This window comes from Astatotilapia calliptera, chromosome 23, assembly GCF_964374335.1.
Source record: "Astatotilapia calliptera chromosome 23, fAstCal68.1, whole genome shotgun sequence".
Taxonomy (NCBI): Eukaryota; Metazoa; Chordata; class Actinopteri; order Cichliformes; family Cichlidae; genus Astatotilapia; species Astatotilapia calliptera.
This window is the reverse complement of record NC_137443.1, coordinates 46,627,652-46,763,217: the sequence shown is the minus strand read 5'-3', so window position 1 is coordinate 46,763,217 and position 135,566 is coordinate 46,627,652. Positions and strand designations below refer to the sequence as shown.

General features: G+C 43.3%; 3 protein-coding genes and 1 long non-coding RNA gene across 10 annotated transcripts; 2 read left to right on the top strand and 2 right to left on the bottom strand.

The window, feature by feature from the left end:
* Positions 1 to 6,714: 6,714 nt before the first annotated feature.
* On the bottom strand, positions 6,715 to 14,463 carry aamp (angio-associated, migratory cell protein). The gene is made up of 11 exons (XM_080296851.1): positions 14,157 to 14,463; positions 13,910 to 14,053; positions 13,688 to 13,807; positions 12,768 to 12,907; positions 12,555 to 12,699; positions 12,259 to 12,342; positions 9,924 to 10,039; positions 9,741 to 9,835; positions 9,562 to 9,652; positions 9,065 to 9,219; positions 6,715 to 7,297 (listed from the first exon to the last, which is right to left on the bottom strand). The coding sequence occupies exons 1-11, from the start codon at positions 14,245 to 14,247 to the stop codon at positions 7,222 to 7,224; spliced, it is 1,257 nt and encodes a 418-aa protein (XP_080152977.1). The 5' UTR covers positions 14,248 to 14,463; the 3' UTR covers positions 6,715 to 7,221.
* Positions 14,464 to 23,869: 9,406 nt separating this feature from the next.
* LOC145424057 (histone deacetylase 4-like) lies at positions 23,870 to 112,132 on the top strand. 7 transcript variants are annotated; one of them, XM_080296847.1, is made up of 27 exons: positions 23,870 to 24,480; positions 28,531 to 28,882; positions 49,564 to 49,632; positions 60,347 to 60,663; positions 69,004 to 69,154; positions 72,592 to 72,715; positions 74,362 to 74,480; positions 82,888 to 83,016; positions 83,109 to 83,218; positions 83,685 to 83,819; positions 83,942 to 84,134; positions 91,134 to 91,357; positions 97,210 to 97,431; positions 97,717 to 97,912; positions 98,591 to 98,724; positions 98,829 to 98,931; positions 99,025 to 99,071; positions 99,190 to 99,297; positions 100,702 to 100,757; positions 101,052 to 101,139; positions 101,238 to 101,357; positions 102,220 to 102,317; positions 103,080 to 103,198; positions 103,386 to 103,519; positions 104,920 to 105,004; positions 105,366 to 105,510; positions 107,370 to 112,132. In XM_080296847.1, the coding sequence occupies exons 2-27, from the start codon at positions 28,861 to 28,863 to the stop codon at positions 107,410 to 107,412; spliced, it is 3,291 nt and encodes a 1,096-aa protein (XP_080152973.1). In that variant the 5' UTR covers positions 23,870 to 24,480; positions 28,531 to 28,860; the 3' UTR covers positions 107,413 to 112,132. The 7 variants fall into 7 exon arrangements, 6 of the variants coding, with proteins under 6 accessions (XP_080152973.1, XP_080152975.1, XP_080152974.1 ...); XM_080296848.1 differs by lacking the exon at positions 23,870 to 24,480 and adding an exon at positions 27,541 to 27,587; XM_080296849.1 differs by lacking the exon at positions 49,564 to 49,632.
* On the bottom strand, positions 70,099 to 73,707 carry LOC145424058 (uncharacterized). Its single transcript, XR_013905009.1, has 3 exons — positions 71,830 to 73,707; positions 71,630 to 71,736; positions 70,099 to 71,548 (listed from the first exon to the last, which is right to left on the bottom strand). It is a non-coding gene; the product is annotated as an uncharacterized LOC145424058 (long non-coding RNA).
* Positions 112,133 to 114,168: 2,036 nt separating the features above from the next.
* Positions 114,169 to 125,222, top strand: LOC145424051 (ribose-phosphate pyrophosphokinase 2-like). The gene is made up of 7 exons (XM_080296840.1): positions 114,169 to 114,553; positions 117,259 to 117,442; positions 119,448 to 119,546; positions 119,851 to 119,975; positions 122,790 to 122,963; positions 123,048 to 123,207; positions 124,216 to 125,222. The coding sequence occupies exons 1-7, from the start codon at positions 114,432 to 114,434 to the stop codon at positions 124,306 to 124,308; spliced, it is 957 nt and encodes a 318-aa protein (XP_080152966.1). The 5' UTR covers positions 114,169 to 114,431; the 3' UTR covers positions 124,309 to 125,222.
* The last annotated feature ends 10,344 nt before the right edge of the window (positions 125,223 to 135,566 follow it).

The following is a 135,566-nucleotide window of genomic DNA, read 5'->3' as shown; positions in this document are numbered from 1 at the left end:
ATGCTCTTCTACAAACGTTGCTTGTAGCAAGTGGTTAGAGTTACCTTCTTTTCGGCTCAAAGCAGTCACACCATTATCCTTTGACTTCTGACGTCTGCAACACATTTTCCCCACGAGAACTGTTGCTATTCTATAGTTTCTCTTTTCAGGCTAGAGATGATTGTGTGTTGAAATCCCAGTATATCAGCAGTTTGTAAAATATTCAGAACAGCCCATGTGGCACCAACAACCCATGTCACATTTAAGCTATCTAAATCACCTTTCTTCCTGACACTAAGTTTAAACTTTTGCAGGTGGTCTTGATTATGTCTACATGTTTAAATGTATCGATTTGCTGCCATGTGATTGGCTGATTAAGGATGTGTATTAAGGAGCAGCAGAACTAATGTACCTAACAAAGTGGCCAGTGGTGAAAATCATATTCACCTTGTAAATAAAAACATATAGTTTCAGCCAGTCCTAACAGCCAGATGCACTGACCAACAGGAGAATTGTGTTAACTTTAATGGTATGAAATAGCTATATTCCTACTGTTTTCAGTATAACGAACCATACGTTGAAGTTATTTTTATTTGATATAAGTTTTTTTATTGCTGCTCAAAAACAAGAGACAAGTGTTCTTTACATTTCTGTTTCCTTTCTTTTGTAAAGCGACATAAACAGATCATTTTGTCACGTTTCTGTCATGGTACCTAGCAGTGCCGTCAGTTCTTGTAAGCAGGTCAAAGGTAAAATAAGATGATGTGACCTATATGTACAATAGTGTATACAGCAGAATTCATAACAGCTGTCACACATGTACAATATTTAAACACAGTGGTGGATGGAAGGCCAGAAGTGACCTGCTTTATTAGCCAAACACAGAGTCCTCCTTCCCTTCTACTTTTGTGCAGACCTACGGTTGTATTGATGGACGAGCTCCAATCAGATAATGGGTTTTAAACACAAACGTTCCTGAGGCTGGGACATCTGGAGAGACACTACACAGAGAGGACAAGACAGCACAACATCTTCACATAACAAATGAGAAGATGGTGCATCCTGGATTTCTCGGAAAACCAGATCCTACTCAACATTAAATCAATGATCTACTGGTTTATTATTATATACAATGGAGGAATGTAATGTGGTCGGGATAATAGTGCCCAGCTGGCTTCTGTGGAACTTCTCTGTTTGTTTTGTCACTTTTTTTTCACATCTTCCACTTTCTATCATTTTTTTTCACTTAACATTTATTTAGAATTCTTTTAACAACATACAAAAAAGGGATGTTATTGACATTTTAAAAGCTCTGCTTCTTATGGAGTCAGTTTTTTGTAAGAGTTCTATTACAAACCCAAAATGCAATTACTATACATTTTTGGATTACCATAAATTATATTACATAAATATGTCTAATTCTCTGAACCACACAAACAAACAAACAAACAAAATTGTAAATCGTGATATAATAACAATGTGCAGCGACACTTTAGCTAGCTGAGTGACGGTCAGGCTAAACCATTCAATACTTTCATGTTTAAAATACTTTTAACTCAATTTTAATTCTTCACTATAGAAACTCACTTTGTTATACCATGAAACACCTACATATTAATGATACTGTTAAAATAAAAGTAACAAAGCTAACTACTCTACCTTAGCTAAAAGCTAGCCTTGCTTGGTAAGTATGTGAACTGTCATAGAATACCAAGAATTTGCATATTTTAATATGCGTAATTTATCAATGACCTATTCGTATATAATTTACATAAATACTTTAGAAATCTGTTAAAACCTTAAAACTAAAACATGCATCGTTACTTATAAGTCAAATAACAACGTGAATATTTATTTTAATACCCAAATTTGAGCAGGTTTAATCATGCATAACGTTCACAACTAAAATTATTCTTCCTGTTCACCAATCTAATAAATAACTGTAATTTGGCATCTTAATCAAAGATAATAATTTTCTTTATAATTTTTTCCTCTTTTTTATGAAACGGTAAATTTGAAAATTCATGGATAGCAACAAGAATGATATCTTGTAACATTTAAATTAAAATGCTTGCGTATACTGGTGAATTACAAAAAGATAAAATGATTTTGTTCATTACCAATATTGGGGTTTTTTTCTTTTCTTTTTTTTTCTCTTTTTTGTGTCCCGTTTGGATCTTTAGCCATCAGAATTGTTGTCTTAAGGCCAAGAAAGATGCCAAGCGGATTTATTTTACCAAGTGGATCATCATGGCCTTGCCATATTGGTCCATTTGATTGACCTTTATTATAATTATGAATTTATTTTATTTTCAGTTGCTACAAACGGGACAGACATGACTGTGGGATAGAACAGGGGGAAAGAATGAAAGAAAGAGAGGGAGAGAAAGAAAACCAAAGGGGAGAAGAGACGGTGAGAAGGGGGGAAGAAAGAAAAACAAACAAAAAAAAACAAAACACCTGGGTCACCTGTATGGAGAAAAAAAACAGAAGAGAAAGCAAACAACAAAGAGCAACATAATAAAAAAAACGGCACCATCACAATAAACTAGCTAGCAGTAGATATCAGTAGATACTAAATAATAAATGATATTGTGCAGCACGCATTACCAATATTGTTCATTTAGGGGAGCTGTAACAAAAACATTGGGTGGAGCTCTAATAACTTTTATTTTAATGCTACATGTAGATCTAAAAAAACGATGTAGCTTTAGATTTCTTTCACATCCCTTACCCTCATAATTGAGAACTACAAAGTTTTATATGCCAACTTTTAACCTTTCTTAGTAAAAAGAAGAAACAATCATTGAGGTTATGTAGCTCCTGTATAAACTGATTCCTGAAGCTTCTTCTGGCCCTGATTGTTTCTGTGGTTACTGCTCTCTGCCTTTGTGAGGTGGTATTGTTAATGGATTTGTCACTTGCCTCCTGTTCCTCCACTTATGTTTACCTTGGCATTAGCACCTGCCTTTCTCTGCTCGGCCGATTTGTTCAGCATCTGTTGTCAGCACAGCACTTCTCACAGAATACCAGCTGCAATTTAATATATCAAACTGTGGCCCCATCAAGGTCTAAAGGTGGAAATCCATCCAGCCTTTGTATTTGGCCTCCTGCACCTGTAAGGCCAAATACACTGTTGTGACAAATGATCTGCTGGTCAGTTTGTACTGCATACTTTATAACCTGAATATAAAAGAGAATGAAAGCACTTTTCCATTGGTTTAAATCCCAATATCATATCTGCCAAAACAATGTACCACAATGCACAAACGTTCATGCGTGCAACTGTTTGACTGCCTGTCAGGGTGAGTTATTCATGTACAACCACAGATACAGACAACACTGCAGGACTGAGGTACAAGGAAGAACCACTTGTGCACAGGATACTGGCTGACGCTTGTTTTCGTCATCCTAAAGAAAGGCTGAGAGAGGAGAGGAGGAGCAGAGGGCAGGAACAACAGAACAACTGAATGTGAAGAACTGAAGAAAACCAGTGTGATTCAGTAAGATACGTTATTAACGTCTGGGTAACCAGTCGGTCTTCTCAGTGCTCACTCCTGAATCTTTTTCTCATGAATACGTGATTGCACAGAGTCCTTTAGCCCTACTTTCTAACTGCAACAATGCAGTACAACCTCACGACCTTTGTGTGTAACAGACCTCTGTCACACACTAATGTAAACACATAAGGTCAAACTGGCTTTCTATTTTAAGAAGCAACAGAGAGGCCGGTCAGCTAATAATGTGTTTCCTGATTGTGAAAAATATGGTTCAGGCTACTAAAGTGCCTGAAAACCAGCCACTTGTTTCACTGTGAAATTTAATTATTACAGGAACTTTCACATAAACTAAACTGAGCTTTTCTTTGTTTTTTCATGCAACACTGCTGACACTTCTCTTACCACTGCAACCCCTTTGGACCTTCGACATCTGTTCAAGTTTTTCCTTCAGCCCCTGGTGTTACATAATGTAACCACCATTATGTCTTTATGGTGGCCAGCAGCTGCTTGTCTGTCTTGACTGCAGCCTAAAGTCCCACTGGACCTTAGCCAGTTGTTGTCATCCAGCTGTGTCTTCCACCGCAAATAGCTGCCAAGATGATCCCAAACTGTCTCATAATACTGAGGTCCAAGCTCTGCGGAGGACCATCCTTGACTTACTGTGTTTTTATCTATTCAGATATGCTTTTAATGTACTGGCAGTGTGTTTGGGATCGTTGCAGTACCAAAACAAAATCAATCAATCTTTATTTATAAAGCACTTTTCATACAGAAAAAATGTAGCACAAAGTGCTTTACATAGTTAAAAGCAGCCCACCCCACCCTCCAACTCACTCCCCACACTCTCAATACACATATATCTCCCCACCCCCACACACACACACATACACATACACACACACGCACACTTAAAGAGTAAAAATTGGGCTGGGCTCGCATGAGCCAAGTGAGGAAACATTATAACAGGGAGCCGTCTGCACCGGGAGCCGGTCACAGACCGCAGCCTCCGGGCTGGGCACACAGCAGGAGGGAGGCCAAGGAGCCCCCAGCCAGGCTGAGAGGACCCCAGAGACCCAGCAGCCACGGTCAATAACAGCCCCGGTGCAGAGAGCGCCCTCCGAGGAAACACTGGAGATATGACGCAATACGATATATACAGGGTAAAATGATAAAATAAATAAGAACAGGATACAATATAAATATAAATATAAATAGAGTCAGAAGATTAAAATATGAATAAGAATAAAATCAAGAAATATTAGGTAAAGTCTAAATTAATAATAGAATAACAGGATAGAATAAATAAGCATAAAAAATAAATAAACGCTAAGTAAAAGCTAAATTAAAAAGGTGGGTCTTGAGCCTGTTCTTAAAAACATGTATGTTCTCTGCGGCCCTGAGCTCCTCCGGCAGGCTGTTCCACAGACGAGGACCATACCACTGAAAAGCTGCCTCTCCGTGAGTATGTGTCCTGACTTTAGGGACAGTCAAAAGGCCAGTACCAGAGGACCTCAGGGTCCGCGAGGGTTCGTATGGTAAAAGCAGATCTGAGAGATAAGAAGGCCCAAGACCATTAAGACATTTAAAAACCAATAAAAGAACTTTAAAATCGATCCTGAAACACACGGGGAGCCAGTGCAGCGATTCTAAAACCGGTGTAATGTGGGCCCGCCCTCTGGTCTTCGTCAGCACACGAGCTGCCGAGTTTTGCAAGAGTTGTAAAGTTGAAATATTCTTCTTAGGAAGACCAGAGAGCAGGGCATTACAGTAATCAATGCGACTGGTAATAAAAGCATGCATCAGCATCTCCGTGTTGGCCCGAGAGAGAATAGGGCGGACTCTGGCTATATTTTTTAGATGATAAAATCCAATTTTGGTTACATGTTTAACATGTGGGATAAAACCAAGCTCAGAGTCAAAAATAACACCCAGGTTTTTCACTTGTAGCGAAGGACATAGTGAAAATGCCTCTAATTTAGACAAGAGTTTCTCTCTCTGAGCCTCAGGACCAACAATTAAAACTTCAGTCTTGTCCTGGTTAAGCTGTAAAAAGTTTTCTGCCATCCAAGATCTTATATCCAAGATACAGTTAAAAAGGGCATCCATTGGTCTGGTGTCATCAGGAGACACGGAGATGTACAGCTGCGTGTCATCAGCGTAACTGTGGAAGTTCACTCCATGCCTACTGATGACACTGCCGAGAGGCAACATATACAAATTAAAAAGTACAGGGCCTAGAACCGACCCTTGAGGCACACCACATGTCATTTTATGGATCTTAGAGGAGCATGTATCCATACTCACCATAAAAAAAGATACCTTCCAGATGGTATCGTATGATTGATCAATATCTGACATTACTTTTCTTCATAATTTCATCAGTTTTCACAAGATCTCCAACACCACTGGCTGAAGTGCAGCCCCAAGCCATGACGGAGCCTCCACCGTGTCCTACACACAGCTATAGACACTCACTGTTGTCCTGCTCTCCTGACCTTTGTTCACCATTTGAACCAAAACTGTAAACTTTGGATTCACGACTCCACCACGGACACCTCAGTCTTTTCTTCCCGTTTCCCTTCATTAAGGATGGCTTCTTGACAGCCACCCTTCCACTGAGACCATTGCTGATGAGGCTTTGGTGAACAGCAGATGCATGAGCTGAAGGTCCTCATGCATCTTTCAGGTCTTTGCTGGATTCTTTTCCCATTTCTTGAGGTCATGACTTTCAGATACAGCACTGTTCATCAAGACTTTTGCACAGTAGTAGATTAGTGTTCAATAGACATGGTTAATGTTAAAGTTGCGTTTATTTACAAAATGAATTGCGGACATTGCAGACAGAAGGCTTTAAGGCTCCTAGGTGACATTAAACTTCTTTATCCAATCTGTTTTTAAACCTCAAACAAATTAATTATTTTGGCTTTTCAAAGTCAAGTTTCCTGCTTTTATTTTAAATCTAAGCTGCATTTTGGGGGAAATCTGCTTTCACTGGGCGCTGTGACTTGTTCAGACTGACTCACATCCTCCTCTTTTTAAAATCTGATTTCGAGATAAAACAGATGTAAGATGAAACTGAACCAACTAGAGACCACTTGAACTAAAAGAAGTTCCAGTAAGTTGCAGGCTTTCCCATCAAAATGACCTCATGCTTCATCATGCAGCTCGTCATCACTGATAAATGTAAGAAACTTGAACTAAGTTTGGAGCAAACACAAGAAACAAGTTCTAAGTGTTACCAAGAAGAAAGTATATTATTTATTTTTTGTATTTACAGTTCAGTTTACATTAAAGAAAAAAAAAATCTGTGTTTGAGAGCTGAGACCACACACATCATCCTCTTTTCTGTATCGTTTGATCTCTAAATTCATTTGGAGGACAGAACATAACAGCGGATGTCAGAGGCAGGACACTATGATGCATCAACGCTTTGACTTTCTTATCACTGACAAGTGTTCTGGGACAAAAATAGTGAGAAACATTGTGTTTTAAAGAATCTCAGAGTTACTTGAAGAGGCTTAAACATCTGCCCATGAAGCAAACATCAAGTGCTATGAGGACAAAAGAACAAAAAAGTAACAATAATCTTTTGGTTGCTACGGTCCTACAACAAAAACCAGATTAGAATCATTCAGGAGCACACGAGAGCATTTTAACATCCTGAGGATAAAAGTGAACGGGAACAAAGTCTCATCTCCTAAAATATTCTCTCTTCTCTTTGATTTGTCTTTTGTCTCGGCTTTTACCGATCGGGTCTTTGGAGGCAGAAGACTTTCACCTGGTTGTCTCCTGAAGCGGTTACAGCAAGAGTGGCTTCCCTGCGGAGACACGAGGACAGCCAGGATGTGATTAAGAGACAGTGGAAACAAAGAGTAAATATTTACTTGAACCCTGCGCACAGTTGGCTGAGTTCACATGGATTTTTATTATAAATAGTTCAGTGATTTAACAAAGTTTTGTGTTGCAACGTCAGCCATTTGTTCATCGAGTTATTCGTCACCACGGGAACGACTGCTGTCCCTGGACAGCAGTCGTTCAAGCAGCTCAAACTCACACTCATGTGTAATCCTGGAGCTGAAGCTGATCTCAGTGCTTTTAACTGCAAAACCTCATACTGGGGGGGACTTGTGATGTAATTTGATATGCATCTTCAAGTAGCTTTACAAACCACCTCATCTGCTCCTCCTGCTGAGTACAATCTGCCATCAATGACGTCAGCTGTGCGCTGTGGGGTCTTACTGCTGCTCTTTTCACCTCTGGATTTCCACAGGGAGAGCCAGAGTGGAGAGCAGCATCAAAAACATCAGCATGCAGTGGGAGGGTGGGAAATTCCCAGCGCCGTGTTTTACAGATGATGTGGTGTGCTTTGGATCATGAGCTGTTCCACACCTTCTCCATACTGCCATCATTCTGGTACAGCTTTTCTTGGTTTTCCCAAACTGTGCTGGCCTTTATAGGGGAGTCAAATCTAGGCCTTCTATTCTTGCATCATGAGCTGTTGCACCTTGCAGTGTATTTACTTTCATGCAGTCTTCTCTCTTTACAGTAGACTTGGATACGCCTGCCTCCTGGAGAGTTGTTCACTTGGTGGGCTGTTGTGAAGAGGTTTCTTTCCACCATGGAAATGATTCTGTGATCACCCATTACTGTTGGACATCCAGGTCTTTGCCGAGTTGCTGAGTTACAGGGTTTACGAGCACGAACGGTTAAGGTCATGCCAAAGCATCTGATTTAAGTCCAGACTTCGATTCCACTCCAAAACCTTCATTCTGGCTTTTTCGTTGAGCCATTCAGATGCAGACGAGCTGCTGTGCTTCACATTGTTCTGCTGCGTAACATGAGTGCAACAACGATCCTTCAGTAAACTTGAGCTTCAGAGCATGACCTACTGGCCCAGTTCATCCTTCAGGATTTTCTGGTAGAGAGCAGAATTCATGGTTGCATCAATTACGGCAAGTCGTCCTAAACCAGTGAAGCAGCCATTTTTATCCAGTCTTCTTCTTGTTGTTTAATCATGAACTGACCTCAATCGTGACAAGTGAGGCCTGCAGTTCTTTAGATGTTGTTCTGGGCTCTTCTGTGACCTCGTGGTTGAGTCGTTGATGTGCTCTTGGAGTAGCTTTGGCAGGTCGGCCTTTCCTGGGAAGGTTCACTGCTGTTCCAGGCTTTCTCCATTTGTTGTGTTTCAGTGGAGCCTCAAAGCCTTAGAAATGTAAGACCCTTTCCAGACTGAGAGGTAAATTACTTTGTTTCTCAGCTGTTTCTCTGGATTGTAGCTTTTCTTTGAGATATTTTAGCCTACTGCACTTTGTCAGAGTTATTTTTGACTCATAAACAACATTTTTAATGATCTGAAACATGCAAGTGTGACAAATATGCAAAAAAGAGAAAAGAATAAAACTAAATCAGGAAGGAGAAAGACTTTCTCACAGCCAGAAATTGTGTTCTGCATTCACAAAATTAGAATAACTAGCTTTGCTGGTGCCTCCCAGTGAAAAACTACTTCTGCACATCCCTAATTTCTAATGCACTTAAGTGCCCTTGAGCAGGGCACACAGTCCTGGCAGTGTGCTGTGGAATCATACCTGTTCATGGTGAAGTCCAGGATCTCTGCGGTGTGGCCCTTGTACTCAGCCACCATGTTGCCTGAACGAGCGTCCCATAAGCGCAGCGCGCCGTCTAAACTGCAGGTGGACACCACAGAAGAAGACTGTTCCCACTGCAGGTGAACGATGCCAGCCTGGAGGAACACAAAGCGCGATGAAAAACAGGCAAAGGCGACACCAACACCAGTTTTAAAGCAACATAAAGAGTAAATGCTTATTACAGGCTGGAGGAAAGAGAGTTGATGTTTTTAGCTCCTTTTTCGGTAAACTGTCAAAGAACGACTTCCTTACTGAATGTTCTCTGTCACATTATCTGCACACAAGCAACATCCCTTCAAACAAACCTCCCTAACCCTGGGAGGGTTTCTGATATGACTGCAAAGCCTCCCCACAATACACAGAGCATAGACCAGTATAAACACAGGCGGGACCAGACTAAACGTGCACAAACTGTGCCGCTGTCTGCCGCTTCTCACCTCGTGACGGCATCTGTGCCTCAGGGCTTGCGTGGAGAGATCATATATGGCCAGAGTCCCGTCCAAGTACGCGACAGCGATGAGCGGCAGGCTGGAAAGGGCGACAAAGGTGAAACTGTTGAGGAGGAGCTGAGGCTCTGATATGCTTCTGTATTACTGCGAGTGTGCAGCCCACTCACATGTTGCAGAATCCCACAGATTCCACAGAGTTCGATTCCTCTTCATCTTTGGAGCCTTTTCCTTTGCCTCCCTCCACAGAGAACGCGCCGACCACCTTCACACAGACACGTAGGTCAGACACAGGAAGCACCTGCTTCACTACACTTCCTGCCTGCTTGGTATTGGTTGGCTGTGGCACCCACCTTTCCCGTGGTGATGTTGATGAGCTTTGCACAGCCGTCCACTGAACCTGTCAGCATCAGAGAGCCGTCCTTATTGCAAGCCAGGCAGGTTAGCGCCCCCTGGTGTCCATCCTGACCTGTTAGGAGACAAACAGCATAAACTACATGCATCTCAGTAAACGTCTTGAAGCACCGCTCACTTCTGTATATTCTGCTAGAAGAAAAACGAAACCGGTAAAAACAATCTGTTCTGTGTCAACATGATGCCACTCTGCTTCAATACTGTTGATGTCCAGGCTCTGGGGAGGCCAATCCATGACTGATAGTATTCCACTATGTTTTTCTACACAGGTATGGTTTTACTGCACTGCCATGTTTGGATCACTGCCGTGCTGGAAAATGAAGTTCTTGGCAAAAAGAGGCTTTCAAGATAGAAAAGCAAATGCAGCCCAAACCATGAGACGGCCTCTACCGTGTCTTACAGACGGCTGCAGACACTCACTGTTGTATCTTTGGCCTGATGTCCTTTTGGATGCCTCACTCTGTAAGACCTGCCACTTCTCTCACGTTCACTTTCTTGACTTCCACATGCTGCTTGTCTGCTGTAGAGGATTGTTTTGGCCTGCCACTTCCATCCTCCACTTGGCAAGTTTTCTTAAATTTATAGGACACACTGCACACCATGCTGAGATGTACCAAACAGTCGCCTAATAGCTCTTTGGGAATTGCCTTGTTGGCGCAAAAACTACTATTTTATGTTTGTCTCCAGCTTTATCATCTTTGGCACAGATATAAAACAACTGATGCCTTTCTGTGAGACACTGCTAGTAACAAAGTGACTAAAGATAAAGGACGTGTAGAACTGGTTCATCCCTTGCGTGAGCTGTGTTTTTTTTTAATGTTTGAATCATTCGGTGATGAGGGGCTTGGAAAAATTCTTCTTGACAGGGACAAAGACTGGACTGAAAATGAGTGAGGAAAAAAAATGTCCAAAGAAAAACTATTGCTCAAGACAAATGACAAGAAAGTGTGGCTGCTTGAAAGAAGACAAAAGACTTTCACACAGTACTGTTGTTTTAAACCAAGAATTATGATCAACATTTACTGCTGCTGCTCATCCTCGTTGTTTACAACTGTTTACACATGTTAAACAACTTTCTCCAAATACGAGCTACAAATTTATTTACAGAAGACCTTAGTTTTTCTGTTTCTTTTTATTGAGCCATAACTCAACAAATCTGTAATATGCTCTGCTACTTTTATTGCTTTTCATCTGTTTATATGTAACTTTAATGTGGGAAAGAGCACCGAGACTCCTTTCATCCAGAATCTACACTATTAAACTAAAGCCAGCTGTATCTCCCCCTGGAGTCATAACAGCACATGACATGCACAATAACTAGGGATGGGTACAGATTCTGACATAAACGATAGTAACCAGACCGAAAAGCAGCGCACATTTCGGTGCTTTTTTTTCCTGAGATGTCATACACTTTGGATTCTAGCCAATCGTTTTACCTTTGCGAGCGTAGTAGGTGGGCCCAGGTACGTACGTTCTTTTAGAGCAGAGCTACAGATTAAAAAAGCGGTCAAAGTCTGGCTGTACTTCACAGCAAAAGATGCAAACTCAGCAGCAACAAGTGCTTTAAGCTGATACCGTGATGCTGTCAAAGGAGGTAACTCCTCGAATCCGATGAAACACCTGGCGACGCATAGCGTTGTTTTAAAAGCCGAGAAATGCGCCGTATTTGATAGCTTGCTGCGAGACCTCACACCGAGCACATCTACTGCGGGTGGGTTGCCTGTTATCAGACCCGGAGTTAGCAACATCCCCAAAAACCCGAAGAGGAGAGTCCTGGCCCCTAGCCCTGCCAGTGTAGCAGGAATGATGAGGATGATGATGCAGCAGCAGCCGTTCTTCTCTGCGTGAGTAGCTTAATGTTGTCCGTGTGTAATTTACGTTGAGTAGGCTAACCACGTTATTACATTAATGCATGTAAGGTGAACTAGCAAACATCATCATAGCTACATGCGGCTGTCCTCTTGTTTGATGGCAGATACTCCCTTCACCCTGGCCAAAAAGGCTAAAATGACCAAAGAAAAAGTGGGAAACAGCTGAACATGAGAGGTTTAGGACAAAGTTTGTGTTCTCCATTCTTTAAGCACCGGTTTGGTACTGTATCAGATAAAACCTAAACGATACCCATCCCTAACAATAACACACCTTCTTTCATAAACACACCTCCGTCATCTGGCCATCAATTTCCTATAATCAAGATATAACTTAATATGTTTTCTGATTTATTAAACTCACAAATCACCTTAATAATAAAAAGAAAGCATGTGTGAGACCCACCTTTAATGACGTGGATAGCATTTCCCTGCTTCAAGTCCCACACGCGTACTGTTCCATCCTCATAACCCACCACAGCTCGTTTACCTGGAGGAGAAAATATATAAATTACAAGACTTTTGAGGACTGAGGGGCATTAAAGGTAAAACAGTGCACAAAATGACAGTTTCATCCATTTAAAACCACATCCATAAAATTATAGCATACAAAATAACGGCAAGAGTTTTCTAACTGTGGTTAAAAGTGGGCAGGTTTTTGGGGGTACTGTGTGGGGTGACTTTTTGTATCCCATCTCTCACCATCGGGGAGGACTTTGCCGCTGGTGGCCTGACAGGCCGAACTCTGGAAGGTTTTACAGTCTCCTGCGGGGATCTTCCACATCCACACGTTGCCATCATTCGTTCCCGCTAGCAGCACTGGAGCACAGGGATGCCACTCCAGCCACTGAGATAGAAAGCAACAGCTATTACACACACACGCACACACAGACACACACACGCACACACTCTTACCTCCAGATCTCCCACTTCAAAGGACCAGATCTCCTCTTTAGTTTCTACTTTCCAGACTTTAATCAAGCCGCTCATGTCTCCGGATGCCACCAGGGAGGAGTCATGGCTGAACATGGCACACGTCACTGAGTCCTTGTGACCTGTGTAGGCACAGAGGGCAAAGAGCATGATGATTTTTTTTTCCTGTTTTGGCCATTGTCCTGCCCATCTGGGACATCACAGTGTGTCCACATCTTTATGTAAACAATCTGAAAATGCTTGCGTGGACACATTTCACACATGGTTGATGTCAACACAGCGCTCACGCTATGCAAATAAATGCACTAGTGCGTTTCTACTTTAGAAGAGCACACAAAGCCACATTGAGCCATTCTCACACATTCATACAGAGCTTCAGTCTGTGCCTTTGAGGATTTTCTTTCACTCACACTCTGATGGATGCACCAGCAGCAGCTTTGGGTTCAGTATCTTGACCAAGGCAGCTTGGACCAGAACCTGTTCACCCTTCTGAGCCACAGCCAGCCCCAAATTGATGCAACCCTTGTTGGCATCTGCAGATGCCTATTTCCCAGAGTAATTGGAAATGCTAATTACCCTGTTTTTTGTCATTTTCTTTTGTTTTTGCTTTATCTGAGAATACCAGGATTGTGTTTAAGTCTGGAAAAGCAGGAAGAGTTTTTGTAAAGACTCCCATGTTTGCTCCTCACCTGCGTCCACAAATGAAGCCAAACCACACTGTAACTAAACATTTTGTGATTTTAACCATGCTGTGCTGGTGCTTATGTTTTAATTGCCATGGTAGAAAGCTTTATGTGATCACCCCCAATCTACCCCCTGCATAAACAAACGCCTTTGTCTTTAGTTCCAGCTCACTACAGTGATTTCCCTAAATCATCCAACCCTCTGAGCTCTACACTCACCTGTGCACTCCAGCAGAACTTCCCCATCGCTCACCCTCCAAACATAGGCCTTATCATCCTCCCCTCCGCTCACAGCCAAGCTGTTGGTCGCTGGGTCCAAACTCACACAGAACACCGAGCCTGGACAGAAAAGAAAGAAAGAAAAAGGGTCAGACCTTTTTAAACCTTAAGCAGCCAGGAGCAATCAGAGAGCAGCAGCAGAGACACGAGGGAGGTTTTCACCGGTGTGTTTGTTGAAGGTGAGATCGCTGTCGTCCTGCTCTGCCTCAGCCTCCATCTCGTCCTCAGTCTCCCAGCCGTCATTGTCATCACCTGCGTTTCCAGCGTCATCGAAGTCGACGTCCTCCAAGTCATCAGCCAAATCATCTACGAGAGAAAAAGCACAGCACACGACGGTCACCTGATCTATATCTGCTCTTGTCCCGCCTGTCACGGGAGAGGAGACGGGACAGGTGCTGCCGAGACCCACCTGGGCCAGGCTCCGTGTCGTTCAGGTCGATGACTTCAATAATTTCCTCATCTCCGTGGAGCTCAATGGCACTTTCCTCGGAGTTGTCCATGCTGCTAGCAAAACAGCCGCAAAAAAGCTCGGTTCACGTGACTTTTGAACGGCCTCGCGCTCTGCGGCTCCCAGTAAGCTTCAAAATGACACTCTGACTCTCTAACGTCGGTTTAAGTGACGCGAGGACCTCAGAAAGAAGAAACTACCTGTCAGAAGGAAAACTGACTCCCATGTTTTCTTCACGTTGTCGAGATTAGAGAGACTGGCGCATACTTATGACGTAGGGGAGTCGCTCGCATAAAGCGTCATTCACGATGTAATCCGCAAGATGGCGCCATTGGCAAAGTTACACAACGTGGCGGGAAAATATTGGCTGACCGGCAGGATTAGCAAAATTAAAATTAATAATTTAATACAAGTAATTGTATAGTAAAGTCCCCGTGGGCATCTTGTCTGAGAACACTTATTTGTACAGTTATATTAAGTTAAGTTTAGTTTTTACTTAATTTTCTATGGATGAAATGATAAAATAAAATCATTTTAATGGTCATGGGGACACAACACACTGTATTAATAGAAGTTTTTTGGAAAATAAATGATTAAAACGTCTGTAGATCCAAAATTAGGTCAGTTAATTTCGTATCTCTACCTAGTTTACTGTTTTAAAATTCTCAGAAGGATTTTATTTAAAATATCTCTAGTGGTAGTCGCATCAGTGTAAGTAGTAGCTGTAATACAACGCAATCATTCTTAGGTCTTATAATAATTTGAACCACATTTGAAGGACTACTCATGATTCGTCAGTTTCAAAGAAAAAAATATGACCAATATTTGACAGTAATACTAACTATGTGAGAAATGTTGTTTTACTATCCAAGTATATTCTAGTCATATTAAAATCAAATCTCTATTTGTCTATCCCCCGTCAGAGGATAGACTTTAAAGTTCTGATGCTGGCCTATAAAGCTCTGAATGGTTTAGGACCAAAATACATCAATGACCTCCTGACCCAGTATGAACCATCCCATCCAGATCCCTCAGGTCATCTGGATCCGGTCTTTTATCAGTTCCCAGAGTCAGAACCAGACACGGAGAAGCTGCATTCAGCTTTTATGCTCCTTATATCTGGAACAAACTCCCAGAAAGCCTCAGATCAGCTGAAACACTCAGTTTATTTAAATCCAGGTTGAAGACTCACCTGTTCTCAGCTGCATTTGAATAAAGCACCAAATCCACACTTTAAGCTTAAATTTCAAAACTTACATTTAACTACTGATTTTATCTACTGTTCTGATTTTATCTGTTTTGATTTTATATACTGTTTTGTTTGTTTGTTTGTTAATTAGTTAGTTAGTTTATTTGCTTGTTTTAATCAATTTTAAATCATGCTTTTTATTTGTTCTTGTTTCTAATGTCTCTGTAAAGCACTTTGAATCACCTTGTTGTTGAATTGTGCTATACAAATAAACTTGCCTTGCCTTGCCTTGCCTAAAAATACATACAAATAGATGGGTAACAAGCACAGGCTAGAGTGTATAAACAAACAGTTAAAATGTGCTAATGAAACACAGCAGTTACCTGTTATATGTTTAACTAACTAACATACACTGCATTCAGAGTATTACGTGGTTTATGTTAAAACTAGATAATCCCAAATTTAAAGTCTCTATACAAACAGACCAAAAAAAAGATATTTGCGTACGTAAAACAAATTAATCAGTCTAAATCCTCAGAAATAACTATTTACTGTTTTCTAAATTACGCTTGTCTGTGAATCTGTTTATTCATTTATTTTATTAGCTGCTCAGTTGTGTGCTTATTAATGATATGCCAAATATTACCAGTTTGCCTAAATAGAATTAGAACTTCATGACTCCTTTTGGGGAAAGAAAGTAAAGTGAACTGACTTATAGCAGAAAAAAATAAAATAAAATGAAAAGTGATTCAGAGGATTGATTAATTGCACTGACACCATATTAAGTAAAATCCAATATTAAAACTGTTATGATGATAAAATAAGCACACTTTAATATCACAATGCAGCAACTTAATACATTCTTTCTCTTTTTTGCTATTCTACAAGTGTAATTTTCCCTGTCACACAGATGATGCTGCTGTCTTATAATGTATAGAGTATCACAAAATAACTTTATCATGATAGACACTAAATATTGTGATCCTGTTGTAGCACAACTAATTCCCATTCTTAATTTTCATCAGCGGCACATTTCGTATTTTACACATTTTAGAATTTTTCTGTAAGAAACATCAAAGTCAAACATCCTTGTAAGGACAATCTTTGGTGTCATAAAACATCGCAGTGGCGTGTTCCTCATTGTAGCTGTATAATCAGCCCATTGTCCTTTCACTTATTTCCCTGCATGATTAGACCTCAGTTTGCCTTCCAGTGAAACGCTTAATGCAGGGTCACAAAACTCTAATTCATGCACCTGTTATTACAGGTTCAGGAGGTGAAGCAAGATTTTGATTTGCCGGAAAATTAATTTGTGATGTTATTGTTATTGTCGTGATAGCACAGTTTTATATTAGGACTATAAATTACTAAAACTTTCTATTTTATACTTACAGGACAGTCTGGGCAGTGAGATACTAGAACTTTTTCTGTAATTTTACACATTTATTTCTTACACTGTATACCCAAAGAGTCATGCTGGCAGATTTATTTCATTACCTGAAGCAACATTTCTTTATCGTGTGGAAAAACTGAGACATGCTGTTGAAATTACACTTCCTTTTCTTATATTAAGATATCTCTGGCATTTAATGTGTAGTTAAATCTCTTTACACTGACTGAAAGGGCAGTTTCACCACTTCAGCCCACTTGAGATCAAGGTGGGTTATATGTGGCCTACTATGTAAAATGCGATTGGCTTCCCTGCTTTTGAGCCTTCAAACCTAAAAGAGGTGCCATAGAGAAGAAGTACAAGGCCCAATTCCCATCAGCTTCACGTACGCTGAGCCTGACCTCTGACCTCCGTGCGCTTTGGGAATTATTGGAAGCTCCCTTTTCTATCTGTGATTAAAACAGAAGGCATATGTCAGAATGCAATAACACCACAGGAAAAGCATTCGAAGCAGGTCTGCTCATTTTAAAAGGAGCTCCTCTCTCCCGTCCTTAATCCCTCCATCAAACATTCCCTGGCTGGAGATATTTTATGAACACTTAGCACAGTTTGTCTACATCAGGCTTTCGGTTGGAGTTTTATGTCTTTTGCTATATGCTGCTGGCAGGACTCGGCGACTGCATGCCCAAATAAGTTTTACTGGCTGCCCGGGCCCTCCGTGTTCAAGCTTTCTCCTGGAAAAATACAGCCATCTCATGATGTGGTGGCGAGATGTGGAAATATCAGGGTGTACGTTATTTAGACGTTTTAAAGCTGCAGCAGGCGAGAGATTTATAAACTCTCTGTTGGGTTATGACTAACGCTGGAAGAGGCTTTCTCTCCCTGGAAAGTTCGATGACATTAGTTACAACGCCGGTCGGAGCTGCTTTATTTCTCAAATCCATTTTTGCTGTTTTCTCTTTTCTTTTTTCGGTCTGTCAGGCCAATAAAAAGAACTTCATTCGACTCCTACGTGCATAATCTTTGGTTATGTGCTTCTTCTAACGCTGTCAGATTAAATTGGCAATATGAATCCCATTTTTGGACGTTTTTAGTGCAGCTGCTTGACATCTGTTTTTGGAAGGATGATGCAAATGCTCTTCCAAGAGGTGATATTTTCCAGTGTAATCAAATTAATGCATTCTCATACCAAAATATGGCAACTACTGATTTTTTCCCCTTTTAAAAGAGCAGGTAGAAATTCTTTGAGGCTTAGCAGTTTCTCAATCCCATGTGGTCCTTAAATGAAAATACTGACAATACAACTGAATAAAGTCTGGGATGGTGGATATACAGGCTTACTGCTAGACTGTTTATACAGTCTTTGGTCAGGAGCAACAGGAAATAGCACATGACCTCAAAAAAACATGCGATGCAGTCTCAGGTTGTTCACTGAAACATCAATCATAAGCTGCAAAGAAACTTTCTGCAGCCTTGCCTGTGTTCTCGCCGCTACTAGCACATGTTTCGAGGTTACAGACAGATTTTCCACAAGCTCCTGTTCGCCGGGGGGCAGGATATTTGGTTGTGGTTTCAAGGTGAAACGTCACCAGCGGTGGAAAGCAACCGGCTACGTGAACTGCTGGACACACAGTTTGCTTCATGCTCCCACTTCACTACAGTTCAGATGGAAATGTAGTGTTTAGACATCATTTGCTTTTCAAAAAAGCAAACGTAAGAGCCTACGGAGGCGCCGCGGCAGGAAGGTTGTGGGTTTTAATCTCTCTCTTCGTGGGCTGGGACCTTTTGCCGTGGAGTTTGCATGTTCTTGCTATGCCCAAGTCAGTTTCCTTTGGGCTCTTTGGGTTCCCCCTCCTGTCCAAAAACCTGCACATTGAGATAAATGTGACTGTACACTGGGAATGGATGTAGGTTCACAAAAACAAAGCCATGTATAAAATGTCAAGCATATCGCATTAAAAGTAATGTAAAAATCACTTTTGTTCCCCACTCTGACTCTCACTTTGAACTTCAGCAGATTGTTTTGATCATGTCTATATGCCCACATGCATGGAGTTGCTGGCATGCGATTGGCTGATTCGACACCGCTGCTAATAAACAGCGGAGCAAGTGGAGCTAAATAAGTGGTCAGTGAGCGTATATAGCAGCCCATTTCCACTCCATCCTAACATGCTCACCATGATGAGTTTGCCTGTTAAGCATGCCAGCATGAAACAAAACGACACAGTGGTTCTATCATGTTCAAGAGAAGGCAGGCATTTCTACAGCTCATATGTCATGGACTGCTTATGAAAATGATGTGGATCGCTAATGAGCGCTGCTGCTCAGTAGGAAAATAAGTCAATTTGACCTCATGTCAGAAGAATTAGTCAAAGGCTCCAATTTGAAACCACCAAAAAGCCAAAAATGATCAGACCAGTTACTTTATTGATTCTCACAATATCTCAGATTTATCTTGTGAACTGGGAACTGTGCCAATAGATGGCCTGATTTGTTTTTCTTCTTGCTAGGAGTGCTCTTCAGAAAGGCTTTTAAGTCTGCCTTTTGGTTTTTTAACACCCAGATGCTCTGGAACATCATGTTGGGTGGGCTCCCCTCTGCCGTCATCAGGACAGCTAAGACCGAGAGCGACCCGTCAGAACAACATTTCTCAGTTTATCGCCCCAGCAAGCTGGTTTATGTGTAAAAAGCAGGACAATCTGGGGTGCTATTACTTTATAGGCACACACATGGAAACGCACACTCTGCCTGAATGGGACATGGAGGCATATTCGTCTGTCACGAGTGAGCGCGTGCAGTACATGCACCTTTTACACACATGCACACGCACATAAAAACAGTATCAGTAATAAGGCCTGGGAGCTGTTGCTGTGTGAGAAGTAATTACTCCATGCAGCTCAGCGGGGCTTTGATGGAAACTTTTAGACTAACTGGCTCGACTGTAAGAAGCCTCGGCTCTGCTTCTTTTTAACAAGAACTCTTTATGGCTTCATTTGCTCTCTTTTCTCTCTTAAACGCTCCTGTTTCAAGGAAACCTGGAAGGGCCTGATGTTTTTTTTTTCTACACACACGCAACCTAACACACAGAGAAAAAGTTGCAAACGCCATAATTCCACCGATACGTTAGAAGTTGTGGCTGCGCAGGCCGATCACACGCTGCCAAATGCGGTGTGAAGATGTTCAGAAGCGCTTTCTCCATGGCTGCCGAGGTTCTTTATGACACTGAGGTCTGCGAGCTTTGTCTGCACGCTGCGACTGACTCATGTGGGACCGCGCTGGGTGAGACGACGGCTTCCCTTCACAAACCACTAACAGCCAGTTGTGTGTGCACTGCAAGTGGTCTGGTCTACAGCCCGTGTGTGATGTGTCTGCTGTGGTAGCACAGCCGAGGTTTGCGCAGGCCCTGCACGCTCACCAGCCTGTTGACTTTCTAGCCTGATTACTACTCCTCTTCCCAGCCTCTGGCCAAAAAACATGGTGTATTTTTGGAACAACATTACTCAGGATCTGTGTTTTTAGCCAGAACCATGTAAGGTTCTTTGGACCGATGCTTTTAAACACATCATGCTCCAAAGAAGCACTCATGACCTAAACTCTAAAGTGGAAGGAGGTGATGGCTACTCCCCTGGATGCAAAACAGTTAACACAATCAGTGATTTGGCAACTCGAGTGTGTTCGCTGAATTGCAAATGTGCTGCTCTGGGCAATATAAGCCAATCTAATCCCTGCTTTGACATCATTGCCCTGGACGCACTCACACACTTGCTCGTACACGCACTTTTGACTGTTTTATGCATGTCTGCGTCAGCAAAAGCTTGTACACAAACAATACAGATGCAGATGTCCAAGAGCAATTTGTGCTCCCTGACAACACGAGTATAAACTCTGTGCTTTTGTGCAGAGCATGAGACAATGAGGGCATATTACCTTCCAAATATACCGAGAGCCATGATTCTTCTTATTAACACAGCTTTTACAGCTGTTTATTCGTTGCATTTGCTCAGCTACAAACAAAATGTGTCATTTTGCTCAAGACAAAAGTAATAAACTACTGGATAGACTGTCATGTGATACAAACGTTTAGTCAGACCAGCCATTAGCATTATTTTTCACTCTTAACTTGACTAACTTTTGGTAGTTGCCTTTCTATTTTCTATTTATTTTTTATATCGTAGAGAAAGGTATGATTTTGCAGTTGGCCCTGAAAGATATTAATTAAACTGGAAAGTCATGTCTAAGTTCTGTAATTAGATGGTAAATGTATCTTATGTCTGCATACATAAAGAGAAAGAAGGTCAACAGCTCCAAAGACCTTACACGAGCATATCAGAGATGCCTCCAAGTCCGACTGCCTTACATAACTGAAACTCCCTAGCTCATCCCTAAATGATCATCTTTTGTTGCTATGGATACAGCTGTCCCTCAGGGGCCTGCTGCAAAGGAGGAGCGACCTTGATTAATAAATGCAAGTCGTAGTGGAGCAGCACAAAGCTGGCCCGAGTTAAAACTAATAAAGAAGGTCTTCTGACGGCAGTGAAAACCTTGACAGTGAGAAAGAGAAGGTCAGCTGGGGCAATTAAGCATCTGCCCCAGCTGAGGTGCCTTTGAGCAAGGCGAGGACTAATTCTGAATTATTATAAATTACTTGGAGATAAAATAGAAAAATACATAATAATTTAAAGCATGTGACAAATTTTGTGTATGTTTGCTAAAATAGTTACGCTAATATTAGATAAAAATATTGCATGCTAAATAGCAGGCCAGCTAGAAGAACATGTCTAAAGTAGTTGATTGTGTGTAAATTATACACATAATCAACTGAATTACCTAAAAGGAGTGAAAGACTGAAATTTGCAACTGTTAATTAATTATGTTTGAAAATGTAACAGGTGAATAATTCAACAAAAAACAAACAAACGCATTAAATAGCGGGCTAAGGTAAAAGTAGGCTAACTGTTAATGCTAGCCAAATAGCCAATATTAAAAGTACTTTAAATTTATAAATGGTGCAAATAAACTGAAAGAGGAAGAAGGAATGTGTTAAATAAAAGTAGCCCTATCTGAAAAGCCTGTTAGTTGGAACGAAACTATAATTGAGCTTAGGTAAAAGTAATAAAAGGTAGAGTAATTTAACACATTTAACATATATTGTGTAACAGTCACAACACTGTGGTTACAAAGGTGTGACACGGTAGGAACAATACTCAGGTAGGCTGTGACGTTTAAATTATCCCTAGTTGATAGTAAGAGACCCAAAGTGTGCCAAGAAAATGTCCCCACACCATTACTGCAGCATCAGCCTGAACTGTTGATGCAGCATAGATGCTTTCATGTTAATCTTTGCCAAATTGTGACCCTACCACCTGTCACAGCAGAAATAAAGAACTTTTTTCAGTCTTTAATTTGTGCACTTTTTGTGAGCCTGTGTGAAATGAAGCCTCAGTTTCCAGTTCTTAGCTGACAGTAGTGGCAGCCTGTGTGGTCTTCTGCTGCAGTAGCCGTGTGCTTTAAGGTCCCAGCCGCTGTGCATTATCTTCTGTGAAGTTGCTGCCATGTGATTGGCTGATAAAACATTTGTGCTGACAAGCAGTTGAACAGGTGTACATGGCAATAAGTGGCCGATGAGTGTAGTTCTTCACGGTAATGGGTAAAAAAGTTTAGAACAGGTGCTTTACTGATGAAGCCTGGAGCCATATAAAACCTGGAGGTAGGGTTAGATTTTAACTTGACCCACATATTGACAGTTCAGTCATGTTGGGAAAATTCAAATCAAAGATGCTAAAACATCTACATACTAGATAAATAATGGCTTAGTTGCTTGATGTGACGGCTAAAATTATCGCACGTCACATGACAGCCTGGGAGACAAGTTTAGAAAATTTAGAATCAACATTTCTCCTTCAAATATATTGAAAATATTTGTGTTGGAGCAATGTTCATGAAAATAAAAAATGAGCTTCTTTCCTTTCCTGAATAACAACTTCAGAATCAAATCTTTCCAAAGCGTCTCCGCAGACTTCAGCGAGCCACCGGAGCAGCCTCAGGGTTATTAGAGCAGACTGAAATCATAGCAGAGCTCTGTAGTCTACTCACACTGGGTGAATAATAACGCTGTCTCCGCCCTCAGATGTAGCCTATATAGAGACTGGTTAGCATATTACAGTAATTGAGTCAGCTGAGGCAGGCAGTAGTGTTGCAGGTTTGCCTGTGGGTGGCTGCTGAGATGCACAATCAAATACAGAGTAATGGAAATAAAAGCATATTGGATTAGAGCAGGCAGCACGGAGGGCGTTTCATGTTGCAATGCACAGGAATTGGATAAAAATGTTTGTTCCATTTTGCTGCCGTTGAGCAACTGAAGTAAGGCTAGAAATATTGCATTACAGGCAGAAAACTGCTGTCACATAGTAATTACAACATAAATAGATTAATGACACATTATGAAATGTTCGGTTACTGTTGAGGATTTGGTCTCTTTCTGCTTTTGATGTCAGTACACTGACTGGAACTTAGTCTACAGACTGACATCAGTGTTCTTCAAGCTCTTTCTTGTTCTGTTGCAGCAACAAGTATTGCTTTTACATAAGTGCTCAGATACCAGTTTAAAACTCTATTGGCCTACTGCAATAGCACTGCAGTACTGCTACTACTAGAACCTTCTTGGAGTGTAGTAATGACACTAAGGCAGATAAAGCTTCTATAAACTAAGATAAGGTTATTAGAAAAAGTCATTTATAGAAGTCAATCAGCAGAACACGAAAGAGCAGATTAATGATCACAACCCAGAAAAATGAAAGATCCAAGACTCTTTATTGCCATTATGCAAGCATCACAAAATGATGGCAATGCTTCCTCACCGTGCATAAAATTAAACACACACACATGCCCATATATAACTAAACATAGATACGTACGCACATATGTCTATGCACATGTCGTCATCCACATAAACACATAAACGTTTGGCCTGAAGATGTGCAGGCTATATATAGCTGTGATCACGTGGAGCAGACCATCACGATAAATGCCATAAGGTAGCATAGGTGCCTCAGGATAGTAATAATAAAATAAAGGATAATAAATCCCAACATTTAAAAGCAATATTTTTAGGGGGGATGCAACAAACTGCAATAGTGTCTAATTATAGTGCACTACAGGAAGGGGATAATGATCCCGTGATTCCATAAAAACGCAGTAAAAGTGGAAAGTGTGTGCATGCACATCTATAGCTGGCTCATAAAGCTGCAAAGTTATAAAAACATGGTAATGCGTGTATGTGACGCTCGGGGAACCGCATGCACGGATATTACAATACAGGACACGCCCCAGAAAAAGTTCTTTTCCTCGGCCATAATCACAAGCATTTATCCAACCTGCCACACATACATACAGAGACACACACAGACACACACACATATACCACGCTGTCTGCTCGTAGATGATCACATTTTCATCAGCCTGACCCCGCCTCTGGTGAATGCAGGGGCGCTCCATGTGACGCTGGGGCTGTAACAAAAATCCAGTATGGCGGAATCTGTCAGGAGATGATTTTTTTCTTCCCCTCCTCCTGCGTTGAGGAAAAGAGGAGAAAAAAGCCTCGGAGTGCTAACATGGGAGAGATTTTTTTCTTTTTTTTTTTTTTAAGAAAGGCCAGCCGCTTTGGGACACATGCTGGGACGACTGGCCTCCTCCCGGCCCGTGTATAGGTGAGCTGTTTTGGTGTGCCTGTGGCCGCTGTGGCTGAATGTGTAGCCTCGCTTTGATGTTGATATCCAAGGCAGGGATGCGATGCACGGGCAGGCTTCATGAAAAACCATGTCCGGCTGAAGTTTTCACTCCGCTCATCTTCGCTTTCGCCCTCTCGCTTGCGATTGAACGTTTTAAACGACTCCCCTCGGAGTCTGAGTCACATCTGAATCCTGGTAGAAATTATTATTTTTTTCTTTTCTTTTCTTTTTGCGACTTGTAACGATTTAGCTACAAAATATCCTTCACGGTTTTATTGCACTATTTGCGGGCGGGAAGTGTGTTGGCAACAAGGGGAGAAGGGGGGAGAGGCAGGAGGAGTGTATGTGTGTGTGTGTGTGTGTGTGGGGGGGGGGGGGGGGGGGCAGGCGGTGTTTATTATGCCGATTGTTGCTGAGCTATTTATAGAGCCAAAGACTCTAACGCGATAAAACACTGAGCTCGTGCGCATTTTGTCGCTTTTCCCCGTGCTAATGGCGAGGAAGGGAAAAATTGCTTGAAATGAAGGTAGGGGCCCGCGTGAGTGTGTGTGAGTGTGTGTGAATGGTTCGGGATGGGCGGTGGTAATTCTCTGCATGCGTCAATCTTTCTGTTTTTTTGTGAATGGGGGCGTACGGAGCCGTTAAAGCGACATCAAAGCAACGCGTTAGGGGCCGATTCAAAGTGTCGCCTTCCGCACGAAATAGTTCTTATGGGGAAACGTTAGTTTGGGAAGGTGAATGAAGCCGTTTGTCGTGTTTGAGAGTTTGGGTTTGGGCTGAAAGGGGGAGGAACTGTGTGTACCCACCTTTTTGTGCGCTTGTGGCTGTCATCTGTAGCTGTGATGTGCATATTAAATTTCTTTTGAGGGTTATTTTTATCTTACATGCGTTCTCTTTTGCTAATACTGGTGTCATTTTGAAGCATCACTCTGTTTTTTTTCACTCTTTGCTCACTTTGGGCTTCAGGGCTTGTCTCCCCAGATCTGTCACCCTGCATCAAGCAAGCTCATTTTTAGGGACAATGGCCTATGGGATACACGCACACACACACATATGAGTACCCCTCCCGAGACAGATGAGATGCCCCGGGGGGATTGGTGTTGCATGAAGCCCCCCTGGAGTGTCAGCATGACACACACAGCCCCCCCACCCTACCCTGCCTGCCTGTGCCCTCCCTCCACCAATCCTTGCTTTGCTTTTCCATCACAAAGCGCAAGTGTGCGTGAGCTGTGCAGTGACCGACTTTTTTTTGGTTTGGGGGGGCCAATTTGTCCTGCGGCTGCAGTGTCTGGCCCTCTTGTCTTGAGAGTCCCCCCTTACCCCCACTCCTTTCCTTTTAATGCATACACACACACTCGCATGCACATCCCATCCTGCTTCAGAGGACGGTTGAGACCTCTGCAAACACACACACACAAGGGCGCTGCCCCCATACCCCCTCGTGTCTCCGCAGCCAAATCTTTCAACCTCACCCCCGGGCAGTCTGGCCCCTTGAATTTTGTACTAGTAGTAAAGTCGACTTGATACTTTAGGGCTGAGCTGTTATTACATCTGACACCGGTGCTCCGGGCCCAAGGAATCCAGGCCACTCTCCGTAAACAAAGAAAAGAACAATCGTATATTTCCAGAAGCAACAAGAAGACAAATCAGTTACCTCCCAAAAAACAAAGAAGAGCCTCCTGCCAGGCAAATAACAGAATCATTGTCTCTTTTGCTTTTTAATGGGATCTTTCCACCAATTTCTGCTGTGAACGCAGTGCATCCTACTGGGGAGTTTTGTGAAATCCCCAGTGCGCCTCAGTCAAAAAGACGCTATCTCAAGGAAAAGCTATTTATTGCCTGATTGGTTTACAGCTCCTCGCAGTGTATCATTGAACCCGGGGTTGCGTTGACTTCTTGGAACTCTGTATTTTACTCTGAAAACTCACCGGTGCATTTCTAGGAGCAGGATTTGATGATTTGCTAAGGTTGGAAATGTTTGCAAATCCGCGTTAAGATGGATTTTGTATCCCTGCAGCCAGAAGACTTTCCAGTATTGTGAAAGTTGTTTATTCTTATTAAGACTGCTTACAAAGTGAAACCATTAGTTCATTAACCAGCTGATTTATTTGCAAGTATGAGAAAGGATTAATTGTGCAAACCTGCGTTGGCTATTTTTGGGCCTCAATCTGTTGTTATGCAATAAAAGACCTAAAAGATGCTTTACTAGCTGTAGTTAACTCATGACTTCTACTTACAAACGCATGTTGCTAGAGTTATAGCAACAATTATAGATGACCAAGCTAAATCTGTCTGTAATGTAAGTGATATGTCCTCAGTCAGCAGCTGGCGCATCACTATAAGATCAGCGCTGTAAATAACTGCGAGTGAGAGGCATTTAAAGGATGCACGTGTTGTTTTTGATACTAGCAGCAGTCCTTGCAGTCATCTTGTGTACAGACCTGATAACAATACAGTAAATATCACGGCTTATATAACTGTCTGTAATATCTGGATCGAATAGAGTACTAGAGCTTGGCTGATACTGGATTTTTAGGGACCGCTCCTGCTTTGTTCATATCAGGGGTGTCAAACGTAAGGCCCGGGGCCCACAATAGACCCGCCAAAGACTTTAATAAGTTTTACAGCTTATAAAGAGCTTCCCCTGCAATCATCCTGTCACGGTCCTGGGTCAGTGACCCAGTGTTTTGAGTTTCTTGTGTATTCTGTTCTTAGTTCTCTTTGTTGTCCCAGCTTGTTCTTTAGTGTTGTGTCTTAGTTTGGTTTTCTTGTATTCTGTTTAGTTCTCTGAGTATTTAGTAGCTGCCCTCTGTGTCTCTTTGTTGTTGGTGTTGTCTGTGTTTCTTAGCTCCTCTGTCTCCTCTAGTCTAGTTTGCGTCTGTGCTAATTCCTGTTTTACTTTGAAGGTCTGTGTCTCATGTGAGTGTATCCTACTTTGCTCCCTTGTCTCGTCAGTTCTGATTTCTCCCAGCTGTCCCCTCCTTCTGTGTCTCATCCCCCTCGTTACTTCCCAGTGTATTTAAACCCCGTTTCTCTGAGTCAGTGTCGTGTCGACCCTCTTGCTGTGTGGATCGCCCTGTGTCTGTGTGAGTTTTAGGTCATTGTTTCCCCAGTTTAGCTTAGTTTGCTCGTTTTTCTGTGACCAGCAAATAAAGCTGTGATTTTGAGTTCACCCCCTGAGTCTGTGAGTCCTGCGCTTTGAGTCCTCATCTCCTGCCTGCCACACAGCGTTTCATGACACATTCATGCTCCGCTAAAGTAAAGAAGTAATAGATAAACAGTGAAATGACAGAAATGTTTTTGGGTTTTTTGCTAATTTAGAAATTTATGATTTTTTTAAAAAGATTCACAGTAAAAAAAAACACTAATGAAAAAGAAAACCCAGGACATTTTCTGTGTATTAGCAAAAACCTTTTGTCTTATAATTTCTTGAAAGTCTTGGCGTTGAGCTAACAGAACCTTTTCTGTCATTTTACACATTAATTTCTTACAATTTGGCCGTGAAGAGCAGTGCTGGCAGATTTCTTTCATTTTTTAAAGCAGAATTACTTTATGATGTAAAAAAAACATGAAACGTGCCGTTGAAATCGGCTCGTTTTCTTTGAATGAAATGTCTGAGGGGTTAAATGTTTAGTTAAACTTTAAAGTGACAGAAAGGAGAGCTTCACTGGTCCCGCCCACTTTGACATCCTCGGTTCATATGCTGTATAAAAATACCGTGTCCATGTAGCTACAGTACATCGGCGCTGTTTGGAAACGATATCATGGGGAAATTGCTTCTTAACTTTCTGCTAATGCAGTTCCGTGTGCTCAGCTGTTATGCTGCGTGTGCTGCACGGTCCTGGGAGTGCAAACCATGTGAACAGCATCTTTCTGCTGTAGTGTCTCCTGCAAAAAAGGTTTCCTATTTATTCTTATGGAGCAGCATACACACAGCACCGACCTGTGACAGGCCAGCTGGTGTCTCTCCTTTGCTCTCTCTTACGTGAAGCGTTTAAATAAAACATTGTCCTTTTCATCCTCCCACAGGTTGGTGCTAAACAGCGAGTTGCCACTCTGATTGGAGTTGCCGGATCAATAAGCTAATGGAGATTGGCTGCTGCCGGACGTCTGCTTCCTGTTTCCCGTTTGACCGTCCTGAGTGTTGGATCAGCCTGAACACGCATTCAAACCCACACTGTCCTCCTCCTCCCAGCTCTGGCAGGCTAACAGGCTCCTGATCACCATCCTGTAAACCACATCCGTACTTCAACTCAAACACACACAGACATCTGTCCTTCAGTGAACACACGCTCACACGACGAGCTGGGTGCACACTCGCCGTACTGCGTGGACGTCTGCCTGACCGACCTGGCAGCAATGACTTCACACAGCCACCAAGGTAAGATGTTTGTCTACCACTTTTTACCTGTTATGCACCGGGTGGAAAGGGCCTGCTCAGTCTTCTAACTCTCACAGGAGTAAAAGGCCAGGCACATGCGTCCGGCTGATATTGCCCTTGTGTTAAACAAACAAATACCACAGTCTACAGCTGCATGCAGATGCTGCTTCACTATCCAGGAGTTTAATGTATCAGTCTGCCTTGTAGTCACGACGTATTTGCAGCAGAACAGGAATTAAACCAGAGAAAAGCTTTAAATACTTTTAATACATGAAGAAAAAGAAAGAGAAAGTCTGTGAATGTTGTTTCAGAAATACAGAAGTACAGAGACTGCACCTGTAAGCCGCTTTGCAACCCACCCCCAACCCAGCTCCTCTTGTACCTTCCACTTATTGTCATATCTGATGTGACTGATGCCTGCCTCGCCTCCACACCACCAAATAGAAACCCTGCAGGTGGAAACAGCAATCCTTTTTGATTATAGTGGGCCTGGCTGAATTGTAGGTGTGTCTAGGATGCTGTTTAAAACCATTTTTAGAGACCTAAAAAACTACCTGTCATGTGCAGATTAATGAAAATGTATCCCCTTCGGCGCCGTCACATTAAGGGAAATCTGTCTGCTGCTACATCTGCCATATTGGCGTATGCGAACGCTTTGATTGTGAACAGAGGCGGATCGTGGCTCGCTTCAAATGCAATAAAGCATTTTAATCTGGTCTTATAACTGTTAATGGGCTCGATTCAATATGAATGAGCTCCGGAGGGGCGAGAGAAAAACGTCCACGGCATCAGCTTAGTAAAAAGAGCCTCCCTTTTTCCTTGTTGATGACTGATCGCTGCTTTGGAAGCCTTCACTTGCACTTCCGCGAGCTGATACATTATTTAGCGACCAGCTGGTGGATGAGAAAGGTTAGCTTCCTGCCACTGGCCGACGCGGTACCTGACAGCGTCGGCTGTGTTTACTTTATACACCTGGGAGTGTGTGCAGTATAAATACCACAGCTGGGGCAACCGCTGGGCCCCGAGGGATCGGAGCGAGCCATAGTCTCAGCCGGCGTCCTCAGTCCTGCAGCATCGCCACATGTGATGCACATCACAGAGGGTAGAGTGGATATTTGGCCTTACATGTGCACGCTGTTTAAGATGACTATAGATCAGCCAGAGAGGTCACACACTTTCCTTTTCCCTAAGTGTTTCCTTTATAAACTTGGATTAGAGCTGTGCAATATTTGCGCGCACACACACACACACACACACACATTAACTCATTGTCATCCGCTGAGCTGACAAAGCTAATAAACTGCTAATCCCGAGCAACGATTTTGACATTAATAACTGCTAATTTATGCAAGGTGACACGTTAAATGATGACAGTGGAAGTGTCAAACGGAAGATAACAAGTGTCAAATAATATTCAGTAACTACATTAATTGCACGTAGGCCTGTGAGCCTAGAAGTATGTTTTTATTTGTTTTTTAAATAAGTTTCAGTTTCTGTTTGAGGATGACTGAGCAGTGAGAGTGACTCACACCTGAACATGTTCAGTTACTAGCAGCCTGTAACAAAAACACACCATTTTTGGTTGAATCCATGAAAAACACAAATATAGACAAAATATAGGCAAGAAAGCTGAGAGCTCCTTACTCCTCCTGAGAGTAGAGCCAACTCTCTTTTTCTCTTAGAAACTGCATTTTCATGCATATTTGCGTGTTTCAACAAGTCACTGCACCTATTTCTCATTTTGCTAGCGAAACACAAAGAAACCAGAGGTGGCTCAAGGCTTTTGCACAACATAAGTGAGCGCGCAGGCGCCTGAGGGGTTAATGAGTGGTTGATATAATTCGGGGAAAGGTCTTTCAACGCTTTAAAAGTGGTAAGTAAGCATTTCAAATCGAGTTATGGTAGCTTTAAGTTAAGGCTGTGAATGGACGTTAATAAAGTTAAACGCAGCGGCTCATTTCGTTACGTTTACAGATGCCTTAAAGGGCTGATTTAACATTGCACTTTGGAGACACCGATCCTCACCTTTTGCTCTTGAGTGTAGATTCACTTCCCAAAATATCTTTCATTAGACCGCGTCTGCTTAGCAGAGAGTAGCTGAACTCCACGAGAAAAATCAGCTTCGGTAAAGGAACTGAAAAGGTAACGCAGGCTCACGGGGTTTTTACGATCAATAGCTGCTCTTGATTTATTTATTTATTGTTTTTCCTCCAAAAACCTCTGAAATAACACACCACTCATTATTTGATGTCAGTGCGACTGTTAGAACGAAGCAAACAGTGATATTGAATCAATGCCCAGCTGTGAGCAGGAGCCAGGGCAGGAAGCTTCACTCTGTTCTGGGCTGATAGAAGAAGATAAACTAACCAGCTCCTGTCACAATATGAAATGAACCCTTTTTAATTTCCCTCCGCTCCCTCTCGCATCCTCAGCGTGCTTCACCCCCCCTCCGCTGGAAGCGTGCAGAGGGATGCCCCCTGTTAGCTCACCTCTCGCCGACACAGAAATAGCTGCGATTCTTTGTGCGAGGCCCGGAGATTACGACTCATACCTGTTGAGCGGCTGTTTCCCGCTGTCTTGTTTGCTGGCGGGAAAGCCTTCAAGAGGAGGCGATCCCGGCCCTCGAGAGCGCTGCCAAGTGTGGGCGTCAAATTTGAGGTGTTGCTTGTCTCGTTTGAATGACAGCTTCGAGACGCACTTGTTGGATGCCGGCGCAAAGAGGGAGACGGAGAGAGAGATGGAGAGAGGCAAGCCAGGAGACATTTTAAAGGAATGCGACGCTGACCTTGTCAGCCTTCTGTTTCTTTTTTTTCCCTCATGAAAATGTGTGTGACAGCAGTATTTACAGAGCGAGGAATCTCTCCGGAGATCTCTCTGCTAATAACTGCAGATGCAGGAGAGGCGTCTTTAAGACTGTCTGCCGCTATCACCGTTAAGGCCAATTACTTTCATTTAGAGTCACAATTAAAACAACAGCGCCTGTGTTCTCGAGGTGAACAATGAGACTTTCAGATCCACAGCTTTGTTGTGCAGTGTGATCCAAAGCTGCCAACTTTCTTCTGCTCTGCACTTATTTCCAATCAAGCTGTGTGTGTGTGTGTGTGTGTGTGTGTTTGCCATTTTTTCTAATCTGTAAATGAGCTTACTAGCAAGCACTGTTATTTATTTTTCCCCTTCCAGGACTTACTCATTTTCTTAAAGCAGCTAGATTGGCAGGATTAGGTTAGATTAAATATCATTTATCACAAATCTCTTCCCAGAAAAATGAAATATAAAACAGATTCTCAGGTTTGATTTCCAAGAACAACAACAACAACAAAAAAAGGGGGTCAGCAAACAGGCTGGAGTGTTTGCACAGGAGTGATTGCTGTGTGTGCCAGGAGCTTTAACACATTAGCCTGCGACATTTGTTTTACACTCGTGCTTAGCGGTGAGCTAACGTGCTCGGTGTGTGGTGTTAAACAGGGCGGTTGTCTCTCTAAATGTCACGCACGGGATTGATAAGAGTATAGAGTCCTGCAGCGCCCACGCAGATTCAGAAACATCAGCTCAGGTCCTCGGCAGGTGTTGAGCTCTTCTCCGTGATGACTGAGGGAGCCTTCATGGTTGTGGTCGTTCGGCGAGCACCCTTATCAGTTTCTGGGCTTCCGCCTATAAAAATAAAAGGAAGCAGGGCCCAATAAACTACACAAGTCCGAAAAAGAAAGGGCAAAACGTATTAATTATTAAGTAACAGAGAAATGGATGAAAAGGTTTGGGTGGTTCCTGTCTCTCTCCACTGTTACTGTCCAATAAAGGTGAAAAACAAACAAAGAAGAAGACGCGTGTTTTCCTGCGATCCATAAACCATTTGCATATAAACATAGAAGGACTACCTCGGAGTGGAAAAATCCATCCTTTATTAAAAGTATTTGAAATATTAAAACCAGACTTTAAATCCGCTTGATGTTACCAACAGTCTTTGATTTCTGCTTTTAGAGGTGGAAGCCGGTTGGTTGGGAGCGTGCAGAGAGCGAGAGAGACGCTTTATTGTGGAACTGATGCGGGCTGGATGCGCTGTGAGTGGAAAAGGAGGATGTTAAAAAAAGAGCAGCTGGCCTCCTCTGGTGTTGCAGTGCTGCTGAAGAGGGAAGGTGATGCCGCTCGTTGGCAATGATTTGTTTTCATCTTAGTCAGAATCGCGCCGGCTTTCCAGGAAAGCCTGTATTGTTTACCGCTTGGCCTGCAAATGAATCACACACACACTGTCACACACTCTCACACAAGCATGCACTCAGGCCACTGAATGGTTACTTAGTAAGTGGCAGGTGTTATTTTGTGAATGAGAGGTTTGAACTTTACATTGTTGCATGGGGGGGGGAAATTAATAATTAACACGTTCTGCGAACGCTATCAAAAGCACGTTGACAGTGGGACATAAAGTGTGTTCAGATTAGATTTTTTACTGCTTTATTTTGCAGGGTCTGTGTGGGCGTGAGCGCCTTTTATGGCTCTGAACCGGTGAACTTGACACAGTGCTCTTTTCCTCGAAGGCTCAGCGGTATCTAGGTTACAAGCGCCCGTTAGGTTTACGCAGCTTGGAAACGCCACAAATCGGCGAGGAAAATAACATAATTTTAAAATAAACACTAATGAGGAGGGTCAGGACATTGCATTGCATGGGCTGGTACCCAAGATTAGATAATTCTCTCGAGGTCTCACACATCCGCTGATTTATGTCTTAGACAAGCTAGTCGTGCTGCGGTTGCATTAAAAAAGGATTTATGGTCAGGGAATAGCAGTAATTTGGTACAGTCATTCCTCTCCTTTGCTTTTTGGTATATACAAATATTGCTTACTACCGGTAGGTTAAAAGTACACTTTTAAAACCGTTTCTAAGTTAAACGCTCTTGTGTTCCCCCAGAATATATTTTTTTTCATGTTTTCACCGATCACTGTTTATACGATGCTTATAAACATCAGGTTTGGCTGTGCAATAGACCGGCGACTTGTCCAGAGTGTACCTGACCTTTGGCCCTATAATAACTGGGATAGGCTCCCTGAATTGGATGAGCACTTAAGAAAATGGATGGGTGGTTAGATGGACTCCTGGTTTGAGCTCTGCTCCACTCTGTAAAAGTGTCTGTAGCTTTAATGGAGCTACTGCTGTTAATTATGAACCTTCCAGGAAGTGGTCTGCAAGTTACTGTAGATCATGCTAGAACACCGACTCTCTGGGTTTCTGGTTCCACTTGTGATAAACTCTAGAATTAATGCAACTGTGCACCAAATCTTCATCATCTTGGGGTAAACCTGTTCCTCCTCCTGACATCGTTATCACATCATGTTTTTGATAGAAAGGCTTCAGGTCAATAGATGTGGTTCCATCATTGGATCTTTTTGCAGATTTTGATTGTAGTAAAGCATCTTTCTGTAAGCCTCAGGGATGTCACAGCAATAGCGCTGATTAGTCGTCTAGTCACGATTACGTCGACTATCAAAATCGTCGACGACTGATTTAATAGTCGACTCATCGTTTGAAGCTTTGTAAGATCCCAAAAGACACAGGAATAAGTAGTAGGATTTAAGAGTGTAATAACAGACTGAAACAGAAGATGGCAGCACTGCATGTACAAGGATGCCAGCTGCCGTTAAACCCAGAAGAAGAAGAAGAAGCTGTGTCCGGTATTGTAGCTGTGTCCAAATTCAGGGACCGCATCCTCCTGTGCCCGCATTTGTAGGCCGATTACGTTACAGCGACACGACGAAGACTGTCCAAATCCAAAGACTCCAACAAATGCGCCCTTCATTTCCCCAGATTTGAAGGATGGGTCGGGTGTATACTTCGTGGCCCAACCTATCCCAGAATTCATAGCGCAGCCCAGCTCAGTTTCCAACAATGGCGGCAGCTAGTTAGTTTTAATATTACTCTTATTATTCTTTCTGGGTCACAAAATAAACGTTTAACATATTTTCAGGCGAGAATGTAGCTGTGTAAACCTCAAATATCTGCTCAGTTTATCAAGACACCACATATTTTCAAAAGTGCTCCGAGGTTTTCGGAGACGTCTGTTACCCACTAGCTAGATAGCGAGCCGGGGGCTAGGCTCACTAGAGCCGTGAGAACACCGGACTCCCGGCAAATCGTTTTCAAACCCACCGCCGTCTTTCGCTACTCAGGTTAAACATGATATATGAGTCACTTAGAGAACTTAAAAATGTTATTGTTTGGCTTTTTTCAGTATTTTATTTGTTCCTGAGTGAATCGGTTTGGCTGAGATTAAAGTTATAGTTTTTACACAGCTGAATAAACGTCAAGCAGACAGCTGATCATCAGAAGTGTGAGATGCTGGAGAATTTACTCCGGTGTCCTGTTATATTTTAGATAGCAAGGAGTTTATTAAACTTCACAGAAACAATCTGCAAATATCATTAAAATTTTAATAACTATCATCTTGTCTTTATTTTTAGTTAGCGCAGACCTTAAACACTTAAAGCTGTAAGCTAATGATAGTTATATAAGAGCAGATGCTGCTGGTGCAATAAGCAGTACTTTTACGTCCAATGGATGATGATCTGATTAGTCGACTAATCGCAAAAATAATCGGTGACTAGTCGACTATCAAAATAATTGTTTGTGGCAGCCCTACACAGCAACACGAGACGGTTTATGGCATCCAGGCATGAAGAGAGCAGTAGCAGAGAATTCCTAGCAGCAATTCAGAGTTGCACCCAGTTAATCCGCTAAAGCACCAGACCTGCGCTGGCCTCTGTGCTGCATCTCTGAGCGCACAGTAGGTTAGGAGAGAGATACAATGGAGGGTTTTTTTGCTACTTTACAGCTTTTGCCAGTAATAAAATGTGATTTGTGTCACTCATAAACAGAAAAATGCCTTTATTTTGATTTAGTGGATGGATTATCAGCCGAACAGGTAAAACAGTATTAACATTAACATTTGCCTGGTTCTAAGCTTGTAAGATATGTGAGCTAACTTAACAGTGAAACTTTCTTATTAAAAAGAAAATTGTGATATTATGAAAGAGAAAAAAAGGTTTTGAACCCAACTACAGAATATTTAGTTTAGTTTGCTAATCGCTCAATCGTTTTAGAAAAGTGCTTTCTACACAACCAGAGGAATCACCCCCTGCTGGCTATTAAAGAGAATGCAGGTCTGCATTCTCTTTAATAGCCAGCAGGGGGTGATTCCTCTGGTTGTGTAGAGCTCTATGGGAAAACAGCCCTCGGCTCTCTTGCTTCTGTAATCCCCACAAACACTTTCCCGATGACTCTATGACTTTAGCCGCTAGCTTGAAGTTATATTGGAATAAAGACGACGTTCATTTATAAATTTTGGTCATTTGCAGCGTCAGAAAGGAGGTTTGTTAATTGTAACTCATGATGGGTGCAGGAATTTTGACACCGATACTTGGTGATTTTAACTGTCAGATATATCGGCTGCTGATTGTTTGTTTTTTCCAAACGTATTTGTTACCAACACAGAGGTTGCAGTGTGCCCCCTGGTGGCCAAACTATGCGACATCAACACTCCTAAAGTGAATGAAGCATGTTTGTGCTGTCTCCCCTTTGTTTTTTAATTGTCATACATCGGCCAGTAAATGAAAATTATTTGATACCGAAATATTTATAAATAGCTAATAGCAGCCCATCATAACAGGTAGCGATGGTTGGGTTTTATCTTTTACTAATGAGCATTAGCCAGTGAAGTCAGATACACCCCTTCCTCGTCACAGGCAGTTTCAAAAGACCAAGATATTGATGATGAGGCTTTGTTTGGCGAAGGTTTCTTTTATCTCAGTAATGATATCCAGTGTTAATACTGTGAAAAATATTCTTAATGGGTTGTAAAGCTGGGTGGCTCTCTAGTTTCAGGGGTGCTAGAGAAATTAAAATGGTGGTTGAGGTATTTGAGTCGAATGCCTTCTGGAGGCATCCTAGGAGAGGTATTTTAAACATGTCCACCCAGGAAGACGCCCTAAGGCAGATCCAGGACACTCTGGAGAGATTATAGCTCTCAGCTGCCTGTGGAGAGGAAGGTCTGAGCTTCTCTTCTGAGACGGCTTTAGCGGGACAGCTAAGCGGTAGAAGATTGATGGATGGATGGATAAAAAGCACCAGACTCCAATAAAAACACATTTTCAACATATGGAACCATGAACCAGTATCTTAAATCAAGATCTACAGTATATGGTGACTTGTATGGCCACATGTTTTCAAGAGACTGTTTTTAGTGGTGTAGTACTATATCAGAAATGGAGAAAGATGTAAGGTTTTGCCAACTGGGCAACAGAGATGCAATAGTTTCTCTACATAATAAAGTTTATTTCCATACCACCACAAACGACATCATTTGTCATGATCATAAAGTTGATTCAGCATCTCTAAAACATTTTTGAGAAAAGGGGAACACTATAACCTCCACAAAAGTAGGATTTATTGCTAGGCAGTATTACATTGCATTAGTTTTAGCTTACAGACTTCATATTAGATTTATAAAACCATTTTTACATGCAGTACTGACTTCTGCCTTCCAGACAAGGAACAAGGGTTAGGAAGAAGAAACAACTTCATAATCTAATTTTCTTTCATCTCTCTTGTTCCTTTGAACTTTTGAACTTTTGAACTTAGAAGATTAATACATGTATAATTTAAAACATTTTAATATCTGAGTAGCATAACCACATCAAATCATGTGAATTCTACTGAAGCCAAGAGCTGAGATGGAAGCAAGTGCTCAGGCCCAGCTCTCTATATGTCAGCCATGTTTCTGCTGAGCTTCCGTGTTTACTGAATTACTAAGATTTTGGATGACAAGAAATTTATATTATTAGTAATCACAGGAAACAGGATGTTGTAATATTTTCTGTGGACAGCTCATCAGCATACTACTTGCTCTCATGTTTAAAAATGACGAATTAAAGATTTCTTTGATTTCATTATTTCAGATAGTGACAGTTTAAAATTTTGACCAATTCTGATTAAATATTGTTCCGTGGCTGACGTATTAGGTTTTGTGGAGCATTGCCGAGGTTAAGTTAAATAGGTGGTTAGTTTGGTTTCCATTAAATGTTTTTCAAACTCTACAAGTATAAACACAGAGCCAAATTTTAACAGAAGTCCTGTGAATGTGGCCGAGGAGGTGGTCAGCACAAACGGGTAAAAGACAGCTATTTTAGATGCATGAAAACATTTCATAATAAAAGCCCTGTTAAGAAATGAAGGGTCTCTGACAAGTGAAATACTGGAACTTTTTAACATGGTTACAGTGTTGAGTTTGTATTGTAGCAAAGCTTAAGGACGTTAGCTAAAATGTTAGTTTTTTTCTAGACAAAAGTCTCAAAAACTCTTTAGGTACAATGATTTATTGAAACATTTCCTAACACAGATGAAAATACAGTGTATAAGGCAACAGAGTTTGCAGTTCTAATGAGCTTGAAAGTCAATATTCGTTTTAGCCACCTTTATTCTTCCGCACTGCCTGAACCCAAAGCTAGCTTTCTTGTAATTTCTTTAGGTCGTCTTCAAGAATAGTTCTCCAGGACATCTTTTCTACAATAATTTTCTCCTTCTTTGGATGTTTTTGCCTTTTGACCTGTTCTCTGCCATGATGATCCCACACTACTTCAATAATGTTGATGTCCAGGCTCTGGGGAGGCCAGTCCATGGCTGATAGTGTTGCACCGTGTCTAGGGCTGGGCGATATGACCCAAAATTCATATCTCGATATTTTTTAGCTGGATGGCGATATAAGATATATATCTCGATATTTTTTTTAAGCCATAAAGTAAGAACAAAAAGAGTTCTTAGTCAAAGCTGTGTCCCAGATGTCACACAGGCACTTTTATTAACATACAGCACAGATGTACATGAAAAATTACTCAAAATTAAATTATGAGCATTCATTAAATAATAATGCTCCATAAATAAAATAAAACAATGTTGTTTTTGTGCTAAACAAAGAGCTCACAATTGTGCAGTCAAAATGTAAACTAAAAGACGCTGAGCGTAATAACAAAGACAGACAGATTTCACAGCAGCTCTATTTCCAAGTTTTACGGCGTGACTGACAGCCTGGAGTTTGAAATCCACTTCATAACCACGTCTCTTACAGGTGCCATTTATGGTCCTTATACACACACAGTACGGTAATATTACGTTGATGGACAGTACGTATCACTCCGCGAGGCTCCTCGGTAGCCGTAATGCGCCGACAATCTATCAAGCGGTGCAGCTCCGTAGTTTACCAAAATCGTACTCAAACATTTGTGACAGATTGCTGAGCGCCGTGTACCACATAAAATCGGTTCGCGGCCATCAAGCACAACCAGAATTCATACATAAGGCGCGCTGTCAACTTTTGAGAGAATGAAAGGATTTTAGGGTTAGCGCTGTTAGCTCGTTAGCATGTTTAGCTCGTTAACACGTTGACGCCGTCCAGCCCCACGCATGGGGCGATGCGCAGTAACTCGTTAACGGAGATTTGCCGTGTCCATCTTGTCGCTGCCTGCACGTGAAGCGATGGGGGAGGAGGGGGAGTTGTCTTCAGTGAAGGCGAGGCGGAGTAACGTTGCGTAGAGACAAAAGTAGACGAAAGAGAGGCAAACTTGCGGCTCCACAACTATAATTATAACGTAACATAGACTATATCGATATAAAGGATATTGTCACATCTTATATCTCGTATAAAAAAATATCGATATGTTTTAAAAACTCGATATATCGTCCAGCTCTAACCGTGTCTATTTCTATCCAGGTTTAGTTTTACTGATTTGGCAGTGGAATCATTGATGGTACTTTTCTGTGTTCATGATTAAATCAATTTCGTCAGGATCCCCAACACTGACTGAAATGTGGCGCCAAACCCTGCCAGAGCATCCATTGTGATGACTTGAGATACATATTTACATTGACATGAACCAGAGACCAAATTTGGGTTCATCACTCCATCAGACCTGTTGCCACTTGTTGTCAGTCCAGTTCTTCTGTAATCTGACACACTTCATTCTTTTCTGTGTTTTCCTCTCTAAAGAATGGCTTGTTGACAGCCACCCTTCCACTGAGGCCATTTCTGATGAAGCTTCAGTGAACAGTAGATGGATCAGCTGAAGGTTCAGATATATCTCTTAGGTCCTGCGCCAGGTGTTTGCTAGACTTTTTCCTATTTCTTAACGACATGACTTCTCTAGGTAGTTGTACGTCTTCCATTTGTCCAATTTCCTCAGATTGTTTGAGGACACTCTGCAAATTGTGCTGAGATATGGCAACTCTTTGGGTGCTAACTCTTTGGAAATCACCTTGTGTTTGCAAAATACTATTTTATGCCTGTCAAACTGTGTTAAGTCTGGATTGTACTCAGACGAGGACAACTGGAGAACCGGCAGTCAAATAGTTGTCCCCGTTACACCTCTTTGAAGTTGTTTATTTGTAAAAAATGTTTGGAATCATGTATGATTTTCGTTCCACTTCTCACATGTGCACCACTTTGTGTTGGTCTTTCACCTGGAATTCCAATAACATTGATTCATGTTTGTGGCTGTAATGTGACAAAATGTGGGAAAGTTCAAGGGGGCCGAATACTTTTGCATCCACTGTAGTTGCTGTAATGTGAATTCTCTGCAATGAGTCTGCGCGATCACAAAAAATTAGGCAGGTCTGTGCGGACCCTTGCGCTCACTGTCCAATGCCGAAAGTTATGTCACAGGGACACAAGCAGACTTGTGGATGCCAAACGTATAAAAACTGGTTCATCTTTGGAATTTTTTATAGATTCACAGAACTGGTTCATCCCGTGGGTTAGGTGGCTATGCTTGAATGATTCATAGGTCAGTGTTAAGTGGCTGAGAACTATTGCTCAAGAGCGCTTTGCATTTTGCTTCCCAGGAGCCACACTCTCTTTTATCTTTGGGGTTTTTTTGGGGGGGGGGGTTATGTGGGATGGCTGAAGATGTTTGCTGTGCAGTGCAGTGGGTATCGAATCCATATAGAAGTGAGTCATCCTTGTTGTGCTGTAATAAGTGAAAGGCAGCAGGTTAATGAGGGCAAATATAATGGATAAACATGGTTATTCAAACACAGGGACTTCAAATTAAATTGCCTTGTGTAGCTAGAAACTAGGGCTGTGCGAGATGGCCTAAAATCCATATCACGGTATAATTTGAAGCATGAGCGGTAACAATATATATCGCAATATCTTCTTTTCTTCTGTATAACATTTTTTACACACTATAGGGCACACTTAAAATCCTTTAAGTTTCTGAAACATCGACAGTGTGCCTTATCTATGAATTATGGTTGTGCTTACTGACCTTGAACCGATTTTACGTAGCACACGGCGTGCAGAAATATGTCAAATGTTTTAGTACGACTTTGGTAAGCTATGAATGCGCACTGCTAGGTGCATTGTCGGAGCATTACGGCTACCGTAGTCAGGAGCCTCGCGGAGTAATCTGGGTCCTAAACCAGTGTTGCCAACTTAGCGACTTTGTCGCTATATTTAGTAGGTTTTCAGACCCCTTAGCGATTTTTTTTTTTTCTTTTCTGAAAAGCGACTAGCGACAAATCTGGCGACTTTTTCTGGTGTTACTGGAGACTTATTTATGACGACTTTTTGACATGAAGGCGCGTATCGCTCTTACTCTCAACAAGCAGCGGTGCTGCCGTGGGCACCGCACCCGTGCCAAAGCACTCACGGGTGGAGGATAGTCCTCCCCCCGCTGCTATCAGGGCAGCAGATGTTCACGGCTGTGCGTCCAAACTGCAAATGAATCGCGCATGAGCGAAGCCGCTGCTCCCGCACTGACTGTAACGCAGTCAGTTCTTCTTTTACTCGTACGCTGTTTTGTGGATCACAAGGTTTAAAACTACTTATAAACACACACACAAAGCAACTCCACCAGAGCGCCTATTTTGGGTCACTTTTGCCGGTCAAAGTGTGAGGGACCAAGCAGCCAAAGCAAAGAGGACACAGGCGAAAAAGTGTCTTCAAAAAGGTTTTTCTTTATTTTAACCCTCAAAGTCCAAAACTAACAACATTCAAAACCATTCTTAGCAGGCCCATAAAAGAGGTCAACTAAATATAACTCTACGAAAAGTAATTTCCAGAAACTTAAACAAAACAAAGTGAGACACAACTCACACACTGACCTAATTACAAAGACACATGAGAGTAGCTTTTATAATGATTTGGCCAAACCATTTACACACAATAGGGGGAAAATAAAAACACACACTAATATTAACTAAGCACAGAATAACCTAACTAAACCTAAAACACCCCTGCTCCTGGTAAGCCCATGGTTGGTCCTGCTGAGCAGGCATTTTGTTCCCAGAGTCCTCGGCCACGCCTTTTGCCCAGACAGGAAACAGCCACCACCCAAACCCAGGTAACTCAAAGAAAGAGAAACACACAATGTTACTATGTGCGCGCCTCATAATACCAGTGTTAGGTTTAACCAAATGATTAATGAAGAAAACTGCAAAGCAAACTAATAAAGTAAAAAATGGACTAATTTACCCCTGTGTGGCTGATGCATCACACCAAGCCCGGGTAAAGGAGCAGGGTTGGAACAAAAAAACAAAACAAACCAAAAAAGCCAAACGCAATAATCACTAAAAGAAATTAAATTTGTAGTTCTAAATAAATTCTAACTGCATTTAGGAAGTTTTTTACTGTCTCTTCCACGATGTTATTTCTCTCTCCCACAGCGTAGGTTACAATTACATTAGCATTACCAATTATGCAAATTAGGCGATGACGTCATTTGGCGACTTGCAGGACAGCCAATAGCGATTTTCCTTACTGAGGAGTGGGCAACACTGTCCTAAACTCCGTCTGCTTCAGGTCCCAAAGTCAAACGAACACTGCAGCATCACCGAGAGTTAAAAACTGTCTAAATTCTTTCATCTGCAATAAAACGATCAGCGTTGCTGCTTTACCAGGTGTAACAATTAAGTTTAACATCCATGAAAACAGGATTTATTAAATTAAACAGAGTTAGAAGTTAGCAGGAAGCTAGCTCGCTAGTTTCCACCTAAACATGGTCTTCACAAGGTTTACATTGCACCACTTTGTCTTAGTTTAAGAGTTCTGCTCCAGACCCTCGTCGTGTGTTTACTATCACCTTTACTATCAGGCCTGTGGGGAATTTTCGCAGGTATGCCGTGGGACCTCTGCTGACGTCAAGCATAGACAGACACGCACATGCATTTACCCGTGGTGCAGGGTTTTCCCCCCTCATGCTGCTTGTGGTAAATCTGACTCAAGAGACCCAAACCACTGTAACTTGCTGTACAGTACAAGTGTGTATCCATGCAGTTTTCACTGACATCACCTTCCCAGGGGTCCATCACACACTTGCATCCTCAGCATTGCGACTTGTATTGTCACTGCTTCTCCTCTCGGTCCTATCTAAAGTGCTGAAAAAAATACATCCCCAGACACGTAGCCTCATACTTTCTAGGTAATTGTTGTCGTGACCAAAAACTAATTTTGCAAGTTTATTAAGGCAGGCTTTAATAAAAAACTCAGGCTCCCGCACTGTCGCACTGCTGCTGACAGTCTTGTAGTTTGCCTTATCGCACATGGCAGGGCCAGAAAGGTGATTTATTACCTTTCGTTTTTACTTAAAAATTAAAGCCCCCCCCCCTCCCTTTATTTTGACAGGTTGCTGCTCTGAGAAGCATTTACCCTTGCCTTGACAACCACCACAGTACAGGCATGCACACAGATCTCTGGATGGCTATACGTCTATATTATAGATTTGCTTTTTATTACACCTACCAGATACTATTATTGGGGAAGCGGCAGCATAGAGATTTAAGGAATGGGGTTGGGACTGGAAGATCGGTGGCTTGTCCCAACTAGTAAATGGAAAAAGTGAAAAAGAAACCTTTTTTTTTCTCCTTCATCCTATTACAAGAGAAACTGAGGAAAGTGAAGCACACATAAGTATGACAGTGTTTCCTCACTGGTCCATCAGAGCTGCTACAGTAAAGCTGTATTTGGCTGCTGAGATGCACTGAAATAGAGGAAGCTCATATCAGGAGTTTCAAGTAAAGTGAAAGCCACTTGCAGCAGCTGACCAAAGTTTAAAGGTGTTTCATGCATTAAATGCATTTTTTCTTCTAACTCTATTTCCCCCTTCTGCTTTCACTGACCTCTGTCCAGCCTCTTTCTCCAAATGCACGCAGTCTCTGCTCAAATCCAGAGGTGAAAGGGTTAAAAGCTTTCACTGCAATGAAGAGGGCCCGGCTTATCCCCGAGTCTATTTTTAGAAGCACACACACAGAAGAGATGTGCACGTGCAAGCACGGCGAACAAACGATCATTATTTTTGGTCTCCCGTGTAGATTCTCCTCGCCGTGATTGAGCGCTTTGTTGCCGTGCGGCTAAAAATGGAGCACGGGGCGAGTGCATGCGTGACACGACCGCTGGCTCTTTTGTGCGGGCGGTCATTGTGCTAGGTGCATGAGCCTCATCGAGGGTAATTTCGAGCCTCATTGTCACGTTTGCCTGGCCGTCCACTTGTGCTGACATGTTGTTTTCTGCCCCTCCGAAACCCAATTACAAAATTGTGGCAGATTGCAAAATGCACTTCAGCGGCGTGTTCCCACAAATGCCGCACCCTCTCTCTCTCTCGCTGAACCCGGTGAACACAGATGAGGCTGCTGCCAGCCAGACGGTTTGTCAGCGCTGTCCTCCCATGCGCCACCAACTTGGCTGAACATGAGAGTCCCATCCCAGGACAAACCCAGGGGGTTTCTTGTGCAGCGTCTGACTCGCCTGGATGCAAAAGGTTCACCGTGTCCTCACCAGCATCCTGCTGCTGCAGCCATGCTTGTCCTCCCTCCAAAATAATAATAACACCTAAAACATGCTATTTATGCAGGATGATGTCTCAGCATATGAGAAAAGCTGCGGTTTTAATTGGTGGCAGGACAAAGACAGCGCAGAGCGAACATGAGCTAATGAAGGGACGCATCTTTTGTCCCCGCGTCTTTTGTCTAGTCCCAGCTGAGAAACGGGATACACTGTGTTCTGCCAGCATGCTGTCAGCGGCAATTACGGTTTACACTGCTGCCTGGGAGCCCAATCCTTGTGCCTTTTGACATGGTGCTCCACAGTGCTTGACACGAAGCACAAATGTCTGGCCAGGGCATCAAGGAAATACTACGGTTACGCAAGAGGATCAACGCATCATCTTTGTCGGAACTCGAAGCACACGAGCGCTTAAAGAGTCGAGATGTGCGTGCATGGTAGGTGCGGAGCAACTGCGAGCTCTGATGCTGTGGGTGTTTGCTGTTGTAAGGCCCAGCGAGCAAAGCTTTACGGTTGCATCACAAATCTCCTAGCAACCATCATGGCTGCCCGTTAAGTAGAGAATATTAAAGATGGACGCAAGATCGCTGTCAGTTGAAATAATTTGCACTTTTCAGGTTTTGTGGGTTAATTCGGGCTAAGGTCTGCTTCTGTTGTCACCAAATAAACGAATAACAGCGCACGCTTTGGAAACTCTTTTTGCCTTCAACAGCCAGCAGGACGATGACGTGCTCGACGAACGCTGGAATCAAGTTACAGAGTTTTAACACATGTTCATAACTTATTGGGAAGCTCTCACTTTTCTGCAAGCTTTCTCGTTTTGTTTTGTTTTGGGTTTTTTTTGTCTCCATAAATGTAAAGTTGAACCATGCAGCTCCATACAACCATACAGCTGCTCTCAAATGATATCGAAAAGCTTATCACTGGCATCAGGAGAATCCCAGTTGATAGGGATTTGTACGGAAGAGGATTAGGGCCACTGAACAAAAGCCTGTGCTTGAGATTTTTTTGTGTGTTTTGTTTCTCACAACTCTGAGAGAAAAGTCAAAATTCTTACCTCAGAATTCTTTGGGGGTTTTTTTCCCCAGAAAGAAAGAATTCTGAGAATAATGTCGGAGAAAAGGTTATTCTCAGAAAAAGTCGGAATTCAGAAAAAAAAGTCTGACTTAGGACTTTTTTCTGAAAATGTCAGAATTCTGAATTTCTGAGAAAAACCTAAGAATTCAAAAACAGAAAAATACGAAGTTTTACTTCTATTTAAAATGTCTTTTTATTTTGGGGGAATATACACCCCATTTTTTAAGATGCTTTAATTGTCTTCCATATTTTCATAAAGCAGTGTTGACTGGATTTTTCGCTGAAGTTGATTTTTAAGTCGATTGCAGCTCTGTTTGTGTCGCTTTGCCTCACTGCACAGTAGATTTAGTATGTATGTTGGGGTGAATCGAGCCATGCTGTTGTAAAACATGTTGCTGAAGTGATGAGGCCTTTCTGTTTTAAAATACCCCAAAACTTGTATTTATATCATTCAGCATTAATGGTGCCTTCACAGATGTGAAAGGTGCACGTGCATTACTGAACCCCTGAATGCTTTTACTGCTTGGTAAACGCTGAAAGGGCTGCAGATTCAAACATCGTAAAAGTACAGCAAGCAGCAATCCGGCAGCTGTCTTGGTTCCAACCAGGTTGTGTTATGAATGCACATTTGGCGCTCTCATATTTGAGATCATAGTCGAAGGAAGTGGCAAATATCATTATTATGCGCCACAGTCGAAACGGAGTGTGAAAGGGCCAATTTATGGGACCGTTCTTGTACAGTTGTGTGCAGTGGCAACAGGCCCGTTGCCACAACCCTCTGTTGAATGTTGTGGCATTGTTTGCTTTTGGTGCACAGTGAATTCAGGCCTGCACGTACTGAACATGACTTCAAGTATTCAAGATTTTGACTGCTGTGGAAGTCAAATTGGCCTGGGCTATTTGCTATGATGCAAGCAAACCAGTTGTTCTTCACCGTGTGGCGTTGGTGGTTTTCTCTAAATCAGCTGCGTTATCTTAAATGTGCGGCTTTTTTGAACATATCTCACACGTAAGTAAGTCACACGTAAGCCCTTATGGTCTGTGGCAGTTACACAGCAAAACAGCGTTTTGGACACGCGTCTGCAGCGTAATGACCAATTTCCAACTCATTTCTGATTTTTCTGTCACATGTAAGATGTGACCACCTTGTTTTTCCGAGTCTTCCAGCTTGAAACGAAAGGTCAGATGGTTGTTTTCTGACCGTCCGCAGGACGCAAACTTGGCCGGGGCTCACGCAGGGGTCACTCATTCTCTTTTTATCGGGGTCCCTGACGTCAGCCGGTGCCCTTGGGAAGCGAATCTGCGACCCAGAGGAAAGAGCCTCTTCAAGGAGAGGCGTGTTTGATTAATCGTATTGTTCCTGTCGGGTTCACCTTGCTCGCTGGAGTCACCCTGGACAGAGCAGCCAGAACGGAAGTGCGCTGAATGTAATGAGGGCCGGAGCATCCTTCCTCTCTTTCTCAGTCACTGTCTCGCTTTGTAAATGCCACAGCGGCGCAGACAAACGTCTCATTCTCTTTTCTCCGGCATAACAAAGGCCTCTGTCAACATACAGTATGCTCTCGTTGCCAGGACCGGTCAAGTTTGCCTCTTGTCTCTCCTTGGAGATGCGGCGGACGGAGCCCCTTCACCATTTTGCTAAGCTCGTTAGTCCTGCACCCCCCCCCCCCCACCCACCCATTTATATTCCCTATGACAACATATTTTTGATGCAGCTACGCTAACTTGAGTCGACTAACTCTCTGCCTGAGGGTAGAAGAAGCTATTTATGGCTCCCTGTCTCCCGATTCTTACCCAGTGGAACTGAAGGATGGAGAGGAATGGAGAAAGGGAGATATGAAGGAGCTACATTGAGGTGTTGGGGGGGCTCTGCTGTGTAACTAGGCTACATTTAAGATTGATGGATCCTGTCGCCAAGGTATAGGGCACTACTTTGGCGGGTTATCGCTTCATTACGTTGCTCTCCGACTGCTGTGTGTCCCACTCTCCCTCTTCAGTGCTCCAGCACACACCTATGCTCCCTCCTCCCCACGTGAGTGTCGGGTATCAACCCTGCGGTTTGGGGCTGAAAGCTTATACGCTTTGTCTAACTAACCACAGACAACGACACGCGCACCCCTCCACCAATTCCCCACACTTAAAAGTCGGAGATGTAAAGCTCCCACCAGCAATTTGTGCAAAAGCAGGGCGTAGAATTACTCCAAGCCACAGGTGTCATGCACAGGCAGATGCACCTCATTTCCATTGCAAAATGCAGCAGCGTGTGTTTCATTTGAATAGGAACGTCAGGGGATATCGGCTCTCACCGATGCAGACGGGTTTGTTTTTGGAGAGGCTTTGACCACCTTGTAATATTTCCTCGCTCTTTACATAAAGTCTGCAGGAGTTTGAATTTGAATGTCACCTGTGTGTGTAGATCTGTTTCAACAGGGCCAAATGTGACACTCAAGCCCACGCCCAAGCCCTCACTTGTTGGGGGGACAGGGTGGTTGAAGGTGGAGGGTTCGGGGGTACTGGTGCATCAATTCGCGCAAGGTGGCGCGAGACGAATGCACGTACATAATCAGCGCAAAACGCATCCCTGCAGCTTCAAGGCTAATTAAGAGCGTGCGTCTGTGTGTATGTGCCCGTCTGGTCCAGAGAGAATTCCAGAAATAGATCACGCACAGCGAGACGCTCGCCCGTTTCCCTCTCCTTTTTTTTTCTTTTTGATGCCTCCGGAGGGATTTTACATGGATTTTCATCTCGCGTCCAAAAGGAATAATTGCATATTTGTGCCCCTCAGATGTTTTTGAGCCTTGTGCTCAGGATTTTTAGATGTAAATGTATTTATATACAGATGGCTCAGGTGCTCGTGTTTACTATGAATACACACACATATAGAGGGTGGATGAAGCAGCAGTAGTCGCAGGTTTGTGTGCGGTTGCAATGCATGCACTATTTCAATGTCAGTGTTTTTTTTTTCTCGTTTCGCCGTTTCGTTGCTTTTTCCTCCATCTTTCCATCGCCTCATCATCCCTGCTTCCCTCTACCTCTCTCCCCTCTTACCCCCTCCATCCCCTGATGCATCCTCCTCCTCCACCACTACCCTTCTCCGTGGCTCTGCTTTTTATAGCCATGTCTTCCCAGGGCTCGGCAGCTACAAAAGCCTTTTCATGTTGCCACTATAATTACAGCCTACACACACACAGACACACACATGCGCACACATGCACATTAGAGGAGTGTCTTTGTGTCTGTATGCATGTGCGTTGTGTGTGTGTGCCTGTGTGTGCTCCTGCATGTGCCGTTACACACAAAAGGGTGAGCTATTTTTACCTCTCTCCCTCCCTCCCTCTCCTCCTCTCCATCGCTCCCCCCACCTCCCCGCCACCACCATCCCCCTCATCCCTCTCTGCCGCCGCTGCTTGCTGCCAGCCACATTTGCTATGCTGAGCACAGGCAGCATCAGTCGAGCCCCAACTCCTCTCCTCTCCTCTCGCACGCCGAACTCGCGCGCCCCTCGGCGTCCCCTCAGAGCTTTTCCGAGCACCCCTGCGGTCGCGAAGACCCTCCGCGCATTCACCACTCGCTTTCTCTCTCCGGCCAATGGAACGCGCTCAGGTGTCGGTACCGTTGCCGCTGCACGCGCCGGCCGCAGCGCAGATGACCTGAAGCCCGCTTGTTTGCACTGTGGCTCTGTTTCTTTTTTTTTTTCTTTTAAAAAACTGCCCGATTAGGTTTGTCGCTGGAAGCTTGTCTCAATGTTGCGGACCATATTTGAAGCGGAGTGTTCTCTCTCTCCCACAGAGGGAATCCTGGGAAAGGAGCAGCCGCTCGAGGTCTTGAAGACATCGGCGCTCAACCACATCCCAACAGGTTGGACACTCTGGATGTTTGTTTGGGTGCACGTGTATGTGTGTGTGAGCTTCTATAAACCAGAGTGTGTGTGAACAGACGTGATTTCACTATTAACCACATCCTGTGTGACTTTGCATGCGTGTTTGTTTCTCCTGGGATGTCATAAATTGTCGTGCCGTTTGTGAAGTGCCATCACGTCAGAGATGTCTCTGCACTTTGTCCGACTGAAGGTTGACGGCGTTTGACGGGACGACGCCGTACTTCTGTGTTTTATTTACGCTGGTGTCTCAGCGTGCCGTTTGTTTTTCCTTTTTCTTGGTTTTTTTTGTTGAATGACAATCCAGCAGTGTGTTTGCGAGCTCACGTGAAACTACACCAAAACAAACTATTCCACACAGTTTCATCTCCCCCAAACAAATCACACCACTTCCTGTGAACCCCGCCACCCCGAGTATGCTCAAATCGTCAAGTGTTTATTAGCAGCATACAAGCGTGGAGAGTTCATAGCAGCGAGAGGACAGAGGAGAGATGGAGCAGCGCAGAGGGAGGCCAGAGTACAGAAGTGAAAGGGGCACAGATGGAGAGATGAGGTAATCTGAAGGAGAAATGAGTCTGAGGTAATATATGCATAATGCATTATCTAATTCAGTAATGAGGGCGCTTCTAATGCTTCTAACACAGAACAATTTGGATTGTCGTGGTTGAAAAATAGTTACAAAAGAAAACAAAAATGGCAAAAGGCTGATTCATAAATTTCCTCCCGTGCTGCTCTTTCCACGGCTCTCCCAGAGCAGCGATGAAGAAGTGCTGTAAGCTCGAACAGCCTGTTGCTTCAGGGGAGCAAACAGCAAAGTTTCATCTTTGGTTCGACCCTAAGCGTCTTGGTCTTTCACGGGCTTCACGCGCTCTCTCTGTTGGGGTTGTTTTCTGCGCGCCTTCCGGCTGCGCTGATAAAATATTGAAATCTGCCGGAGTGACTTCATCAGATATTCTCCAAATCTGTTGTCTTGGATACAGAGCGGCTCGGGGCCCTCCGCTTTGGTGTGACCCCGGACCGTTCGGTTCTTTCTCCTGAGAAGCGAGAGCTGCGGGAAATCTTAACATCTACATCGCTGCATCATTAAAGCCGCTTTTGTCATGTGATCCTAATGTAACCAGATGCTGGTGGTTGCATCTTAGCACACAGTGCAAAGCTCTGGTCGGTGCACCTGCACGCAGCTGTGCAGGTCCATTTTTTCACCAGCGTTGTGTTTGTTTTGTTTTTTTTAACCGAATAAATTGCGTTTCCTGCAAATCTGCAGAAGCTCAAAGCAGAGATGTCGTAATTTAGCCGCAGACTCTGGTGCCAGCTTCTTGTTTGTTAGGATGCTGACATATCTTATGTAATGCTAAACCGACTGCTTGGAGGTTTTGAAGTGCTAGTTAGACATATCAGGCACGTTTGAAAAGTGGAATTGAGAGAAAAAAAGTGGCACTGCTTTCAGACATTCTCTAGTCCAAGGAATAAATTGAAGAATAAAATAGTCGGCAGATCATTCCATCAAAAAATGACATCGCTGCACGGCGTTAGCTTGGGCAGGCCTCAAAGTCGAGCTCATCCATAGTCACGTCAGACCAGCTGGTGGTGTGCTGTGCTCTGTTTGGTCAATTTCATGTGAGGTTGACTTTTTAAGTATCTTCACGCTGCCCGTAGCTGCTGGGATCTACAAGCTGCTTTGCAACCCACCTCGCCCCTTGTGTTGGACCCCAGCTCCTCCTTTCACGACCTTTTTTTTTTTTGCTACTGATTTGTGTTTAATGGTTCTGCTGCTCTCAACCTCTGGGTTTCCATGTCTGCAGATTGAAGAGGAGTTGCTAAAAATAATATTCAAATTTTTTTATAAATAAAGAAATAAAGTAATGCAAATGGCCGACTTCCTGTTTTACTGCTTTGCTGTCACTTTAAATTGAATGTAGCATTAGAAGTATGAGAACAAATGTTCTCTTGATCTGAAATATGAACAAATCAGCTGATGATATAAAGAATCATCAGCTGATGCCCTAAACAAGGACAACTGACAAATTTGACAACCCCTCCCCCTCCTCCCCCTGCAGAAGTAGATGTAGTTCAAAGAGCGCTCACCTCTCTCTGATAGTGCACACCTACTCTACTGAACGCATCTTTGCGTTGAAGCCCTCACCATCCTCTATTTGTGCGTCATCCCAGATAGCGAGGTCTGACACGCTTAATTTAAAGCCTGGTCGCAAAGGACTTCTGCACGTACCGCACCTCGGCTTCACACGTCGCCCCGCTCTAGATCTCACATGTTGTGTCTCTGCCGTCTCCTTCCTGTTAGCCCGCGGTGCCGCAGACCGCTCTGTGATGTCATTGAGACGGCGACAAGTCGGGGCTTGCATTCAGAAGAGCAGGACTTGCTGCACCTCGACACGTTCCCCAACGCCACGCCTTACCTGTTCCCTTTCCCTACTTTGCCCGAGGTCTGTTTGTGTTTTTTCACTTTTTTCTTTTTTTGGAGGTCGCCGGGCCGTTTCAGAGCCAGTCTTGCTCTGATAGCTCTCACTGAGAGAAAAACTAAAAGAGATGTTCACGCAGCCCGCTCTCAGAGGCCGATAAAGCGACCGCAGCTATTTTCCATCATCAACAGATGTGCTACTTGTTGCCTCTCGTCGCACCCTGCTGCTAAACTCACTGTGAAACCTGTTCTTTGTCTCTTTGCACGGCACCAGAAAATAAAAAAGAGAGCGACCTCAGTCACATTTTGCTTCTCTAAACAGCTCCGCTCGGCTCTCAGTATGACATCTATTAAGCCTAATGAGTGTGGAGCTCAGCGAGTCAGACCGTGGGATATACGCTGTGCTATCCGAGTCTCAAATCAGAGATGCCAGCCCTCTGCATTGTCTGGTATAAATAGATCTGCAATTGGAGCCAGAAGAGTTGTGGAGTGCGCCTGAGGGGTTGTAAACAGATTGTGATTTGTTGTGGAGAGATGGAGGGAAGAAAGGTGGAGAGGAGGGAGGGAGGGAGCTGCTGAGCGGGTAAGGACGCAAAATAGGGCTGCAGGATAGGGGACACAGGGATGGAGGGTAGAGGAACAGCTGACAGGGAAGGTGGCAAAGGGGGACAAAGTTGTTAGATGATAGAGGGAAAAATGTTTAGGTTATGTGCTGTCAGAGAGGTTGTCGTTGATGCTCAGAGATCTTCTGTGTAAACTTCAAGGAAGAAAAAGGGAACAGAGATTTGAGGCTTTCCTCTCTGAAGCCTGAGCTGATCCAAGAGGAAACAAACTGGAACTGAGCTGGAGTCCTCGCTCCTGTCAAGTCTGATTCAGGTACAGCTGCGCAAGAAGCCTGGAAGTCCCTGCGGTCGCGCAGAGACGGCACGTTTGTTAGTGTTTTGGTTTTGGTGGAAGTGCCCTCATATTATCTTCTATCTGGCCAACATCAGTAAACTGAGGTACGTGTTTGACGTCAGTGCTTGTACACGGAGACGTGCCGATACGAGAGTTTATCTTTTTCTTTTTTTAAGAAGCAGGTCGGTCTCAAAGGATTTTCACTGACTGTGAATGTTTTTGCTTTGTTTTTGTTTTTTTGAAGTATGCCCCTCCTGTGCTCGCGCTTAGTTAAGATCACGTCACGTGTGTTTGACGTGTAAAGGCGAGGCTGCCTTGATGTTCATTCAAGCGAAATAAGATTGTGAATAAACATCTACTGTATGCAGTTTATTGACCTTGACCAATGTAAGTCATTCACATAATAAAGCATCCACAGTAAAGACAGCGTGAGCGAGCAGACTCAGCAGAAGAGAAATCTTTGTTTATGCCCAGTGGTGATGTGAAGATTCTCCATATGCACAGTTCGTCATACATTCATGTTTTTCCATGAAAAGGAGCTTAAAAAAGAACTTAATGTGTTTCCACTTCACACTTTACCTGAAAAACCTTTAAACAGTTACCTCGAGAGCTGTATTGATTTATTGAATTGGTTTGGATATTCACACAAACACAAACATAAGCATTTGTCATTTTTACCTCCAAAAAGTGGTCGCTTGCTCACTAGGCCTGTGTGAGACCTGTAGCACGGATCATCTGGCAAGTTGCTGGGAAAGTTTGTATTTCCTGATCAGTTACAAAAAGTTGCTGATTAATGCTGTAAAATGACTACTAGAGCCCCAGTGCCGCAGGCTTAGAAACTAGTAGTAACCACCGATTTCTATGGAAAACTGTATGTTCAGTGACTGGTTGGCAACTGGTTGCTGGAGGTTGCTGGCAGTCACTAGAGTGAGGTCAGTCACTGTGCTTTGCATGCAAGGCACACACTTGTCTGGAAACTACCGGTGACGAGGGTAATCTGTTAGCGCCTAAAACAAAAAAGAACAGTTTCACTGTAGCAACCTGTCATAGATTACTCCGTTTTCCCTCATGAGGTCTTCGGCTGGTGTCAGCATTTGATTTCACAGCAACTTCCAGAAATCTCCAGCAACCAACTCTGGGCCTGTGTGATTGGGGCCCAACGTGTCAGTAGTTTCCCTCCCAGTTAGCCTGTTTACATTTACGCACTGAGCTGCTGCACTTAACTTTTACCAAGTTTGTGCGTCCCGTAGACGCTTTTGTTATAACGCAATGAAACCTCTGCAGCCAGAGCAGCAGGATGACATGTGTGCAAATATTATTGTATCATTTAAACGTTTAACCTACCTCTAAATATACTTTAAATACTTTTTACAAGCATATATTTTATAGTTTACGGTCATTAAATGTCATAAGATGGACTTTTTCTTGTTGACTTTGTCAACCTGTTTGGTCACAAAATGCCTAATAAAAAGTAGCTGTTACTGTTCAGAGCTCAGCTAAACGTTCAGGCTGTAAATGTAAAACTCGCCTGTAGGACAGGAAGCTGTAAATACCAAATTCACATCTCTTCTATTGACAGTTATTTTTAGTTTAGTAGAGCAGTTTGCATGAAGGACAAACACTGTGCTCGCTGAGAGCCAGGTAGTCATCAGAGCGATGTTGCAGTAGAGAGCTCACGTGCACCTCCAGCTGTTCTTCTGAACAGAATTTCAAAATAAAATGAAGATGCTGGGATTTTTTTTTAAAAAAAAGCCACTTTAGATTCATCTGAGTTGGTCGAGATATAATTGATTGAAGTGTTTAACATTAATCCCAAATTTAACTACGATCCTGCAGCATTAATACGTCTGGGATCCTCACTCTGTTCACCTGAAACCATTTTGCGGTTTTATTTGTTTGGGAAATGTAGGCAAATTCCAGGCTGGGAATACGAGCTCACAGCATTAAAACCGCAAGGGGGGGGGATAGTTATTACAAGTAAAAGGGGGAGGGAGGGGGCGGATGAGGAAAAAAAGGCATGCGAGCCGGTTCAGATGGGACGGCCCGCCGAGTGAGCGCAAGAGGGGGGAAGAGACATCGGTGTCTGCAAGCGAGCATGGAGGGTTTTCCTTGGCCTTAGAAGTAAAGAGAGCAGAGAGGGTATGGGAGGAGAGTGTGTGTGTGTGTGTGTGTGTGACGCTGGTTCCTGGAAAAGCAGAGGGCTGCAGAATAAACAGGCTGCATGCCTGAGACTGCCCTGTGATGTCACCACTGGGCAAACGAGGGACGAGGGGAGGAGAGAGAAAGGAGCAGAGAGAGAGAGAGAGAGACGCCCATCAGGTTAAAACAGGAGGCGGGGGGGCGAATGCCGAGCCAAAAGTGACAGAGGCTGAGCTGGAAAAGACAAGTCAGATGTGCAGGACGTACCGTCCTTCCTTGTAACGGCCCTAAAGGAAGAAGAAGGAAGAGGGGAGGAGGAAAAACAAGGAGGAGAGGACGAAGAGGAGGAGGAGGAGAGCACTGATGGGTGCGTTTAACGGCCGCTCTGATTCACACCTTTCTCTCGTCTTTTCTGCATCATCTTCTCCTTTTGTGCGGCTCGCAATTAGCGCCGGTGCCTGAGATGTGAGGTGTGTTTGTGCGTGACCATCAGCGAGAGAGTGTGTGTGAGGCTTGTGTGTGTTTTCTTGTGGCAGAAGAACACAATGTTCGGGGAGAGAGTGTGTTTATGAGTTATGGATTTGCATTAGGAGCCGCGGCACTTTGATAAGTGTCGTTTTCAGCCGTAAACACATCTCCGGTGTGCTTTCCCCACTCCTCTCTTAGCACTTGCTATAGCTAATATTAGATGAGGAAAAAAATGAATGAAAAACGAAGAAATAGGCCTTATTCCAACCAGGACGTCAGATTGCAGGCCTGAAAGCGCAGCACGGAGTGCTTTTTAACCTTCAGCTAGCAGAGGACTGTGAAGTAGCTCGTTCAGACGCAGGAAAAATGATGACTGAAGAGCAAGAAAAGCAACTTTTCAAAGCAGAAGAGGCCAACGCTCTCAGTCTGTGGCAGCCTGCTGAAAGAATTATGCTGATAAGCTTTTGATAACTTTAGTTCTGTACAGGTTAAACTCGCGCCTCAGTTCTTCAAAGGGTGTGATAAGATCGTGAATCTTTTCAGGACCTTTGGAGGTCCAGAGTTTAAATACAGCATGTGCATTTAACTGCTTGGTCCTATACTGTTGGACTGTTGTGTGGAGCAGTTTCTCTTTTAAATAGTTGTGAGTGATTTTTACAGCTCCTGCAATGTGTCACAAAGAAGTTTGATGTTATTCATTACATGAACAGGTAGAGACATTCATCTATCCGTCAGCTGCTTTAAGGCCTTTAGACGCGTAACATTTGATCATTTTGCGTGTAAAACAGTTTTTTTGGACTCACTAATGCAGAGGTTCACAACCACGAATTTGATACGTTTAGTTTTTCAGATTTTTCTGATCCAAATGAGCAGATTCGACCAATAAGACCACTGCATTTGGCAACAAGCGTGTTTGTAGCTCAAAAGTGCTGAAAATAAAATCATATGGAAAAAGTCAAATAATACTATTTTACCTCAGGCACACAGCTAGACACTCGTCAGATGTGCTCACTACCTGACGCCCTTTATGATACAGCTTCAACCGCTGGGTCAGGTTCTCTCTGCTTCTGCTTTTGGATGAACGCAGAATCGCTGGTTCCTCGTTTTTATGTTAAGAAACATCAGGATGGAACACGCCTGTATTTCGTGTAGTTTGTAAATCTCATGGAAATCTTCCATCAAGCCTTCACAATTACGGCTGACAGCGGTATGGGAGTTTCACTACAACCTCAGCAGCCGGTTCCTTCTTTAAAAAGCAAAACCCAAAGTTTTCCATGCGTTTCATTTATCTTTAGATCGGACTGCTTCTCCGTCTTTGCTCTGCACAGTGATTCACGGCTGTGGGAGTTCGTCTGTCTTAACCTTTGTGTGGTGTTCATATTTTTGTTACTCAGCCAGTGTTCATGGGTCTGGTGGACCCGCTACAGTTTTGGCTTTCCAAATTAACACTATGAAACAATTTTATGTTAAATTACTCAACAGATGTTTACTTCATCCCAATTACAAACCATATGAACAGCAAACATGGTTAATTTTTTCCCTTTACCTTTGTTAGATCACATGTATGAATGAATGTGCTTCTCGGTTTTTTTTTGTTTTTTTTATAAAATGTTATAAAAAAAATGAATCAAAAATGAATCAGTTATAATCAAGTGGAGTGAGTGGAAAGACAACACATTTACACGTGAAGCAATATGTTTCACAACTAAATGGGATCAGCTGCTCATCAATGGTGATATTAGGCCCAGGGTAAAAAACAGGGGGAGGTGGTGCACACACTTATCCCACACTGTCCTGATGGCAGCTAGCTTGTCTCTCTGCCGTCGAGCTGGTCTGTCGTCTCGGTTATCAAAACGGATAATCCTGGAAATTTTGTGGAAGTTTTCCAGAGACATTGATGCACGGAAAGGTTCTTGCCGGTTTCTGCATCCCACAGGGATTCTGTGGATTCCCCTTTGGACCTGAAAACTCCTGCAAGGATAAGAACCCCAAAGTAGGCCTTTGGGGTTCTTAGATAAATTTGGTCCATCTCCTTCCACCTCTCTCCAAAAACACACCTTCCTTCTAGATTACTGCAATCCAGAATAATTTTCTGGATGGAATCTGGGATGAAAAGCTCAAATGAAAACTTGATGTCCTGCACATGAGTAACTGTCAGCCGTGTTGGCCCTGGCTTATCACAGTAACAGCTCTGCAGGGTGGCTCATTTCTTGGCAAGAAGACCATTCAATTTCACCAGTTATTGACATCCTTATTTCTTCACTTGCTGTCTGGTGGGCTTGTTCTGGTCCTGGAGCTGGCAGCAGATGGGGTACTCGTCTTCGTTTTGTTACTAAATGATGCTCAACCTCATCCTCTTCTTCAAAGTCACTGTCAGACTCTGAATTTTCAGAAATGTGAAATGTTCTGAAACCTCTTTGTCAACATCATCATCCGAAGCCCCTCTCTCTTCCAAAATCAATTGGATGGCAAAGTCTTATTTATAGTATTATGCCCCTAATTTGCAGGTGGGACAGGGTATGAGAAAATAAAATTTGGATCCCTCAAGAAAGAGGGTAAAATGTGTGAGATGTCAGAGCAGACGGTGTTGGTAGTTGAATTTTCAACAATGTTGCAACTTTGTGCGGAGCAGGAGGGGAAGAAAACACTATCAGCAGCACCAGAAAGGAGAAAAACAGAGTATGGGAACACAGGACCTACACTTTCAACACTTTTACTAGACCTGGGTCCAGTGGACCCGAACATCTTGTACGTAATGTAAATGCGTGGGGGGAGGTACAGTATGCGGTCATTGAAAATTAGTTCGGATTTTTGTTCTTCACAGAAAATAAGCCAAAGCCAATGAATTTCAGGTTGAAAAAATAATTAATTGTTTAATTTTTCTTTTGGGAAAAACTGAAAACGGGTCTCACAGACCCGAACACCATACAAGGGTTAAACGAGCTCACCTCGCTCCTTCCCTCCTCGCCTGCTGGTCGGTTTCCAGATTGTAGCCATCGTCGCTTCTAACATGAGCAAAGGGCCAGAGAGGAGCCAAAACTCAGGGCGTTGCTCCATTTTTAATTAAATATTGGGTACCTTGTTAAGCAGATTCACAAATGGAAAAGGAAATGAAAGAACAAAAAATCCAACCATGTAGGTTCTTTTCTTGGAAGGAAAGCAATAGCCGGCTAAAAGAAGGGATCTCATGACTGGGAAATGTCAAACCTCATGTCCTGCAGGGTTGAAACAAATCAACCAGCGCGGACTACTGACTCATACGTTGTGTTGTTGTTTTTTAAAATCCCCCACATGACGACAAGTCCTTAAGGAGCCGCTGGGTGTTGCTGCCCTGTTCTCCTATGGCATGGATGGCGGCAACCATGTGGATGTGTTTCACCCCGGCACACGGAAAACACCGGCAAGAAGGCGGCAAGCCGAGTCGTTTGAGATGTGCATTTACACTGGAGGACGTTCAGAAGTTTTTTCTGTGGTCTGTCTGCAATCCATTGCAAGGATCTTCCATAAGAGGCTTTTTACACGTCTCTGTGATGCAGCGAGAGTGCGTCTGTGCTGGAGCCTGGAACAAACTGGAAATGTTTCAGAGGTTTGTCTGAGGAAAACAAAGATGTGATCAGTTTGTGGCTGTTTGAAAGGTCGAGCACGAATACGATATCCTCAAAAAAAAAAGAGTGTAAATGTGCCGCTGTGTGTTTTCTATGAGCAGACCTGGCTCTGAACCCTCATATTAAGTGTGCCGCTGATGGCGTGTTTGCCTCTTTATTAACACAAAGTATCTCTGGCTCTCGCTGCACTCTCTGCAAACATGTAGGTAAATAATCAGCCAATCGACTCCTATTTATTCAGATTAAATGGGGAGGAAGCTGCCTGATTGGAGGGCTTCCTGGGCAGTGATTTGTGCGCAGCCGGGCTCCAGGTCAATGCGATCTTTGTGGGAAGACGCCGGGCTTCTGCAATTACACACGAAACCGGATTGTTTGGCTTTTTTTGTATATACAAAAGAGACGAGGGGACAAAAGGGCGCTATTTTTATGAAAGCTTTATTTAACACTTTCAGGGATCAGAGGTCAGGGGTTACTGTTGGAAAACATTCCTGGAAGTGGTATAAGCAGGAAAAAGCAACATATATGTGGCTATTAAGGTGATTTATTATCAGGGGAAATCCTTCGACCTTACATTGCATGTTCACTTGAGGCCGGATTTTGAAATAAAGGCGAGCAGATACGCAGGTATGCTTCCGTCCTAAAACTGCACAGCTGCTGGGGAGCGTGAAACCGCAGAGCTTCGAGTGACTTTTCAGGTGCTTTTCAGGCAGGTAGAAACACAGAACAACAGTTAGCAGGGCTTTGATTTAATCCCATTCATCCACGCAACCTTGCAGCTTTAAGTGCTCGAGAACAGGATCAATGTGACACATGTGAACATGTTACAGAGAGCCGTTGGGATCCACTCTCCTTTTTCCTATTTTCTGCTGCTGGGTGTCAATAGACTTTTATTAATTGCTTTCACGTGATAGTGGGCCCAATCTGTACGTTTCTAAGCTTTACTTTGCTGCTTGTGATGCTGCTAAAAATACACGAGGAGCTGATGCTCGCTGAGTGTCTGGAGAGGCTTTCGGTTAGAAAATACGTCCTTGAATGTTTTAATAATCTGTGGTGAGATGATGGTGATGATAATGTTGGCAGCTTGCTTTGCTGTGAGGTGTCACCACCTGTCAGGAGCAAACTAAAAAAGCAGATGCCTTTCTTCTTCTCTCCCGTCATCTTCCCTTGCAGTCGACATCAACTCTGCGCTGCCCCTTCGTCTCCCGCCGGCCGCCATCCCCATGGATCTGCGCGTGGACCATCACCAGCAGCAGCAGCAGGTGTCCTCGCTCTCCCCGCCCGCCCAGCAGTCGCCCGGCCAGCCCGGCGGCGGCAGCGGTGGCGGCAGCGTGGTGGCGGCATCGGTGCACGAGCAGCAGCTGCAGGCTGAGCTGCTGGCCCTGAAACAGAAGCAGCAGATCCAGCGGCAGATCCTCATCGCAGAGTTCCAGAGGCAGCACGAGCAGCTGTCCCGCCAGCATGAGGCCCAGCTGCAGGAGCACATTCAGGTACGGCCGCGTGTTTGTCAATGAATGAAGTTCAAGTGCTGGAAAAAAAGGAGGCATTCAAAACAAATCTGAAAAATTTGGCCCACCTTTTCCAGAAATGGCACTAGCAGTCCTTAAAGCTGCAGTTTCACAGCAGCCAAAAGAAGAGCAGTTAAAGCTGTGACGGCCCGGCAGGATTATTTGGACGTGATTGCACAGTGATTCCACCAATCACAGCTAGTTCACCTGTGAGTCCGTCTGTGAACAAAGGAAGGGCTGCTAACAATGCTGGAAGAAAATGTTTTTCTAGACTTGACAAGGAACACGCTAAAATCCAGTAGGAGGCTTCCTGTGCCGCCTGTTCAGAACATTTCAACTTAAAAGCAGCGCGTTCACCCCTCCAACCCTGTTCTGATCCGGTTCGGAAATGATTGAAATCCACCCTCGGTAGTAGGCACGCTCCATGATTCAGGAGCTTGTAGACAAACCTTTTTTTCTGCATGACTTTATCAGTCTGGGGGAATTTTTTCACAGTCTTAGTCTGTTTTAGTCTGCTTCCATTTACTGTGGGTTGCAGCCACTCATTTATGCACAGCTCTTAATGTCTGACCGCAGTATTTCAGTCGGTTTGAGGTCTGGACTTTGACTTTTTCATTCTTTGTTTTGCAGATTTGTTGTTCAGTTCAGTTCAACTTTATTTATACAGGGCCGAATCACAACAAGAGTCGTAAAAGCGCTTTAGATAGGCACAACTTTCTAGAAGCAAATAATACACACAGCCTTATTTGTGTTGCATCACCTTTATCAAGTACTCCCACTCGAACTAGTTCACTTCAGTTTTATTTATATAGCACCAAATCACATGAGTCGCCTCGAGGCACTTTATAATGTAAAGTAAAGACAGAGAAACCCCAACAATCAGACCCTCCCCTATGAGCAACCACTTGGAGACGGTGGGGACGAAAAGCTCCCTTTTAACAGGAAGAAACCTCAGGCAGAATCAGACTAGTTGTGGTTGAGAGGAGACATGCTGTGGAAAAGAGCCAGAGATTAATCATAACTAATGACCAAATACAGAGAGGTGTATAAGCACAGAAACACTCAGTGCATCATGGGAAGCGTCCAGCAGCTTAGATCAATTGTAGGATAACTAAGGGAGGATTCAGGGTCACCTGATCCAGCCCTAACTATATGATTTATCATATCTGCCTCCTGAATCCAAACTGGGAGCTGGTTCCACAGATGGACCTGAAAGCTGCAGGCTCTGCCTCCCATTCTACTTTTAAATATTCAACACTTGGCTTTAAAAGCAGCAGAGTATTGAAAACAGACAGACAACAGCCTCTTCTGGTCCACAGCTCAACAGATCAGCATTAGACCTGGTCGCGGTCTTTCCGGAGGACTGCACACTAGGGCTGCCACAAACGATTATTTTGATAGTCGACTAGTCACCGATTATTTTTGCGATTAGTCGACTAATCAGATCATCATCCATTGGACGTAAAAGTACAGCTTATTGCACCAGCAGCATCTGCTCTTATATAACTATCATTAGCTTACAGCTTTAAGTGTTTAAGGTCTGTGCTAACTAAAAATAAAGACAAGATGATAGTTTATTCAATTTTAATGACATTTGCAGATTGTTTCGGTTAAGTTTAATAAACTCCTTGCTATCTAAAATATAACAGGACACCGGAGTATATTCTGGAGCATCTCACACTTCTGATAATCAGCTGTCTGCTTGACGTTTATTCAGCTGTGTAAAAACTATAACTTTAATCTCAGCCAAACCGATTTACTCAGGAACAAATAAAATACTAAAAAAAAAAGCCAAACAATAACATTTTAAGTTATCTAAGTGACTCATATATATTTAACCTGAGTAGCGAAAGACGGCGGTGGGTTTGAAAACGATTTGCGGGGAGTCCGGTGTTCTCACGGCGCTAGTGACCTAGCCCCCGGCTCGCTAACGAGCTAGTGGGTAACAGATGTCTCCGAAAACGTCGGAGCGCTTTTGAAAATATGTGGTGTCCTGATAAACTGAGCAGATATTTGAGGTTTACACAGCTACATTCTCGCCTGAAAATATGTTAAACGTTTATTTTGTGACCCAGAAAGAATAATAAGAGTAACATTAAAACTAACTAGCTGCCACCATTGTTGGAAACTGCGCTGGGCCGCGCTATGAATTCTGGGACACAGCTGCTTCTTCTTCTTCTTCGGGGTTTAACGGTAGCTGACATCCTTGTACATGCAATGCTGCCATCTTCTGTTTCAGTCCGTTATTACACTCTTAAATCCTGCCACTTATTCCTGCGTCTTTTGTGATCTTACAAAGTTTCAAACCACGCGTCGACTATTAAATCAGTCGTCGACGATTTTGATAGTCGACGTAATCGTGACTAGTCGACAAATCGTGGCAGCCCTACTGCACACAAGCACATTTACGTAGGTTGCAGACTCTGGAGGCTCAGTTTAGATTAATACCTACCACTTTACCGTAAATTCACCGTAACATGGCTATTGGGTAACTGCTAATAGCTAAACGGCTAACATTAATGTGTTGACGTTTATTATAACTTTTAAATACGTCAGCGTGGTTGAAACAGGAGCTTTACTGACCTGTTGAAATTCCTCAGAGTGATGTTCAGTGTTTTGAGGTATCGACACTGCTGCAAATGGGTAATCAAAGAAATTTGAGTTTTTTGTATCGATTGGTTACTAATTTTAAATTTGTCAGACTTCTGGTAAGCATCGGCTCTCTCCACGATCATTGTAAATGCGGCTAATAAGCCCTGAAGAGTGAAGCAGTAAAACTGTTAATATTTTTTTGTTGTTTTAAATACACAGGTTGTAATATTGTTGTTGTCAGCGAGGAACAAACGCTGTGTTGGACACTGATTTCACTTTAATTCTTCCATCAGTGTAAAAGCAGAGCAGCGGGCCTGTTACTCAAACCTATTTAAAACTGTCCTAAACAAAGCAAAGACAGACTTTGATGTAGTCTGCTGTGGGATTCTTCATTAGCAGACTAAACTCAGCCTGTGAGACCTTTAAATGCTGCGAGTGAAGAGGGAGCAGAGAACAAGGAGGCAGTCTGCCTTCATTTATTTTAACTCCAGAGATGGAGAAGAGCAATATGAGCATGTGGTTGAAGTCGGAAAATGTGCGAAAGACTTTTTTCCCCTGGTGTTACATAAGTTATGCACAAGCCCTGTTGTAGCCTTACTTTAAATATCCAGAAATATACGGTGTGCTCAGGGCGACGTGAAAAAGTGAAAAGTTCGGTTTGGTGTGAACGGCCCGGGCCGGACGCTTGGGGAACATAAACAGAGCTGCACAGCAGTGTGCGCTGGAGCTTGGATCACATGTCACAGTGACCTGGAAATACAAAGTGAATCTAGATCATCACGCCCACACGCCGAAGCTTTAATACATCAGCCCCCCACCCCCACCCCCGAGAGCGCCGGAGCGCTCCCGAGAGGCAGAAATGTCACATAAAGATATTCCAGTATTTGCTCTTTTTTAGAAGAATACTGCTGTAATATGAATTGTAATACACGCAGATACAGCTGAACTACTTATTATTTCAGGACTTAGAATAAATTGTCTAAAAATGGATTGTGGGGGCAGAAGATCAGATGGCGACGTGCAGGATTACATTAGTTTGAATGTCACATGCAAGTCTTTGCTCTCTTGATCTCTTGGTGCTCAGCTTCCCTCTTTACGAACCTTTTTATTTATTCTTTCCTTTTCTTTCGAGCTTGTCTTGCCTTTGTCTTTTTGTGCTTCCTTCTTCCTTACTGGTTCTGCTTTTTTCCCCCTTGCTCTTCCCGTCTCTAATTTTCTCCTTTCTTGTTCCTTCTCTCACTTCTTCCTTCTGTCTTCACATTTAAACTTTTCCCTCATTTGTTTGTGTGTCATCCGCTCCTCCTACTTTCTTCTGTCTCTTACTTTTGGTTTACATTTTTCTTCATTTAATTTTTTTTGTTTTTGTATTTCACTGTTTTTTTCCTCTTCCTGTAATTTCACTCTATTGTATCTTTTTCCTTTCTAGACGTTTAAAATGATCCATTCAGTCTTGTGATCATGGTCCTGTTGCACGACCCCGTTTGGGTCCAACCTTATCTGTTGGACATAATAATAATAATAATAATGGATTGGATTTATATAGCGCTTTTCAAGGCACCCAAAGCGCTTTACAATACCACTATTCATTCACTCTCACATTCACACACTGGTGGAGGCAGCTACAGTTGTAGCCACAGCTGCCCTGGGGCAGACTGACAGAAGCGAGGCTGCCATATCGCGCCATCGGCCCCTCTGGCCAACACCAGTAGGCAAGTAGGGTAAAGTGTCTTGCCCAAGGACACAACGACCAGGACAGAGAGCCCGGGGATCAAACCGGCGACCTTCCGGTTACAGATGCGCTTCCCAACCCCCTGAGCCACGGTCGCCCACAATGACCTCACTTTGACTCTACTGTGGTATAGAGTGGATTTCATCATTGTATCGATGACTACAAGGTGCTGAGGCCAAATCGTGGCCCTTCACCACCATGCTTGACAGCTGGTATGATGTATTTGGTTGTTGTGCGTCATGGTCAAACTTTGGTCTCATCCAAAGGACATTGTTTCAGAAGTCTTGTGTTTTGTTCAGATGCAGCTTTGCAAACAGAAATTGTTCTTGTCCTGTTATTTTAAAGAAAAGAGATTTGCCCCTTGTTACCCTCCAACCTGTTCGGTCTTTTTCCAGCTGCACTGTCATGAACTTTAACATTTACCATTTTAACTGAAGCCTGCAGAGTCTGAGATGTAGCTCTTGGGTTTTTTGCAGCGTCTCCGAGCATTGCACGCACTGACCTTGAGGTGAATTTCGGGTGAATTGTCCACTCCTGGGAAGACTGGCAACTGTCTTGAATGTTTTGTACTTGTGAATAATCTTTCCCAGTGCAGAATAATGGACTTCAGATTGTTTGGAAATGACCTTACAATGCTTCCCAGACTGATGGGCAGCACGAGTTGCCTTTGTTTTTTCCTCCTTGGCATCGTGTTAACACACAACTGAATGCTCCAGACCAGCAACGCGTACATAAGATGTTCTGGAGGAGCGGGAATACGCACTTCTTTTGCGGTGGAGGAACACCAAAGTTTTCCGTCCTGTTTTGTCATTTTTGTGATGCCGAGTGATGAGCGAGGATATCTGAAGGTGCGTTTGAGTTGTGGCGGCGCGCAGATGGAGGAGAGTGACGCACAGACTGAGCAGTGAGGCCTGTCCTCAATCAGCTCCTGTGTGCACGCACGCACAGAAATCTACAGCCATTAAAACCTAAACATCCTCTTAAATGTCAGCAAGCACTCGAACACATGCCCACAGTAGCACATACTCGAGTACCCATAGCAGCAGGCGTACATACGCTGATTCACATGCTAACAACGGGGAACTCTCAGAAATTGAGACAGTCGGAAACTCTTCAGAGTATTTAGTCAAAAAGTGGCAACATTTTCTATAATAATAATAATAATGATAATAATGGATTGCATTTATATAGCGCTTTTCGGGGCCCTCAAAGCGCTGTGTACATCTCTGGCCTAGTGAGCCACAGGGGTTTGGGCTGTGTGAATGTGGGTGGCGAGGTTACTTTGAGCCTTGCCACCCACTCAATCCCTTATCCCCCAACCTCGATTGAAAGACCAAAAAAAGGAAAAAGGATTCAGGCGTCGGGCTGGAAGCCAGCCAGACAGCCGATGAGCTTTTCTCACGGGCCCCACCTCACCTTCCTCTCACCTTCAGCCGCTAATTTATTCACAGACCGGTCTCGAGCGTTTGATTTACCCTGGCGGTAAACACGAGCGCATGTCCCGGCTACTGAGCGTTTATTTACACTTCTTAAAAAAATAAAAAGACGCCATCACGACCTGATTACATGCCGTTACAGTAAACTAATCAAATATTGCCACTGGTTTCACAATGATAAGGGAGAAAGGAGCCCAGGGTGTTGATTCCTTGGCACATCAGCGAGAGGTCATTATGTTGCTGGCGGAGTGCAGGCAGCTTGCCTATTTATTCCATATTACAAAGTGATTCGGAGGCTTGACTCTGTACTTTATGTTGTTGAAATTACGGCTGCGAAAAGGGTGAAAGTGAGCTTCAGCCTTTTATCCACAGTCAGGCTCTGGGTCTTAGGACACTCAAGTGGGATGAAGAGGTGTCTCCAAGCACAGGTTGGCTTTTACTGTGATTTTATTTTTGACCTTTTTGGTTTCAGCACAAGCCGTCAGGGCACAGGTGAGTTTGTTTCTGCGGTATAAAAGCACAGGGAAGGCGGATTTCAGAGCATTTAACAGATGCTCTTCTGTCTTTTTTCTGAGGAAGAAGCAGATTGGATTATGTGTTTTTTTACTAAAGCCTCATCCCCCTGTTAAATTGTTTATATTTATTTAAAGGCTTAAGCTTCTGGCCTGAGGTTTTTGGGGATTTTTTTTATAGAACTGCAAAGGTTTTATTTCTTTCCCCCTCCTTTTTTTTCTTTAAACAGCTGTCAGATGTATTTACTTCAGATGGCAACTCAAGCAAAGCAGAAATGGGACTACTCGACTTTTAAAGACGACCAAGTAATGAAATGGTTGCATTTTTAAGATCTTTGCAAAGTGATGGTATCTGATAAGGCGAGCAGGTTTAGTCCGTGAAGTGAGCCAGTAGCATCAGCGGATTTCTTTGGTGCAATAGATTTAGTATATTTAATTTAGGCATATAAAACTTCACCATCATGCTATGATTTTCTTTCCTTTAAGCTCCTGACGTTCTTAAAAGTCGTTCGAATTTGAGCACCCAGAATGTCCGGGATCACAGACGGTGATTGTTTTGTTTCCTGTTCAGATTCTTTTGCCATATGATGATGATGTCACATGTCATATGGACCATCCATTTGCTGTGACACTTGTGTTTAATACTCAGATCCACTGATCTGGAAGAGCCACTGTGATTCAGGCTCTTATGTGCGCTCAGATTGTGGGGAAATAAAACGTCTTCGGGACTTAAAGTTGTTCGATCGGTGCAAAAAGCGCGTCCAAAGTGCAAGTTAACACCATTTCACAGCCACAAGGTGAAAATATGACTATATAAGAAAGTAATCATGGATTGAAGGTGAGCCTAGGATCAAAATGTAGGTAAACAATGAGACCTTTCATATGCCGTGACCTGTTTTGATCAACCAACCAATCCTTCATGTTGACATGACCTTTAAAAATGAACCCCCAAAATTCCCTTCTTGAGGTTAAAGCCACAAATGAAACTTCTAAGGCACTAATGCTTGTTCCTGCTCCTCTGCATCATAGACATTAAATTGGTGCAGCTTTGCTACTGAAAATGTGATATATCCTGTCAAGTTGATGCAACAGAAATTGATTTTGGCTTCAGGTTGTGACATCTGGAGCTGAGTTTTAGGCCTGAAAATTGAATGTCTGTCTCTTGTTCTTACAGACGTGAGGGCTCAAAAATGCTTTCACCCACCTCAGAGTGTAAAACCTTTGCACTTCTTCATTAAATGCACTAATTGTATCATACATAAAAAATCAATGATGTGATTCTGAGGGGGTCACGTGGGAACTTTTTAAAAAAATGGTTGATTTATGTGGAATGACCCAAGTGGTAATAGTTCTTCATATACAGTAGCCTACTGTATACTACCGACCCCAGCCAGTCGCAGCAGCTGGCCACATGGATCTGCTGGAAGTTTCTCCCTGTTAAAAGGGAGTTTTTCCTTCCTACTGTCACCAAAATGCTTGTTTACAGGCGGTCATCTGATTGTTGGAATTTTCTCTGCATTATTGTGGTCTTTGTCTTACAATATTAAGCACCTTGAGGTAACTGTCATTGTGATTTGTTGCTGTATAAATAAAATTGAATTGAGCTATTAGAAAAAGCGTATTTGTGAGTTTCACGTGGTCACTGGTAGGTAGCATAGCAACAGCAGTGACTGTAGTGAGACATGCTCACAAAAGTATGGGATGAGTTTGTTGTTTGGACATGTGTGGTGATTACGGAGAAGGAAACATAAAGCTCTTGTGAATATGGTAAATATTGTATATAACCTTGTAGTTTTCTGTGTTTTTGCATGCTCGTATTGTTGTTGACCTATTTATTCCTGCTGTGTTCACTCTGCTGCTCTAACAATGTGAATTTCCCAACTCTGTGACTAATAAAGCCTATCTTATCTCATCTCATGATATGTAGACAGATAGATGTGAGGGCTAATAAGGAACAGTTCCAAACTTCCGTGCAGGATACTTGGAATTATCTGCAATCAGTCGCCCGTTTGGTGAATATTTGCTAATGTGATTGTGGTCTTTCTTCGTGCAGCAGCAACAGGAGCTCCTGGCTTTGAAGCACCAGCAGGAGCTGCTGGAACATCAGAGGAAGATGGAGAACCACCGTCGGGAGCAGGAGCTGGAGAAGCAGCAGAGAGAACAGAAGCTGCTGCTGCTGAAGAACAAGGAGAGGGGCCAAGAAAGTAAGTTGAAGCAAGATGAGTGATACTGAGAGCGCTAGCAGTCAAACTGAATCTGAAGCCAAGCCTGCGCCCTGTAGCCAACTTTCCCAGTTTGAACAGCAAAACCATATGAAATCATATATTGAACCAGTATAACAGCAAATGTAACTTATTTATTTTCTCTCATCTTCAGTTCACACTTTGTCACCACTGGTGCCTCAGTATGTCACTATCTAAGCTGATCAAAGCTCCTACGAACCTGCAGTTGTCATACAGAATTCTCTACCACATCTATACTCACAACAGAATCTGCTGTGAATCTCTGTGGGTCGTACCCAGTAATGAATCTAATCTGGGTTTAACTAAAACATAACAGGAGCCAAGTTGTGCTTGTTGCTAACCACTGTTTGTGGGAGTCTTTCCTCTGAGTTTAATAAATACCTTCAGGTTTATAGGATCCATATGAGTGTCCCCAAAGCAAGAGACTTGCGTGCATTTATGTTTTCCATAAATACATACAGAACTTAACCTACTGGGATGCATCAACAGGATAACACTGGAAACAATAATTAGAGGTTGTCGTCCCCATATTAGTAGCTTACGTTATGAACAGCATTTGATTTCACACTCAGTTCAGTGTTACAGTTACAGCATATAATGTCGTGTGTAGGGTACCCACCACCACCACCACTACTGTGAGCTATTGTTTCCTGTCTATACAGTCAGGAAGCTTGGTAGCATCTGCCAGAGTTATCGAGAACTCTCTCTTCAAAAGGACCGTTGTGTTTGTGCGCTTCTGTGCGTGTGTGTTTGCATGTCTGTGTATTTCCATTTTACTTGGAGAACCTGTGTATTTACTGTGGTAAACGAGCTGTATTAGCCCGGTGGCCTTGGCTGGAGCTGGGCCGAGTTGTTACCGCTGCCTGCTGGATGTCTCTCAACAGTTCATTGAAAGCAAGTGGACAGGAGTCCTTGAGAGCCGTTTACACACTATATGGAAAATGGTTACAGATCGTGTGTGTGTGTGTGTGTGCGTGTGCGTGTGTGTGTGTGTGTGTGTGTGTCCAAAAGAGCAAGAGAGAGGACTGCAGTGTTTGCTCTCACGTGTATCTGCAAAGGTGCAGTTTGTGGTCTGTAAATTTCTTAGTTTGTAGCGTTTTTCTTTCTTACCACAGTTCTTTATCCAAGAAGTCTGTTTTTGCTGATTCACTGTAAGACGAGAGCATGGTTTTTTTGATTGATTGGTTATTTTAGTAATTAATCCGCTAATTCTTTTCTCAACTGATTCTTTTCATTTTAAAAATCGGGAGATAGTCGCAGTTACTTAAAGCCCACTTTCGTATCTTTCTATTGAGCACCCCAGATTACACAGAAAACTGAGACAAACACTAATTTCTGCCTAAACGTCTGAGGAAGGTCAGACGTTCAAGTTTTACTGTTCAATGACTTCCAGTTGACGAGTTGATTTTAGCTTCCAGATGGGATTTATGCATAATAAGTTTAGAAAATACAAGACAACTGAACAAATTAGCCCTCTTCCTGTTAAAAGGGAGGTTTTACTTCCCACTGTTGCCAAGTCCTTGCTAATAGGGAGTCTAATAAGCTTAATTTATAACAGTATGTTTGCACTGAAGCACCGCAGCAATTTCCTAATGTTGTAAACCCGCTCAACATTTGGCAATAAAACCCTTTCTGATTCTGATTCTGATTCTGATCTGATTGTTGAATTTCCTCTGAAGATAAAGATGGGACTTTCTGGAAAGAAAACATTAATAAATCTTTGGTCCTGATTTTGACTTCTTTTCTTTATATGCTGGCAGTGATGTGGATGTTTTGTCTGAGTGGCAACAGCTTTCAGGAGAATACTGGAGCAGGTATTCGTGCAATAAGTGGTGTTAAATGGTACAAAGCTGTGGCAATGTTTGATTCCCCCCTTAGCTTCTGGGGGCAGTGTCCTATATCTCAGGAGTCCAGACACAGGAATCCGTAGTCAGTTGATATGTGTGCAAGTTTTGGTTTAAGATAAAAACTAAATCACCGCCAAACGAACTCTAAACTTTTAACCTGCATGTAGTGATCGGTTATCCAAAATTACCTGATCTGAGGAGTAGGAATAAGATCTCTCCTGTTGGAGGTCTTAGCTGGGATAGTCTAGTTACACCGTCTCATCTCATGCCTATAGATGTTACATATGAACATGCAGATATTGTTAGGGGAATTTAAACGGGGGGATTTAGTGGCAGAAACACACACGGGCACAGGATCGCGGTGAAGCAGATTTATTTACAGTGACAGGGGAATATTTACAAGGGAAGGGGCTATGTACAGTGGCCGGGAAAATGTGCGAGGAGACAGAGCCGAGGGGATGAAACGGAGCCGAGGTATGCGGGAGGATAGATGGCGCACCGGAGCTACCTGAGGACGAGCGACAAAACAGAGTTAGGGGATAACGTCGAGAGTAAAACTGAGGCGGACGGGGAGAGTTGGAGAGCTTACTTGAAACACTGAAATACAGGTATGGCAGTGGTCACAGGCCGGTGCGAGGTAAGTCTCTGTCACAGATCCAAAGAGGGCCAGCACACACAGGCAGGCGGCGAGACAGGCTGGTGCAGAGGGAAAGCAGGCAGGAGATGGATCTTAAAACATGCAGCTCAGTAGCGCGGAAGCAACAGATTAATCTTGCAAAAGCAGGTTACCACTTGTGGAAGCGACGATACTGCGACACCAGACGTCCGTTACTCAGCTCCATAAATGCTCCCACTGATGACGTCCGATACGCCGCCAGAATGCCATTAAGCACCGCCCCGCCTACCTGCGTCTCGAAAAGGGAAACAAAAACCCAGGAACAACAACACGCATGCCCACCAACTCCTAATAGATATGTGATTACAGAGATTAGCCATTTAAAACTGGAGTCCATCCATCCATCTTTCCTTCCACTAATCCAATTTAGGGTGGCAGGGGCGGCCTGGAGCCTATCTCAGCTGTCATAAAGCGAGAAGCAGGCTACTCCCTGGACAAGAGGCCAACATTCATGCCCGCATTCACATGTAGAATCACCAGTTAACCTAAAGCCATGCATGTCTTTGGACTGTGAGAGAACCAGAGTACTCACAGAGAATCCACACAAGTCGTGGATTCTAACCCAGGACTTGCTGTGAGGCAGCACTCTGCCACCCACAGTATTAAAAACCTAATGAAGACAGTATCTGCTTTGAAACATGTTACAGTGGAAGAGTGTAATAGGGTTCGTTTCACACTTAAGTGAAAAAGATCAAACTGATTATGAGAATTGTGATGAGACATCCAACTATCGCGTCAACCACCCATGGACACTTGGCCCTTTTCCGCGCAGTCTTCCTACAAGTTCAGTCGCGGTGTCTAACTTGTTATGGTAATTGCTCGTGATGTAGCGTACATTCAGCTGTAATGACTTTATCCGTGGCTTTCTCTTTCAGGTGCTGTGGCCAGCACCGAGGTGAAGATGCGTCTCCAGGAGTTCGTCCTGAATAAGAAGAAGGCACTGGCCCAGCGTAGCATCAACCAAGGAGGCCTCCCCAACGACGCTCCCTACTGGTACCGGTGAGGAGCATCTTTTGTGGTATTAGCTCAGCTAGTAATGCACATGATACACTCAACCAAAAAGTTTGTTTGACATCAAATCATTCTCCCTCCTGTCAGTGCGCGAGCCGCCGCTGATTCTTTGTAATGACTGTAAGCAGCAGAAGACTCCTGAACGCATCTGCAGGTCTTTCTAAGTGTAGGATGGTAATTCTGTCTCTGACAGCGGCTGAATAATGTATTGGATTGTATCTTAATCTGTCAGCGAGCTTCCTCTCCTCCACACCTGCCACACTGTGTGAGCCCGACTGAAAGATGGATCTAGCAGGGTTATGAAACAAAGATGGCAGCCCGCGCACACACACATATGCTCACACGCACACGTGATAGAGCTGCATATTGGAAGCTGATGATAGGGACCCTCACATTGAAGACTTGGCCTTGGATGGTTATTGTAGCATCTCGGGAGCCTTGTGCAGGTGTGCACACTTGCTGTTTCCTCTTTCTAGGTTTGGTGGCCTCCTGTCACATGTTTTTTATTGCCCGTCAGTGACATTGTAGACAGCGTGCTCAATGCAAGCTACAGAATTTAATATACAAACACACATCAGTTATATTTATATATAAATACTCCAATCACTGGACGCCAACTTTTCCTACTCGCAAGGAGTTTGCAGTCCTGGTTTGACTCTGTGTGAAGGAAATTGTATATTTTGTATGAAAATGTATATGCAGTTGACTTTTCTCTCTGTGTAAATAACTCAGAACTGTAGAATAAAAGCACAGCCCTTAAATTAATATTAGCGCTCACTACTGCTGACACAGGCCTGACATATATTCGCCTCTGTCAGTGCGCCCCAGGGTGGCTGTGGCTACAATGTAGCTTGCCATCACCAGTGTGTGAATGTGTGTATGAATGGGTGGATGACTGGATATGTAAAGCGCTTTGGGGTCCTTAGGGACTAGTAAAGCGCTATATAAATACAGGCCATTTACCATTTACCATATTTAGCTTTGAAGTTCAGCCCTGGATGTAGCACATCCGAATATTATTCCCTATGACTACATGCGTCTTTGTGCTACAACAAAAAAGGACTGAAACCACAAATTGCAAACGCAAAACCAAATAAATAACGTTACATAATCTTGATGTGTGACCCAGTGAAACACCCACAAGTGTTGACTTTCAACAGCTCAAAGTAACACAAAGTGTATCTTTCTATATCTGCCTGCTTCTCTCCTTTTCTACGCCTCTCTCTGTAATCTAAATTTCTCCACTCATTGGACTCAGTTTGGAAGAGACAAGTGTGTGCATCCGCTTGTCAGGAACATGCATTTGGGTCAAAGCCAACACGGCTTAACTTTGCCTGCAAACACCACCTTATTTTGCAGGCAGTGAACAGATGGCAGCACATTTCTGTGTTCTTGCCAAGGGATTTGCATGATGCTTTAATCATAAAGATCTATGACAGCCATGAAGTTCGTTACTTTGTCTGGATTACTCATTGAGTCACGTGTACAGTGAGTTATCGGTGTTTTGCCTTGTTGCACATGTTTTGTGATCTTGGTGGCCCCTTTAATACTGTGTGTGTGTGTGTGTGTGTGTGTGTGTGTGTGTGTGTGTGTGTGTGTGTGTGTGTGTGTGTGTGTGTGTGTGTGTTTTGCAGCAAAACCCAGCACAGCTCTTTGGACCAGAGCTCGCCTCCACAGACTGGCGTGTCCACCTACAACCACCCTGTGCTGGGCGTCTACAACCCCCGGGATGACTTCCCACTGCGAAAGACTGGTGCGGTCCCCACACATACGCATGTGGATACACTTTGTTTTGGCAGTGCAGACTCATCTATTTGCTGCATGCACACATGAGAATTACACGCACACAAACACACACACACACACACATTGAAAGTTTAATGTCCAGTAGCTGCCATGTAGACTCACATCTAGAATTATTTAGATGGCACTGAGCACTGCTCCATTAATCACATCCAGATTAGGCTGTCAGGGTCTCCCAGCATTCCCTACATGAGAGCAGTAGAGAGTGCAAGTGTAGGTAAGTGTAGTTCAGTACAGTGAGCGCTAAGAAACATCAGCTTGACACTGATAGTTTGAATAGTAAAAAGTTACTGTTTTTTACCAAAATATGACAGCTATATTTACTGTTATTTCCTTTAATGTATTGGATATTTGAATATTAAGACTAACTGGCTTGAGGGCTGTGTTAGTAGTGAAGAACTCCAATTACCTTTGGAGTTCCCCAGGGCTCTGTTCTTGGTCCTCTTAAACTTCCACATTTCCACAGGTGCTTTTGCAGGTGTCTTTTCTTCAATGTTTAAAAAGCCACTCTCCCTTTACATAACAACATAGCTCAGTGAATTTGGGTGTGGTACTACTATAATGTGCCACCAAAGCAGCAAGTCAGTTGGTGAAATTTCAACTGCCTTACATCAAGTACAATGCCAAGCATAAAGCACACTACCAGTAAACTCTGGAGCAGTTTTAAAAAAAATAAACCTCTATTTAACCCGGAGAAAATAAACTCTTAAGTAGGGATGGGTATCATTTAGGTTTTATCCGATACCAGTGCCAAACTGGTACTTTAACAGTGCTCGAACTGGTGCTTAAAGAATGGAGAACACACAATTTGTCCTAAACCTCTCATGTTTAACTGTTTTCCACTTTTTCTTTGGTCATTTTAGCCTTTTTGGCCAGGGTGAAGGGAGTATCTGCCATCAAACAAGAAGACAGCCGCATGTAACTACGACGGTGTTTGCTAGTTCACCTTACATGCATTAATGTAATAACGTGGTTAGCCTACTCAACGTAAATTATACATGAACAACATTAAGCTACTCACGCAGAGAAGAACGGCTGCTGCTGCCATCATCATCCTCATCATTCCTGCTACACTGGCAGGGCTAGGGGCCAGGACTCTCCTCTTCGGGTTCTTGGGGGATGTTGCTAACTCCGGGTCCGATAACAGGCACCAAACCCGCAGTAGATGTGCTCGGTGTGAGGTCTCGCAGCAAGCTATCAAATACGGCGCATTTCTCGGCTTTTTAAAAAACCGCTATGCGTCGCCAGGTGTTTCATCGGATTCGAGGTGTTACCTCCTTTGACAGTATCACAGTATCAGCTTAAAGCACTTGTTGCTGCTGAGTTTGCATCTTTTGCTGTGAAGTACAGCCAGACTTTGACCGCTTCGCCTTGGGCATTTTTAATCTGTAGCTCTGCTCTAAAAGAACGTACGTACCTGGCCCCGCCTACTACGCTCGCAAAGGTAAAATGATTGGCTAAAATCTAAAGTGTATCACATCTCAGGAAAAAAAAGCACCGAAATGTGCGCTGCTTTTCGGTCTGGTTACTACCGTTTATGTCAGAACCGGTGCCATCATGGCACCGGATACCGGTACCCATCCCTACTCTTAAGATTGAATCTCTTTTACAAGAGCATCCTGGCCAAGAAGGACAGCAGTACTATTATAAGTTGCATAAATTAACAGCACATACACATACAAAACAATACACCAGGTGAGTACAAGCTTTGAGAAGAGTTTGGGGAGGGTCCTTATTCTGTTCCCGCATGACTGTGATCCAGTACATAAAGTCCAAAAAAGGCATGGTTGGATGCATTTTGGTGAGTTTAACCCCGTTCAACACCTTTGGGATGAACTAGATCAAAAAATGTGAGTTCAGTATCAGTGTCTGACCTCACAAATGCTCTTCTGGATGAATGGGTAAAGATTTCCACAGATTTATTCCAGACTCTTGTAGAAATCCTTCCCAGAGGGGTGGAAGCTTTTGTAGCTGCACCATACTGATGCTTAGGGTTGTAGGATAGGATAGCATAAAAGCTTTAGTAAATTTAATGTGTAGGTGGCCAAATACCTTTTTCACATAGTGTATGTAAGATATGTACACACACAAGCGCAGCATGCACTTCTTATTGTCCAGAAACTAAAACAGATTCACAGAGCTGAAAGCTTTGTTTCACATTCGGTGCTCATCATGTCAAAAAGAATTAAAGCAGTTAAAACTGCTGCACACACCACAGAAATAGATAAAAGTTTACTTGTGGTGCACAATCTGTCATTCTTTGGGTCTGCTGCTCAAACATCAGATGTCTTTAAAGCTTTAGCGAGTAAAACCAGCTGTGTTCAGCGTGCTTTTGTCAGGTGTGTGTGTATGTGTAGCTCTGTGTGGGTGTGCGAAGTGCGAGTGGTGTGTGCGGTGGTGTAGCCGTGAAGCAGCGGTCGTCTTACAGTGCAATTATTCACTTAGCCCAGTGGCAGGCCGCTCCAGCCCTGTTGACTCTGAGCCTGCAGGCTGCTGGCTACGACAACAGATAGACCACAGTTGACACTGGCCCACACAGCTGCATTCCACCCTGGGAGATCAGCAGAAGGAGAGGAAAGTGAGGGAGAAAGAGGCGAGTAACATGAAGGAAGAAAAGGAGATAATGAGTAGAAATGAGTGAAAACAGAAAAAGGAGAATGAAGAAGGTGCTTGCTAGCTTCGCTGATCATTTCCTTGAGAAAGATGATTAGAGCATAGAAAATGAGAGCTGGCATGCAGGATTTAAACTAAATCCAGCAAGTGCACGATGATTACACACTTAGCAAAATCTGCTTTATGTGCAGAATGGAAAAAAAAAGAGAGAGAAAAACTGGAAGATGGCAGAGAGTGAAAAGATCGTCCCTGGAGTGTCAGCCCGTCCCTGGATTTCTATAAGGCTGAGGATTGTGCTCTGCTGCCGAGAGAGAGGGGAACCTGTGCCGCCCTGATATTTGCCCACAGCACTGACGTGCTTTGCGGGGTTTACTTATGGTAATGGCAGCTTGGTGGAGTTTAGAGGCTCTTTTATATCACCGCCAGGCCATAAAATAGAGGACTGGAACCCAGAACTCCCAGCAACGGCCGAAGGAAGCAACAACGCTCTTTTGTGCATCTCCCCGTCGTCCTTTTTACCATTTTACAGTGCAACGACAGAACAAGCCAAAAAGTTTGCTTTCTTTTTGAGTCCCGGCTGATTTGGTGACAACTGTGGTTACTTCTTGAACAGCGTGAGATTTTAGATTTAATGCAAGCAAATCTGTAAGCAGTAAAACGGACTCATTGTTTTCATGCTTTCCTTATGGCAGCAAGCAGCCTTTCACCTGTAATTCTTCGTCCATCAGTTCACTTTGACTACTTCTAATCTACACATAAGACTCTGCAGAATGTTACAGCATGGAACAAGTCCCAGAAATGTTTTAGCTTTTGGTGCACTTGTTCTCCATTGTACACTCAGTGTGTGGAGAGCAAAAAAGGAACCATATTTGCTGGAAATTGTATCTCAAAACCACCCAAATGTCATCAGGTGATGATTTTTTCTTTTTATACTTGTCCAACAACAGAACAGGAAGTCTACACCAGACGACATTTCAACTTATTAAAGGCCAAGCTGTGGGAAAGGTGCAAAATTGTAACTAAACACATGGTTTAAGTTCTAAGCAAGCTAAAGGTGTAAAAGGTAGAAGAGTCAGGTGACACAAGGTGTTTCCTGAGGACCTTTTGTCCCAGAACATCAAGTGCATTCACTGTACCGTCCGTCTACAGAGGAGACGATGAACATGTACGTCTCATGCTGTCTTCAGAAATGCTGTGCACTTTCTTCCACATTCACTCTGTCGTTACAAAGAAACACGCTGGCACTGCTTCTTGGCCTGACCATCCCACTACAGTGTGGTATGGGCAGGTGACGCCTTTGTCACTGCAAAACCAACCGTGGTCGAGAACAGCTGCTTCCTGTTGCAAACTACAGAGGCATTTGCAAAGCCAGCTAATAGGGGATTTGAGTCTTTGACACTATTTCTGTATGCATTTAGGGGTGAAAGAGCACGACATGAACAATGCCCCTGTCTAGAACATGTTCTCACACACCAATAAAGATATGAGAGGGGAAAACAAAGTGAAGCCTTCTTGTCTTTTCACTGATGAGCGAGGCTGTTTTGTGGCCTCACTGGGCAGCATGTCCATGTGGAATACAAGAACGCATACAGTACATGCTGCTGCTTGATAACTGGACCGTATAAATCTCCCATATATACAAAGCAACATGCGGCTGTGGGGGCGTCACTCACTGAATGCTAGCTGGGCGCCCTGGTTAAGGCCCCGTTTAACAGGGCCACAATACACCATTTATGTAGCCATATCGCTCTGATTGCGTGTGCTCTTGCTTTTCACAGGCTTATAATACAACTTTCAGACTATCACTAGTCGGAGTTTGCAATTTTGAACAGCAAACTTAAAAAAATTAATTAATGTAAAATTAATTAGCCTGTTCTGTGCAATGATTGCCAAAATTAGAGAATGAAGATGGGTCCAAGAAACATGATAATGCAGCCTTAGATATAACCGATTCCCTTAACACCGCGTGTGTTTTTATGAGCACCACATTTGGTCTTGTTTTCTCTTTAGCCCTCAAAGAGCAGAGAAAACCTATTTTCACAGTTATTGACATTTTCGTCAGTTCCCCTCGGCTTTGACTTTTAAAAATGTCTTTCCTCTTTCCTCTGCTAATAACGAAAGCAGAAATCTAATTACTCAAAGGGCCACTTGTTATCCTTCCTTCTTCTGTCGTGCCATTTCTTTGTTTTCCTTTCAGAAAATAAAATGCCTATTAGTATTTTCAAATTCTAAGAAAAACAAGATCTGTCATGAATCTTCAAAGATGTAAATGAAATGACGACTCAGGAGTTATTTCTGATTTGATGGATGCATTTATTCAAACTCTTTCTCCTCGAAAGGTCGTGCTCATTCAATATTGATCATGACAGAAGACATGTTTCTTTATACTTTGCTTTCAAGAAGATAGACTTTGTCTGAGGTTTTTTTTTAAGTGGTTATATCCAGTAGTTCCCCGGTGCCTACAGGTCTTTCAGAGTTTTTCTTGAGTGTCTTCAGCCATGTGAAAAACACGGCGGAGCCTCTGTCATGGTTTGTGACTGCATTTCAGTCAGTGGTGTTGGAGATCTTGTCAAAATTGATGAAATTATGAATACAGAAAAGTATAATCAGATTTTCATCCACTATGCAATAGAATCTGGCGTGTCCGATTGACACTGGCTTCAGTTTTCACCATGACATGCTCCTAAACACACTGCCAATGCAATTAAAGCAGCAGTCCCCAACCTTTGCGCCACGGACCGGTTTATGCCCGACAATATTTTCATGGACCGGCCTTTAAGGTGTCGCGGATAAATACAACAAAATAAAACTAGTACCGGTACCGAAAAAAAGATTTATTCATAACACACGTGAAAAGACCCAGGAAAACAGAGTTAACAATAAAAACGATAACAAAATAACGCTGAAAACCGATAAAAACCCTGAAAACCAAACATTTCACACCTGGGCCTCAACTCTCGCAGCCCGGTACCAAACGACTCACGGACCGGTCCGAGGCCCGGGGGTTGGGGACCGCTGGATTAAAGCATACCTGGACAGAGACCAGTCATAGTTTGGCCTCCTCAAAGCCAGAAGCCCAGCATTACTGACACTTAAAAAAAGTTTTGAATGTCCTTGAAGAAGGACAAGCAAGGCAACCTTGCATAAAGAGTTCAGGCTGTTGAACATTAAAGCTTATCATACGAAATATTAACTTTCAAACTCGTCAGAATTGTGTAAATCGTGTTTTTAACCTTATACAGTTTTTCCATACATGTGACCAAAAGGGAGTAGATCAAGACTTTTGTACAGTACTGTAGATACTAGGGGTGCAACGATACTCGATATTGAACCGTTCGATACAGTGCTTTCGGTTCGGTACGCATATGTATCGAACAATACAAAAATTTTAATTTATTTTATCAACTTTTCTTCTGACGATGCTGTCTGTGTTGAGCGCTCAGTGGATCTGCGTTCGACTACTCCGCCTAGACTGAGCGCAGCACAAGCTAGCAAGACAGAAGCTAAGCTCGTTGCAACATGGCAAATTGAACCTCCCCCACCCTCATTCAGATCTGGCCTTTGGAATTATTTTGGTTTTCATGTGACGTATGACCCTGAAGGTAAGCGCGTCATGGACTAAAGTAAAACAGTATGTTGGATGTGCCACGCAATGCTCAATTACATGGGTGGGAACTACTGCGTTAGCGCAGTTAGCTCGTTAATGTGTTGACGCCGTCCAGCCCCACGCACGGGGCGATCGGCGGTAGCTCTTTAACGGAGATTTGCCGTGTTGTGGCGTTAATGTCATTTCAGATTAACGCTGACAGCACTAGTGGGAACACAACGAATATGACTGCACATTTACTCCGACAGCATCCTCCTGCAAAGACAAGTGGAAGCAGACAAAAACAACAAGCACGCATGCTACAAACTTTACCCGAGTCATTTAGACAGCCGTTAGCACAGGATTCTCCTTATGGGGACCTGATATGTTTAATATGCTGCTGAGAATATAGCCCAGAAGAAGCGTATAGTAGAGCTTTTATTTTGAAAGAGCCATTTCTCTGTAATAAACTCTTTTCCAAAGATGAGGGATTTCTCCATCAGATAGTTATTTTTTTTTTTTATTACTTTGTTGTTTCAGCAACATTAAATTTAAAAACTGTACTTTTGAGTTAAAATACATATTTATAATTTTAATAAATGACAAATTAAAAAAGCATGAACATTTTTTGTATCGAAAAAATATCGAACCGTGAATTTTGTGTATTGTTGCACCCCTAGTAGATACAGTAGTTTTACTACTAGAACAAATATTAAAACAGAACATATCAGAATCTCTTGTTGTGCTTGGTGAAAAGTGATGAAATACACCGGAACATTCACAGCATTCAAAAAGTCAAAAGCCTTAATCAGCAGCCTTCATTTTGACCAAATATTGTATTTGTTATGACAAAGACCCTTTTTTTTGGGTTTGCTTAATTTAGATCTAAAATCTAAAGCAGAGTCACAGAGTTTTTATTGGATTTGTAGTAAATTGGCTTTGAAAACCACCTCCCCTCAACGTTAATTGGTTTGACTCCATCTGGACTGAGCTCTCCTTCCCACTTTGTGTTACTGTACCTTCACACCTCATATTTCACACTTGTGTCTTCTCCACACATTTATTTTTACTTGACACTGCAAACGGGAACAAGTTCATCTGTGATCGTTTCCCAAAAGGAACAGTTGCTCCGGTGATGGTAGCTTCTGGGTGCTTTTACCTATCCTGTCAGTCTTAAAAGAGATATAGTAGACGGTTAAACTGGTTATGTCATAATAAAGGTTAGAAGTGCCCTGTTTTTGATTTTATCTATCCTCTGATGACTGAAAATTGGATAATAAATAGAAAAATTATCCAAGGCTGCTGATTGGCAGGGTAAAATAAACCGAGCATTAGCCTTCATGGTCTGAGCCATGAAGGCTAATGAGGTGACATGCCGTTCCCTTCTGTCAGTATCCATTCACAAGTCCGTGACAGCGTACACAAAAGACCAAAAGACCTTTAGCCAGTCAGACACGGCTCCCAAATTGGAGCTAATTGCTTTTTAGCCACAACGTCTTTGGGAAAATCAGAATGTGGCTTGTTCGAAAGCATCTCAGTAGGCGGGGGGAATTGTACACTAAATGAATAGCAGCATGTAACAGTTTGTCCACCTAACAGGTTTCGTAACAGAGCCGCTCGGTAGAAGGTGCTCCCCTGGCTGATCAGTGTGTAGAGCTCCCAGTTTAAGCTGAAAGTCTGCGTGACTGTAGCTCAGGTAACTCTCACTTCCTGCCGATTGATTCATCCAAAGCTGCCAGTTATCTGTTTAACATCAAGGAGGTTTGACAGGGGTGCTGCTCCTCAGCTGGTGTTGGCAAGAAACCAAAATATCCCATTTACCAGAGGTGACAGAAGTGGAGGTTAGTGCTGCGGTGCAGTGATTTCCAACCAGGGCTGTGAGAACGTCAAGGGTTCACAGGGGGAACATGGAAAGATTAGTTTAATTATCGTGGTTAGCTAAAGAATTGAGCGAACCCGAAAAAGTTTGAGCAGAAAGTTGGCACTTATTGTATTGGACAGGAAGTGCAAAACAGCAGCCATGATGCTTTTTAAATATTTGATGCATTAGTTTCCAGACAATAAAATATAGAGAAGTCATTAAAAACATCTCATCTGCCTTCTTTCGATGTGGAGTAGTGGCTCCACGCTGACTAAAGCCGGGCCAATCTTCTTTCAGCATCTGAGCCCAACCTGAAGCTGCGCTCCCGGCTGAAGCAGAAGGTAAGCGAGCGTAGGAGCAGTCCGCTGCTGCGTCGCCGAGACAGTCCCATCACCAGCGCCAAGAAACGCTCGCTCGACATGGCAGGTAAGAGGCAAGCAAACGGCTCGCTCAGAGTTTCATTCCACACTGCTGCTGGTTTCTTGTGTGTTTGATTTGTGTGTCTGCGCGCGTTTCAGACTCGGCATGTAGCAGCGCACCCGGCTCGGGCCCAAGCTCTCCAAATAACAGCTCCAACAACATCCCTAATGAGAACGGCATCACTGTGTCAGTCTCCAACAACACGGAGGTAGCGCACACGCATACATTTGCTGTTATAGATGCCATTTATCTTTCTGTTGTTGTTCTTGTAATTTTAGCATAAAACTTATTAAGCCTGATCTCTGAAATTGTAGCCTGGCTCCTTTGTGCCAGCGATGTGCTGCAGGTTCTCTTATTAGCTTTAAAACATTGCAGCCTGGAGTACGTATGAAGGCTGTGATTGAGGGATGTTCGGATTATTGTTCTGTGGACAAGGAGGCAGGCTGAGGAGCTGGCAAGATGCTATTTGTGGCAGCCATTAGGGGCACTCAGGCAGTGTGGAGGAGGCTTCTGTCCGTGACAGTTTTACATCAGCAGTGAGGGTGCAAATGTAGATCTTTCCCCGTGTGTGGACTTTTTCTTCTGTGTGCTGTTTGTTTTTTTTTGTTATCTGTGTGCAGGAGGTTTTTTCCCTTGATGCAAACACAGATAAATCATTTAAATGTGTTTTCCAGGCATCTTTGGCCCAGAGGCTGTGCAGCGGTGCTGATCGTGGCTCCGTTAGCCAGCTGTCCCTCTACACTTCCCCATCTTTACCCAACATCACCCTGGGGCTGCCAGCCACTGCCACGGCCACTGCTGCTTCTAATGTAAGGAGGAAACTTGACTGAACAGCTTGCAGACTGTGCATCTCTCTAACTGTGAATTTGTTTTGTTTAGAGTGCACTGTCTCCAACTATCTATTCAAATATGCTTGCACGCTCTTTTCCAGGTGACCTCAGCCCAACAGGATGGAGGCCTGCAGCCAGCCCTCTCCCTCAGCCCTCCATTCCTCTCCGGTGGCCACTTGACCCCCTACTTGGCCGAGGCTGGAGCAGGAACAGGCGGGCACGGTGCACACAGTCCCCTGCTCCAACACATGGTGCTCATGGAGCAGAGTCCAGCGCAGAGCCCCCTGGTGACAGGTAGGGGAAACAATTCAGCTTTTATTAAATACCTTAAAGCATAGACTATATATACATGAAAGATGGCGATAGCCACTGGTTTCCAAATTAGCTATTTTTTGCAATCACTATAGTGATCTGAAGGCCGACATGACCGCATCTGGATGAGAGGGTAGACCTCGGGTGTTACCTGAACCCTGGGGACAGCAAGCTGCCCCCGTTAGATAAACAGGCTTAAAACAACATATACTTAGAGGAGAAAACAGCTGCTTCCCTGGAGTGTCCTTTAAATAAAACTGAATATTGAACAAGAGTTAGTTAGTTATCACCCAACTGAGCTCATATCTTGAAGGTTCAAACTCATCTTGGTTTTTGGGGGATAGACAAGAGGGTGTTGGTATTTACTGATGGTACCAAGGAGCATCCATAGACGCAGATACCTGCTAATGAGCGATAATGTGTAACTAAACATGCCACTGACATGTGGCACAATCAGCCATGTAATTTTGTGTTGCTTTTTGATTCATTAGTGACGGAGTCCATGTGCCTTACTGTTTTCAGAGGAATGTTTTTTTTGTTTAAGTTATTTAACACTGAACCATGAAACATTCAAGCATGTGTCTGCACAGACAAGTTAGCAAAGAGCAAGTTTTTAATTATATCTTTAAGGACTTTGCAAGTAGCAGCATGATTAGCTAAATATATAAAATTGTTTTGTTTTTTGCACCAACAAGTTAATTCCAAAGAGACATTAGCTGAAAACTTGGTGTCTTAGCGTGTTGTGCAGTGGGTCATAAAAAATTTGAGGAACCCGGACAGAGGTCGTCTAGGATGGATGTCAAAGAGCCGTTCTTAAGTAAGGGAAACACTGTCAGCATCAATGTTCCCTCTAAGCTGCTGGCACGTCTCTGTGCACAGAAAATCTGCGTTGCGCACAAAAAAAATCTAACCTGAATTGAAATTAAAATAAATACGTTAACAATTCTGTTTTACAGTCTTAGTCAGTGACAGGCTGCTCCTGTATGGGATCAGAACGATGCCACCTTATCCCACAGTCCAGCCAATGATGCGATTCATTATTCGTTTAGCACAAATCTTGTGTAGTCAGTGTGTAGTCAGTGTGTAGTCAGTGCGTAGTCAGTGTGTAGTTAGTGTGTAGTCAGTGTGTAGTGAGTGTGTAGTCAGTGTGTAGTCAGTGTGTAGTCAGTGTGTAGTCAGTGTGTAGTTAGTGTGTAGTCAGTGCGTAGTCAGTGCGTAGTCAGTGTGTAGTTAGTGTGTAGTGAGTGTGTAGTCAGTGTGTAGTCAGTGCGTAGTCAGTGTGTAGTTAGTGTGTAGTGAGTGTGTAGTCAGTGTGTAGTCAGTGTGTAGTCAGTGTGTAGTGAGTGTGTAGTTAGTGTGTAGTGAGTGTGTAGTCAGTGTGTAGTCAGTGTGTAGTCAGTGTGTAGTTAGTGCGTAGTCAGTGCGTAGTTAGTGCGTAGTGAGTGTGTAGTGAGTGTGTAGTTAGTGTGTAGTTAGTGTGTAGTGAGTGTGTAGTTAGTGTGTAGTGAGTGTGTAGTGAGTGTGTAGTGAGTGTGTAGTGAGTGTGTAGTCAGTGTGTAGTGAGTGTGTAGTGAGTGTGTAGTGAGTGTGTAGTTAGTGCGTAGTGAGTGCGTAGTGAGTGTGTAGTGAGTGTGTAGTGAGTGTGTAGTGAGTGTGTAGTGAGTGTGTAGTCAGTGTGTAGTGAGTGTGTAGTTAGTGTGTAGTGTAGTCAGTAGTGTGTTGTGTGTCAGAACAATGAGGCGCCTGCTGAGTGTTACAGGTGTTACAGCAGTGACACATCTGCTGCTGTCAGGCCTGCAGGTATCAGGCTGTTGTTCTCCTTCATCTCATAGTGGACACAAATTATTTTTGGAGTGAAACAAATAATTTGTGTGGCATCAGATTTGATGCAGAACAGCTGATTGTTCTGTAAATAGTTTGAAATGTTTGTTTAAAAACACCTTGGCTGCATTTTTAGGTAAACAGCTGCAAAACTTTGTTGTTTGCAAAACTCAGTAACTTTTTGAAGAAGTAACTCTAGTTACCGGTAATTGCCCAACATTGGTCATTATTTACTGTATTTGCAGACAGAGTTACAGACTCTCTCCCAGACAGATATATATATATATATATATATATATATTTTTTTTTTTTTTTTTTTTTTACTTCCAATAGTGTTAACATGCTACAGGTCATGAACAAGATTATTTTTCTTTTCATTGTAAGTGGGCTAAAGCAGTTAATTAAAAGTAGTCTAACATAAATGCTGTAATTAGATTATTTTAATAAACATGTAACTTGGATCGGATGCTGGCGTGACCACAGTGCACACGTCTGCTGCTGCTCACAGTGGTCCAAGGGACGCTCAGAGAGTTTGTGTGTTCGCTCAGACACATGAAACATTAGAGGTAGGGCAGGGTATCGTCACTCATTTCTAGAATCGATTCGATCCACGATTCGATTTAATTCGATTCGATTTGAATCTGGGAAATTTTGACAGTCAGAAATATTATAATTCAAATCAGCACATTTACATATTTTTGTATCTATAAAAAGGAAGCTGACACACGCAAGACTTTATCAAAGGTGTGAGCGTCACAGCAGAGGCCTTTGTGTCAAAGTAGCTGAAGATAAAACACAGAAAAACATGAAGGTTTTCCTGGCCTGGATTTTATAAAAATAATCTGAAGTAGAGCTGGGCGATAGAACGATAACGATATGTATCGCGATATAACTTTTACTCGATAGAGAAATTAAACTATCGCGATAGACCTCGCCGCTCTTGTCCTCTTAAAAAAAAAAAAAAAAAAAAAAAAAAAAGGTCAGCCAATCCAAATTAAGTAGCGCAGAGCCGAACCAATCACAGCCGCAGCGTCACGTCGCGTGACTTGTTACGTACAGCACAAGTGCCAAGCCGCACGTGTGTTTGTTTGGGAAGCAGCCAGCGGGTAATGGAGGAAATGAGTGTGCCGACTAGAAAAATCAACCGAGCGTGACCGAAGAGAAAACAGATGATGGTTCCAACGCCGGAGAGATTGTCGAACGGAAGAGCCATAGAAGTTCCGTAGTGTGAAGGTATTTCGGCTATTTCAAGTCTGACAAAAAACAGAGTAGCGTGCACTGTAAATTGTGCCGAAAGCAAGTCTGGAAATACAATAAACTGGTGCATGCGTCACACTGTGCGCCACGTTATTGTTTCGGTGAAATGAATTTCTACAATACTGTTAATTCTACTCTCTGCAGTGTTTAAATGCTTACATATACACACAGTTACTGTCCCTCCACACATACGACTCGGTTCTGCTTCTATGCCCCAGCTTTGTTTACTTTTTCCCACCGAGGCTTCTAGACTTCTGATTGGCCAACATTTCGGCACGGTTAGGAATCTAGCGCCACCTGCTGCTTTGGCATGTTCATAGCAGCGTTTTCCTTCATTTCTGCCTTTATGTGTGGACGGGATTATTTTTTAAAACGAAAACGGAAAATCTCAGTTTTCAAAAATACCCGTGTACGTGTGGACGTAGCCTCAGTCTCTGACTGGAAGCGCTAATTCGTCATTCGGCTTTTGTCAGACTAAAGTAACTGTTACAACTGTTTGAAAAGCTCAGCTATACAACAAGGAGAGATTGAGAATTTCCTTTTAGTTCTCAGTTTATTGGATGTTGCCATGGATATTGACAAAAGTTAGTCAATTTTGTCTGTTCTTCTGTAAAACAAACTAAGATTTATTTTTAGAATTAATATTTTGTTTCTAAGTGGAATTGACAGTTTAGTCTGTTTCGTTTGTTCTATTTTGAAACTTAAACGCTTTAGCGGCTGCCTTTTGTGTAGTTTGTAATATTTGCCTTTATTTATCTGAAAAAGTCTCATGTTCCTTAAGTACATCTACCCTGTTGAACTTATTATGGGAAATAAATATTTAAATAAAAACAAGCTGCTGATTATTTCACATTTTACTTGTGAGCAACGGCACATTTAAATCTTACAAATATAGTTATTTGGCTTATATCGTGATATATATCGTTATCGCCTGAAATGAAAAAAACATATCGTGATATGAAAAAATCTCATATCGCCCAGCTCTAATCTGCAGTACATCAAAAAACGAAAGAAAACCATTAATCAACACATGAACATCACCTCTGAAGTTACAGCGGTTTTATTAGAGACACAGCGTTTTGCATTTTGCATAATTTTAAAAAGTTTAAATTTGTTCAGTATTGAACAGCAGAAATTAGGTTTTTTTTTCGGAAGTATATAAAACGAAAAAAAAAGTTGGCCAACAGCGCTGTAAACTTGTGCGTAACAAGAAAGCGAATAACGAAGAAAACAGATTTTTAGACGGGAAACTGTTCTTGAAGTACAGAGAGAGAGAGAGAGAGCTGTGCATCGTGGTCGAAGCAAAACCGTAAAAGTCAGAGTGAATTCATGACGATGTTTATGTGAAGCGTTTGGATCTTCTTTTGCTGCTGGTTCAGTCAGTATTGTTTGGAGAGAGATCAAACTAACAGCTTCAGAATCAGCGCAAAAAGGGCGTGAACACAAAGCGCGGACCCGCCGACAGATCAGAGTCAGCGAGCTGTCGGCTTTCATCCCCGACTGTGAGAAAGGCGACATCTCACTGATTCTGATCCGCGGGTCGCGCTGTGTGTTTAAGTCTTTGTGCAGAATCCGTGTACCTGCTCTCATTTACTGTCTTAGCTGTTTGGTGGTTGTTGAAATTTTGTGATCTTTCACCTGAGATTCTGGCATTTCGGGCAAAATAAATTTATATTAAAAAATCGATTCAGGATTTTAATGAATCGATTTTACGTTATCAAAGCCAGAATCGATTTTAATCGATAAATCGATTATAAAAACCCACCCCTAACTAGAAGGAACATTGGTCAGTATGTATGGTAGAGGTAAGGAGAGCGCTACAGCAGTGAATGTACAGGCATCTGTAAAACACGGTGGAGGCTCTGTCATGATTTGGAGCTGCATTTCAGCCAGTGATGTTGGAAATCTTGGAAAAATTGATGGATCCCTCAGAGCCCGACATTATTGAAACAGTGTGGGATCATCCTGACAGAGAACAAAAGGCAGCCTAATCCGAAGAAGAGCTTTGAATGTCCTTCAGGAAGCCTGGAGAACTGTCCCTGAAGACTGCTTAAAGAAATTACCGAAAGCTCCCTAAGAGAGTCCAGGCTGTGTTGAAGAATAAAGTTGGGCCATACCAAATATTGACTTTCAGGCTTGTTAGAATTGTACAAACTCTGTTTTTACGCCTTTTTTTTGTATTTCCATTTATTTTCCGTTTTCCTAGCAAAATATAAAGAAATGAAGGACAGCTGAAGACTTTTCCACAGTGCTGTATAACAGTTCAACCTGTGTAGTTGTCACAGATGCTAAAATTGGCTGTAGATATCCAAAATATCTGTAAAGATGTTATTTTTGCTCTAAAGTTGGACATTTTAATAGTGCAGTTAATGGAGAATTTTTAGAGTTAGAGTTTTAGAGTTAACACTTTTAGAGTTGGTCTCAAGTGGCCATTAGAGGAACTGCAGTTTTTGGTACTTACTGCTTCGTTTTACAGCCTCAGCTTGATTAAATGTTAAATAAATAGCAGCAGTAGCTGAGAAAAAGCAACAAAAGAATCAAATGCAACGTAAACGAAAAGTAAAAATATTCATTTTTGCTCCTGCAGCCATCTGGTTTCACACGCACACACATGTATACACACACATGCACGCACGCACACACATGCACGCACACACACGCATGGACGTGCAGAAAAATAAAACCATCATCGCTGTGTGCCCCCTCACACTGACAGACGTCCATTCATTAGCTCGACCTAATGAGCTCCTTTCATATGTCAGCATATGCTGTCTGAGTATTACATGGGTCCATTGTGTGCCCTTTCTCATCGGCTCATTCACTCACTACCACACTGCGTCTATTTTCAGTGGGGCATTAGCAGTGAATGAGCAGTGACGCAGATACAGACGCACGTATGAGAATGCGTGTATTCTTGTCCAAAAACGTACAGACAAGGACGTATCAATGCCCACGCACAGGCCAAGAGCTGGAGAGTGTGAATCGTTACGTGCAGCAACAAGCTACTTATCAGAAAGACGCACTTTTAACCATGAAAACTTAACACTAACTCTTGTGTTTCATGTCAGCTCCTCCCCGGCTCCTTCTCTTTAAGTTATCGGTTTGAAAGCACAGCGATGTGGTGCCTCTGAGGCTCCGCGTCTCCTTTCTTACTTTTTCTCAGTGCTGCGACACTCCGCAAGCTGATCTGAGCTGCTGAGATGATCTCGTGTCACTACAATGGGAGATTCACAGTATTGCAGCACAGATGGTTGTTTTTATTCGGTTCGCAAATACATCTGCTAACTAATCCGAGGTCCAACGACAACATTAGGAACACATCATATTTATCTAGAATATGAGCGCTCTCATCAGTGCGGTTTATACCAAGAGTTCGGGATTTTCCTCAGGTGTTTCCGCTCCAGTCTGGGAAGTCTTAACCGAGACTCCTGTGAGCTGTAATCGAAGCCAGCTGGACTTTACCTGCTTCCCCGCCCCTCTGCTTAGACGTGAACCTGTTCGTGATTCGATTGTTCAGATTCTCGCTTCTGATTTTTAATTTGGAAAAACAGGGTCGCCACTCTGGAAATGCTGTCATATTTCCCCTGAGCTAACCGCCAGAATAGACTGCACACTCAAGTAACCATGAATCATTATGACACCTAGTCTAAATAGTCGCTCCGGTGCTCAGAGCCACTTTAAGACATGTCATTGACAAAACACTGCTTCAGCACATTTTCCTAAAAAGCTGCACGAAACTGAAGCGACGTTGTAAGATAATGCATCAAGCGCAGGGCCCGGATTGGCCTGAAACAATGCTGCTGCTGTTACTGAGAAATCAAGCGCCTTGCCAGACTACTTTGAAACAATGCTTTGGTATCTGCTCTGCCTTATGTAGTAACGTCTGCCTTGTTTGTGTCTTAGGTGTAAGCGGCCTGTCTATGTCGTCAGCAGCGTCCATGACCAAACTGCAGCGGCAACACCGGCCCCTGGGGAGGACCCAGTCGGCCCCGCTGCCCCAGGGGACCGCGGCCCAGGCTCATGCGCAGGCCCTGGCACTGCAGCAGCTGGTGGTCCAACAGCAGCACCAGCAGTTCCTGGAGAAGCACAAGCAGCAGTTCCAGCAGCAGCAGCTCCACCTAAACAAGGTATTCAATTTGGGTTTGAATTCAACTTGTGATTTGTTTTAAAGGCAGCTTGTCTCCGGGCGCGTTTGAATGCAAAGTGGTGCCGTTTTGTTGAATCATGCATCCATGTTGCTTTATAACATGTCGTCTCAGGCAGGGGGTTCGAGTGGCCAGAAATCTGATATCACGTTCACATAAACTGATAATTAATGGAGGCTATGAGTCTCAGAGGGCCAGCTCTGGAGCTGTAGTGTAGTAGTTTGCGTAGGCAGCACCGGGCTACACAGCCAATAATGTGTTAGCTTTGGCTGTGTGTGAAGTTGTTGACTTTCCTCTGCCCTCTCTTTCTCTCTCTGTAGTATTTTTGTTTGTGAGTAGGTGGAGGCAGGTATGGGTTAACATGTATAGCTGTGTGTGTCTGTGTGTGTGTGAATGCTTGCATCCACGTCTCTGCGACTGTGGCCGAGACAGTTGCCACGGGCTGCGAGGTAACCATGCGCTGCCATGGCAACCGCGCCGGAAGCCTCTGCCTTATATGGGCATGGAGGAAGAGAGCAGCTGCCGCTTTACCTATTCAAGAAGGGTACGTGCTGGAGGAGAGGTGGGTGGATGAAACAAGGGATTTCCTCTCCTCCTCCTCCACCTCCCCCGCACTGCTCTGCTCCATCTCACTCCCTTCATATGTTTCAGAGATCTCAAGTGGCAGATTTTTACACAAACACCTTTCTCAACAGCCTCTGGCACGCTAAGGACGGCTTTCTGCTTGTTTTTGCCAGGACAAAAAGAAGAAAGAAAATCTCTATTTTAGCATGTTATTCTGTCAAATTAATACAAGAGGGGATAAAAGAGCTGGTTTTGTTCCTTTAAATATCTACTGTGAATGTAGATATAGATAAGATTTACTCTTTTTTTTTTACATCTGACAAGTTGATCTAAACTCGAGTCCTTTTGGTTTCAAACTCTTATACTAGGAGATCTCTGACATGTAAAGGAAAAGGTCAGCAACAGTTTTTTATGTGTCCCAGAGTTGGATGAGAAGGTTGATTACTGTTATGCGTGCAGCTTACAGCCGGCCCAGCTCTGTCCTGATGTAGCAAAACCTGCCTACCAGCACCTCTAAACATCACTGCTACCTCATTTTTAAAATGTGTGCAAATGGCTTTGTTTTTGAAAAGCTATGATCCAGATTAGTCTTTGCCTTCCTTGCATTCTGTCACCACGTCTTTTGCACTGTTCCTCTAAAATTTGTCCTCATCTACTTACGTGCATTAGGCACAACATCATTTTTTGACATGAACATTCATGAAATGTGTCATTTTTGTTAGGTTTGTGCATTTTTTAAGCATTACGAAAGTGTCAGCTTCAGCTCAATTACATCCTCACTTGAAGACCGGTGCTACGGTTAGGGTAACCAGATCCTAGCAAACCAAAGAGATTATTAATGTAGGGCACAGCCTTCAGTATTATGGTAGTGAAAAAGTTTGATTTAATGTATCGCTACTTTTTAAAATGACACACAGCAGTACGGTGGCTCTGAGAGGTCATACACACTGTAACTTAAAATATCAGCAAATAGAAAAATTGCGCAAAAGGACACTAAACACAGTGGATTTTGAATAAAATACAACAGAAGTAGAAAAAAAGCAAAATCACAGAAAAGTGTTTTTGGGCAGACAGTTTGACGAGCTAATAGCAAACATGTATCTCTAGTATTATGTTAAAATGGTTATCATTTCAGGTGTTTTCTTTATTAATGGATACAATAGAATGAATATATGATCAAGTTAGGTTTCCTGTTAGCCAAATTTAGGTTGCTCTTGTTGGTTTGCTAGTGAAAACCTTTAATAGCATTAGCTAACTACTTGGCTAACGCTAATGCTGAATGCATTTCATTAAATGTAACATTTTACATTTTAATTCTGTAATACAATTACATGGAAAATGCCATGTAGTCAAATTAGCTAAAGCCAGCATTTCAGCCATAAATATGTTTGAGTGTAGGTTGCCTTTAGCATGTGTCATTCCCTTTATTTAAATGACACTTTTTCAAAGCATACAAAGAGAATAAAAAAGATGCTTATGAGGGCTTAAACTACACTACTGATGCATTATTAACTATATGAACTGAGGGTGAGCTAAAAGGCCGAGTGATACAGTTTGACTCTCCCACACATTGTAAGTGTTCATATAACTGTAATCCATTCTTATTTTAAATAGAATTACACTCAGTGGTTCCTGCTTTTGCACTTTAGGTGACACTTCATATTTTTTCTCAAGCAACCGTTATGAACATGGCAGTACTGTAAAACAAACACCACATTTAAGATATTCAAACTTCTCTTTTAGCACCACATATTGAAGTATAACCATATACCTAAAAGTCATTATTCGCTTAAAGTTCATAAAGCCATCCTGCTAACACCAATTCAGTTACTGCACTTTAAAATGCACAAAATGTAAAGAGAATACATAAAAAACTGAAACGAGTCAGGAGGAAACAGGAACAAAAATCGGATCTTTTCAGTTTTGTGCAACACTGCAACAAAAGCAGGTATGCCCACACACGCTGTGCACTTAAGCACCCTGGAAAGAGGCTGGCTGAAACTCAAGAACTGCACTGGTTTAGCATTACAATCTAGCACCACGCTGGAAACAGCACAAACAGTCAATTCTATAGCCTCAAAGTTCATCTTACCTTAGATGTTCTTCTTCACTTTGTACTTTTTTGTGTGAGCATGCAGATTCCAACACGGCCTTCCCCTGGAGTGCATAGGTGTACAACTTCTTACAACTGTATCCAAAGTTCCTCTCGACTTGAGTTTCACACTTTATGAGTTGTGCAGAGCGCCGTAGTGTAGCTGGTTTACATATTTGGTGGTTTAACAAGCGAAAGATCCCGAGTTCATCCCAGGAGGAGACAGAAATCCCTTTGGGGTTATGTCAGGAAAGGCAATGGAAAACAAAAAAAATTAAAAACATGTAGCACCACCTGTTGTGGTGCAACCCGTTGTTAATAAGGAGCACACCGGCTCTGTTGGTCAGCCCAAAAAGGAAAAACTCTACAAAGGCACTTGTAACAGGAATTTCAGAAGAGAAAACATCCAACGGCAGCCATACTTGGTGTCTTTCTGCCTTGAAGAAAGGTTGCCCAGATTCTTCTAGCCACAGTTTCCTGCAAGTGTGGATCCGTTACATGGTATTCTTTATACAAGTCATCCATGTCCAACTTTCCCCTGATATATAGTACCTCAGCTGGATCAGAGAAATGGAAGAACCTAAATGTAAACATGCTTCTATTAGTTGCTGTCTGAGAAGCCATACCATTTTACAACAGACGTGCGCACAGTTTGTGTAGCTCGAACAAATAAAAGCAGCGTTTAATTTGGCTAAATAGCAGAATAATGCTAAAGATCAAACCACACACAAAAAGCAAGATGGCCTGGATCACGTATCAAAATTAGTTTAGTAAGAAACATAACTATAGTCAGAAGAAGGTTTTCTAGTGACGATATGGTTTTGGCTTGGGACGACCCCACACTCCTGTGCACATAGGTGGAAACCCTAAGACAGGAAGAGCAGGTATCTGTGAGAGAAGATGTCGTCATGTTTCTGAACTTCAGATAAAATATCTGTGTTAGCAAAAGCTTCAAAACTATCATGGTCCCAAGGTCTTGACACAGAGTTGGGGTTTTTTGTGGGGATTATCGCTCACAGTGTTTTGAGTTTGTCTCCTTGTTGGGTTTGTTGTGTTTGCACTCTTGGGTTTTCTCCTTCACTGTGTTCCTTAAAGGGAAGCCTCATTACCTTGTGTATTTATTGCCTTTTGTGGTGTCGTCCACCGTCTTCCTTCTTTTCTTTCTTCAGTAATCCGACATACAGGAGTGTTTGCATACATATACACAGAATAGTTTGAACTAGCGAGACTGTACCTACCTCTTGACAGTACCACGGTACTGCTTCTGGACGGGTGTTGAAACAGTGATGAAGTAGAGCCCAGAGGAGTAAACATTGTTTATCTGTCAAAATTTAGTAAGTAAAATAATAATATTTGATGGATGATTTCTTCTCTGATTGGCTCCAGTCAAACTTTTAGCTAATAAATCTGATTGTGATTGTGAGCTGCTAACCTCCGGATTACCTTTCATCTCACCGCACTGAACGTCTCAACAACTTTAAAGTTAAGGGAAATATTTTCATCCTAAGTTTGTTTATTAAAAAATGGCAATTTTATAAAAGTTACACATGCCATTTTCCCCCGTTTTCCTGTTATACCTGGGAGAGACCACTAGCCTCTGTAATGTAGGGGAGAAAGTGTCAGGTAAAATACGGACTACCGTATTCTACTAATTATGTAACTGATATGATAAAGAAATATATCTGTTTCGATAATATATGGTTTCAACATCGAACAGTTCTGGTGTCATTTGGCTCTTGAATGGGCACCAAGCTGTACATGAGTATACTGTATGCTCATTGGATAATCCAGCCCAGATAACAACATAGGCCAGTCAAGAACAAGTGTATGATTGCCTAACTCCAAAGTAAAAGATGTTAAAAACAACACAAAGGAGCAGCTGGAGCTGGATGTGGGTTGCAAAGTGGCTTGCAGTTGCAGCAGAGACTATAGACAAGCTAAAGCAACTTGAATACTGGGCCCTGTATATGAACACAGGTATTACCTGAGTGTAGATTTTGTGGTCTAACATTATGCTCATTTAATAATTAGTCACATATAAATGTAATCAGTTAATTACTGCTATAGACAAACAGCCAGTTTACCAGTGTAAATTTATTTATTTATTTATTAACCTTTATTTAACCAGGAAGTGTCAGATTAGTGTCAGATTAGCACCAAGTTTAATAAAAACAGAACGTTTCCTGTCTTTTATCTTTATGTCTGCTTTAACTTGGCTGCTAATGAAATGAAGGGCATCAGTTTGAAGCAGATAGGCAGGAGGATTCTGGGAAAGTGGAGCGGGGGGGGGTCAGAGGTCAGAGCAGGACGTGAAAAATGGGGGTAAAGAAACGTCTGTTTGGATGCAAAGAAGACGAGAACAGTAACACGGAGGAAGAGGAGGAGGAGGAGGTTGAAAGGGAGTTGGTGAATGCTCTGACGTCAAGGCTGTCCCCTGGCACTGAGCCAAGGGGACCCAGAGGCTCGCAGCTCTGGGAGCGCACAGACACACACACACACACACACACAGACACACACGCACACACAGACACAGACATAGACACACACGCACACAGACACACACGCACACACAGACACAGACATAGACACACACACACAGACACACACACACACACACACAACTACACACACCTGTAAATGTAGCTCACTCTTGAGACTTCCAGCAAACACTTCTTTCTCTCAGCCTTCATATCGTAAACTCTGTGGAGGCGAGTACTCTCGGGCCCTTTTAGCGGTTCGTGTCAGTAAAAGTGAATGAAGAGACAACTGAGTCACCGCTCGGTTAACGGGGGGCCCAGAATGAGTCGACTGTAAAGAGACGCGACGGGGAGCGGGGAATGTCTCTGTTCTGCGAGACACATTTTGCCCCGGAGTACAGTTGGGAGAGCGGCTACTCACATTCAATTAGAAAGGATAGGTTTGAAATGAGCAAGACACCAATCTGGCTGAGTAATCCAAATTAAGCTTGTTAAAAGAAGAATGCTCGAGAGGAAAGAGCGCTCTGCCAGGAATTTGTTTCAGAGGAGAGCGTGCCCGTTTGCCTTGAATGCAGCCTCACACGTTGGATTTGTCGCATCCCGCTGTTCGATTGTGAAATAAATTTCACGTCGCGGCATCATCGCCCTCACTCCCCTTTCTGTGTCTCCCTCTCTCTCTCTGCCTGCGCCGTGTCCCGCAGATGATGGCCAAGCCCAGCGAGTCGCCCGTGGGCCGTCAGCACCAGAGCCACCCCGAGGAGACAGAGGAGGAGCTGAGGGAGCACCAGGACGGAGGAGGCCTGCCGCACGGGGTCACCATCAAGCAGGAGCCCCCCGACCCCCAGGAGCTGCAGGAGGAGGTGCTGCAGCAGCAGCACAGGGAGAGGGAGAGGCAGGCTGAGCAGGAGCTCCTCTTCAGACAGGTAAAAGATGAGGAGTTAACTTTTAGAGCACCTGATTGGCTTAGATAGGTTGTAGGTGTTCCTGGGGAAGTCCTGGAGTGTGGCGGGGGGTGGTTTGAAAGAAATGGCACAGCGTTCATGAGATTAAGAAGCAAAAGGGACGATCAAAGCCAGATTATTTGTTTTGGCTGCCACCTTTTGGCCACAAGTTGCGCTTGCAGTAAAAAAAAGCATCAAAGAGTTTTATTATCTAAACATTTTCCAGAATTCCCATCCTTTATTTTTCACTTTTGTGCGTGCGAGCAGCAGGCCCTGCTGTTGGAGCAGCAGCGGATTCACCAACTGAGAAACTACCAGGCCTCCATGGAAGCTGCCGGCCTCTCTATCTCCTTCCCGGGACACCGCCCCCTGTCCAGGGCCCAGTCATCTCCGGCCTCCGCTTCCTCCTTCCCGATCAGCGTCCCCACGCCCGATCCTCCAGTCAAGCCTCGCTTTACCACAGGTCAGCATCGCCCTCCTCTCCTCCCACTGAAGCATCACGTACTGTGTGCGTGCTCGTTTGCTTACACGTTAACTCAAATCTACAATCACCGTAAAGCAACCAGTAGGATTCATCGGCAGTTTAGCCGCCTCCCTGTGAGTTTAATTTCCATCTTAATGCACTCGGGACTGGAAAGAAAAAAAAATCACCCAGAAATCAGGTGAATTGGCCAGAAAACGTTGGGCTAGTTCCAGCCTCCATCTGGTAGCAGAAATAGACGAGCTGGATCAGTGAATCTTGCCAAAATCTTTGTCTCTCCCACTCTGTTGTTTCACTCGTTGAGGAGAAACCTCTTTTTTTTTTTTTTTTTTTTTAATCTCCTCCCAGCCGCTTCAGCGTGTCTTTTAGGAAGCGCACTTTTGTGACAGTTCTTGCATGCGAGCACCACAGCTGAAGATATTTTTAGTTTGGCCTACTTTGCTCCGATTCAGTTCCAAACTACAGAAAAATGTGCGGGAAAAGCACAGCTCAACAGCGAATATCAAACAAGGATCTGATGCCTCAGCTTTTCAAAATAAAAGAGTAAGGCGTTCATCTAGACCGCTATTGTGTAGATTAACAAAAATGAAGGTGGTATTTCACAATCAGTGTGTACGAGCATTTGAACGAGTGTAGTGAATGTTTCCATGTGTTTCCAAGGCCTCGTGTATGACTCCCTGATGCAGAAGCATCAGTGCATGTGCGGCAACACCAACAGCCACCCGGAGCATGCGGGACGCATTCAGAGCATCTGGTCCCGACTGCAAGAGACTGGACTCAGAGCTCAGTGTGAGGTAGGCTTGGAAAAAATGTAGATATCCAGCATCCACCAGCCGTCGCACAAAGTAGTGAACCGCTTATGTGAGCTGAATCCATCTGTGTGTCTGTCTGTGTGTAGTGCATCCGTGGGAGGAAGGCCACTCTGGAAGAGCTGCAGACAGTTCACTCTGAAGCCCACGTCCTGCTGTATGGAACCAACCCACTCCGACAGAAACTTGATTGTAAGCCTTTATACACACACACACACACACACACACACACACACACACTCAGCTGCTGATAATGTCAAATTGAATCTTTGTTTCCTGCGACAGGTTCAATCACTCCTATGTTTGTTCGGCTCCCGTGTGGAGGGGTGGGGGTAAGTAATGCTTGTTTGCTTTGTTTAAAAGGGGCTAAAACAGCTCACACTTCCTGCACTATTCAACATCGGTTTCCAAGCCAGTTTATCAACATGAGACTCGGTTTTCTGGTCTTAGGTGGACAGCGACACCATTTGGAACGAGGTCCACTCCTCCAGCGCGGCTCGCCTCGCCGTCGGCTCGGTGGTAGAGCTTGTTTTTAAAGTTGCTACTGGAGAGCTAAAGGTAACCTTGATTACACCTGTCTGGTGCTTCTTGCTCTGTTTCCCACTGCGATGCAGCAAAGTTAATGTGTTTTATGTGCTGCAGTTCTGCCACAGTCTTTGAAACTTCAGAGTGAAGCCCAAAGTTGCCACTTAAAATTTAAGATACCCCCTTTCATTCGTTCTGCATCACCCAGCCAGAGCAGGCTGAGCTTGGTATTTCCAATGTCCTTTTCTTCAGCTTTTTCCAGTTCCACTTGGGAGATACCACAATGCTCAAAGGCCAAATGAGATATATATAACCCCCCCAGTGACTTCAGGATCTGCCCCGGGGTCTCCTCCCAGCTGGGGGTACCCAGAAAGCTTCTGAAGGGAGGCACCTGGAGACATTTTAATGAGACACCTGCAACACCTCAGTGGGCTCTTGATGAGAAGGAGCAGGGTCTCTACTCAGAGCTTCTTCTTCTTCTGGATGTCTTGGCAACCACATGCTGCTACTGAAACATGTGGTTGAAGTAGCAGCATGTGTCTGTTGCTGTCGCTAGGTGAAGTCCAAAACATCTTTGTGATTGCTTTGGTCACTAAAAGATTGTGCCAATCTCTTGAAGTTTGTCAGCTTGTCTCCAATCATTCACAAACTGGTGAGTCAGCAGTAGTGAAACTTTAATCAGTGCAGTTCACACTGAAAATCATTTGCCTTCAAAGTAAACGCGTCTCTGCTACCACCAACATGCTTCAATAGGTACAACTCCCCATGCACAGTTGGCCAGTGGTTGCAGACAACTCGGTGTCTACCTGAGAGCATCACTCACAAGTTTAAGCAAGAAGTTTCTAGAAAAAATAGAGCACGCAGCTTAATTCGTATTGGCTGCTTCACCTTTATCAATAACTGCAGAGTAGTTTACCTGCAGTCCCCATGTTTCACAGCTCACTGAGCTCAGCTCAGTTTTGTTTATATACCACCAAATCACAGCAACGGCCACCTTGAGGCGCTTTATATTATAAGGACTCTACAATAATTGCAGAAATGTCCTATGAACAAGTACTTGGCAACAGTGGGAAGGAAAAACTCCCTTTTTAAAAGGAAGAAGCCTCTGGCAGAGATTCTGTGGAAGAGAACCAGGATTACTAATAACTCCTGATTAAGCGCTCAGTGCATCGTGGGAAGCCCCAAACACAAACGGCCATCATTGCTCGTTTTAACCCAAAACTTGTTGCAGCCTTATTGCAGTTATTAAACCCTCCGTTCGCTTTGTATTGCTGTGATTTAATGTTTGTCACACTCTCAGCGTTTCATTTGATTCGTGTGTAATAGTTTCCCACTTAAAGGCTAAGTTATGATGTTTTTTAATGGTGGTTAGGATCACAGAGGAAACAGTGATCAGTGCTAACAGACTCCTGTCGCTCCTGCCTCTTCTTTTTCCAGAATGGTTTCGCTGTGGTCCGCCCTCCTGGACACCATGCGGAGGAAAGCACTCCCATGTAAGGCCAAAGCCGTCACCGCACTGACTTGGAGACACTTAATCTGCACGTATACAAAAACCAGAGCTGGAACGGGCTCGTCTGGAATAGAAATTACATAAACCATTGAGTTTATTTGCACATAAAATCCTGAGAGCCTTTATTCTGCCAGCTTTCTCGGGCCCTGCTTTATTTATTTTCCATATTCTCCTCAAAAAGTCTTTAAATTGTCCCATTACAAAAATGAAAATGGAGCTCTGGCAAAGATATTCATAACAAACAGGAGCTCTTGCCCTCCGTCTGCTGCTGTTTCAGGGGTTTCTGCTACTTCAACTCTGTGGCCATCGCAGCCAAACTGCTGCAGCAGAGACTGAATGTCAACAAGATCCTCATTGTGGACTGGGTGAGTCACATGATCCTCTGTCATGTGACGCTAATCAGAAGATGCAGATTTTTCTTTTCTTAAGACCAGTTAGATTTATTTTCTTCTTCTACTCTCAGGATGTTCATCATGGCAACGGCACCCAGCAAGCCTTCTACGATGACCCCAACGTCCTTTACATCTCTGTTCATCGCTACGACGACGGCAACTTCTTCCCTGGAAGCGGAGCACCTGATGAGGTGAGTGTGTGACCTGTTTTACTTTTTAGTGGCCACTTCATTAGGCACACCTGTGCAGCTGCTTGTTAATGATATGTAACCAGCCAATCACATGGCAGCAGCTCGTGCATTCAGGCATGTGGACATGGTCAAAACAACCTGCTGAAGTTCAAAGCCAGATCAGAATGGGTGATTTAAGTGACTTTGAACGTGGCTGGACTCCTGATCTGCTGGGATTTTGCAGCCACGTGATTGGCTGATTAGATAGTTGCCTCAATAAACAGTTGACCTGGTGGCCAGGATACGCATATTAAATATGGCCAGCTTCACATAACAAGATAAAATTGTGTATAATTTAGCCCTGTCAGCTTCACGCTGTGTTTTATGGCTCAGTGTGATGAAGAAAAGTTGCCTTAAAGGGAGACGAGCTAAAACGAGTTGTTCCACACAGCGATTGAACTGAGGAGTATAAAATAAATAAAGATCATTTTAAACATGAACTCGAGTCCAAGAATAAAAACCGTGGAGCTGCAAAGGATAATGATAATTGGTCCACTTCAGCTTTTTGACAGTTTTTAGTTTGGTTGCCAGTTTTTTCAGTCCACACTTCTTGAAGCTGGTCGCACTCCAAGTTTATGTTATCTGTCGGCTCCGGGTGTATCTTGTTCGTTTCCAGTTGAACTCTCTCCAAGGATCACTTTATTAATGCTCTGTTCTAATCGTAGTTTTTTTTAAAGACATCTTGATCAAAAGGCAAGAAATAATCTGAAGTAGGGAGAAGCATCCTGTAATTACCCAAAAGAAGCTAAAAAGCTTAAAAAAAGGACATTTTCCTTTTTATTTGTGTCGTACACTCACTTGAAGTTTGTGCTCCTCTCCACAGGTGGGCAGTGGCCCTGGAGTCGGGTTCAACGTCAACGTTGCCTTCACCGGAGGTCTCGACCCGCCCATGGGAGATGCAGAATACCTGGCTGCCTTCAGGTACCAGATAAACCTTCAGCACATGTGAGGGGTCGGTTTAACTTTTGACGACAAACCTCGGAGTTAAGCGCCCTGCCTTTAAAGCCCTGCTCCCAAATAAAGTTTTCCCTTAAAGGGAGGGCGTATATAATGACTTCCATTTGTTTGTTGGCCTTCAGACTTCACAACAATATGCGGGGCCTTGAGTGTTTGACTTTGATCGTCATTGTTAGCAAGTTCAAAATTGACCTTAAAAACTGTTCAAGAAACCATCTCGATTAATATTCATCATATGAAAGAGCGTGGAGAGAGCTCTGTGACAAACTTCTTACTGTTTCAGGCTCTGCTCTAAGCATGTGGGTAAAGATAAGAAAATACACAATGAAAGGTGAAATGGTCAGACATCAGCGTGTTGTAATAAAAGCATCACAAAGTTTTCTTTCTGAGAGCTCCTGTTCCTTTGTCATGATACCAAATGTTTCTTCAGGTGGATGTTTCTGTTTGGACGGCCATAACTAATCACATGATACTTTCTTAATAGATGAAACTGGATGAAACAGATATATTCAGCTTTTTATCTCATGAAACAAATAAAAGTAACTGTGTGACGCTCATTAATAATCAGCTTTAATCATTTGCCGAACTTTAATGAAGCAACTGTTTGTCATGAAATCAATAATGATTGAAGCTTGCTTCTCCTTTGTGCGTCGCCTTTGTGCAGATGATGTTGAGATGTTGGCTGATGCACTGTTTAATCTTTGAACCCCGCCCTTCCACTCGCAGGTCAGTGGTGATGCCGATAGCCAGCGAGTTTGCTCCAGACATCGTGTTGGTCTCTTCTGGCTTCGACGCCGTCGAGGGACACCCTCCCCCGCTGGGCGGCTACACTCTGACATCCAAATGTGAGTGGGAGATTATCGGTAGTGTTTCTTATCTCGCGCTCCAGCCGCTCCACACGCCCGCACGCTGCTGACCGAGCTTTGAAGCAGAGTCTAACAGAGCGCTAAAATGTTAACGAACTTCAGCAGCTGTGGAAGGCATTCAGATACATTTAAGTGCATTCACCTCCTTCCTGTAAACTCTCTTCAGGTTTCGGTTATCTGACAAGGCAGCTGATGACCCTCGCCGGAGGCCGTGTGGTCCTGGCTCTAGAGGGAGGTCACGACCTCACCGCCATCTGTGATGCCTCCGAGGCCTGCGTGGCCGCCCTGCTCGGCCAGGAGGTAAGGAGGTCACTCTGAAAGCACGCAAGGCTGGAATCCTAATAAAAGGACGTCTCAAAGGGTCGACGTTAGAAACAAAGACCGGTCGAAGCAGGACTCGGACCACGCTCCTTTGTTCCTGCTCATCTTACACATGATAACTGACTGGAAGTGGACATGAGAAGAAATGGAGAAGTTAGTGATTAAGTAAACACATCTCGGCTCTGTATGTTCTCAAAACGTATGCAAGTTTTAGCCAATAAGAAGAAGTTTGGCTTAAAGGGGTGGAGCTAAAATAGCCAGTTTTAATAGTGTGAGTCGACTCCATTTTACTCTCCAGCTGTGAAGACTAAAGTCGTCACAAAACCGGGCATGCAGCGTGGACACACAACAATTCAGGTTAATTTTATTTATATAGCATCAAATCCCAACAGCAGATTGCCTCAAGGCACGTTTTGCTGTAAGGTAAAGAGCCTATAGTAATATGAGTAAGCGCTTTGGTGACAGTGGGGATGAAAAACATCCTTTTAACAGGAAGAAACCTCAAAAATAACCAGGCTCAAGGAGGGATGAGTGCGATGACTCAAGAAGAAAGTCACCTGGAACAGCGTTTCCCAACCACTGTACTGCGAGAAATGATCAGGTGTGCCGTGGAAGATTATCTGCTTCCACCTGATCAGTAATGACCGGTGTGAGTAACGGGCAGAACAATTACAGTCTCTTCCACTAGAGGGCAGTACAACTACCTGCTCTAATTAAATAGGTTGCCGAGTGCCAGTGAAACAGAAGACGAAGAAGAAATGACACAATAGTCATGCTGTGAGTGAGGCAGCGCAGTACGTAATAGCAATCGATAAATATTTGAAACGACAAAGTAGTCGTAGTGCCCGAGGGGGGAGTCGTAGAGCAGTGTTCAAAAGAAAGCAAAAAAGCTAACAGAGCCTGGTGCCCAGAGAAAAATGATCAATATGCTTTTTGTGAAATTTGTTTGGTGGTGTGCTGTGGGATTTTTCTCATGTGGAATGTGTGGAATATGTGGAATATGTGGAATATGTGGAACGGCTCCGAAAGGTCGGGAAACACTGACAGAACTTTCAAATGTCACCACAGGGTCAACAAGGATTCTGAGGCCGGGCAGCAATATTTTACTGGTTCATTTCTTTCTGGTTGTTTTCTTAAATAGTTATTGTTATTTATTAGATTTTTTTAGATATATTTATTGTATTTATATTATTTATTTATAAAATAGTCTTTATATTATTATTGTATTTATTTGTTGATCCACACTTAAACTCGGGGGCAGTCGATAGACGTCGCTGTCCTGGAGCGGCTGAGATTCATTAAAAAAGGCTGGCAGGTCATCCTGTTGAAGCTGTTGCACGCTCATGTTTGTGTTTTCTCTGTGTTTTTGTCCCATGCAGCTGGACCCACTGCCCAAGGCTGTCCTCGAGCAGAGGCCAAACCCCAACGCTGTTCGCTCTCTGGAGAAAGTCTTGGAGACTCACAGTGAGTTGACCGTTGCAGGAGCACCGACTCATAACACCGATACCCACAGGGACAGAGTTTATTAGAAACCTAATCTGTATCTGTAGCTTCATAAACAATCCAAAGGGTTTAGCCTTCATGGAAGTAGTACGTGAAAGGCAAGCTGAGTAACACTCAACATGTCATTTCTCTGTGACAAAATAAAGTCTGCAACATTTTTATTAGAGAATATCTATTTTTACTTTTTAAGATTCTCTCTGGTTCATTTTCGTGTGAGCTTCATATATTTAAGGTCAGCCCTCTTAATGCTTTACTTTTATTCACTTCCTCTGCGTTTGTTGTTTTTTCTCCCTCCTGTCTTTTATCTGCTCCGTCTTCTCAGGTAAGTACTGGCGCTCGGTGCAGCGCTACTCGCCGCGGCTGGGGCTTTCTTTGCTGGAAGCCAAACGGGGAGACTCGGAGGAGGCTGAGGCCGTCAGCGCCATGGCCTCTCTCTCTGTGGCCAACTCTAATGCCATGGAGCAAAGGTAAGGATCCAAAACCACAAGTAAACACAGTGTTAAGAGCAATAGTCTTGACTTAAGAGTAGTTATACACTTTATATAACCTTTAAACCCGGCAACAGTAAAGTCACTACTTTCTGTCGTTGACATCAAGTCTGCAGTCGGAGTAACGTGTTGTTAAATATATTTAATCCTGATGGAAACCTCCAATAAAACCTCCGAATAACTCAAAGATTCATTCGTTTACTGAACAACTTCTGCATATACTGATCAACTGCACGTATATTTTGTAAATATACTCCCTGGACTATATTTACAACTTTAAAGCCTTTAAAGAGATAACATAGATGAAATCATAGTGACTTTGTTTGTCTTTAGATAGGGTCAAAGGTCATTTATAAAGCAACCTAAACAAAGAGCCAACAAGAACATTTTCTACTTCTTGTACCGTAGTGGATCCACCTCACCCTGTCCCCCACATCCTCCTCCGTCACACCAACCAACATGTGCTCCTTTACTACATCCATGAATCTTCTCTGTTCTGAACATCTAAGCATCAACTCAGCTTCCTGTGTTTTTGTCAGGGGCATCATCTCCAAACCACAGCAGCCCTCACTAGCATCTTGTAAATCTGCCCTTTCACTCTTGCTAAGGTCTTAAATTAATGTCATTTAATATTTAAATAACTGACTTCAGGATGCTAAAATGGCTGAAATCATCTGCACAAAAGAAGAAAAAAAGTATATAAGGTGAAAGCAGAGAGGAACTTTTTCCTGATGCTACCCTTTGTTTGAATGGCTTGAAGGAGAGATTTAGATGCATGGGTGTAGATCTACCTGCTAACAAGTGCTGAGTAACGTCCTGTTAGTGCAATTACAAGAAACAATGTGTGCTATTTGTCAGAAAATAGCATTAAATGTGATCCAAAAGGCACAAACACAGTCCAGAGGTCCAGTTTACGAAGTTAAATTAGCTGACGTACCTTGCAGCGAACAGCCGCCACATCGACCACTTCAGGTCAGAGACGCGATCAATCATGCAAACTTTAAAGGCCTTTACACACCAGATGTGTAAAGTTTATGACCTATTTTTAATGTAGCCGTACACACCAAACACACACTCAGCTCAAAACGCACTCGTACTGAATATACAATGAATATACAATCATATAGTAAAACAATACTATTTTAATAATAGTAGTAGGAATACTAATACTATTTAATATCAATCAATATTCACTATCAGACGCACAGTTGGACATTGTTTTGGGTCAACTGGCTCTGAGTTCAAACTGCTTCACTGACATCATGAAACATACGTGAAAGCGATCGTGACACAACTTTAACTGTAAAACATCAGGACCTGCTCATCGTTGCTTGATGTTGAGTCAAGTCTTTTTCACAGTGCAATCTATGAGGACGAATGTCAGTGTGTGTACATACGTTACACAACAAATTTGCATCCAAACATTTGGAATTTCGTGGGTTTTTTGAGGGAGTTGGGGGACAGTTTGCAATGTGCTTGGTGTGTCATGGCCTTTAGTCTTAAAAACCTTTAAATGCCTCTATATCAGTAAAAAAGACCCTGTGTGTAGGTGTCAGGAAATAGCAAATAAGCTATCGAGACCAAAACTGTTTTTGTTGCCAGCTGCCAACATGTTTTTTCTGCTTTAGAGTTGTAGAGTTATTTTAACATGAGAGTTGATGGGGATTGACTCACTTTTGGAGCAAACCCCAAGTGGCCGCTAGAAGAATTGCAGTTTTATCTTTCCACACTGGACTCCCATTCTTTCAGTCCTCGATGGTGCTGGTAAAGTTGAGGAGGCATTTTGTTAATGACAGCTTGAGGTCTAGTATTAATATTTCTGTGTTATATCTCCTCAGCAGGTCTGAGGAGGAGCCCATGGAAGAGGAGGAGCCGCTGTAGTGGACGAAAACGTGAGGGCGTCACCGCGTTACCATTGACCTCTCCGGAGAACGCCTCTTTGAGCAGCAAAGAGTCTCGACTGATCCCTTCATTTAGTCCCCAATAACCCCACTCACCACGTCAGTCACCTTGATTGGCGGCCCCTCGGCCAAAAAAAACGAGGGAGAGGGGGTGGGCTCAGCCTCAAGAGTAGGGAGCCAATCAGAAGACAGAGGAGGACTGAACTGGAAAAAACTTGTTTAAACATACCGGCAAGCGCTCGCTCAGAGACGTTTTATCTGTCAGTCTTCGCACCCCCATGTTAGCCCTCGGCGGCTGATCAAGTGATCACGGCAGCGGGCGAGCGTATTTGGAGCGGAGCGATCGGGAGAGGGCAGGGGCGAGATCAGATCTCGTCACCGAAAGGTGCGATGACACTTCTGTGCAGAAAATACGGTGCTTTACGCGGCTGCCCTCTGACCACATCCAGTACGGACACGGGGACAGCAGACGTCCCCAGCTGTCAAGAGGCAAGCGCGGGGATTTGTTTTCTTTTTTTCTTGACTATTTTCCCTCCCTAAAGAAATGGGGGGGGGGGCATCATGGCAACCGAGAAGATAATTTTACTAAATGTGTTCACTGTGGACTTTGGTTGGGCCGAAGTTTGAGTAGGCTTTTACAAAGATTTTAACGGTGAGACTCCGTCGCCTCGCCGGACCAGCCTGTTGTCGAAGGTTGACGAGTTAGAGGAGTGCCTTGGTGAGGGTCCGCTGGATTTCACGATTGTTCAGGAAAAGATTGCCTTAAGATTTTTCTCGCCGAGGAATCGGCCCGAGGGTGCGGGAGGCGGAGGAGAGTTTCAAGTCCTTTCTTGTGGGGGGGGGGGTGATGAAAAATATAGCAAACAATCTTTCAGCATGTTTACTTGGAACGTGACGAAGACAGCATTTATGTCTCTCACGGCCTCTCTTGAAGAGTTACTTTACTTTTTTTTTTTTGGATGGATCTATTTTTCTGTAAAAAAGGAAGAAAAGAAAGAAGGAAATGAAAGCGCTTTGTAAAGGTAGTTGCCAGCTTCAGTAGAGGAAAAAAATTAAAGGTGCAAACATGGAGACCTTCAAAGAAGGAATTAGAAAAGGTTTAGCCTTTAATGTAGCTTCCCTTTAATCGAAGTCGTCGCTTTGTAAAACGCATGCATTTGAGCAGAGAGGCCAGACATGTTTTTTTTCTCTGTTTCTTTTTACCTGCAAGATATTTTGAATGTTATCCAAAAGAGAAAGCCAAGCAAGAGAAAGCCAAAGCATGAGTTTGGATTTACAGCAGCACTTAACTCCACTTAGATGGCAAGCCGACAAACATTTCACGTATTGGCCCTTTAAGACAAGGCGCCCAATACCCAGTTCAATGTTTACTGATTTACTCCTTCACAGATCAGGTGTGTGCCGAGCCCATGCTTTGCCGGTTGGCAACTACCTTGGTTACTATTGTGAGCTAAACATCAGCCATGTATATTGAATTGAATATATTTTGAGAGGCAGTAATCGAGTATTGTCTTTGTTTGTATTTTACATGTATGATTTTCGCATCAACTTGTCAATTCTGCAACGTCAGAAGTGTGTTTGGTAAGCGTGTCCACTCCTTTTTTCTTTTTTTTTACTTTTTACTGTATAAAATTATTTTTCTAACTTTTTCATCCATAGATTTTGTTCTGTGTTTTTATCCGTTTTCTGAATAGTTATAGGGCTGCCATTCACGTCCTTAGTACTGTTGTTCTTTCTTTCTTGTATTTATCAGAACTAAGGAGCAACTCTTTCTTTCTTTCTTTCTTTCTACGGCTCCCTGAAGCCTTTCTGCATTTTCATCAATGATGTATTTATAACATGTACTGTTTATAGGAGATTTGTATATGGAAAAATTTATAAATGTACTCTAAACTAATGACAGCTATGATATTGTGAGCAAAAAAAAGAAAAGCAGTATGGTGTAAGATGTTACTCCATGAACTTTGAAAAAGCAGCATATTTAACTCGTCATCGACTGCACTGTTTTCCAGTGGTCGCTACGCGGCACCGCGGTTGACTTTTTAAACACCTACAGAGTCAAGACATTTGATCACTTTGTTGCCTAACATTTCCTCTGGTGCATGTGCGACATGCGCTTACCTTTCAACTGTGATAACACCCAAAAAACAAACAAAACGACGTTTAGAGGCCACCTTATGTAGCTAGCTGAGTTTTCTGTGGTGGGAAAAGAAAAGAAGGGGACACCTATGTCAACGAAAGGATTTCTTTCTTTTTGTTTTTCAAGCAGCTCGGGATGGAAAACATCAGCCAATCATTTCAAAGTCCTTCTCTAAGCATGTGTGGCACTATCATGACGTCGGTGTTTCCTTCTTCCTTTTCCTGCTTTGAACTGACCTGACACGAAGAGTAGATCGAATACATTCGAATGAGCCCCCATCTGTCAACTGCTTTGTTAAACACCTGATTAAAGACGACTGTCATGTTTATTTTTAAAGGGACTTTTCATCCCCCAAATCAAATGAGCGTGTTTTTCCTCTGGCCTGTAGTGATTTATCCAGTCGGATTGCTCCGGTGCGAGTTGCCCATTGTTGATGATATCAGCTGTAGACATTCCTGTGGCTTTTGAATATAATGGGACTAAAAAGAAGTTTCCTTGTGCTGCTCAAAAAGAGGAAAAAAGATGACCCACTTATACAAAAATATCCACAAATCTTGCTGTGAGGAGCTACATGTAGAAGCTATTTTCTTTCCACCAAAATACATCCACCATCTAACTGTGATTAGGCTTAGATGCCATATTGCAGATGGTAATGCGGATGTATTTTTGCCCTCGCTATTTTTGTCAGTGGAGACTCGGGAGATCTGAGTTTCTGTTCTGACCCATTTCTGTATAAAATGGCAACTTTTTGAGGTTTTGGATGTTACAGTTTAGGAAATGATTAAAACTAATAAACAGGGGCTTACGTTCCACGGGTGTTAACACTTTACTGTTGCAAATATGACAGGATTGACAGGAGTTCACAATCAAAAATCAACAACTTCTTTTTAGCTGATTTCATGTTCAGTGGCTGTCCTGACACTAAACGAACCCAATATGAGCTTTAATACTATCTGCATACTTCTTTTGGCTAGCGGATCTAGTCAGTAGAAATAAATTATACATAAATTATCCATGAAGACGTTTGATTTTTGGAGGACACGTTGCTGAGTTTTTAAAATATCTTTTATGTCTTTGAGCATCACAAGGTGAGTCCCATTTTTTTTGAACCCCAATTGATTTATCAAAACTTCAACCATAATTATTTGCCATACTATTGGTAATGGCATTTATAACAGCCAATAAATGAGAATTTTAAAAAATAAAGAAGAGAAACACCCTTCACCAAGTTATGAGTGTTGACATTACATAGTGTGTCCACCAGAGGCCACTATGCAGCGCCACAAAGACAACCAGCTGGTTTGAGCATAAATAAGTAAGTACACCCCCCCAAAAAAATTAGGGTAAATTTTTTTGTTTGTCCAAAAGAAAAACGTATATTGGTATATCACAATATCGGATTTTCAGATCACCAAATGTTGGTATCAGTCTTAAAAATCCTTTATCAGTCAGGCTATGGCCAGAAAAGGCTGAGTTTTCTAATCCCAGCACAGTCGGGCAGAGCTTAGACAAGTAAATAAATAAGTACACTTAACAAATTTTAGGGAAATTTCTTTTGGTTTTTTAAAAGGAAAAAAATATCAGCCGATATCTCAAAATATATACATTAAAAAAAAATATATTGGTATCTGTCTTAAAAATCCCTTATCAGGCCAACTCTAGCCAGAGAAGGCCCAGCTGTCTACAACCAAAACTGGTCCACTTACAGCAGAATAATAGACGTGGATGAGCAGTAGGACAGGCCAGAGGAGAGAAATGTCTAAATTTGAGTTGATATAATTTTCTAAACTTGTAAGATTTGCGGTTAAGTTGATATTTTTCATCTCTAACCAAACATTCCACTTGTTACTTGCTTAAGTTGTAGATTTTTTACTACTCTTTCTTTTTTTGCTGTCTGCTCGCGCCAAACTTTAACTCTTTGCATGGTTTGTGAGTCAGCATGCCTGCTTGTCTGTGTAACAAAAAGTGTATTTGCACAATAGAAGAAGAACACTGGAGGACTTATATATTTAAAAAAAACATAAAACAAAAAAAAAACCTCCCTTGGCAGCTCCCAAGAGCTCCAGGAGGGATGTTTTTTTTTTCTTCCTCTCTGGTGGGCAAACAATTCAAAGGACTTTGTCCAAATGACTCCACTGAGAAACATTTAATATCATTCTTATTGGATAAGTGATTTCAAGCACTTACGACTTGTATGAACTGTGTTTGAGAGAAACGTGCTCTGCCAAACCTCTGCTACATTCAGACCTTAAAGACGCTCCCAAAGAATGTTCCTCTTTCAAAGATTTCTAAACGGGCACTGGAGAAATCAGTTGAGAAAAAGGTTTGGGGGGGGAAAGGGCATCGTCGTTTGATTGTCACACCCACCTCGGCCAGTTCTATACATATATATAACCACTGTGGCTCAAGAGCAATTCTTGGTTTACATGTAAATGGATTAAAAAAGTTATTTTTTGTTTGTTGTTTGTCTCTATTGATGAAAAATGTTATCTTTCTTTGGGACCTACGCTTTGGACATTTCATCTCTGACATCATCTATAAAATATATTTCTGAAAAATACGAGCGGCTCCAGTCGTGTTATTGGTTTGTCATCATTGACAGCATTGGGGTAACTTGTTGCTACCTCGTGAGGTTTTGACCTCAGTGACCAGGATTCTGGACCTAATCAATACAGACACCAAGTCTGGTCACGTTCTAGCTGATGATGTTCTTTGATCACACAACTGAAACGATTACTCAGAGTCTGTGATAGTGCAAATCAATCCAAAATAATCAATAGTATTGGTTTCAGGGTATCTGCAGAGCAGACAGTGGAGTCATGCTCTTTCTTGAGCTGAAAAATTAGCTGGCCACCACGTGACGGCAAGAAAGAGCACCACGAGAGGCATAAAGTCTCAGATGACTTCTCTCTGAGTAGTAAATCGAATTACAAAACCCAGTGTCACAAGTGTGCAGGCTGCATTTGGGCAAAGGCCAAGCAGTCACTATCAGCTGTGGTCAAACATTTAGTCTAGAACATGATTTAAACGTCAAAGTTTGAAAGATCAAAAACGCTGATAAATAAGAAATCTGGCATTCATCTGATTGCATTTCTGTATATAGCTTAGAAGCAAAATGACGTACGGGGTCACAGGAATAAAAGCTCGTCAGTCGTCTCAAATCATCACGCGGTTTCTGCTCCATCTCTGGTTTGCCTAAAACTTTAATACTGCAAAGTTCAGATCGATCTAATCACTGCTGATAGATCGATTTTGACATATTTACTTTTATGTACAATATTTTTTTTATTTGCACTTGTTGACCTTTAATAGCTTTTACTATTGTTTAAAAACTTTACGTGAAATATTGGATTCCTCCAGGGCAGTGTAAGTCCAACAACAGTAGGTAGAGTAGCTCTCAAAACTGAATATGAATATGCAAACATTTAACAATATTATTTATTAAAATGGTTACCATTTCCAGAATTCTGTTCTATTTGGATTCAACTATATATTGATATTTTTGTTTTTCTGGTAAGGGTTGTCATATTTGCTCAATCCAGCATGAAAGTTGAGTGAAAATATAACTTTATTCACTTTTGTGATAAAATATTTTCTTAAAAATATTCTATATGCTTCATTTTGCATGCTTGTGAATTGCAACGATATACCATTCAAAATTATCACTAGTTTTTTTTATTTTAATTTTTATTGGTATGTTTTAATAGGTGTGACTTTACAGGACAGCTTGAATGTTTAAAAATATTTCATACTCAGCTATTTTTCAACGTATCTGTCCCACGTTACACATCCCACAAACACCAGTGAGAATTCCAGGCTTTTATCTTTAATAGTGTCTGACGCCAGTGTCGTTTTCAAACATTGGCTCAGATTTTAAGTCAAAAAAAGAAAAAAGAAAGGTAAAGGAGTTGGATGGACAATTTTTCAAAATAAATAATCTAGAAAAGTATTTCATATATAAAACTACAATTTCACAGCAATTATTATGTTTGTTCAAACGTTGAACCACACTATATTTGGGTAAATCTGGGCTCGTCGAGTGGAAAATGTTGGAAAGATGTGAGGATTTTAGATGGATTGAGCCTTAATGAGAATAGCATGAGGAAAGGCTTTCGGGCATTAATAATTAACAGCGAATTTAAAAAGGAAAGCTTGTTTCTCTTGGAATGAATAATAGCTGTGTAGTTATTAATTCATAAGAATATTTAACAATTAGTTTGGCACATTATAACAGCATAAAAGCTGGGGCATTTTACACTACGATGCTCTCGACAAGCTAAATGGAAATGAGGAGATTATGTATATATATATATATATATATATATATATATATATATATATATATATATATATATTATTATTATTATTATTTTTTTTTTTAATAGAATAAAAGTTTAAGATTGCTTAATGTGCACTAAATGGGAAAGCATATATATTTGTTGTGCAATAAAATGTTGATTCTGTTTATAGTATCAATATATTAAGGAGTTAATTTATAAGGTAATAAAGTCACATGCTACACGGTGAAATCTGAGCAGACATGGGGTAACCTGGGACAGTGTAAGCCAATAAAAAGATCGATTTGAAAGATGTCTTGAGATAACGTTCTTCATTCATAAGTGGACAGCTCTGCCGTCCAATGAGGGGCAGGCACTTCCCCTCACCGTGCAAACGCTGAGCTCGTATTTCCTCTCCGCCGACGGTCCCAGCAGCGGTGCGATGCTCACTCTCCAACCTTAAGCTTCATTTCTTCCCCCTTCTCTTCCCCCCAAAGCACCCTTAAAGCGGGGACACCTCGTGTCTTTTATACCTTTCTTCATTTTTCTTTTTCTCGAACAAGCAGCTCCAGGTTTTTGGACATGCCTAACATCGTGCTTTTTAGCGGGAGCTCCCACCACGACCTGTCCCAGAAAGTGGCGGATCGGCTGGGACTGGAGCTGGGGAAAGTGATAACGAAGAAATTCAGCAACCAGGAGACATGGTGAGTATATTTGGGATTTGCAGACTATGCTAGTTATCTTGACATTAACGCGTAACGGGTTTGTCTTCTCTTTTTGCCCTCAGTGCTTTGGCTCGGTGTCCCCATGTGGGAGGGTTAGCTTCTGGCTAACAATAGTTTACTATTCACGTCTACACGTGACTAGCTAACCACATGTAAACATAGCAGGTTAGCTTGCTAAAGTTGGGGCGTCCTTTATCGGACACCTGCGCTATCCTTATCATTGAGGACTTGTTTTATTACTTAAAATGCTCTGTTCACCTGTCTTGCGTGCGTTCAAAACAACAGGTGTAAACCAGCGTCACGTAACACTTAATGCCGTATTTTGTATCTGCGTCGCAAACTCCACAACGAGCTCGTGTCTTATCAAACTCGGCTTTGTAGCCATTTAAAGGGATTTTCTGTTAGCTAGGAAAACGCTACTGTTGAGAAGGGAACAGGCTGTTACTGCTGTTAAATAATTTAAGTTAAATTGTGGTTATTACGGTATAACTGATTCAAGCCTCGCTCGTCGTTGTCTCGGTTAAAGTGCGCTGATGTACGGGGGTCAACTACGTCCGATAATGGATGCTGGTTTACCCCGCTGTCATTTTAACACACTCTTGAGTTAGCTTGCTAACTTCATAGACCGAAATATAGCTAAAGGCATCTGAAGGCATTAGCATACATTTAAAAAGTCCACAGCAGCCACAGAGATACGTTACATGTTAAATAAGAGCACAGCTTGTTTCTGCTGCCTCTGTGTATGAGGGAAGATGGTTAACTGTCCACTGGTTGTGTCACATGCGCTTAATTTGAGCTTATATCCACAATACCGAGCTCACCTTTAGTTTATCCAGTGCCCACACGCATGCGTCGACCCTTGTTTAATAACTTTCAGCTTTCCACGGGGCTTTTATTACTTTTACTGCTTGTGGACTTGAATGTGTGCAGCCTGTCTGAACTCTCCTGCGGGATGATGACCTTTTGGTTTCATGTTTGCATGCTTGTGCTGACCCCGAGCTCTCAGCCCCCAGCAGCTTCAAATTCAGCACATATGGAGCTGCTGGGCTTCTTTTGGATGGAGTAACACGAGAAATGTAGTGTCTTGATTTTTTTTGGGGGGGGGGGGCTGCAGTGACCATTTCATTGCTGGGGGGGTTACTCAGAGAGGATTTCCTTGTGTGATGCACTCGACTGCATCTGTTGTTTGGTCATCTGCAGTCTCTCTTAAAGGTGTCTGGATCCTTTTTCCATTCACAGCTTTTAAAAAACAAAAATCCAGGGAAACTCTTGATTATCTGCGGCGTGTTTGCTCTGCTGGGAACGCAGCTGTTTGTGCGACACAAAACAAAGATTATTTTCTCATCCTCTCACAATAAAGGGAGGCGATGGCGGCTCTTCTCAAATCTTCTGACTAAGACTTCACTTTGTGACAAAAACAAGAGCGTAAATCCCTGGGAATAAAACGGCATGGAGACTTTTTATTTGTGCTCTTTTTCCCTTGATGATCAGGCTGGGGAAAATACTCTGTTACTCAGCTCAAGCTGATGGAGTTGAAAGACCCAGACATGGAGGATAAAGGGAGAATTTGAGGCTATTAGTGGACTAACTTTGCAGACTTGGAGCGATATACAGTATCAGTGTTTGCACAGCCTCTGCTGATGTAATTAAGTTCTATTAACTGTTTGTCTAATCGTGATTCTCCCTCTGCATAGCTGTGCGTGCAGTGATCACATGACTGAGGTTGACGGGACTTGGTCATCTCCCACAGAGGAATGTCACACACACACACACACACACACACACACACACACACACACACACACACACACACACACACACACACACTGTCAGCTTCACATGTTCAACCTGAGCAGAGGGACTCAGCCCAGACTTGGCCTTTAACACTAAAACCTGCAGTGTCCCACAGTGCAGTTTGTGTGAGTGTCAATATAAAGGTAAATGTATTGTTGGGGATTTTCTGAGCATCACAGAATCCTGTAGTTTTAATATCAGATTTATAATATAAAGTGGTCGAGTGCTTTTTTTGTTGTTGTTGTTGTTGTTTTGACTGATCCATCCTTGAGTTTTTCTTTTACCTGGATTTAAGCAACAAGACACCAAAGTTATGTTTCTGTCTTTGTGCTCAGTTTATGTCTCTGGTAATTTTGCATCTTTGGCCTTTTGGAGATTTTTGGGCTTGTTTTGAGGCTATATTCTGTCTCGAGTCTTTTAAAGTCTCTTTGTGGCTTTTTAGTGTTGTTTAGTTTCTCTTTGTGGTCTTGTGCCTCTGACTTGTATCTCTTTGGAAGTGTTTTTACGCTGTGGGTTTTCTTTATGCGTTTTTTCCTTTTTGCGTCATTTTGAGTCTGTTTTTGGTGACTTTGAATCTTTTTGACTGTTTTGCTTTGAGTCTCTTTGGTAACTCTGAGGATACGTTCTGCGTCTTTAGAAACTCTAAAGCTTGTTTCTCATCTCTCTTTTTTTGTGGTCATTTAAAGTCTTTGTGGCTTTTGTTGTGTCTCTGTGGTCTTGTACCACATTGGTTGAATTGTCTGTTTACGTGTGGTTTTGGTCGTTTTGTCAAATGTCTCATTGTCTCTTCAGTCTTGTGGGTTTCTTTGGTCGTTTTACTCAAAGATCACAGGGTCGTGTGTCTGTGTGGATGTAAAATATATTCTTTTGCCTGCATTTTTGTTATACAGTGTGGAAATTGGGGAAAGTGTGCGTGGTGAAGACGTGTACATCATTCAGAGCGGCTGTGGGGAAATTAACGACAACCTAATGGAACTGCTAATCATGATAAACGCCTGCAAGATCGCCTCGTCATCCCGTGTCACTGCTGTCATCCCCTGCTTCCCCTACGCCCGACAGGACAAGAAGGACAAGGTAAACGCCTCACCACTCTGAAACCCTAACAGCAGAAAGAGTTCAGAACCAAAAGTACAAACGTCACCTCTGCTTGTTCCTGCGAGCCACATATATATTTATATGACTTTAATCCTGTAAACTGGCATTTAGTCACAGGCTGCAGTGCAGCTGTGAGCTTATACAAACATAAATGGTCCTGTGGGCGCCGGCTCGAGTGGAGGCTGCTGGGTAATGAGTGAAAATCTGTCTTTGTAGGAGACGTTAAAATGCAGATTTCAAAATCTCAAGAACAAGACCAAACAGGTCCTCGGAGAACGTTTCTGCTTCCCCTCTGGCAGGTTGACGCATTAACTTAATCGCACTGACGTTTTAATAAGAAATCCCTCAAGGTCAGCAGCGGCGTCGGTTTGCAGGCAGACTGACGTGTCAGAAACCGGCTCAAGCTGCTGATCTTGTAAATCATTATCTTGTGTTGCCACAGTTGTTGGTGTGATGAGTGTGGAGAATCACGTCTGCACGAAGCAGCGAGATGGACGCGGTTTTCAACTAATTAGCACCTGCAGAGGTTCTGATCCAGCGAATTAGCGTCCTGTCGGACTCCTCCTTGCTTTCCACCTTCACTCTGCCTGCGTGTGCGCCGAGCTCCACTTATCTAATAAAGTCTCATCGTAGCACGTGAGGGTCAAAGCTCTGTGAACACTTTCTTACCTCATCCTCACCAGATAAAGATTCTACTTTAAAAACGTGCCGATTTCAGGCTTCCTGCCAGATTCTGTTCATTTGGAAACGCTATACAAACTTAACCCGGTTCACATTTCACAACACAAACAGCCAAGCTGTCGCTGGGATTTGTAGTACATATATTGTCCAATATAGTGCATGTGTTGGTGGCTGTCAGGTTACTGTTCTTAAAGAAGGGCAACAGGAGAAGAGGCTGATGGTGTCAGATTACACAAGAACTGGACTGAAAATCAGTGGCAGCAGTGATGGGGGGGATCAGTCACATACTACTGACAGATATGACAAGACAGCCGGCCTTGAGTTCAGGCTGTGTTGAAATACAAAGGTAAATATTGACTTTCAAGCTCATTAGAATTGTGCAAACTCAGTTTTTGTCCTATATGTTGTATTTCTGTTCTGTTTGCACGAGCGACAACAAATCTGCGAGCTGTGACTTTTGCACTACAGGATATAATAGCCATATTTACCACATTCATTCTGAACAACAAGCTCATTTTGTGCTAGATTATTATTATTATTATTATTATTATTATTTTTAAGTTGAATTTGATCAAGGCTGAAAAAGCTGGATCCCTGAGGCCGCCCACCTCCACGATAAATAAGTGGAAGGAAATAGATGGATGGAGAAAACAGGTCTAACTTCCTACAGAGCTGTAATGTGTTTCAGGTGAATAATGAACGTCCTCCTGACAGCTCAAATCTTTTTATCTCACGTACTTCAGACTCCACTCACAGCTGCTCACTTTATCCTGGTGCAGTGAGCATCTAGCCATCATGAATATCCAAGCGCCACATTTAGTCTAATCACCGGCCTAAGCGCCGCTCCACCGTCATGAACACGTATTCGAGTGTTCTGTCAACAAGCCCTGACGCGTCTCTCGAGTAGACGCAGCAGCTAAACAGCACAGGCCCCGAGCGGCAGCCAGACCTACATTGCTGGGGTGACCCCCAAAGCAAGGACTCTGACAAGGACGGAGCCGTCTACGTGTGCCTTCAGCAGCTGACAATCACAACACACAAACTTTGAACTTTGTAGCAAAACAAGGGAGGGGTTTTATTTAGGTTGCTGGAGCTTTTATAGCTTTAGTTTCATTTTTGTAAATAAAATGTGTGAAAATGAAAGCCGGCTGATTAACATCAGCACAAATGTTCAAAGGTGCTGCGAGTCAACATAAAATGATTATACAAACAGTATGGTCACCATATAGGAGGGGGAAAGTCCTTTCGGCGTATTTACCCGTGCATACTTGCCTCCAACGACTGTGTCTCAATGCTTCCTCAGAGCCGAGCACCCATATCAGCCAAACTGGTGGCTAACATGTTGTCGGTGGCTGGTGCGGACCACATCATCACCATGGACCTCCACGCGTCACAGATCCAGGTTGGTGCACCAGTGTTTCCACCTCTTACTGCCAAACTTGACGTACAGACTGAGAAATCGCCACATAAAGACCATCAAATCTGCCTGTTAGCACCTCTAAGTCTCACACACGGCTGCACAGGTGCTTGTAGATGGACCTAATACTGCTGCTAGCTTCATACGAAGCTGCCAGTTTCACAGCAACAGTTTCTTAGAGTGATTTGAAGGTGAATGTATGCTTTGATCCAGTTCTATTTGTGCTACACGTGTTGTGTTTGCATGCATAAAGAGCTAATTGTCGTTTTACTCTGGTCCGGTTTTTAAGGGCTTCTTCGACATTGCTGTGGACAACCTGTACGCCGAGCCCGCCGTCCTGCAGTGGATCAAAGAACACATTCCTGAGTGGAAGAACTGTATCATCGTGTCTCCAGATGCAGGAGGAGCCAAACGGTAAGCCGCAGCGACACGAGATAGCGGGGTTAAGGAGCACCACGTATCTCTGCATGATGTGAAATGCTAATAAGCTGCAGACGGACTGTATGCAGTGAACTGTGACCACTGTTTTTATTTATTTGTGCCGTCTTCAAATTCAAACTTCATGTCCCATCATGCCTGTGTCTCCTAAGCGTCTTTGAGAGGTTTCTGGATCATGACTGGAGTCCAGCTTTGGGTGCGCAAGAGCGTGACGTGCAAGGCTGTGCCATATCTGACTGTACGCAATTGTATCATTATATTGCGTTATCAGCGATATAGCAATGCGTTGCGTGTCCTTTCCCTCGAGCTGTGGATGAAAGTTACTGATGTGATGGTAAAGGAGGGCTTTAAGCAACTCCTTAAAGCGCTCGACCCAACACGAAGATCCCAGGTAGAAAAATGTTTTCAGTTTCAATTCTAGTGTGAGACTGTCTCGTGCAGGCTCATTTTATGCTATGTCACTGCAGTTGTGTTACTGTGCTGCAGCTGCTGGCACCTCGCAGCAGTAGATTTACTCTTTAAATTAAACAGCGTGTCGTCAGTGGCAGCGGCTCATTGGAAAAGTCGTGTTTGCTCTAATAAATGCTGCCGTCTGCGAGCTGCAGTCGCCGATACAACACGGTTCAGTATTTCTTTTTTCTGTGTGAGTGTTGTGATGTCATTTTGGGGCTGTGTTACTCGCCCTCAGCAACGACGTGTCTGTAAAGCCTCAGTGCTGATGGTGACTGAGCAAAAACCACATCATGAGCTTGAAGGAATGACCCACAGAGCTGAGGCAGGAGTGTGTTGAGCACACGTTATGGGATCACTGCAAAAGAATGATGCCTCATGGAAGGTTCCTGAAGGGGAGTAAGGGCCGCTGGCCAAACAGCGACGCTGGGGGAGTAAAGGCCATAAAAGCTGGACTGGAGCTCCCCCTTAGTAAAAAGCTTCTTTTCCACCAGCAGCTGCTTGACTTGGCTCATCTCTGTTTTTAGGGTTTCCCATTATTAGGTGGTAGCATTTAAGACGTGACGTCAGCAGACTGCAGGCCACCGATTGGACGAGGAAAATTATTCCACACTAACCAACGACAAGGTGCAGATGTTTACCATCTGTTTAGCAGCAGGTGTACCATCACCTCGATGTGCCCCATTGTTGTGTTTGTGTCACATAAAATGACATCACAGGACATCCCGGCCACGTTGCTATAACAACTCCACCCACATTGAAGTGGTACTAATGGAAAACAACTGAAATAGTCGGTTGGGTCTATGCTGGTGGAAAAGAGGCAATAAAAAAACAGACAAAAGGCTCTTATGTGTCACATTATATTTTATCACCTGCCCAGTGTCATCTGATTGGTGCATGACTGGTAAAGCATGATGGAGGTAGCATCGTGCTGCGGTGGCTAAGACAAAACTCTGAGGGATGTGACTCCGACAGTGTTGGGGAGTAACGGAATACATGTACCACCGTTACGTATTTAAAATACAAAATATGAGTAACTGTATTCCGTTACAGTTACCGTTTAAAAAGGTGGTATTTAGAATACAGTTACTTTGTTGAAATAAATGGATTACACTGCGGTACTTTCCTGTTTCATATTGTCGCGGGTCAGGACTGTTTGGGTTTGTTTGACAGCTACGTTCTGTTGTTCCAGGCGGCAGCGTTACGGTTGCCATGGTTACAGGGCGACGCTCTCTCTCTGCGACTGTGTGTTTCCTGGGTGAGAGAGCGCCTTTTCGTTGTTGTTGTTGTGCTAAGCTAACAGGCAGAATGCTACAAGCATAGCTCTAAAGAATGTAGCATCATGGGCAGTGTAGTCCGTGCTGCAGGGAGAATGGACTGCCATACACGTTATGGGTCTGTGAGCGAGGAGGGAGAAAAAGGGGAGTGGAAAGGTACGAGTTGTCATCGAGCAGAAACGGGAGCTGGAAGCATGTAAATATAATAATAACCACTGCAGCCAAGAAGAGTGCCTGACGAGCCCAGTTGTAAGTAAGCTATTAAGACTCGACTGTACACCGTGTTCGTGTTTTCCTCCGAAACAATAAGTTCCGTTGGAGCCTTTCAACGCCTCTCTCTGTCTCTCGCAAGAAAAGTTGACCCACACAACAAAGTAAAGCTATTTTTCGGCTACGAGCCGACAGGGACCCCGCCGTATTAGTCAGAGGTCCCTTTACTACAGTTCGGAGTCGCGGACCTTCAGTAATAGTAATAAATCACACAGCAATAGTACATTCACGTTGTTGTAAAAAGCATGATAATATATTAAGTAATCCAAAGTATTCAGAATACGTTACTGTCATTGAGTAACGTAACAGAATACGTTACAGAATACATTTTGGGGCATGTATTCGGTAATCTGTAATGGAATACATTTTAAAAGTAACCTTCCCAACACTGGACTCCGACCACATCAAAGGTCCTGAAAGTGGCCGTGCACCTGGTCATATCAAGAACACACAGACTGCACTGACCCCCCCCCCCATCTGTTTGGCCATTCGTTTGTATTGAGTGTAGAAAATATACTTCAATGTTTAGTGTAGGGGGAAAGTGATGTGCTGATTCAAGCTTTAGCTCCGAGTCTTTTCACAGTGACATTAGGAGAAATCAGCAGAACCTCGGTGATTATCATCTGCTTAGTTTGCCAACTGCTTGCCATTTTGGAAGTTATTTGATGTCATCCTGTAGAGAAACGAGGGCGCACTGCGGGGATTTCAGTCACAGCTTTGTAGTCGACTTGTTTGAGAAGCAATTAAGGGTTGAGTCTGTGCATGTCCCTCCTCTTTCCTGTCCCCCGCTCAGCGTGACGTCCATCGCGGACCGTCTGAATGTGGACTTCGCTCTCATCCACAAAGAGAGGAAGAAGGCCAACGAGGTGGACCGCATGGTGCTGGTCGGTGACGTCAAGGACCGCGTGGCCATCCTGGTGGACGACATGGCCGACACCTGCGGGACCATCTGCCACGCTGCCGACAAGTCGGTGTCACTTAGATGGTTTTGTCTTTGGCTCGTTTTATGTATAAATGTAGTGACTTTTTTTGGTAATTGTTCCACTTTTAGGCTAATCGATGCTGGAGCTGTGAAGGTCTACGCCATCCTCACGCACGGCATATTCTCAGGGCCGGCCATATCTCGCATCAACAGCGCCCCGTTCGAGGCTGTGGTGGTGACCAACACCATCCCGCAGGAGGAGAAGATGAAGGCCTGCCCGAAAATACAGGTATACACAACAGCTGCCGTCTTTAGATGAGATGGTGCACAGAACTCAACCGACTGATGTTCGGTTGGTTGGGATCGTCACTGGCTACAGCAGTGCAGCAGCTTATTCTACCAGTTTACCACTTTGGCAGTGATAAAGGTGTCCAGACCTGCAGCGGTGGATAGTGTGGATCCTGTTTGGATTTCCAGGAACTACATTTGGCTAATTAGGTGTAAAACTGCAGCTGAAGGTCCTCAAACTCCCTCATGTAGTTCTGCTGTGGTTACAAATGCTCAGCTTTTGAGTAGAACCACAGTGTAAGATCATAATACAACAGTGACATCCAGTGGTATGACCTGTTCAGCTTTACAGGCCTGGTTCTTAGCTGACAGCTGCTGAGGTAAACACTTGGCATCAGGTTGAGCTTTTGTTTGTCTGCAGTTTCTGTCCTTCAGGGAAATGTTGCTGTTGTAAGTCGGTTTTCTTTAATTCTGTTAGAAACTTCCAGATTCCTGAGAATTCAAACACCAAAATGTAGCTTTACAAAAATGGATGTTAAGTTGGTTTTAATTTCTTTCTTTCTTTCCTATGACCATTCTACATATTTTCATCATCTCTTTCTTACTGTCTTTCTCCTCCACTGCTCTCTCCAAGCCTCCTCTGACCTGCAAAGGTCTGCAAATGCTCAACAACTCCCCTCAGCATCGCTGTCATCAGTGACTCATCGACTCGTATCAGGCTCCTTTCAGGAAACTTTCCAGCCTCCTCCAGAGTAAATTGTTGTGAGTGCTTCACACCCAGCATGTTGGGGTAAACGGTGATCTGTCAGCCTGTGCTCACTAGACGAACACTGGCCAGAGCATTGTTAAAATGTGTTAAACAAAAGGGTTTTATACACAAACAGGGTGGCCAGCCACGGCTGCCGCGCAACAAAAAGAAGAAGAAGAGGAGCAAGGCTGGAGGAGGCTTGCAGCAGATGTGATTTGTGCTACTTTCTATCTCACGTTACAAACTCGTTATTTCCTGCAGGTCATCGACATCTCCATGATCCTGGCGGAGGCCATCAGGAGAACCCACAACGGCGAGTCGGTGTCCTACCTCTTCAGCCACGTGCCCTTGTAGAGAACAGGAGCTCGTCAGGCCACGGGGCCAACGCTTTCGGGCACACCTCCAGTTAAGGCTGAAAACAAAAGAGGCCTGATGGCTTTCAGCCAAAAGCCCATGTGACTGTTTAAAGGTCACGCCCACATTGCCCTTTACATCTCACCCAGCAGACAGAGAAATATCACTTCCTCCTCCGAAGACCAACTTTGTATTTATGAGCTTTTTTTAGTTTTTTGTGCCCCCCCCCCCTCTCAGTTTCAGTATTGCTAACCTTGAGCCCAGCACTCATTGGCCTCCACTTTAACCAAAGGGTCCCTTATGTAACACCGTGTATTATTTGTACCTCACTTTAAATGAAGCTTTCCACTGTGTCATGGGTCAGCGGTGTTTATGCTTCACAAAGTAATAAAACATGAAAATGTATCCGCGTCCCTGCTGTCACTGAAGTGTTTGCTTTTTCAGAGCTGCTGAAAGTTTTCTAGTTGTAGCCGAACTCTAACACTTTGATTCTGGTAGTTCAAGCTTAGCGCCGTATTCCTGAGCGTAGTTCAGAAGCTGCATGGCGAGCGTAACTGTACCGACGTGACCACGGGCACAGTCGAGTCAGAGCTCGAACACTTTGTTTTAGTTCCTCGTTTCTTTGCCTGGTTCAGCTGCACGATGTTAGGGCAGCCTTCCTTCCTGAGAATCGCACTAAAAGGAGATTTAACGACGAATACGAGAATCCAAGAGGTCACGATGAGAAATGGAGCATCGAGCTTTGTTCTAGTGTCGATTTCAGCCGTAATTTGTTTTTGTTTTAAAGGTGAATCAGCTGTAATGGGTCACATTTGCCTGCAGGTTGATTGAAAATGTGATTTCTTCTCTTTTTATATATACATATATAAATATCTGTGTAACGCTTTGACAATAAAGCTTTTGACATTGGCTTACCGACGCTCTCCTCATCATCTCTGCGCTCCTGTTTAGTGGCACTAAAGAAACACATGAGCAGCAACATTGTAAAAGTGGTAAGATGGGGGGGTTAAAGTGTTCTCAACTGACAAGTTTGGGTGGAATATACTCACCTGACACTTTGTTAGGTACACCTTAGTAGTTGGTTGGACCCCCTTTTTTGCTTTCAGAGCTGCTTTAACTGTCCTGTAAGGTGCTGGAAACAAAGATTTAGATTCATATTCACATGACAGCATCACACAGTTGCTGTAGATTTGTTGGCTGCACACCCTCCTGTTCCAGTTTAGCGAGCTGAGACTGCTGGTGACTGTGGAGGCCGTTTGAGTCCAGTGAACTCCAGTTTGAGGGTTATTGTGCATAATCCTGCTGGAAGAAACCGTGAAAAGATGAATGGGCGTGGTCAGCAAACGCACTCGGGCAGGTCGTTCAGTTTAAACGATGCTCGAGGGGCTCAAAGTGTGCCAAGGAAATATCCCCCACACGTTACACCACCAGGAGAGGGAGCTGTTCTGATTCTACCTTCTGAATATTACAGCAGAGATCAAGACTCATCAGACCAGACGACGTTTTCTAGTCTTCTAATATCCAGCTTAGGTGGACCTGTTTGAACTGTAGCTTTAGATTGCTGTTGTTAGGAGTGACTCGCAGTGTGGCCTCCTGCTGCTGCAGCCCATCTGTATCAAAGCATTTTACACTCAGACGCTCTTCTGCTCAGCTGTGAAATTATGTGAGTCATTGTTGCCTTCCTGTCATCTCAAAGCAGCCTGGCCTTTCTCCTCTCACCTCTGGCATCAACGAGACGTTTTCTCCCAGAGAACTGCTGCTCACTGGAGATTCTCTCTTTCACTCTGTTCTGGTGGCTGTGTGGGAAACTCTCAGTAGATCAGCAGTTTGTGAAACACTCAGACCAGCACACACTTAAATCACCTCCCTTCCCCATTCTGATTGTCAGTTTGACCTTCAGCAGGTCTTGATGTGTCTACATAAATAAATGAGGTGAGTTGCTGCCATGTGATTGGCTGATTACATATTTGAGTTGAAGAACAATTGAACAGTACTTGTAAACTTGCACAAATACACAGTTCATGTAAAGCACAGAACCTCTTACTTGGATAAAAATAAATAATCTGTCTTATCTTTATCTCAGAGGCCCTTTGACTTGTTTCTGATGTCTAAAAGGAGGTCACACCTTTAACTGTTTTAACTGACCCTGTTTACAGCCCGACTATGTGAATGCACGCAGAAAAGCTGAATTGTTGCTAGGTGATTGAAGAAAGTTTAAAGGCTGCATTTTTGGCAAATGCACTTACATGCATTGTTCTTAACACAGTTTTTACTGCAGTCTGCCTAAACAGAGCTTTCAGTATCAGAGCTCTTGCCAGTGAGGTGGGAGGAAAAGAAGACCACAGAGAAGAACCATGGATGTATTGAAGGAGGTCGTAATGAGAGCTGGTGTGACAGGATAGGTCTGATGACCCTTCAGAGAGGCCTGACTTCAAAGAGAGACCTGAACTTATGTATCGATGCATTACTGTGTCTATATTTTCCTAATCAAAGCCTCTGAATATGCCTTCTGTGGAGGGAATGGATTTCTGCAGTTTAGTCAGTCTCGATAAAGACGTCCTGGGAGTCTCTGGGGAGGTCAAAGGTCACAATTTAGTATAGAACTCCCTAACGTATGGTTGGATTTCCCACTTAAAGGCAGATCCTTTGGAGAAACTCACCTTGAATCCAATCTAATCTACAAATGAATCACAGTGGAAATGCTGCAAAAAGAGGGAGACGCACAGCTCAAATGAAGCTGCCACCAGGTGGAGCCCAGCACGCATGGAAGTGCAGTCAGTGGCACGTGGAAGTCATATCAGGAAGGACGCAGTTTTTTAACAATTTTCCACAGGTCAGGCCTTCAGAGAGCGATTTCCAGATCAAACTGAGCGAACGCAAAAGAGCCACTCAGTCAGACGCGTGCTGATGTTGCACTCAGTGCAGTGGCATCATGTTATGAAACTAGAGGAGTGGAGTGTACCATTCAGCTCAGTGGGGATTTCACAGTAAAAACAGACACAAAAAGCAGAAATCCACATCTTTCCATTCCTTTCGTCTGTCACGTAATAATAATAATAATAATACTAAGAGCTTACTACAAGAGGTGGTGGTGTGTGTGAGTGTGGATGGAGCATTCAGAGCTTTCCTCCAGCAGGGGGCAACGGAGGACGGTCTGGGGGAGCGGTGATGTCAGATGTCATTAGCATATTTCTGAGTATATCTAACGCTTGCGCAAAGACGCGCCACTACTGCTGCAACAGCGCGCCGAGCACAACCTTTCCAGACATCAGCCGACACATCGGTGAGTAAACAGCTGCTCGGCATCTCATGCTGCTTTTCTGTTTTTGTGATCAGCCTCTTTGTGCTTCACCGTGTGCAGCTGGGAGAGCTGAGACTGTCGGAGTCGATGCGGGTAAATGCGCAGTGGAGTGGATGTTGTGCCAAAAGTGATGCCACAGCAAAGAAAGAAAAAGGAGACAGAAGATGATTAGATTCTTTCCTCTTTTCTTTCTGTCCTTGAGTTAAGAGGGTTGCAGGTTTTCTAAGCTCCCACCAGAGTGTAAATGTGACAGCAGGGTGGGCGTGTGTGCAGCGTCTTTGTCTCAAGCATATCAGCCCATTTCCTTTGTTGCTGTGCGTGTGTGTGTGTGTGTGTGTGTGTGTGTGTGTGTGTGTGTGTGTGTGTGTGTGTGTGTGTGTGTGTGTGTGTGTGTGTGAGAGAGAGAGTCAGAGAGGGAGCCCTGCACCCACCTGGTTCCCTTCATAAAACCACGCATTTAGATATTTTCCCTCGTGGGTTTGTTCGAGCAAATGTTTAGGGTGGAGGTTTAAAAAAAAAAAAAAAATTTTTTTTAACGAGCTGGGTGAAGCAGCTGAACGCCAATCAGGGCGGTGGTTCCTTGAAGATTGCGCACCAAAGGGAGAAGTACGTAACAAGTGAATTTTGCGGATGTTGTGCGCAGTTTCCATGCTAGTGGACGCTCATAAATCCACATTTTCTAACATTTAGAATATTACAGTTTTTATTCACTCAGCGTCATATTTTAAATAATGCGCACAAGTTGGCTCCCCCTCCCCCCTCCCCCTTTTTTTTTCTCTCCCTCATATTTCTCCTCGCTGTGCCCAGCATGGGAACTCCTATTGTTATGTAAATGCGCGCTGAACGCCTTGGACGGGCTTCATTGTCTTCCCCCCTCCCTGTGTGCAACATCCCGGGTTGTGTGTGCGCACTTTTTGTGTGCGTGTGTTGGGTAACGGGATGGATGGCAGGCAGTCAAATCAGGCAGGGCTGAGCCGCAGGCGAACAAAAGAAGGCGGACTCACCGGCGGCACATTCGAGGGAAAAAGTAGTCTGCGGTTGCGCAGTCAACTTCATCTCGAGCCGTCGATTTCTGGTGGCTGAGATTTTTAGGCAACGCCCTTCTACTGATTAAAAATGTCAGCTCGGTCCACATGCTCGGTGCTTTCTGCCCTTTCCAGAAATCAAATAAAAGCCACTGACATGTCAGATTTGATGTGCCGTGTATATTTAGTCTTTTGTTTTTTGTTGCACAACTTTGCGTGGTGAATAATATTAATCATCTCCCTGCTTGTTCCATCTTTTCTCAGACTAACTGCAACAATGAGCGACAAGCCCGACCTTGCAGAGGTGGAGAAGTTCGACAAGTCCAAGCTGAAGAAGACAGAGACGCAGGAGAAGAATCCCCTGCCTACAAAAGAAAGTTGGTGTCCTCGTTTCTTCTGGATTCCTCTTTTTTGCACGATTCTTTTCGTATCATTCCTTACCCCTCCTTTCCTCTCTCTTCTCCTTCACAGCCATCGAACAGGAGAAGCAGGCGACGTCGTGAAGCCCCCACCTCCCGTCATGCACTGTACACCCCTCACCCCTCCTCCTGCATTGCCTTGTTTTCAGTCACTTCTTTTTAGCTGTATAACTCTGTAACCGAAATTATGAAACGATAACCAAGCTGCACAGCCTGTGGATGGATGATGCCTTCGCCAGAGCGCCCACCCCGACCCCCACCCCTTTACTACTGTCACCTTTAACCACCGTCATGCCCGTCCTTCCGCCAGGGAAGAGATGAGGAAGATTTCTCTGAGGCAGAGAGGGAAGGGAGGGGAGTGCAGAAGATGGTCCGTGAATGTGCACGTCTCTCCTTTTAACACCGCCTTGACCACCAAGATCGACGTGCAGTGTCAAGAGGGCGAGAGGCCTGAGGGATGGGGCGTGGCCTGCGTCCCAGGAAGCTCATCACCGTCTCACCAAAACCCACCAACCACCACCCAACTTTCTGTGTGGCTGCTTTTGCGCCAAAGCTGAGGCGTCAAGCTTTTTTTGGTTTTGTTTTTGTTGTTTTTCTAATTTTCGGAAATGCACAACTTCGTCTGTACGCTGGCCAAAATGTACCCCCCCCCCACAACCTGGAAAAAGAAACTGATACTGTTGTTTCAGTGTTTTCTTTTTTTCTTTTGTATGTACACAAGGATTTAAGAAAGTGTAACGGATGCCATCTAGATTCTGGGAGATGCGGTGAAAATGTAACGTGCTTTGGCCCTTTTTCGTTTGTTGTGTGGAGTGATTCAGGATGGCTTTTGTCGTCTCTGAATTGTTTCAAATGAGAGAAAAGGAAAAAATGATTCTGCCAATCGATTCCATGTGTTTGCTTTGAACCGTAGAGCGAAATTCTTTTGGAGTTTTGTATATTCCCAGCAGTCATGTTACTCTGCCACAAACCATTACCAGAAATGGAAAGAAAAAAAAGCAGTGAAATGTTGTAATAAAAAAATTTGTTACTAAAGAGGTGTGCTGCGAGAGTTTATCTGCACATTTAAATGTCCCAGTCCCCCACCCCCACCCTGCATGCTCTATCACAATCCTCACACTTGCAGGTAGTTAGCAGGAATTTAAATTGGCTCCAGCTTACAGTTCAAGTCTTAGTCTAACCTACTTTCCACACTACCTCACTCTTACCTTCCTATAGGCTTACTTAACGGATGAGGCACCATTGAAAGGCTTAAATGTGTTCCACGGCCGGGATTTACCAGCACAGGAGATGAGGTTTTTTTTAAATGTTGTGTATGTGTCGAGGTGGCGGAAGGGAAATGAAAGTTGTTAAACCACCTGTCATGAATCTTTCCTCTAGAGGAAGCTGTGAACACCACCGTCAGCTCGAATTACACTTTAAAAGCCTGAGCTGTGGAGCAAACAATCTCAAGTTCAGGAAGTAGAGTAGACCAGCTGAGGAACTGATTGTGTAGGGCACTCTAACAGCTACAGGTCTGATTTGATGCAGCATGAACGTGCTATACTGAATGACAGGGGAGAATAAGGGTGTACCTATAACAAGTTAGCTATTAGCTGGGTCGGTGCACTGGTGAGCGGTGGCTTATTGGGACAGGATGGCCGTGACCCAGCAGGAGATTTGCTCAGTCCTTCACCCTAAACTGCATTAATCCTAATTTAGCCACCGCCTACACAGCCTTACTGTTATTACCATGACTTCTGTAAGACTTCCCGTCAGCAGCATGCATGCATGCAGAGAACCTGCTGCATTTGTAAAGGTGGACATAATTCACGAGAGACCTTTTATTCAGGCTCTGGAGGAGCAGAGCCCTCATTGGCTTGCTTAGCACAGGCGTAGCGATGAATGCCTGAACTATCAGCTAATGAATTCTGCAAATAAGTCAGATGAGTCTTTGCTGCAGGACTGACTCTGTGTATTTCCCCGGGGTGGGGGCTCGCAATCACTAAAGACAAATGCAAAGAGGAGACATCGTCAGAGTTTGCCTCTTCTCAGGCTGAAGACGGGCTTGATCTCGGGCCATATAACAGTCCGAAGATCTTACGTGCTAGTGTAAGTGGATTAGTGTTAAGTCAGAGGCTGTTAATAAGGTATTAATCTGCATTGAGGAGGAGGGGTAGTGGCTATGGCAGGGAGAGCGGGCCCGGTCTTCACTCGGATGGGATTACAGCCGCCTGCGGTTCAACAGCATGCTGTGCGCCTCCGCTCGGGCCTGCATCAGGACCCCCAGAGAAAGTGACGGAGAATCGGGGTGGAGTCGCTGTTGTCTAGGGATGAAGGGGAAAGGGGAGATTTGAGGGGAGGGGTGCGTCAGATGTGTCAGCACTGTGAGCTCGTTGGGAACCTATGGGTGTCCTGCCTGGTAAGCCATGGCAACAGCTGCTGCTGAGTCACGTCCTGGGGGTTGGGCGGTTGGATGCTTGTTGTCCTCGTGGAGAGCTTTTCTCCCTGGCACGCACTCGACATCAAACCTGTCCTCCTGGCGCGTTTTCAACACTTGGGAGATTATGAACGCGTCGGGTTCTGCTGTGCTGTTTCTGTTCAGACGTTTCAACCATCTGGCCTTGCAGCACGGTGACTCAAACTAAAGGCATGTCTTTGAAACTGGCCTAATTAACAGAGGGAAGTGATTGATTAACGGCTGCTCAGTGGACGTGCTCCATAGTTGCAACTCTATTAGCAGGCTGTTCGTCCCCCTACACTTAGCAGTAATGGACACACGGTTACTGGATGTGACTTGTTTGTGGCCACAAATAGGGCGGTTTGTTTTTAAACGGCTGGATGGATTGCATGTAAATTTGCACAAGACGTTAACAGTCCTCAGTTAAGGCGGGAGTGCCTTAATGGACCAACCATTGCAATATGCAGGAAGAGATAACGGTCTATAAGTCACACAGGTCTGTCGGCCAGAAATCTGTGCTTCGTATCCTGTTTAGAGCATTTTGTTTTGCACTTTGTTTTTACTTTCACTTTAACTTGCTGGTTAAATGAAGGCCCCAGACATTTCTTGGTTACACTAAAGGTCATTTTACACAGCGTGCTGCCAAAGAGCAATGCAAGATTCACAATTTTTCAGATCTGAACTTGTTGTGTGACGTGTACGCACACAAAACGTGTTGTGCTTTATGGAAAATTCATCCTTAAAAAAACACACTGTGAAAAAATATACAGTTGACATCAAGCAGTGATGAGCTGGTCCAAGAGACGTTCTGGATTCATCCAATTCTCAGCAGCAGACAGCCCACAGGGAGAATTTCATACATGATCCAGGAGCTGGCTTTCGTACATATTTCAGGACGTCAGTGATGCAGTTTGAACCACATCGGAGGAGGCAGAGAAATAATTTCAGAGAGCTGATTGACCCAGAGCAGCCTTTAGTTGTGTGTCTGGAGTAAGGTAGGATCATTTTGGTATATACTCAGTACTGGTACACATTTTATGCTACAGCGTACCTGTTGCCTGATGCAGTGGTCTGATTGGTCTGGTCTATTTATTTGCACGTAAAAATACAGATTGATCCAAAAAACCCACAAATACTGCAAATGCACGTTGAAAACTGATGTCGTTCTAAGCGAGATGGCACAAGGTCATTTACAAGCATCTGCATGTGGCAAATTGAGTAAAAGCTGTCTCAACACGCTGTACAGTGGCACCAACTCTATAAGACACATTTTGCACATCAGCGAGGCACCAACAGCTTTGACAAAACATCGATATTTGGCATCCTGGAAATGAGTTTACTTTTCCTGTTATGACACCGGCATCTGCTGCACAGCAAGATAAGCACTTAGTCCCCCAAAAATCCAGATCCAATGTCCCCCGTAGCAGGTAACAAAGAAACGAGGAGCCACGTATTACTGCAGCACCTTCACCGAGAGCTGCAGGTACAGCTAGGTTTTCCACTGAGCCGACTGAGTCAAACACTGGGTCTGCTGTGGATTTCCATGGCAACTACCCACCCAGGAGCTATATATTCTGTTGCCTGCAGTGGCTCTCACGTTAACACCTGATTGTTATCATTAATCATATCTGCTGTGTCTTCAGCTGTTACTGCTGCGGAGGGGGCTAAACAGGAAAAACACATTCTGTGAGCGTCATGATTGTGGTTTCCTGTCCAAAGCGTATCTCTCTGTACTATCTGTGGTGTCATTGTTGTGTGCTGGCTTTACCTCCAGAAGTAAAAACACATACATGAAGACAATGGCTAATATATAGCATGTGTTCCTTCTCTGCTTCTGCGACTTAAAGGTCACTGAATGCAATCACTCCCCACAGATTTTTTTTCTGCATGTGGTAGTGTTGAGGCTACCAGGCTAGCTCATAGTATGTGACTCCAGAGTGTAATTTAATACAGCTAGCAAAGTGCCCGGGGACTCCCACATGGTCATATGGATGAAACTAAAGCCGATGGAATCCTGAAAACAAATGAGAAGTAATATGAAAACTTTATTGGTTTATTTGATTTTCTGGCCATGCTCGTAACAGTAAACCAAACGACACAGCATCCACACATGAAATCAAACAAGACTTTATTTTCTTAGCTGGTTATAATGTGGAGAAAATGTCCTTAAATCAGCGATCTGCAGGGAGGCGACAGAATTACTCTTGTGATGATGTTTTTATGAGACAATGAGTGCTGGATTTTGTTACCCAGTAAAACAAATCACCAAATGGGATGATGATACATGGCTTGGTCTGGACAGCGCCGATGCACTAATGGTCAACTTAATATTTTATTAATAAAGATTAGACTAGGAAAATGGTTTCCTTTTTTAAAAGGGCTTCTTGCATTTTTCATAGCGGGGTGGGCGTGGTCTACTGTGGGATGTTTTGTCATCAAGGGCTGCACGTTTACAACCCGACATGGTTTAACCACAGAAATTAAGAAGAAATCAAAGAAAAATGAATTGTTATTGATAGGAACAAAGAGATGCACATGACACTGTCCTGCACTGCTGTGCTGCAAGTTTGAATGCACTGTAACAATCGATGTAAAATCAAAAAACACTGCATGCTCACTGGCTAACAATTTATGAATGAAAAGTTGTTAGCCAGTGAGGACTCCCCATGATAATCCTGGAACTACAGATGAGGCCCATAATATCATCAGGAAGCTTTTTACTGAGCACACAGAGTAAGAGAGCCAAGGACCTTTTCCTCATAGGCTTTCTTTACAACCAGAAGTAACCAGAGGAGTCGCCCTCTGTTGGCCAATAAAAAGAATGCAGGTGTAAGGTACGTCTGTGGTGGCTTCGTCAGTCTTTAAGCGCTCTCTGTGCAATGGTAATATTTCTGTTTGGGCCTTGGTAGATAAAACAGGCTTTTCTCTAGTCCTAATGTTAGGCCCCAGTGACACAGGCCTAGAAACCAGCTTGGCAACCATTTGGCAACTGGTGGTTGTTTATTCTCTGACTGGTTGGTGAGTGGTCACTAGCAGTGGTTGTGAAAGCATTGCTAGGGACTGGTCAGTGACTCCCCCAGTAACCACCAGTTGTTAGAGAAAAGTATGTATTCCATGACCAGTTGGCAAGTGTTTGCTGGAGGTTGTTAGATTAGACATAAAGAGGTGTATAAGATAAGATAAGATAACCTTTATTAGTCCCACACGTGGGAAATTTGTTTTGTCACAGCAGGAAGTGGACAGTGCAAAAGTTATGAGGCAAAAATTAGAATACAATAAGAATAAATACAGTACACAACTGTACAGAATAGAATAAAATAAAATACTATATACAGTAGAATAAAATAAAATAAATATACAATAAGATAAAAATAGAATACAAATACAAATACTATAGTGCTGCACCTCCTTGTGATTTCTTTTGATGCTTGCAGATTGGATGCCAGTAGTTTGCATGCATTCTGCAAACACTCGCAAACTAGCCAAGCAGAAGCAAAACTGTGAAAAGTGCCACGCGAACTGGAAGACGGGGAGCATTTGCCTTCAGCCTGGCACCATTTAAAATGCGTCAGTTGCAATGATAATGCATGCTTACTTTGATGGTAAACGCCCCGTGTTTCTGGTTTCACCATGGCTTGGCAAAAAGTGGCGAGTGATTTGCAGAAAAGTTGACAAACTACTGCAGAACAAAGGAATCACAAGGAGGTTTTTGGTATCTTTGTGACTGATTGCACCTACAGCCAGGCACAACTGTCAAAATGGTCACTGAATGCACATTTTTTCTCTAGCCCTTAGCTGTCCAAGATATCAGCTTAGAACATAACAACATACGTAGCTCCTCACTAGCAAAACCTTGCTACTGGAAATGTAATCAGGTTTTGTTTTTGTCCGTATGAGGAGGCTGTGTTGGGGTATCGTGCTGGAAGGTGCTTTTTCGTCGACACTGCAGTGATTAGTGGACTCCATTTTTAAGGTAGTGATAGTTGGCACAGTTTACTGTTTCAGTAAACTGTGCAGCTCAGCGGAAGAGAGAAACTAAGGCAGGGCACACCCTTCAGATTTTCCTGGAAAAT

Bases quoted from the DNA above. Each gene is read 5' to 3' on its own strand.
- LOC145424057 (XM_080296845.1), top strand. From the start codon at position 49,518: ATGTTGCGGACCATATTTGAAGCGGAGTGTTCTCTCTCTCCCACAGAG. The intron at 84,135-91,133 runs GTAGGGGAAACA...TTTGTGTCTTAG, and splicing joins GCAGAGCCCCCTGGTGACAG to GTGTAAGCGGCCTGTCTATG. The intron at 91,358-97,209 runs GTATTCAATTTG...CGTGTCCCGCAG, and splicing joins AGCAGCTCCACCTAAACAAG to ATGATGGCCAAGCCCAGCGA.
- aamp (XM_080296851.1), bottom strand. From the start codon at position 14,247: ATGGACAACTCCGAGGAAAGTGCCATTGAGCTCCACGGAGATGAGGAA. The intron at 14,054-14,156 runs GTGGGTCTCGGC...TTTCTCTCGTAG, and splicing joins CGACACGGAGCCTGGCCCAG to ATGATTTGGCTGATGACTTG. The intron at 12,343-12,554 runs GTGAGAGATGGG...TTTCTCCTCCAG, and splicing joins CGGCAAAGTCCTCCCCGATG to GTAAACGAGCTGTGGTGGGT.
- LOC145424051 (XM_080296840.1), top strand. From the start codon at position 114,432: ATGCCTAACATCGTGCTTTTTAGCGGGAGCTCCCACCACGACCTGTCC. The intron at 114,554-117,258 runs GTGAGTATATTT...TTTGTTATACAG, and splicing joins TTCAGCAACCAGGAGACATG to TGTGGAAATTGGGGAAAGTG. The intron at 119,976-122,789 runs GTAAGCCGCAGC...TCCCCCGCTCAG, and splicing joins GATGCAGGAGGAGCCAAACG to CGTGACGTCCATCGCGGACC.